General features: G+C 43.1%; 1 protein-coding gene across 1 annotated transcript; it reads left to right on the top strand.

The window, feature by feature from the left end:
• Positions 1 to 3,619: 3,619 nt before the first annotated feature.
• On the top strand, positions 3,620 to 85,364 carry cdk15 (cyclin-dependent kinase 15; the record flags this gene model as incomplete). Its single annotated transcript, XM_080720309.1, has 14 exons — positions 3,620 to 3,665; positions 17,305 to 17,336; positions 27,849 to 27,995; positions 30,687 to 30,781; positions 34,492 to 34,571; positions 35,241 to 35,335; positions 36,051 to 36,113; positions 39,076 to 39,199; positions 40,618 to 40,738; positions 44,106 to 44,199; positions 45,055 to 45,118; positions 68,609 to 68,657; positions 80,666 to 80,808; positions 85,252 to 85,364. 14 exons carry the CDS (start codon positions 3,620 to 3,622, stop codon positions 85,362 to 85,364), a joined length of 1,266 nt encoding a protein of 421 aa, XP_080576435.1.
• Positions 85,365 to 144,179: the final 58,815 nt, after the last annotated feature.

Raw genomic sequence — 144,179 nt, forward strand, 5'->3', positions numbered from 1 at the left:
CGTACTCATTATGCAGAATGTCCTGTTTCACAGGTTTTCCAATGAGTAAAATGTTGAAAAATAATTTGAAAATAGCAGATCTACAAGCTCACAATGCGTCGCAACGCAACGCATTGTGAGCTTGTAGATACCCTATTTTCAAATGGCAGGTTTGTACCTATATAATATATGTCCGAAATAAATGTATATAGGGTTGAAGTTATTTACAATTATAATCAAATCTACAAAGTAACTAGTAGAATGAGTCAGTCTTTTGAACGGCTCTTTGAAAGGAACGGATCCCAGAGATCCGGCTCACTTCAAAGAGCCATAAATCCCATCTCTACCAGGCTTTATTCTGCACAGAGTCCGTGGTTCTCAACCTGTGGGTCAGGACCGTGGTCAGGACCCCCATGGGGTCCCCACATTATTGTGGGGGGTCCCCAGATGATTAACTGTTAATTAATGTGCAGTATGTGCAACATTGTTTTCTCATTAAAGACTTTACCTCTAAAATCAAAATGACAAATTCAACTTTGGCCAAATAAAACAAAAATAAATTGTGACAGAAATTGTGAAAATAGAGGTGTTGTGAGCATGTAGATCTGCTATTTTCACAGTGAATATACAAAATGTAATGCCTTATGCCGCCCTCAACTTTACTTTTAGAGCTCGTCAGGGTCATGGTCAGGGTGGGGACCTAACTGGGGACCCCACCTAGAATGTGTACAGCAGTGGTTCAACCAAAAAAAAAAAATCATATTTAAAATATGATTACTTTTTAGGTTGAGAACATATGTCTTCCCTGAACAAGCGCGTGGCTGTGAAATGCACATTAGATCTATGCCGCCTAGTAAAACCTTTCATGGCAAAAGCGTACCCTATGCGTGGAACAACGGAACCCGAGAGGACTCAAAAAGGCGAAAGTCGAACGGTATCATCATGTCATCATGCAGCGTGCAGTTAATGTATTTGCATACCGGTATTTGCTTTGCATTCATTAAACGGGTCATAACATGCCCGCGAACAATTGTTGGACGAACACGGTCCATATGTTACAGCCTACAGGTGACAGACTGACTGTGATGTTTATACGTGACAAAACAACGATAAAGTACGGCGAAATATTGATATTATAATTATGTTACAGTGAGAGCGTCGAGCGATGTTAATTGGCGGCAAGGTGTGACGACGTAAACTGTTGATTAGTGCCTAGGTAAGCAATGTTTCTGACTTTGTTGTGGTTTTCTAGCCTACATTATTTACTTCCACGCCTATTATTTGAGTTTAGTCCATATGAATTTCATTTGTTAATTTGACAACCAAATTAACCAACAAAACGTATTCCATGTAAGGTGGAGGAAAGTCGAAGTCCAGTCTGTGGACGTTTTGTTAACCATGGAGCCACCTGCTGTTCAATACCATAATTGTGCTTGTACTGTGTTGTATCATTGAGTTATGAAAACACAAGATGTAGGGTAATGTAGGGTTTATAGTCGAAGCTAATTTGCGACCCCTGGTTAGGCGTTTCTACATACATATTGACTTGAAAAAAATCCAATTCAAACTAGAAGCAGTGCTCTTCCGAGCACAGGTCTCCACCAGGCTGTGCATCCTGGTGGTGCTACTGTATAATAGGCCAATGTAAAAAGGGTGGCATATGTTCTTCACCTTAGATCTTTCATGGCAATCGGACGCTGCATGCATGATTTGAAGCATTGTGTTCCAAAAATGTGTTTTGCTAAAGTCTACCTGCTGGTGGCGCTATAACAGGCCAATGTGAAAAAGGTAGCATTTGTTCCTTGACCTAGTGGGAATATGTGTGGCAAAGTTCACGGTAATCGCAAGCTGCGTTGATGATTTGAGGCATTTTGTTCAAAAACTGAGCAATCCTGCAAACTTTGGAAGCCAATATTAGCCAATCAGGATGGAATATGAAAGATCAGACGAATCGTACTTGATCACATGACTATAGAGATACTGTGTACCGATTTGCATGATTTTTGGATAAAATCTCAAGGAATAATAGGAAAAATTGTGTTTTACTTAAGTCGGCCTCCTGGTGGCGCTATAAAAGGCTGATGTGAAAAATGCAGGGAAAGGGTTTTTCCTTGGCCTCTAGGGAATGCGCTTACAAAGTTTGAAACTGATCGATGGAGTTATAGGTAAAACCTCAAATCGGCCTGTTATAGCGCCACCATGAGGCTGCTTTCAAAAATTTTAAGTGGCATTTCTTCTTCGACCTAGTGGGAACGTGTGTGCGCGATTTCATGATAATTGCACTTTGCGTTTGGGATTTGAGGCATTTTGTTCCAAACGGCTCAATCCTACAAACTTTGGAAGCCAATCTTAGCCAATCAGGATGGAATATGAAAAATCGGACAGATCCGTGTCGATCACATGACTGTCGAGATACTGCCTACCGATTTGTAGGATTTTTGGACAAAATCTGTAAGAGTAGTGCACAGAAATGTGTCTTGCGAACATCGGCCACTAGGTGGCGCTAGAAAAAGCCCATTTGAAAAATTTAGGGCAGAGGTTCTAGATTGGGATCCAGGGAATGTGTGTGCTCACTTTGGCAGCGACCGGGCCAACGGCGACTGAGATTAGCTGCACACAAACTGCGAGGACACACGGACGGACACACGGACGGACGGACACACGGACGGACGGACGCACGGACGGACGGACGGAGGGGAAAACATACTCTCCCTCAGCCTTCGGCTGGTGGAGACAATTAGCACATATATAGCAATAACATTCCCCCAAATTGTAATCATAAAAGCAGAAGGTTGGAACTTTTTTTCCTCTTCAAACAGTTTAATATTCATTTATGTATGTTTTTATTTATTTAAATGTGTTTAAACTGCATTTCTCTCTGGTAGGAGATGGAGTTGTCAGAATGCTGATGCCAGCTTCATCTCAGGATGCAGTGCGATTGGTTGCAAGGTAAACAAAACTTGTCTCACTAGTGCGCCCCAAGGAGCTACAAGCGCACGCGCACACACACACACACACACACACACACACACACACACTTTGTACACTGCAGAACTCTGGGGCGCTCCTACCTTTCAAAACATACCAGCACTCAGCCTCATGTCAGCTCATACTCTCCCTCTATTGGCCTGAGACTATTTTTCTGTCACCGTTGATTGGTCGAGTCACAGCGGGCAGAAGGGGAGGGAGGTTGGGTCGGGGGGAGGGTTACGGAGGTAAGGGAGGGTGAGAGTAATATCATCATGAGAGGAGAGAGAGAAAGAGAAACAGAGAGGGAGGGGGAAGAGAGAGAGAGAGAGAGAGAGGGAACTGAGCAACAGTGAGCCCAACAGAGCAGAAAAGAACAGCTTCGGGCAAAAGGACAAGAGGAGAAAGACATTGAGGGAGGAGAGACTCCAGTAAGCATCCCTCCTCGTGTGCCCTTCAGCTTGTTGATGATGAGACGGGAGGAGGAGGGAGGCGGAGGGGGAGGGAGAAACTAACTGGCGGGAGTGTTGCTGATGCTGATGCTGCTGCTGTGTTGTTCAACTGAGTCCCTTATTAAGACAACAAAAACCCAGCGTGGACCCTCTCTGCTCTCTGCGCACAGATAATAACAGCCACGGGACACAGGGAGTCGTTCGGGGGTTTCAGTCAAGACATGCAGAACCTGCGCCACGCAGCCACGGAGGCTTTCCACCGCCTGGGTAAGCAGCGCAGCGGCTCTCTAAACCCCCACAGGTGTTTTAAGGTTGTCCGGGCATAAGGTGACGCACACATGCACGCACACACGACAGGTGTATAGTTAATCGTACAGTGTGTGTATTTACTTGTAGTCAGCAGTAGTGGATGTAAAAGTATCAATACTGCAATGTAGAAATACTCTTTTACAAGTAAAAGTCCGGAATTCAAAATGTACTTGAGTAAAAGTATGAAAGTGTTGGCATCAAAATTTACTTAAAGTACCAAAAGTAAAAGTGTTTTTGAATGTTTGAAAATAGCAGATCTACAAGCTCACAGCGTGTCGCATTGCACCGCGTTGTGTGCTTGTAGATCGGCTATTTTCAAATAGCCAATAGGGCTAAAGCGGTTTATGTATGTTTTAATATTATACTTTATATCTGCAAAGTAACAAGCAACTAAAGTTTCAAAGAAATGTAGTGGACTAAAATACAACATTTGGATCTGAGATTTAGTGGAGTATAAGTAAAAGTATTGGAAATTGGACATACTCAAGTAAAGTACAAATACCTCAAAATTGTACTTAATCACAGTACTTAAGTAAATTTACTTAGTTACTTTACACCACTGGTAGTCAGCACTGGGGGGAGAAATGCACCGTAGTCACAACAACAGAAGTGCGGCTTGTGTCATAATTACTTTACTTGCCAAGTGGCTGCGCAGGAATTCAGCTTGGTGACAATGGTGCAGCGACGAGGTGGCTGAATAGGCACTGCTCACTTGCATGGAATGTTGTTTTGGGGGTTCTTCTGTCAGGGTGCATGACTGTATGCAATGCATGCATATTCTGCGGTGGGAAGCATTGTGTGAAGTGCACTTTAGTTTTAAAGTCATTTATTCTACAAAATACAGCAGCTGCACAAGAATTAGCCGGATGGTGCAGAGACACACCAACACTTTTAGTAGCATACTACACTGCAAAATCCTGAGTGTTAATGTAACTCTCAGCTCAGACTTACATTAGCACTCTAGATTTTGCCCTGCACTGTACTGTATATATGAGCAACATCCCAACTGTAACTGGATATCTCCCAAATGGAAGATTATGCAGTATATTATTTTATGCATATTTCACATTATAGAACGATTAGTCAAAATATAGTTTTTGTTTAATTAGAAGTTTGATGCTCAATAGCCTATATGTTGCAATTCAGAATATACAGCCAAATAGTGTTTCTGTAATTTGAGACGTACTTGTACACAATCACATGTATGATTATTTACAGAGTAGGTTTGAGTGTCACAGGACGGTGCAAAATACAAATAACAATTAAAGAAAGTGTCAGTTTCTACTGTATTATGCGGTTGTCAGAAGTTGTGGTGCTGCCGTTACAAGTGATGCCTGATTTTATATTTGGTTGCACATCTACAAGCTCACAGCAACAAGTCACATCGCAACGCGTTGTGAGCTTATTTTCGATGCGGGACACCCACACACAACAAAGTATAAATCAGGCCTGAGTTCACAGGATGTGCAGGGACAGACATCCCCTGCTAACACACAGAGCATGGAATAGACAGCGTTATCTGGAATTGCACCACAGTTCTAGTCAAACCCCACCCACGGAAGCTTTTATTGGCTGAACCGGAGCTAGGCAGCGCTCCTTTTGGACCGCGCGGAGGTGCCGGGTGGTCCGACCACCTAACCTTAACCATAACCCTAACCTCTGTAAAACTAAAGCTGGTGAATGCTAACCTGCTGACGCTGGTGAATGCTAAGCTGGTGAAATGCTAACCTGACGACGCTGGTGAATGCAAGCGGGTGAAATGCTAACCTGCCGACGTTGGTGGTGAGTAGCTAACCTGCCGACGCTAAGAAATGAAAATGAGCGTCTCCGCCTGGAAATGTGGTTACAATTCCAAATTGCGCGTCAGGCATACCATATGGCGCACTCCCTTACACACATTTAGAATCAGAAATCTTTATTGAATCTTGATTGACAAATAACTTGTATGAAAAATTTGTTTTGCTGTGGGTCAGTCAGTCGCTAGACTGCAAAATGTGTAGTGTACTGCCATTATACTGCTGTACGACACGACAAGTCAAGTCAAATGTATGTATATAGTTTATAATCATAGAGGTGTAGACTCAATTTGCTTAAAAAAAAACGGAATTGGCAAAGATCAACCAATCATATAGAGTAGGAGTAGTCTATCAAATGATTTATTACATACAAGATGAATGAAAACATCAGAATGAAATACAGTAAAGCAACGGTTCAATAAAAAAAGGAATAAAACACATACTTTAAACCTATGTAAAAGCTTTTGAAAATGCATGTTTTAGTTTTTAGTCTGATGTAATGTGCGTTGCTTACAAACACACATAAACACACTCACATAATAAAGTCAGAACTAGCGCTGTGAATGCAAATGGTCCACTGCATTAGACTGGGATTTTCATTTGGCATAGTTCAGTTCTTGCGTAACTTGCAGGTCCCCCGCCTGTCTTCTAAATCAGATCCCCTCTCCTTTTATCTTCTCTTCTTTTTATGCTCATATTCCCTGGTGTCAAAACAGTTGACTCCCTGTGCCCTGCCTTGCCTCTCATCTATCCTTTATTTTGTATTCTTACAGGATCTTTTCTCAGGATCAGAGTTTATACTACTATTATGCTTGCGTGTCACGCAAGCAAATTAATTAGATGGGACCTTACTTAGACAATGCAGGAAAGGGCAAATATACAGGTGTTTGCGTGCTACTCAAAAAATATAATTTGACATTACCGTACTTACATAATGGCACAATATACCGTTACTAGCGCAAGCGAATCGAACACAGAGGTCACACAATACAAATATATTTAGAGACAAAACATTGGCGCACCTGTTGGGCCAGGCAGATACTGTACATACAGTACACAGGTGCACACACACGCAACATTCTTACTCTGACACCCGCCTGCCCCTGTTATGCTAGCATGTGTAGGCAGGTGTGAAATTAATGCGTCTGAGGGATGAGAACTGCCTCACCCGCAGAAAATGCATGCAAAAGTAACCCGTGGCATGTTGTCGGCATGGCAACACTACTGGTAGCGAGAAGGAACGACAACACCTCATTAGGGGTGAGTTGTCGATAATATGTGAGTGCGTGTGTGTGTGTGTGTGTGCGTGTGCGCGCACACATGTACGGTACAGTATGTGTGCAGGGGGAGTGATGATGACACTCCCGAGGGACCGATTGCCACTCAGCATCCCACTTAATTGGCTCGATCGTGACACTTCAGTGCTGTTCTGCAGACGCTACTTGGTAGAGAGTGGGAGGTGCTGGAAGGAGTCTGTTTTGCTCTCTAAGCGGAGCATCCACCAGCTCTTGAAGAGTTCCATTACTAATAAAGGTGCATGGCTGGGGTGTTCTCCTAGATAACTGGTTATCACACACCTATTGATGTATGCACGTTTTGAGCGTGGTACGGTTTGGTTTGGCACGGTGGAGAACCAGTTCTGCATCAGCCTGGTCGGGTTGTAACCGTGCTGAATTGCACTGATCAGCCTGGAACTTGATACCAGGCTGAGATTATGGCTAATGGCTGTGATAGGTATATTTGTTCATACTTAATAATTGAGTAGCTCTTTATCGATACATATTGACTGTTTGACACTGACCTTTCACCTGGGGGTGTACGACGTGCTCTTCCCCCAGCTGACCAAAGTATGATGACTAACTGACCATCTGACACAAAGGCCTTGCTCTGTGGAGAAAGAACACACTGTCTCCCTGCCTTATCAACTGTGGCCCAAAACAACTAGGTTTTAGTCTAGCCAAGGACAGCAGACGCAGCATCTCTGTGGAAATATACCAGAACGTATCCCCACGTGTCTTTGAGGGACTTGGGAAACTCGTCATATTATCAGGAACCTATGAACTTGTCCAACGCCTAAAGGTGGTTGCACACTGCACTGCGTGTTTTCGTTGCGTTTTGGAAATCCGAAAGCCGTAGGCCAGGGAGAGAGAGAGAAAAGAGAGAGAGAGCAAGGGAGGGCGACAGCTGCGAAAATCGGGAAAAATCAACCCTGGTCCGAAAATAAATACGAAACGGTCAGCAGTGTGCAAACGTGATTGACATAACGTGAGGTTGATTCTTTTATTCACGCACTCCGAAATTCACTCCGATATTCGGCCCGAAAAACGCAGCAGTGTGCAAAGACCTTAACTGTCATATACTGTATTCTTTTATATACGAATGTCTGACCACCATGTTGTCAGAGAGAGCTCCACCATTGGACCTGTACATGTACTGCGGTACCTGTCTGACTCTCTCAATATAGCAATTTATGAATATTATAATTAATTCTTCTGGTATTATTTAAATTATTTATTAACAGGCTGATTATGAGATGAAGAACCGGGCTAGATGGGAGGGTTCAAATGAGTCTGTAAGGGTAATCACTGATTGGTGATAGTCTTTCCGTGGGATCACAGGAACTTTTCACACCTTTTCGTCTTCGCTGCTATTCTCATTTCTGTTTTCAAGTTATGGCAGAAATAATGCAGTGGTCAGTTGCGAGGACACGCTGGCGTTGATTGTCGTTTGGTCCAACCCGGCGTGAGCCATGTTGGCCCGTGTGCGACAGTCTACACAACAACAGAGGAACGCTACAATGTGGGAGTTCATTTTTTGTTGTAATTTTTATTCAGAGATCTTGAAAGATTGACAGACTCTTAAAAATCCTCTAGACTAAAACGGGACCGAGTTTGCTCTGTACTTTGACCACTTTTTCCATCTACACCACATTTCTTTGCCAAAACTTGCCTCCATCGTCACTCACTGTCTACAAAGTAATGCTCACTTGACCATGAAAGTAGCTTGCTCTACTTTCTCTCTCGCATGGAGATCTGTTTTCCTCTCTCCATCTCCCTCGTGTTAAAACAAAACGTGTGCGTGCGTGCGTGTGGCCGTACGGGTATGGAGCAGGGTGGTGCTCTAACACAGTATCTGTTCACCGTCAACTGGACAAGTAGAGGTTAAAATAGGATAACTATAAAATGTGCTTAGACCAGGGAAGGCATGACGGTAGGCAGGAGGGAGAAGTGAGCAGTGAGAGAGAGAGAGAGAGAGAGAGAGAGAGAGAGAGAGACAGAGAGAGAGAGAGTGATGGCCCCCATGGGGCACTGAGGGTCCCCCAGGGAGGAGGCAGGTTGTTGGGGGCGAGGCGGTTTGTTATCGTGGGCTGCAGTGACAGGCATAGGCTACAGCCACAGACTGACCACTGAATTATGCATCACTCAGTAGCTGCAGCCAGAACAACACAGCTAACTGAATCACACGTTCTTTTGACTCCAGGGGCTTTTATAAACACATTATTAATGCCATAATCTGGTGGGGAATTAGATTACCCCTAGACAGACACCCAGTCAAATGCTGACAAATTGTGGCCGTGGGCGATGATTTTGTCTCCTACTGTACCAGCCAGCATTCAGAGATGCTACATTATTTCGTTATAGAATTCTAAACCAAAAATTGCTTGGAAAGACTGGTATGTTTTTTCTGCCTCTGTGAATTGAATGAGATTTGGACCTGGATTGTTGCAACTCGAGCAAAGTCAGCAAACCCAACAAAGAGTGACCTCAGCCCACGCCCACCATTTACTTTAAACATATCCATCGTCTTTTACTGTCTTCTCCTAAGACATGGCCAAAGCCAGGCAATCTGTTTACTTTGGATAGTTCACTGTATTTTTGGAGCGGTGAAAGCGCTCCCAATAGACAGGTATGTCTGTGGGTGGGTGGGTGGCTGGCTATGTGGCTGGCTGGCTGGGTATGTCTGTAGCCTGGCAATACCTTGAGTGGCCACACACAACACACAAGTTAAAGGAGGGGCGCTGTTGTGCAGGCACACACACACACAGCTTCTATGGCACTATTGTGCAGACTAGACACACATACACACACGGTATAGCTGCTCAGATTCACCGCTCCACTTCGAACCGAGGTTTGATTTTCAATATCCGACACCTTGTTTTGTAACGCTGGCTGTTCCATCGGAGACATGTTCCAGTATGTCTCCGATGAGGGCAGTGTGTCTGCCTGGTATAGGAGTCAGCTCAAGGCAGAGCTAAAGATATTGTAGCATTATCCAGAGACCTTTTTACTACAACACTTGTGTCATGTACCCACAAGGACGAAAAATGTGCAATGAAATGGCCAATGAATAAAATGTTGGAACCTGGAAGAAAATATATTTTGAGTAGCAAAAATATATCCACCTGTTTCCGCGGGAGTTTACTGAAGATTATTTGGACCTGTTAGCACCACACTTCCGGTTTAACAGCAGACATACAAGCTCACGTCGCGTCGCAGATGCAGCCTGTTGTGAGCTTGTAAATCACACTCGGCTGCGGCGCCGGAAGCTCGGTACAGCGTCTGCGCAATGCACTATGGGGCGTTGGCAACTTGTGGATATATCCAAAATATTTTTGTCAGAAGACCCCCCTCCCCTCCTCACCAGCACGCATGCACGCATTTGAGATGTCTAGCTGAGGTTCCCATCTAGACCTGCTTACAACAAAATCTAAGTAGTAATACTGCAATGTCATACAGTTTATACTAGTGCTAGTTCATGTGATGTTTGTCTTGCATGTTTTCATTGTAAAATGTAAGGCAATTAGCGGATTCTTTTAACGATTTGTGCTTTGACTTTTTTCAACAGCAAGAATAGCTGATGTACAAGCTCATTGTGAGTTTGTATATCTAATATGTTCATATTCCTTTTTAAATTATTTTTGAAAATGTTCACCTATAATGACATGCCCAAAATAGGGACATCAGGTTGAAAGTACAGCTTACTCACAATAGATGTGGCAAATGCACATTCTCTCTAGCATGATCAGGGGCGTCACAAGAGTGGGACTGAGTTACTAGGGCCCAAGGTGGAGGGGCCTTAATTATTTTATACTTTAGCTATTGAAAAATAGCGGATATACAAGCTCACAGTGCGGCACAGAGTGCCACGCTGTTGATCTGCTATTTTTGAAAAGTTGGGAAAATGTGTGCAAATCTTTGAATATATGTATTTTTTAAGCGAACATTTGTAACTCAAATTTTGTTTCTGGGGGATCCCTGGAACTAAATATTTTGAGATGGTGGTCTGTGGCCAAATACATATCATTTTGGGGGTCCTCCACACATTTTTTTCTCAAAAAGAAAACCTTGGAAGGATTTGAAATGTGAAAAAGACTTTTCAGTTCCTACGCAGTTCCAAATCCATCATGTTCATTTTGCTCCAAAAGCATAGAAATGTAACCAAGTGGACCTGTGTTACCTTCGACTTGCAGTGATGTTGCTAGATTTTCAATATAATGGGTCACGGGACCCACAGGTGGTCATTCAAATAGGTCCCAGAAAAAAATTATGGGTCCCCAATAAAATGTTTTTGAGAGTTGTGAGCTTGTAGATCATCTATTTTCCAAAATTTGCCTCTTTCTTTTATTATTTTACAATTTGGCTAGTGTTTGTTTTTATAGTATAGTTTGATTACTTTTGATGCAGCAATGGTCTTTTTTTTCTTTTCTTTATTTATTAAAAAGGTTTTAAGTCTAGGGACCCCCCCAAAATCATTTGGGGACCTCTGGGGGGGTCTCGACCCACAGGTTGACTCACTTGACTGAAGTGGAAGGGAGAAGCGAATGTAGTTGTAGTAGATGAATGAAAGTGGAGCAGAGATATTTTAAAGTGTTTATTGCTCTGGTGTTTTCTTTTTACAAACTGGGATTCTCTTCGAATGCTTTATGCTTGTGTCGCGGCAACGTGAATGATCTGAAAACAACGTTGCGCGTCGGAGCGGCTCTTGGCTCGCTCCGATGCCGACTACAGTGTGCGGTTCGCGGCTAGCTTTTCTGCATGGCTCGCTGCAAAGAGAGGCGGCCACGGCACGTCGCGACAGACACTCTTTGGAGGGAGGATTAATCCTGCAAACGTATTCACATTTGCGCGAATGAAACCCACTGATTTATACCTAGTTGCAGCTGTGTGAGCATCGTGTCTTCATCTTAATGTGATCTTGTAGATTAGCTGTTTTCGACGGAGGCACAGAGCAGTGAGCACGTACGTCACGTGTTTGTGTGTGTGTGTGGGGGGACTGGGGAGGAGGGATGGACTGAGGGGAGAGAGACAGACGGAGCAGCACTCTTGTCCTGTTCAAGTTTCTAAAGACGGATAATCTCATTATGTTACTCAAAAACAAAATGTGTGCTTGCCCGGTCGGGCAACCTGGTAGCAACTTTCACCTGCCCAACCATTTTATTTACTTGCCCCGGGCAGTCGGGCAAGCGTTAGTGTCAACTCCTGTTAACGGTTCCATTTAACAATTCCTGGGGTTAACTCTCAGGTCTGGCCATGACCCGAGGGCAAGTAGAACATGACCTGTACTTGCCCGATGGGCAAGTGCCTAGACCTTAGTGTCAACCCCTGCACATGCATATCTCCTTGTATAGGCTCTTCTCTCTGTGACATGCTATGTTGATGTCTCTGCGTACTTTCTATGACGTTAGTCTTGTGTGACTGCAACTGTTGGTACTGCTTACATAGGGACAGTAGCGTTGGTACTGCATACAATGGGACAGTAGCATTGGTACTGCATACATAGAGAGTGTTGGTACTGCATACATAGGGACATACACACAAAGTCAAACGTAGGAGCGGACGAGTGGTTAGCGCCGCTCAAAAAAAGAAAAAAGAAAGTTTGTTATGTTGGATCAAGTTCCTACAGTTTCAAACCCTAGTTACAGTGCAATCAATGTAAAATGATATGGTTCAGTATGCAGGTGATATGCCTTATGGTCCCAGAATGGTAATTTAACAGATATAACCTGTGGTCCATTAACATTGACACTGGTACTGCTGCAACAGATATACCCTGTGGTGTCAGGATGAGAAATGGAGAATGTGAATTCATTAATTTGATCAAGTGTTATCATATATATCATGTTTAATTGCTCATGTAGAGAAAAGGCTTGAGAGAGCGGGGGAGAGGATCTGATTTAAGAGAGAGAGAGAGTGAATGTGTGTGTCTGCGTGCGTGCGTGCGTGAGTGCGTGCGTGTGTGCGTGCGTGTCCACAAGTATAGTAGAATATAGTAATACTGCTAGACGTTTTGTGGACAATTTTCTTTAGAGATACGTTTACATTATTAGAAAAAGATTCAGATTAGGGTTCAGATCTGGATTTGAAATTTAGAGCTTAGAATTTGCGTTAAACATGATTTTACATTTAGTCGTTTGCCAGTGCCATGCACTGAGAAATAGCTGATCTATAAGCTCACAACGTGTCACAGCGCAACACCTTGTGGACTTGTAGACCTGCAGTCATTTTGCCTTTAGCCTTAGGGTAAAAATGGCAAGAAATTCAATAGAAATCATAAAATGTTGATGTCCTCACAATACAATACAGTAATACGAACCTGTCTGCATTCGTGGTCATGCTTACATGCTCCTTCCCCCACCTGTCACATGGAGGTGGGTCCAGGATTAACAAGCGTGCCCTGACAGTTGCCTGCCAGGCTGTCTGCTCGCCGCTTCCCTGCAGTTAAAGCTCCTCTCGGTGAATACTGATGAGCGGCCTGACCGGCGCGCAGGCGGAGGAGAGACAGAGTGCAGCAAGGGTGAGGGAGACGGAGACGGAGGAGGTTAAGAAGAGAGAATGGAAGGACGAGAGACGGGAAGAGAGATATTATCGTTGTTGTCGGGCTACAGCGTCACACAAAACCATCAAAAGTAGCAGATCTTCAAGCTCCAAATGCCTCGCGGTGCGAGGTGTTGTGTGCTTGTAGATCTGCTGCTGTTTTCACTACTTTTGTGCAACAGCCTTGTCTGATGAAGCAGGGCTTTATTTTAGGGGGGGAAAAAAACATAAACATTTGAAACTTGAAGTTACAAGGTTTCTGCCCGACAGTGACGATATGAGGTTTTCCACCCAAACAGAGACGATAATAATGCATGAGGAACGAAGGGAGGAAGAAATACCGGTAGATAAATTATTGGGACAATCGAGTGGATGGATGGATGGATAGATAGATGGATGGAAGGATGGATGGATAGATAGATGGACTGACAGATGGGAGTGGGAGGTTGGGGGCTTGAGGAGGAGGAGGGGGGATTTTCATCACCCACCATCACCTGGCGCTCTGGGACTCCTGGGACACCTTCATACATGTCAGTGTTGGACACACCATACTTCCTCCCAAGTTCCCAAGACCAAAAAACTTACCTGGGGTGACAGAGCTTTTGCTTTTGCTGCCCCAACCCTCTGGAATGCACTCCCCAGTACCCTCAGACCACTTCAAAAAACCTTCACCGCCATCCAAACCTTCAAAATCGGGCCTCAAAACCCACCTCTTTCATATTGCTTTCCCCAGCTAACCTACCTTAATTGTTTTTAAATGGTTTTATTCCTTATAGACTTAGTGTTTTGTAATCTTCAATAAAGTTGTTTATTTTCTTATCCAAATATCACATAACATGCTGTAACAAAAAAGTAAAAACAATTATTGCAATGCATACACATTTGTACAAATCGCACATAAAAAACGTTTGGTTTTGGCTCGGTGTGCACTGTCCTAGTGGTCCAGGCGCATACCCCATGTAGGCTATAATGCTTGACAGCGTGTCGCGGGATTGAGTCCCGTTCCTGACAACCTTTGCTGAGTGTCGCTCCCCGTCTCTATCTCCTCATTTCCTGTTAGTCTTCTGTTCTATCGATAAAGGCATAAAAGCCCCAAAACAAATCCAAAAAAAAAACTATCTGCAAGCTCACAGTGCCTCGCAGTGCGAGGCGTTGTGAGCTTGTAGTTCAGTTAGTTTCACAACATTTATCTGTGGAACAGAGTCAAATAAAGCCTACAATTCCACGTGCTTGCGTCCCCAGTTCAAATATGATTATTTTGGGGCGGTCGTGGCCTGAAAGGTTTGGGAACCCTTGCCATACAGACACATTTGGTAAAAATGAAATAACATTTTATTCACGCACCAAAAAGTTTGCACTGCAGCTTTTAGGATATGCTGCGGCATCCGATGCTCCATGAGGACAACGGAGGACACAGTTAAATGGATTTAGAACAGCCTAAACATCTGTCACATTGATCCCCTACCAGAGGACGGAGTACTCTGTGTTTAGGCCATTATGCCTGACCAACGTTTCTCTCTCTCTCTCTTAACCCATTTAGAACGGGTACACATTATTGTGTATCATTATTTTATGCTTTAACTATTGAAAAATAGCAGATATACAAGCTCACAGCGTGGCACAGAGTGCCGCGCTGCGAGCTTGTAGATCTGCTGTTTTTGAAAAATCGCGAAAATTTGAATTTTGTCCCGATTCTATAAGTGTCTTTTGAATCCTTCTATGATTTTTTGAAAAACCTATGTTTCATCGTCAAAGAAAAGTTCCTTTTCACTCAACTGGAGCTCAGTTAGTGTGTTCTTGAGAGACTACTATGTCAGTGGTTCTCAAACCTTTTCATGTGAAGGCCCCCGAAACTGATATGTATTTGGCCACGGACCCCCATCTCAAAATATTTAGTTCCAGGGACCACCCAGGAGCAAAATTTGAGTTACAAACGTTCGCTTTGAAAATGCATATATTCAAAGATTAGAACTACAAGCTCGCAGCGCGGCACTCGGTGCCGCGGTGTGAGCTTGTAGATCTGCTATTTTTCAATTGCTAAAGCATTCAATAATTCTAGGCCTAAATGGGTTTTAAACACACACACACACACACACGCACACACACACACACACACACACACACACACACACACACACACACACACACACACGGACAGGGCTGCTCCACTTTTCCTGTCCCATCAGACTGCGTGTCCCGGCTGCCACAGAAGAGAGCGGATGAGACATTTTAACCTGATGTACTTTCTCGTTCTCCTTAGTCATGCGTTCCTCCGGACTGAACTTCAAAGACTTTGAAATAATCGGACGTTTGAATTCGTGTCACCCTCGGGCTCTACAAGCTTTTTATTTATTTATTATTCGTTCACTTGACACTTCATTCACCCCAAAACACATGTTGAATTGATGTACTTTTAAAACAGGGTTCCCACGGTCATGAAATTCCTGGAAATATTTTGAAATTAGAAGAATATTTTTCCAGTACTGGAAAAGTTTTGGAATTGATCAAGGGTCCTGGAAGGTCCTGGAAAAATAGCTATGCATTGTCTTTGCTTATTGATTTTGTTAATACCTTCTGAAATGACAAATTAAACATTGGCCAAATTGTCAAATATTAGAGGCAGAAAATTGTGAAAATAGCAGATCTACATGCTCACAACGCCTCGCAACGCGAGGCGTTGTGAGCATGTAGATCGGCTATTTTCACAATAGAAACGTGTTATACAAAATTCCTCAACTCTTAGTGCTCGTCAGGGTGGGGGGTCCCCAGTTAAAATATGATTATTTTGGGGCTCACAGCCTGAAAAGGTTGAGAACCCCTGGCAATACACTACCTGTCTTTGGGCATTGCGCATAGGAGTAAGCGACTTGTTATTGAGCTGAATTATTGTTATATAGTCCTGGAAATTGGGTTAAATATTCTGGAAAAGTTTTGGAAATTAATTGGTAAAAATGTGTGGGAACCCTGTTTTAAAGAAAGGCAAGGCATGTAGATCTGCTATCTTCTTCCTTTAACTCATTGAATGCCATTTCAAGATGGCCCCCAAGTACCAGACTGCCACTATCCTAGATTTCTAGTGCACGGATCAATTTTTAGTGCACGGATCGTGCACGCCCATGCACCATATAGGCATCATATGTGTAGTACTTTTTAACAGCTTTCAAACAAAAAAATCCGCTTGGAAATCCGTTCAGGCATTCATGAGATACAAGCCTTCAAAGTCAGACAAAACAAACACTGCCACCTTCCTAAATTTCGAGTGCACGGATCAATTTTAGTGCACGGATCGTGCACGCCCATGCCTAGATCATGCACCATATGTGTAGTACTTTTTAACAGCTTTCAAACAAAAAAATCCGCTTGGAAATCCGTTCAGGCATTCATGAGATACAAGCCTTCAAAGTCAGACAAAACAGCCATTTTTGACATTTTGAAAGATGTGTTTGTTATGGGGCTAAACATGCAATTTCGCAATTGCGATCATGACTAATACATTTGAGGCATTTTTAGAAAATTTTTTATAAAAAAAAATTTTGAAAAAAAAAAAAAAAAAATCTTTTTTTTTTTTTTTTTCAAAATGGCTTCCAACTCGGGAAACTCGGGCTGTGGCAGCCTGGGACTACTGTAATAACTCGTGAAACTCGTGCCTTGGCAGTCAATGAGTTAATATTTGACAATTAGGCCAATGTTTGACCAGAGGTACTAAAAAAGAAAAGAAAAAGATTGTCATTTAGAAATGTGCAGATACCATGTATACACTTATACTATAATGTTGGGGGCCCCCCAGGGGGTACCGACCCACAATTCTTTTTTTCTGAGCGCAGCATATGTTTTGATTTGTTTGTAATGTGAATTTGTGCGTGAATATACACTTGTTGTTGATGCATTTGCAAATAAGTATGCACTCAATACCTCATCTTTACACTACACAACTTTATTGATCCCTTAACCACTCTCATTTCTGTCACCTTCTTTGACCCCATGCAGGTCTGAAGCAAAGGCACCTGGGATATGAGGAGGTGAGGTCCCCCCCCCCCCCCCCACACACACACACACACACACACACTTCACTTTGAGTCATCCTCTCTCTCTCTTTCTCTTTCTCTCTCTTTCAGTTCAATTCAATGGGCTTTATTGGTAGGGATGCGGTATCGGTACTCGTGGTATCGGTACTCGACCCGATACAACCCTATTTTGCTGTACTCGTACTCGCCAGATACTTCTCACGGCAGCGCCCGATACTCTGCAGGGGCTTCACAAGGGGGAGAAAAGTGGGACTGAGTTACTAGGGCTCAAGGTGAAAGCCAGGGCCTTAATTATTTTATACTTTTGCTATTGAAAAATAGCAGATATGCAAGCTCACAGTGCCGCACTGCGAACGAGGCACCAGTGCTCCAACGATACAGCTGCGACCACTTAAAGGCATTAGCATCACGGCATGCCTTGTTGCGCTAAACTTACCTCTAAAGTTGAATCTCTTTCATATATCCTTCACCACCTCACGCAAATTGCAAAGTATAGGCTACTGTAGGTAAGTTAAACTTCCCACTAGAAAGCTGTATGTGTGTTTGTTTGTTTTGTTCCTCTCTGTCGCTCTTGTCTTGCAAGCTCGCTCTCTCGGTGAAGTGTGTGTCTGTCTGCAGGGACGTGCAGAGAAATTTTAGAGAGGCAGGGGCTGATATTTCTAGAAGGCCTTTTGGTGGACAATTCTCTTGAATGCAGCCTTCAGTTATGGTATGGAAAGGGCCCGGGGACATTTGCATTTTTTACCATAGTAAAAAAATGCATTCATGGACACTTTTTACAGACTGATCTGGCAGGGGCTCAAGCCCCATTTGATGTCAAACTGTCAATGTGTGTACGTGCCTGCCTGCCAGTGTAGCACAGCTGAAAAAAGACGAATAGAGATTCTGTGGGCTTCGCCACCTAGTGGCGGAAGAAATTACCTCTGGGAACTCAGATTGCTGTGGGCTAAATCAATGAATGCATTTCTGAGAATACCAGAAACAAATAATAATTTGACATTATGTTATAGTTGCGGATGAGGATGGATGCGGATATATAAATTGGATAATATATTTTTTTAGAGGAAAAAAAAAAAGCGTAATTTAAATACATTTTGTATTATTAATTGTACTCGTATCGGTACTCGGTATCGGCGAGTACTCAACATGAAGTACTTGTACTCGTACTCGGTCAGCAAAAAAGTGGTATCGGGACATCCCTATTTATTGGCATGCGATACATAATGTTTACATCACCTAAGCAGAAGTGTGTACAATACGATCAATTAATAAAATCAAAACAGTACAGGAGTAAAACAGTGGTATCGAGGTTACTCAATGCAGACAGTGCAGGGATATACACAACGGTTAGTAGTCTTTAAGGTGGTTGTGTTCCATTTCATATCCTTCTCCTATCACAGCAGCTCAAGAATCTTGCTGCTGTGTTTGCACATCGTTTTACTTCACCCAGCAGGTATGGGAGTTTTTCCATCATTAGTCATGTTTTCAAACTCTCCTTGGGTGGTTATGATCTGTGGGTAGTATGTGTCTCTGATGTCTAGGTACCGTGGACAGGCGGTTAGGAAGTGTGGCTCAGTTTCCACTTCATTTTGTGCGCAGTAGGTGCAAATTCTGTTTTCTCTAGGGAGCCAGGTATGCTTATGACGGCCTTTCTCGATCACAAGACTGTGCCCACTGAGTCAGGTATTCTGCCACGGTGTATTCTCTGTTTAGGGCCAAATAGCATTCTAGTCTCTCTCTCTGTCTCTGTCTCTGTCTCTCTCTCTCTCTCTGTCTCTCTCTCTGTGTCTCGCTCTTGCTCGCTGTCCTCTGTATCTTGCTGTGAGGCATTTGCCCCCTGGAGAGGAAAGAGATTTGCAGAGGATGTCAGCACTGTCCCCCGCTGAGAGAGAGACAGAAAGAGAGAGGGAGAGAGAATGATGTCAGAGTAGTGAAGTTGATTCTATCAGGGTCTGGTCATCGTGTTGTTTGTTACCTACTGGAGACGTAATAGACACCTAATGTACACACATGATGTGGACATGCACACACATCTTACGTATACTACTTCCTCTCTACATTGTATCTCGCTCTCTCACTCTGTCTCTCTTTCCCTCTCTCTCCCTCTCTCTCACACACACACACAGACACACACACACACACACACACACACACACACACACACACCTCTTTCGCACTAAAATTGTTATGTTCTTTTATTTCTTGCTTTCATTCACACACACACACACACGCCGATCTCCCACTGCTTTTCGCGTGCGCACAAACACGCGAGCACACAGCAGTATACTGTAGTTCTTAATACTGTATCTCCGGTAGGCCTTGTCACACAGTCTTAGAGCAGCACATCATTTCAGGGTCCATTAAACAGCCCTTTGGCAGAACCAAAATAGAAACCGGCTTCCCTCCCTTCCACTTTCTGCTGTCATCCCTGAAGGACGGCTGACCTGTCAGTAGTTACGTTGCACTGATGTAGACCTCTCAGTTGACTGTCAGCAGTTAAATAGAACTGATGGACATGGATCAGTCATTCAGTTTAGAGCACTGCAGAGTGGAGTGTGTGTGTGTGTGTGTGTGTGTGTGTGTGTGTGTGTGTGTGTGTGTGTGTGTGTGTGTGTGTGGTGTGTGTGTGTGTGTGTGTGTGTGTGTGTGTGTGTGTGTGTGTGTGTGTGTGTGTGTGTGTGTGTGTGTGTGTGTGTGACCCAGCTGATCCCCGTTGTCGCATTGTTAACGCATCAAAGAAGGCAATTATGTGTTTGCACTGTCAGGTTGACTTCTATTCTAAGATAGCATCAAAGCCAACATCATTAGCGTGATGTAGCTAGGCTAGGTTCTAAACAGTTGTTGCACAGAAATTAAGCACATTAACATGAAAGGTATTCTACTTTGCAATGTAGTTAGATGAAAGTTGTGAAATTGTGGTCACGTGTTGTGTCAAGTGTAGGGATGGGTCAATACGCGTTATTATTGTTTATCGCGATAAAAAGGGGGTTAGGGTTATAAGGTTAGGTATCGTCGGACTGATGGGACGTCGGAACAATGGGACGTCAGAACTACGCACCCAGTTAGCATGTCTTGTCTACTGTACGTATGGAAGCATATCTAGAAGTTTACAGCACATCACAGTGTGACGCGTTTTAAACTTGACGATTTTTGGTTAGTTTTGGTTATTTGCTATTTTAAGATGAAAGCATATTTGAAGTGGTCGAACTAGCAATACAACACATGTTCAACTTTCCCGAAAAACCCTAAAGGTCTTGGATATTTTCATAAATTCAAAGGTTAACTTTGACCCAGCTGGATGGCTGTTTGGCTATACCAACACATAATAATTCTACATATTGTGCTGATTGTTTATGAAACAACGTGCTAGTGCGTGACGGGCTCCTTTCACGCTGTTTCACAAATCGCATATTATGGAAAAAGGATCAGTCATGAGATTGTGTTTAACTCTCAGTTGACTGTAGTTACCTGTAGCACTACTGATGTACAAGTTACCTATTAGTTGACTGTTAGTAGTTAAATAGCACAGTCTGTAGTGTCACAGATAAGTTGAAAAGCAAGCAACTGCTGTCAGTGTCTGGCTGGCTGGCTAACTGATTGATTAGTAATCATTGCTCAGTTTTCAAAACATAACAGAAAGATTTCAGGCTCTGCAAATTGGGCCTTGAGTGTGTGGGTAGGTGCTGATGGATGTACAATGGGGCCCATGCCAGAATCCCGGAACAAGATGGATTATTTCTTCCTTTCAGTCTCGCTAGATGGGCTAGGCAATATGGGTAAAATCAATTATGACTATTTTTCCAGCTTGCAAATGTACTATTGATGCTTTTGTGTCACACTGTATGATCAAGTAGCATTAATTTACAAAAAAAAGCCCCATAAGCTAATACTATGCCAACAAAAATTACTATTTGCTGTAAAAAATAATGTGTCAGTATGTGCATATTACTACAGCACGTGTTATTGTGTGTGTGTGTGTGTGTGTGTGTGTGTGTGTGTGTGTGTGTGTGTGTGTGTGTGTGTGTGTGTGTGTGTGTGTGTGTGTGTGTGTGTGTGTGTGTGTGTGTGTGTGTGTGTGTGTGTGTGTGTGTGTGTGTGTGTGTGTGTGTGTGTGTGTGTGGGTGGGTGGGTGGGTGGGTGGGTGTAGCCTGGTGTTTATTGCATTTACACTGTGAATGTGAGGTCTCATTGTCTCTGTGCCATGTGTCAAAAGGAAATGTAATCTATTTTTGTTTTGTTTTTGTTGCCTGGATGCACGTAGCCCCCTCCCTGCCTCCCTCTTCCTTGTTTTATTGGGTTCCCTGCATGGTTCAGTGGATAGAGCAAGGCACTAAACACAGAAAGAGGTTAGCAGTTCCATTCCCAGTAGTGTTCATTTTGACAGCAACTTTCTAGTCATTCAGTCTTTTGAATAAAATGTAATTTAGTTTTCAAGTCATGTCTAGTTTTAATCGATTAAATGTCATACGATTTTAGTCGACTAAATCTACAATTGAGTGCAACCAAACATAAAATTACTTTTTAGTTTTGTCTAATTGTTGACTAAATTGTCAATATATTTAGTCTTAGTTTTAGTCATCATAGCTTAGTTTTTATTTAAAAAAGGCAGTCCGTACATGTTTCGTCATAGTTTCCGTCGACTAAATGAACACTGATTTCCAGTCTGTAGCATGATGTGTATGGCATGATCAAGTCCCTTTTCTCTCCTGAGTCAGGGGTGTGATTCCCACCATGCATACATACTGTAGACACCAAAAGGGGCTTGAGTCCCTGCCCTTTTATCTGTAAAAAGTGCCCTCTCCAGACCATGAATGCAGTTTTTACTAGGGATGGGTATTGTTCACCTTTGGTATCGATACGATACCTTTTTCGATACCTGGGAATCGATACGATACCCTTTTCGATACCATTTTTGATACTTTTTATATAAGTTTAACTTCAACACGGAAAGAGTGGTGACTTGCTGGCTGCTGCGGTAGAGCAGAGGTGATGATGATCACACAGTGTGGCAGAGCGGAGAGTATAGACGTTGGATCATCATCATAATAATAAACATTATAGGCTATTGTCGGCTATTTTCCACAGTAAAGAGTGTAGACAGAAGAGAGACCGCGAAACACCGAACGTAGTACTTGCGCACTCTGGTGGCACAAGTAAAAAAAGACAACAAGGTATCTACACTTTTATACATCCATCTAAACATCATGTACATGAGGTTTAGAAATAAGGTGCACACACGCACGCACGCACGCACACACACACACACACACACACACACACACACACACACACACACACACACACACACACACACACACTCCTCCCTTCTACCCAATTCAGAACAAGAGTGGCCATTGAAGGATGCTCATCAGCTGAAGAAAAGGAAAGGAGTGTGTGTGTGCTGTGTGTGTGTGTGTGTGTGTGTGTGTGTGTGTGTGTGTGTGTGTGTGTGTGTGTGTGTGTGTGTGTGTGTGTGTGTGTGTGTGTGTGTGTGTGTGTGTGTGTGTGTGTGTGTGTGTGTGTGTGTGTGTGTGCTGTGTTGGGGGGGCGTTGTCAAAGCACTCCTGTAATGGAGGGGGGAGAGAGAGTGATGCAGAGGCATTCAGAGACAAGGAGTCATGAGACCATGTTTGCGAAGCCTGACCCAAGTCATATGAGCGGCCTAGACGTCCCGACCGGCCTCATGAAACGAGGAAAATACACACCAGGGAGAGTAGCAAAGAAAGGGAAGGAGGGAGGGAGGGACGGACAGAGGGGTTGAAAGAAAAAGTAGGAAAAGAAGCGAATAAAGGAGAGTGGAGGATTACGGCTGGGAGAAAGATGTGTGACCTGGCATGGCGGCTGAGGGGTTTCGGGGCCCGCTGCGTCGGCTGCTTCTGCGGCGTCCGGCGTGGGGACGAGCCCGAGGAGGAGAAAAGGCCAGGGGAGCATGAAGAGGAGGTGGGGGAGGTGCAGGAGGAAGAGGAGGAGGTGGAGGAGGAAGTGCAGGAGGAACGGGAAGGGAAGGAGACGGAGTTGCAGAGGCGTGCGTCTCAAAAGAGCAGGAGTAGTGCCACTTCCTTACCGCCGACTGAGGTAGTGCACTCTGGTGTGTGTGTGTGTGTGTGTGTGTGTGTGTGTGTGTGTGTGTGTGTGTGTGGTGTGTGTGTGCGTGTGCGTGTGCGTGTGCGTGTGCGTGTGCGCGTGCGGCTTACAAATGGCCAGTCCCTCCAAAAGGAGGGCCAAGAGGTCAGCAAGGTACTGCTCACCATCAACTATTATATGAAGCCACTCAGTTTGGAGGAGATGTTGTTTCCTCTATTTGATTTATGTCCGCTGTGTCTGACATGTATGTCAGCTGTACTGTGTGTAACAATGTTCTGCCGTCAAGGCACTTTGTAACTGCCTGTATTCCTATTGTCTGACTGCACAGGTAGTGTTTGTCCTTTGGTCAAGGCATTCTTGTACTTCTGTATGTGGACATTTTGGAAGGGAAAGATGACACGTTTTTGCCCCCTCTAGTCTGTAAGCTACTTTAGGATCCATTTTATAATATTGTCGCTGTCAGGTGGAAACCTTGTATGTACAAAATTGCAAAGAAATGGAAAAAAAGAATCTGTGTTCCAATGTATTATTTAGTCACAAGCTCTTGTTAATAGATTTAATTGCTTAAAAAATTATAAAATCCGCAGACAAACATAACCCGTTTCAATTTCACATTCTAAATTCTTCAAATATACTGTAGCAAAAAATTGCTACAAAATCACACCGCGTTGTAACTAAGCTTGTAGACAGGCTATTTTGCCTACTTTTGCATGACAACAAGGTTTCTGCCCAACTGCAGAAATATTGAGTTATTCAACTTGTTTCCAAAAATACTCAAAAATAGCAAATGTACAAGCTCTCAGTGTGGCATGACGTGACACGCTGTGAGCTTGTATAATGTACGTATCTGCCAATGTATAAAATATGGACAAAGGGGTTATCCATATTGTATAACCTCTTTGAGAACCACTCATGTATATAAATAAATGTGTATATATAAACAAAACTATCATTTTGGATGTGCCGTTTTAGGAATGCACGCCCTGTGACAACATCACTTCCTGTGACATCACTGTGCTGCTGCAATCTTGATGTGTTGTGTTGCTGTTGTCAGCATTGTATGCATCTACACTGTGTAGACCAAAATGTTATTTTTAAGTAGCACGTTCAGCAAGCATGCAGCATGAAGGTCAGTGGCGTGCAATCCTGTGCATATATGCGCTATGATTCATGACGCGGCTGTGAAAAAAAATGTGATTACAGCAAGAACACATGGCAAATGAATCCTTTCTCTGTGGAACTTGTGTGACCCTAATGCATTTTGTTGAGCAGGCAGAAAGTAGAGCGAGGTTTAGTTACATGCATGTGCTTCACGCGGCTTCATAAAATCACCATGTCTGAAGGCCGTTTGTACGATGCAGATGAGAACCCATGGCATGGAATCATTGTGACTGTCAGCAAGCAGCACGTGTCATAGTTCAGTCGGTCACAATACATGGCAAAAATGGTACCTGTGTGAAGCGAGCGGTGCTCATTTCGCATGGTATCAAACATAACACACGTGCATATCTCCTGGTATGGGCCGCTCTGTCCGTGACTTCAGCTATGGTGATGTCGGTCTCCTGACGCATACATACCCGAAAAAAAAGGGGGAAAAAAGAAAAGAATCATAGCAGACGATCAGAGTCGGATATGTCATGTGTTTATCTTAGCCCAAAACGCTGCAGTGGACACACATTCTGCTCATGATTAAATGCATTATGTAGCGCAATAGTGTGGATATGTGTGGCTGGCTAACAGGGAGGGAAACATCAGAAAAGCACTGTTGATAGCATGGAAAATAGACGCTTTGCGGACATGTTTCACAGTTTTAGCGCTCCTTCAGCAGCCTTTCCTATAGATTTCTGTATTTTTGTGGCAAAAGTTCTGTCTTCTTTCACTTTCTCTCCACCGTTTGGTGCCCTGTGCTTCAGCGCGTAAAGCCTGTGCATTAATCTGGCCATGCTTTAGCATAATGTGAGTTTGTACGCCTTGGAGATCAGCTGTTTTCGACTGAGCTCACATAGCCACTGGCTGCACGTTCCTTCAGTGTGTGTGTGTGTGTGAAGGGAGGGAGGGAGCGAGAGAGAGAGATGGAACGCTATAGCCACATTCAAGTAGGCAGAGATCTCATTATTATGTTACTCAAAATGTGCACTTGCCCGGCCGGGCAACCCAGTAGCAAACTTCACCTGCCAGACCATTTTTTTACCTGCCCCGGGCAGTCGGGCAACCGTTAGTGTCAATCGCGAACTGTACCTCCTACCCCCTGGCTCACAGCTGCAGTGCGTTAGAAATTTACTTGTTTATATAATGGATGGAATAATAACAGATAGGAGGGTGAGAAAAGCACTTGTCCGGAATTCTCCTCTAACGCCACAGTTTTGAAAATTCCATCAGCTTCACCACCGTTGCGCGTGGCATTTACCTTGGAAGCGCTTTTAGGCTAGAGCCTTGCAGCTTTCAGCTGAGAAAAATCACACCCGTGTGAACTGAGCGGTGGTTCCCCCCCCCCCCCCCCCCCCCCCGTGTGTGTGTGTGTGTGGCCTGGCCTGAACAACAGCGCCCCTCCCTTAACATGTGTGGTCAGAAAAGGTACTACACCACAGGCTTGAGGCTACATACAGACCCACATACAAACCCACATACAAACAAACATACCTACACACACGGCCACGCTATGGAGACGGTGTGACCACCGCTCAAAAAAATCCCAGTGGACAGAAAATAAAATACATAAAAAGATGAAATAGGCAGTTCTGCCCAACAGCAATGTAATATCCTCCTCAGATAACGTCATTACGGCACTATGGCTGCGGCATGTTGAACTGTTGTGCTGGACTGGACACCCACGGCATGGAATTGAAATGAGGAAAGATTGTGTCACAATTCATACTGTATTGCAATCGAGTTTTCAATCATATTCATAATATTCTCTGTCATAGCCTATGCTATGCTCTGTAGAGAATGGCTTCAGAGGTCAATGGGGTCATTCACTTGAACTACATATAAATAATAATAATTTAAAAAATACATAATAATAATAATATATTAAACCATTAAGACCTGAGGCCTAAATCAGTAGTTCTCATACTTTCAAGATAATTCAAAAATGTTCAAAAATAGTAGGTGCTCGCAGCGCGGCACAAAGAGACGCGCGTTGAGCCTTTGGATGTGCATTTTTTGAATAGCCAATGCAAAAATCTGAAATAACACGGATGCTTTTCCGGTTTGGTCACGATCAACTTGGTTTATACAGCCATAAAAGAAAGACATTAGCAAATAAGAATGAAAAACAAGGTAAAGTTACATAAAAGTATTTCAACAACAGTACATTGCTCATTCATTGTAAACCGCTGTGGATGAGCGCAGAACCCTCGAAATGTCGAAAAGTGGAAGAAAAGTACATCACATTCACTGTATCCCAGCAGGACTACGATTTGCTGCGTTACCTTAAAAATCCACTTTATTTCCCATTAAAGTTGACAGAGAGTGAATGGATGGAAGGGCCACTGCGTGGGCAGGTGATGGATTGGGCACCCTTGGGCCCCACGGAGCTATACATCTCCTGGGTCCACAGTGTATCGCCTTGCACCGCCAGTGGCTAATGGAGAGATATATGTGTCTCTCATATGTCTGTCTGTCTGTCTTCATGTTTGTCTCTCTCTCTCTCTCTCTCTCTCTCTCACTCACTCACTCACTCACTCACTCACTCACTCACTCACTCACTCACTCACTCACTCACTCACTCACACACACACACACCTACACACATTTCCTTCTTGAGTGTCTGTAGCTCATTCATGAAGCAGGGTTAAAGTTTAGGGGTGGCCGTAGCTGAGTGGTTAGGGAGACCGCCTGGGGAGCCAGAGCTTCTGGTTGTCGCAGGTACAATTTCCTGGTCAGGCAGCTGTGTAGTCATTATATATATATTTTTTTGTAAATTTATGCCTTACTTGATCGTACTGCAGTCACACAGTAGCAGTATTTTGATACTAAAAGTATCCAAAGTTGCAGATGCGCAAGTTGAAACGCGGCGTGAAGCGACACGTTTTGAGCTTGTCGATCTGCTACTTTTGCTGTTTTTTTTTTATTTGAATCTTTAAAAGTAACCTTTTTAGACACGTGAGGTCAGACAGAGACAATATTGTCGTTGTCGGGCAGAAACCTTGTATCTCCAAGTTTCAAATGTGTATGTTTTTTTAGCCCTGCTTAATCATACAAGACTTTCGCACAAGAATAGTGAAAATAGCCGATCTGCAAGCACACCACTGATCTGCTATTTTCACTAGTTTAAAATGATGAATACAAAACGAACGGTTTTGGACATACAAGGTTTCCACCTGACGATATGTAACATATCATTGTCGCTGTCTCTCTCTCTCTCTCTCTCTCTCTCTCTCTCTCTCTCTCTCTCTCTCCCTCTTCTCCCTCTCTCCTCAGCTGAATGACCCATCAGACCCGTCCTTCTCCAAGGCCGAGCCCCACTGGTTTCACACCCTGCAGGTGCGCAGGCTGAGGGTGCAGAGGGGGCGGAGCAACAGCGACCCCCTGGGTGGGAAAGCCTTCGAGCCGACCGACTTTAAGTGGGTGAGTGACCGACGCACGGCTTGCTAATGCTAACCATGTGACTCCCCCATAGGAAATGTATTGAACTGTCTGTGTCCCTCTGCCTCCCCCCCGTCGATCCGACACTTTGGCGCACGCCCATGTGCGAGCGGCTCCTCACGTGACTATCACTAACAGAATCCATGTATTGGCCATCTGGCCAATACAGCCCATATCTGTGTGGCTGGTTCTACAGACAGGGATAATCCATGTATCGGCATGAAAGGGTATGATGTCAGATGTCATAGACGTCATATGACTTTACAGTAAAATAACGAATAACTGAGTACGCATGTTTGGGCTCTCACAGCATATCTCCATATACTGTACATGTAAATGGATCTCCATATATGGTTACCAGGGTTCATCATGGGACTTCATTCCCTTTTAGATATGGCTTTAATATTGATGACATCAGGGAACTATATATAAAAGGGATTCTGTAAGTGTGGTTCCCCTGAAATCACAGTGACATCAGAGCATGATGTCAGAGCGACAAACCCATAGAACCACAGTGTCAGGCGTGACAGAGATACATACATACATACATACATACATACATACATACATACATACGGACAAGCTGTGCCTGTGACCGTTTACATACTAATCTGCGACCTACTGTCGCAATAATGCACTTTCCATTCAGAGAATCTCATCGTGCTACTGTACATTGCAGAATAAAATCACACCCGTGTGAAGTGGAGCTGTGTGTGTGTGTGTGTGTGTGTGTGTGTGTGTGGATCATGTGTACCGATTTTTGTGACATTTGAAGAAAATATGTAGGAAAAGGAGCAAAAAGTGTGTTTTGGAGAAAATTCAAGATGGCGGAAAATCTATCATGGCGCAAATGGGCGTGGCCTATATGGGGAGATGCGTCATGACCCAAGGAATCCAGGGAAAAAATATTTTTAATTTTCCGACCTACGGTTCAAGAGTTACAGGCCAAAACGTAAAGTGGGGTGTTATGGCGCCACCATGCGGCCAAATGACACAATTATTTTTTATTTAATCCTTGAAATCATTATGAACCTCCTCTCCAAGTCTTGAAACTCTAGCCCCTATGGTTTGCGAGAGACAAATAATTGAATGTGAGTTTTTGCGATTCCCATTGTAAGTCAATGGGGAAAATTAATTCACTAATAAATTAATATCAATTAAACTATAGAACCTTTCTCTTAGAAAAGTAATAGCCCACGATTCCCGAGTAAGCCGGTCGATTTAACATATGGCGCGAGTGTGTGGTGGCAAAACTGTGGGACTAGTGGCGTGCCGAAGTTTAGGAAGTTCAGGCTACATACACACAGACAGACAGACACACACACACACACACACACAGACCCACACAGCCACGTATAGGGAGCCTGTGTTTCACACAGCTCCAAAAACATAATCAATAATCAACTAGATTAGAAGCATTGCTCTTCCGAGCACAGGTCTCCACCAGGCCAGGCGTCCTGGTGGTGCTACTGTATAATAGGCCAATGTAAAAAGGGTGGCATATGTTCTTCACCTATAGACCTTTCATGGCAATCGGACACTGCATGCATGATTTGAAGCATTGTGTTCCAAAAATGTGTATTGCCAAAGTCTACCTGCTGGTGGCGCTATAACAGGCCAATGTGAAAAGGATAGCAATTTTGTTCCTTGACATAGTGGGAATATGTGAGGCAAATTTCACGGTAATCGCAAGCTGCGTTGATGATTTGTGGCATTTTGTTCAAAAACTGAGCAATCCTGCAAACTTTGGAAGCTAATATTACCCAATCAGGATGGAATATGAAAGATCAGACGGATCAGACTTGATCACATGACTATAGAGATACTGTGTAGCGATTTGTGTTATTTTTGGAGAAAATCTGAAGGAGTAATATCCCAAAAATGTGTTTTACATAAGTCGGCCCAAAGGTGCCGCTATAAAAGGCTGATGTGAAAAATGCAGGGAAAGGGGTTTTCCTTGGCCTCTAGGGAGTGCACTTACAAAGTTTGAAACTGATAGGTGGAGTTATAGGTAAAACCACAAATCGGCCTGTTATAGCGCCACCATGAAGCTGATTTCAAAAATTTGAAGTGGCATTTCTTACTCAACCTAGTGGGAAGCGATTTCATGATAATTGCACTTTGCGTTTGGGATTTGAGGCATTTTGTTCAAAACGGCCCAATGCTGCAAACTTTGGAAGCCAATCTTAGCCAATCAGGATGGAATATGCAAAATCGGACAGATCTGTGTCGATCACATGACTGTCGAGATACTGCCTACCGATTTGTACGATTTTTGGACAAAATCTGTAAGAATAGTGCACAGAAATGTGTTTTGCGAACATCGGCCTCATGGTGGCGCTAGAACAGGCCCATTTGAAAAACGTGGGTCAGAGGTTCTGAATTGGCATCCAGGGAATGTGTGTGCTCACTTTGGCAGCGACCGGGCCAACGGCGACTGAGATTAGGTGGTAACAAACTGCGAGGACGCGCGGACGCACAGACACACGGACGGACGAAGGGGAAAACATACTAACATTAGCAGGGTTTAAAAGCTGAAGGCAGGTGTCCAGCAGGCGGCATACACTACAGTATGTTCCTACAGTCTTTAATTTATGTGCGTGTGTGTGTGCGTGTGCGTGTGTGTGCGCGTGTGTGTGTGTTTGTGTGTGTGTGTATTGTGTGCTGTGTCAGAACACAGGGCTACAGTTTGGAACAGCCAACTCCTATCTGAACCTGGAGAAACTGGGAGAGGGGGCGTACGCCACCGTCTATAAGGGAATCAGCAGGTCAGTACAACACACTAAAAACACACAATTACAGATTGTACTGTACAAGCTCGTAGCGTGGCACAAAATGACGTGGTGAGCTTGTAGATTTGCGTTTTTTTGAATAGCCAACATATACATGGATAAAGTCATGATTTTGATCCTACATCAACTAATTTAGCTGGGGACCCCATGGAACCCACGCAAGGACCCCTTGTGGTCCCCAGGCCCCCACTTTGAGAACCACTGGCTTAAACCCTGTGCACTTGATTGAGCGGAATCCCCCAGGGATCTATACTCGTCCACTCATTGTTTACTCAAATCTGTATGGCGAAAGTAGACGATCTAAAAGCTCACAATTTGTAGATTGTCTATTTTTGATACTTTTTGTACATTTGCTAACTTGTGAAATGAGACATTCTGCATAATGAGTATGTTACCAATACCAATACATTTTTACTTTTACTCTCAAGTACAGTATTTTCTGGACTATAAGGCGCACCTGACTATAAGGCGCACTGTCAATGAATGGTCTATTTTCAAACTGTTTTCATATATAAGGCGCACCTGACTATAAGGCGCACATAGACGCTACCGTTGCGTTATGCATCCAACAGATGGAGCTGTGCTAAAGGGAATGTCAATGTCAATGAATGATCCATATATAAGGCGCACTGGACTATAAGGCGCACTGTAGTTTTTTGAGAAAATTAAAGGCTTTTAAGTGCGCCTTATAGTCCGGAAAATACGGTACATATTGAATTTGTTACTATTGCAGAGTATTCCTACATTGCAGTATTGATACTTTAAAGGAGCTATAGTCAACTTTTTTTTGTAGGGTCGACACTTTGTTTACATCCTAGTCTAACATAGACAAGAATGTAAACAGTGTCAGCCTGACAATGGCCAATATGATTATTTTATCATTATTTTACGCTTTGTGTGGTCATTTTTTAAATAGAAACACATATATGAAGCTTATTTTTTCAGAAAATATTTTTGAAACATTATTTTTATTTTAGCATCCGTTTTTCAAAAAAAGGTTGACTATAGCTCCTTTAAATCTATTAGAGGCAGAAATTGTGAAAATAGCCGATATACATGCTCACGTTGCGAGGCGTTGTGAGCGTGTAGATCTGCTATTTTCATTATAGGACTGTGTTATACAAAATGTAACTCTTAGTGCTCACCCCAGTTAAAATATGATTATTTTAGGGGTCGTGGCCTGAAAAGGCTGATAACCTCTGACTTAGGTAAACATTATGAGTACTTTTTTCCACCACTGCATACACTGAGATGAGATGGAACCAATACAGGCCACAGGAGGCAGGCTTTCTAGTGGGGCTCCATCCTATGTAGACCAGCAGTCAGGGTACCGCATCGTGTATGGTTCGCCAGAGGCTGTGACGATTCCATACTGTGCAAGTGAAAGCAGATGTTGGGGGTTTGGCCGCGTCTGCCAAACGCCTGAGTCACCTGTCAGGTTTCATTTCCATCCAGTGGGTGAAAAAGGAATACCTTTCAGCTTCAGTCTGTCCACTTATGGCGAATGCAGCGTTTGCTGCCTAATAGTGTTGTTGTTGTGAGACCGTCCTGTAAGTGAACTTGAAGTGTGATGTCCATTCCCCTCCAGCAGCCAGTGTGTCCACCTCTCCTAATGTCCTAAGTTTGCCCAGGTTTCATTACATCTAGACTCATCCACCAAAATATCCATTTTGATATCATCTTTGTATCTCATCCACATTGTATCTCATGTCGCACAAAAGCATCTAAAGTAGCAGATCCACAAGCGACGCCTTTGGAGCTGTAGATCTGCTACTCTTGCTGTTTTTTAATTCAAATCCTGAAAAGTTATGTTTTTGGACATAATATGAGGTTTCCACCCGACGGAGATGATAAGCAAGACGTCGAGCCTCCTGTCTCTGATGCTCTCACATGTTCTGTTATTCTGACTGCATATATGCCAAGTAAAATGCATTCTCTCTGGAACTCTTTATTAGTCCGTTATATATAATAACAGGCTCAGATCTCATAAAACCGTATTCATTTTTATAAGGTCATCCCCACCGCTTAGAAAACAGAGCATGCCTAGAAGTTCTTTCTGGCGACCGCAAACACGCAATGATCCGCTTCCATATAAGGAAACGACACAAATCCCATAACAAGACCACCAATGGGCTCAGTGGAAACACCTCCTCGGAAATGGGTTTTAATTGGACCGGTGGCCTCTCTGAAGTTTGATTCGCCAGGAGTTTGTTGGGTTGTAAAGTGGTTCATGAGGTTGTTCTCTTTTTTTCCCTTTCCTTTTTCAATGCTGGAAGAGGAAGTTGGGTGGTGGTGCGGGGGATGCTGGAGAGATTTTTTTTTTTTGGTGGGATGTGTTTCGAGGCCAGCTCACGTACAGCCGCATTTGTACGTGTTACCCTATAGCAGGGGTTTTCAAAGTGGGTGACGGGGCACCCTGGGGTGCCGCGACGGCAGTCCAGGGATGCCGCGAGATAATTTGATTATATGGAATTTATTTGGACACTTGAAAAAATATTTAGTATAATTTTAAACTTGAAGTACAAAGTTATTTTCAGTCAGTTCTAACCAAAATGGCTATTATCTCAATGTTTTCCTCGCAACATAATCTCTAAGATATCGTCACTGTCAGGCAGAAACCTCGTATCTCCAAGTTTCAAATGTGTACGTCTTTTGCCCTGCTTCATCATACAAGACTGTCGCACAAAACTAGTGAAAACGCCTCGCGATGCGAGGCGTTGTGTGCTTGTAGATCTGCTGTTTTCACTAGTTTAGTACATTTTATAGATGATAAAAAAAAAACGGTTTTGGACATACAAGGTTTCCACCCGAGTCCGACAACGACGATATGCTACAAATATAAGGTGCTGGGAGTGAAATTATAATGTAGGGGTGTATATAAATATAAATTTATGTATATACATTTTTTTTAATATTTAGATTATCTAAAACTGTAATTGTATGCTATAGATGGGGGTCAAAGGAGACAGAGATAGATTGAGGTGAAGTCTTGCCCGAATATGGAGTCTACTTATGCAAGACTACTGAAGTTATAGATGACAGATGTCATAGATCAGAGGTCTTCAACAGGGGGTCTGGGACCCCTAGGGGGTCCTCAGAGTTACTACAGGGGGTCCTCCAAATCTTCCATTCCTTTTTATATTAAAAACTTGAACCCTAGAGTCGCAGTGCATACAGTATATGAAATAATAGTTAAAGTGGTTAAAATGATTGTGATCTTTTTGTTTGGCCATGTTCACAATATTTATATGTGGAACTGAGTCAAACTAAATGTAATGCCTAGAATTCCAAGTGTTTGTCAGGGTGTGGGTCCCCAGTTCATTATGATTACCTTGGGGGGTCGCGGCCTGAAACGTTTGGGTGCCCTAGGACCAGGGTTCATGCTTTTTACTCTGAACTAGAGCTGGAGCTATTAGGTAAATGTCTGAGCTGTTAAAAATGTCTGAATTGTAAATTGCCTACTCATGTCTGGCTTTCTGCTTATTGAGTTTTATGGTTGGTTCATTAGAACGACCCCTCAAAATCTCTGTTCTCTCTTTCTCTTTCTCTCTCTCTCACTCACACGCACATGTGCACGCGCACGCACACACGCACGCGCACACACACACACACACACACACACACACACACACACACACACACACACACACACACACACACACACACACACACACACACACACACAGGATAAATGGTCACCTGGTGGCTCTGAAAGTGATCCGCATGAAGACGGAGGAGGGAGTGCCCTTCACGGCTATCAGAGAAGGTGAGACGCACACACACACACACACACACACACACACACACACACACACACACACACACACACACACACACACACACACACACACACACTAGGGATGGGACTATATGAAAGTTGTGACCAAAGAAATCTGCGATCTACGATATTATCGCGATAATCAAAATATCCCGAACATTATCCTGCAGGTGGAACATTTGCCAAAGAATACACGTTGTGAGCTTGTAGATCAGCAATTTGTTGGCAAAGAGATTTTGGTAGAGAGCGAAAAAAAAGACTGCATCAAGAAAGTTATTTCCAGGTACGTTTTACCAATTATAGGGGGTTTAAAAGGTACCGGATATGCAGCTCGGCAAATAAAAGGTGAATTGATCCCAGTGCATGACGGAGGATGATTTCACGATGAATTTTAAACTCCACGATACGATTATTGTGAGTGTTGTTTTATCTCGTAAAACGATAATAGCGATTATCGTCCCATCCCTAACACATAGCACACACACAAACACACACACACGCACGCGCGCGCACACGCACATACACACACACAGATTAATGTGGAGAATCACTGGTGGTCGTGTGTGTGTGTGTGTGTGTGTGTGTGTGTGTGTGTGTGTGTGTGTGTGTGTGTGTGTGTGTGTGTGTGTGTGTGTGTGTGTGTGTGTGTGTGCACAGCCTCCCTGCTGAAGGGTTTGAAGCATGCCAACATCGTGCTGCTCCATGACATCATCCACACCAGGGAGTCGCTCACCTTTGTGTTTGAATATGTGGTGAGTATGTGAACATACTGTATCGTTGCTATCGCGCAGAAACCTCTTATCTCCATGTTCTAACTTTGATGTGTGTTTTCGTAACGTAACGGCCTATAAGCAGTGTCACACAATAGCCGCAAAAGTAGCAGATCTTGCCACGTTTTGAGCATGGGTTGCCAATTTCAGCCAATCAACCACTTTAATTATCATTTTATGCTTCTTTGGCTATTCAAAATAGCAGTTATACAACTCATATGGCATCACTTCATGCCTCGCTATGAGCTTGTAGATCTGCTATTCTTGAAAAATGTGTGCAAATCTTAGAATGTATATGTATATTCTTCTTTTAAGCGAACATTTTTTAACTCAAATCGTTGGTTCTGGTGATCCCTGGAACTAAATATTTTTTGATGGGGGTCCGCATATGTTTTTTTTTTTTTTTCATAAAACTGTTAGGATTTAGAAGACATTTTTAGAATCTGCCTCAGGCCTTAACAAGTAATGTCGCCATTTTGGCTCTAGAAGGCGCTGTGGTGGTGGTGGGAGGAGACCCCCTGATTGCACAAATGGTACTATTTAACGGCTCGTAAGTAAATGAATGACCCTGGCAGGCAGGGATAATAACGGGTCAACTCAAGGGGATGTCTAATTTTCTCCTCCTAAACGGGTGTATATAGCATGTTGTAAATGCCTCCCTCTCTCTCTCTCTCTCTCTCTCTCTCTTTGCCTGCAGCAAACAGACCTGGCTCAGTACATGATCCAACACCCAGGAGGCCTGCATTCATACAACGTCAGGGTACGTTTTACTCACTCCATACAAGACGGCTGTCTGTCTGCCTTCATGTCTCTCTTCATATCTGTCTGTCTCTGTTTCTCTCTATCAAAATGTATTAAAGCGGTGTTTCTCAAACTTTCAAATCTTTCAATTTTTGTCAAGTTTCTGACAGTGTACAAATGGAACCAAATGATTTGGTTCCATTTGTACACTGTTCCATGAACCCACAGAGTCCCAAAGGAACCCACAGAGTCCCTGGAATCCACTTTGAGAACCACTGTATTAAAGTACCAAAAGTAAAAGTACAAAATGTTGTGAGCTTGTAGATCGGCTATTTTCAAATAGCCAAGGTATAAAATAGGGCTAAAGTGGTTTATTTATGTTTTATAATGTTATAAATTATATCTGCAAAGTAACTAGTATCTAAAGTTTTCAAATAAATGTTGTGGAGTAAAAGTATTTGGATCCGAGATGTAGTGGAGTAGAAGTAAAAGTATTGGAAATTGGAAATACTCAAGTAAAGCACAACTGCCTCAAAAGTGTAATTAAGTACAGTACTTAAGTAAATGTACTTAGTCACTTTACACCACTGATTATCACTTTACAGTCGGATACACCCTTTGGACACAGCCCCTCTCTCTCTCTCTCTCTCTCTCTCTCTGTCTCTCTCTCTCTCTCTCTCTCTCTCTCTCTCTCTCTCTCTCTCTCTCTCTCTCTCTCTCTCTGTCTCTCTGTCTCTCTCTTTACCTTCTTGAGTGTCTGCAATCCGCATGTATCTCATTTATTTAGGGTTAAAGTTAAATAATAAAAATCATATAGAACAGTTGCTGTCAGGTAGAAAGCTCTTATCTCCATATTCTAACTTTTTGTGTTTTTTTAAATAAATTAACGCCCCTATTTGATCATACTACAAGTGTCACTATTTAAAAGAAATAGTAACAGTTTCCGACAGAAACAACACGTAAAAGAAAGAAATACATGGAGGTACTTCCTTGGCCCTACTGGCAGCGTGCACAAGAGGTTTGGTGCGGAACAGTCCAGCGATTTGGAAGATTAACCCCAGACAACAAGCAAACACACAGACAGACTGAGACAGACACACAAATAGACCCTCGTCTAGACCAGTGGTTCTCAACCTGTGGCCCCCAAATTATTTGGGGGGGGTCCCCAGGCCAGATGATTAACTTGAATGTTTTCTCACTCAACAGTAAACAAACCAACATACATTTTAAGTGTCTGCACATTTCTAACGTGACAAATTAATACCTCTAAAATGACCAAAAACCCCCCCCCCCCCATAATCTCGTTGAATCCATCCGAGTCCTAGTAGAGATTGGTCGCTGGTCCATTTCTCCCCCCCAAGTTGAAGTCATAGCTCGTTAGCTGGTTCTTTTTAAACGTGGGGTCCATTTTCCTGTGTATAGATATAAGTACGTCTGTACATATATATTTATATAAGTGTGTTTCGTATGCGAGCGTGTCTGTGTGTGTGTGTGTGTGTGTGTGTGTGTGTGTGTGTGTGTGTGTGTGTGTGTGTGTGTGTGTGTGTGTGTGTGTGTGTGTGTGTGTGTGTGTGTGTGTGTGTGTGTGTGTGTGTGTGTGTGTGTGCTTGGCCAATTTGTCTAATATTAGAGGCGATCTACATGCTCACAACGCCTCGCAACCCAAGGCGCTGAGAGCATGTAGATCTGCTATTTTTACAATAGAACCGCGTTATACAAAATGTAATTCCTCGACTCTTATTGCTCGTCAGGGTGGGAGGTCCCCAGTTAAAATAGGATTATTTTGTGGGTTGCAGCCTGAAAAGGTTGAGAACCACTGTTCTAGACGGCTCGGCCCCTACAGAGCCACGCTGTAAAAAACACATTTCAGACACTGCTCTGGGGCACTGTCATTTACATTATTTATAAATTGCTCTCACACAATTAACACAGTAGTTGCCTGGTATATAATTAGTTAATTCGGTAGCTTGTGCCGGGGTTTTTCCATTGTTTTTACCTGAGGCTCCATGAACGCAGCACTTGTCCCGGATTTAATCCGATTTCATTTGGATGGCCGGCGATTTGTCTTTTCTTTCACCCGCTAATTAAAAATTATAACCACAGCCATCCGTGCTTTTGTTATGGTCCGTAGAGGAGGACTAGTTTTAAACAAAGATCGCGATCTGGAGATAGATTCCGAGTTAAAGCCATTTTCCTGCAGATCATTCCATTGCTTCCAGCGGTGGATTACACTTCCTGATTCCGTATTCTCCCGATGGATTATGGGGTTTTGAGTTTTTGCTTCAGTGCCGGGTGCCACAGAGCGCACGCAGACATTTAACCACTTAAACCATAGACATAGAAAGGTAGACGCCTCCTTCGGCTCTGGGGCATATGCATCGGGGGACCAAGGGAATCCGTGTACATCGCTTCCACGTGCGTCACATACATACGGAAGTTGCTAGACCAATCAGAGGCAGGTGGGGGCGGGTCTTTACGTACGCAGCCCTGTAAAAACAGCTGAGCCGCGCAGCATCATGAAATGGATGGATTGATAAGTCTCGGAAAAGACACGCTGTGATTGGCCAATAGTCGCTTGACTGGCAGCAGTCCCTGCCGGACTACATTTTTTGCACGTCGCTCCAATGAACTGCAGAGACGAATGAGGCATCTAGCTTTTTATATCTGTGACTTAAACCCTTGATACTTAGTAAACTTGACCTTTCACTCTATACCTTATGCTCCCCCCCCCCCCCCCCCACACCAAACCTTTTTGCTACAAGCGAGTGAGCTCGTAGAGCTGCTATTTTCGGCAAATGTCCCCCTAAAAATAGTGATGCAAGGATTCAAGTGGTTAGTGTTGATGTGTTGAAGATGTTGAAGATCCCTGATATAGGGCATAATAATTATCACTATACATTCGGACACCCTTTGGACACAGCCTCTCTCCCTCTCTTCCTCCCTCTCCCTCTCCGTCTCTCTCTCCCTCTCTCTCTCTGCAGATCTTTATGTTCCAGCTGCTCAGAGGTCTCTCCTACATCCACAGCCACAGGATCCTCCACAGGGACCTCAAGCCCCAGAACCTTCTCATCAGCTACCTGGGAGAGCTCAAACTGGCCGACTTTGGTGAGGGCCAACATCCCTGTGACTCCCACGGCTTAGAGAGGATGTGCGCGTCACTGTGGTCGACTGAGGCCCATTCTAAAAACTTTTTCTAAAACCCGACCTGAAAGTTTCACTTTTACAAAAAAAGAAATATCGCTGTTGCTGGGTGTCCAAAACCGTTCGTTTTGTATTTATCATTTTAAAAGTGATTTAAAATAGTGAAAATAGCCGATCTGTGCGAGGCGTTGTGTGCTTGTAGATCTGCTATTTTCACTAGTTTTGTGTGACAGTCTTGCATGATGAAGCAGAGCTTTACTTTACACAAAAAAATAAAAAATCAACATGCAAATTTGAAACTTGGAGATACAAGGTTTCTGCCCGACAGTGACGATATGTTGCTATATACTGTACATAGCAACAAGAACCCCAAAAGGGGTTCCCCGTCCTGAAAGGTATAGTTACAAACAGGGGTTCCGGTTCTAAATCGGTTAAACCAGGGGTTCTCAAACCTTTTGATCTTATGACCCCATATTAGCGAACTTTTTTGGCGACCCCATCTACCCCTAACTGTCTGGTTGTCTGGTTGTGTGTCTGTGTGAGAATGATGTCCCCTCTGTTAAAGTTCGTTCGCGATCCGTAATTCAACTTTGCGAGCCGCGAGGGTACAGGTGGATGGAACCAAATGTCCATGTATTGGATGTACCTCGAGTAACAAAAACACCCACCACGGCTCTTTTAAGCTGCCTGCTCACATTGAACATAATTCCTCTGCAGTTGTGTTTCTGCTTCTCCTTCGGTGTTGGAGTCAGAGTGTGTTGTAGTCAAGTTGCCGTCCTCTTCATGTTGGTCGCTCTAACTCTACGGTTGATGGTGACGACCACATTTTTTTATTTTTTTACCGTTTCTTGATAAAAAAACATTTTTTGGTTGCCAATATGCGACCCCAACGGCACCTTCCCGCGACCCATAGTTTGAGAACCGCTGGGTTAAACAATACATTAAATGCAGGTCTGTAACATAACACAACTGATTAGTTTAGTCATTCCCTAGTCCCTGGTTCGATTCCCGTCTGGTCGGTTTGCCGCATCTCACACTCCTACTCTCTCCGTGTTTCCTGTCCCTCTCTCTCTCTCTCTCTCTCTCTCTCTCTCTCTCTCTCTCTCTCTGTCTCTCTCTCTCTCTCTCTCTCTCTCTCTCTCTCTCTCTCTCTCTACACTATCTGTCAAATAACGGCTCAGAAAAATGGCCAAAAAAATAACTTAAAAGAAAGAAGATTAGGCCTTTAGGTTCTACTGAAGAATAGGGATTTTGAAGATTAAGGCTAGGTTGGTGGTTAGGTTAGCGTTGGGCTGGGCTGGGCCGGGCCGGGCCAACAGTTAAAAAATAGCACTTTTTAATGCGTGCAATGCATGCACATTTTCCTGCGTGTTCCCACACAGGGCTGGCTCGCTCCAAGACCATCCCGTGCCAGACCTACTCGTCAGAGGTGGTGACCCTGTGGTACCGACCCCCCGACGTTCTGCTGGGCTCCACAGACTACTCTACAGCACTGGACATATGGTAATTTAAACAATACTGCTAATACACGGTGCCACCTCGTCCGGGAATGCATCTTTGTTAACCTTAGATTTTCACCACTTTAACCATTATTTTGTGCTTTAAAGGAGCTATAGTCAACTCTTTCATTGTAGGGCCAACACTTTGTTTACATCCTAGTCTATAGACTAGAATGTAAACAAAGTGTCGGTCTGACAATGGCCCAAATTATTATTTTATCATTATTTTACGCTTTTTGTGGTCATTTTTGATTAGAAACACATATATGAAGCTTATTTTTTTATAAAATATTTTCGAAACATTATTTTTATTTTAGCATCATTTTTTCAAGAAAAAGTTGACTATAGCTCCTTTAACTATAAAAAAAAAGATCTGCTATTTTTGAAAAATCATGAAAATGTGTGCAAATCTTTGAATATATCTTTTGTAACTCAAATATTTGCCTCGTCTGGGGGGTCGATGATACATAATATTTTGGGGTCGCCAAAAATGTTTGCTAATACGTGACATAAAAAAAAACATTGTGACATCAAAATGTTTGAGAACCCCTGCAGTACTGTATGTAGTTAGAGTTCCTGCTTCTGCCCTCTCTTAGTTAGACGCAATATTTTATGCTTTAACTATTGAAAAATAGCAGATATACAAGCTCACAGCGCGGCGCCGAGTGCCGCGCTGCGAGCTTGTAGATCTGCTATTTTAGAAAAATCGTGGAAATTAGAATTTTGACCCGATTCCATAAGTGTCTTTTGAATCCTTCTAAGATTTTTGGAAAAAAACCTAGCAATCTGGCCAGCCATCGTCAAAGAAAAGGTCCTTTTCACTTAACTGGAGCTCAGTTAGTCTGTTCTTGAGAGTCTACTATGTCAGTGGTTCTCAAACCTTTTCATGTGAAAGGACCCCCAAAATGATATTTATTTGGCCACGGACCCCCATTTCAAAATATCTAGTTCCAGGGACCACCCAGAAGCAAAATTTGAGTTACAAAAAGTTACAAAAGTTCACTTTGAAAATACACAATATTCAAAGATTCGCACACATTTTCACAACTTTTTCAAAAATAGCAGATCTACAAGCTGTGAGCTTGTATATCTGCTGTTTTTCCCTGGTTAAAGCATTCAATAATTCTAGGCCTGAATGGGTTAAGGAGTCCTTGGCCTGAAAAAACTTTGAGAACCCCTGCTATAGTGGAAAAATGTATCCCTTATGGATCACCTTTTTTCCCTCTCTTACAGTTAAATCACTACTCAGGATTTTGCAGTGTAGGCCTACATTCTTCATTTGGTCACCATGTGCATGCAGGCAATGCAGTGGGGGTATACCCTCTATACTGTACATCATAGCAACATAACAGGGAGATCGGACATGACTTTTAGGACAACTAAATAGCTTTTAATTCACTAAGTGTTTGTGTGTTTTTGCCAGCACACTGAGCGCAGTGTTGGCTGCAAGTGACGGCAGTTGCGTGTGGAGGGAAATTTAGCCTCCTGGCTTCTTTCTCCCGTATCGTCTCTCTGAGCCAGAGAAAGAAAAGAAAAAAGAAACTTGGAAGTTAAGTGCCTCAAGAGAAGGTTTTCTTTTTAAGTAATTTCACCCCAAATCTGCAGAGAGGTTCATTAATTGGAGGGGTAGAAAACATATTTGTGTCCTAATGATGTTTGGACGGGCTTTTCTCAGGTCTTTCCAGACAGCAGATAATATTAGAACCACATGTTGTCAAAGGGTTGTGATGTAGAACAGAGAAGATAATCAATAGATTTGTGTGTTTGAGAACGGCTGTGTTTACTATCCCTTAAAAGCAGTGGTTCTCAAACCTTTTCAGGCCGTGACCCCCCCAAATGTATCATATTTGAACTGGGGAATCCCCACCTTGACAAGCACTTGGAATTGTTGGAGTTCAGTTGAGGCATTACATTTAGTCAAAAGAACAACAAACTATATTATAAAAATGATCAAACATTGGTAAGAAAGAGGCAGAAATAATGAAAATAGCCGACCTGTTGTGAGCATGTAAATCAATCGGCTAAGTATGTTCACTATTTATCTGTGAAAACTAATCATACAAAATGTAATGCCGCAACTCCTACAATTCAAAGTGCTTGTCAGGGTGGGGGGTCCCCAGTTCAAATATGATCATGTCGGGGGGTCATGGCCTGAAAAGGTTGGAAACCACTACCTCAAAGAGCTTTTTTCAGGCTTGACCCGCTTACATTTTCAAAGGGAAAACAACCTGACAGAAGAATACACTGATGCTTGTAGAGATCTGTGACATTCAAAGGGCCTTCTTTTTTTGACAAAAGGAAACGGTACAGCGTTGTTGACGCAGATGCATAGCGAGTCCATGGAAACCGCCACAGAAGAGTCACGTTATGAATTATGTCTGTTCAACGGAAATATCAACGCACATTGAAATGATTACACGTCGGCTTTGCAATAGCGCATGGTGAGCGGGGTAACTTTAGCCCTAAAATGTCATCATGTATAGGGGCGGCAGTGGCTAAGGGGTAGAGTTGCCGTCTTAGAACACAGAGGGTTCCCAAAGGGTTCTCAGTTCAATCCCGGGCTCCCCCAGAGTTAGTATCAAAGAGTCCTGGAGCAAGACTGAACCCCTAGTTGCTCCCGGCGCATACAGTACATATATACAGTATATTGTTTTTTAATCCTAATTGTGAGCTTGATGAGAGTACTTTGTTTACCACTTAAACCCCTGCATCCGTATCTTCCGGGAAAACCTTCACAGAAGATGGCAGATCTAGAAGCCCACAACGCGTTGCGTTGATCGGCTTATTTCAGCGAAGATGTTGGAAATCAGAAAAACGCTACTAGTATAGAGCCCTGAGGGACTCCGGTCAACCACTTGTTGAAAGGAGTAGTTTCACCCAAAATATATGTATTATCTTATTTTCTATCAATTACACACCCCATGCAGTCTTGAGTTAATGAAGATTTTTTTTGTTTTTGTCGCATTCCTAAGCCAATCATTTGAGGACTGATCATGGACTCAAACCGTTTCCTCTTGAGTCTCCTATTGACCGATGAACCGCCCTCAAATTATTGGGTTAGGAATGAGACAAATAAATAAGAAAAAGAGTCCGCACACCAAATGTGCTGCTCCCAGTTTCAAGTTGAATGCCTCATCAGCATTTCTATGGTTTTACCACAGTAAAACTCGAAACTGGCATACTGTTTTTTTAGTCCAGCACCCAGCCTACATGGCCTTGTACAGTATGTGCATGCCCTTTCTGGCTGTTGTTCAGCCTCCATTTCCAAGGAATGAGACAAAAACAAAACAAATTGATAGAAAATAAGTCCTTTTTTGGTGGTGAACAACTCCTTTAGAGTTGTTAAGTTTCTTTTTTCCTCTTCTTCATAGGGGAGCTGGGTGTATTCTCATTGAGATGCTGCATGGTGCGCCGGCGTTCCCAGGTGTGGCTGACGTCTTTGAACAGCTCCAGAAGATCTGGGCAGTGAGTACAGTACAGGGCCGCTCAGTTACCATGATGATACAGCAGCATAATACACTTCATAGCCAGGGAAACACAGACCGGGAACGCATTATTACGCATTATTACTTTAACAACTATCTTATGCTTTAGCTATTAAAAAATAGCAGATCTACAAGCTCACAGCACGGCACCGAGGGCTGCACGTTATTTTCAGAGCGCAACACCCGAGTGCAACTGTAACGGAGGTGATCTGAACCTCCCCACCCGGCTTCGAACCCAGGTCTCCCACGTGAAAGTCCAATATCTTAACCATCACTCCAAAGGGATATCCCTATGGAACCAGGGCAGATACTAGACTTTTGAGGCTTCAGGCTGGGGCTGCGACTCTCTCCACTACACAACCAAACATAAAACGACTTGTCTTTAAGTTCTGCTGTATCTCTTCGCCACTAGTACCTCCTTGACATTTTGGTTTATATTTGTTGACATCACACAAAAGCAGATCCACAATCTAAGCAACACATTTTGAGCTTGTAGATCTGCTACTTAAGCTATTTTTTTATTGTTTTGGACATATAAGGTTTCCACCCGACAGCGACAAAAAAGTCACAGACAGAGATTATTTTAAATTTGAGGTTTATTTTAGTTTATTTTATCAATGACTAAAGCCTAATTTATGCTCCCTCCTCGCACAACAGAACCACGTTGTGAGCTTGTTGTGAGCTTGTAGGTCTGCTACTCTCCACACGACACGACAGCAACTATGAATCGTGCGTTGTTCTCTTGAATGAGGGATGTTTTTGCTTTTCTGGGGCACATGCTATCTTGTGGCATTTTTCATTACATGACGTCTGTTTGAATCTACTTCACCTGCAGGTTATTGGAGTTCCCACCGAGGAGAGTTGGCCGGGAGTGAGTGAACTACCCAACTACAAACCAGGTTTGTGTCTGCTTCAGCTTTCACTTACTGTACTTCAGTCAGCCGCAAGCACGTGCACACATAGACATCAAAGGGGGCTTGAGCCCCTGCCCTTTTATCTGTTGGTAAAAAGTGCCCTCTCCAGACCATGAATGCCTTTTTACTATGGTGAAAGAAATGCAAATGCCCCCTTCCCATGCCATACCTGAAGGCAGCATTCAAGAGAATTGCCTTGTCCAAACTCTCCTGAATTTGAATGCAGCATCTTATGTTGAAAGAATTGTCCTCTCTGTGTAGATATTCATGCCGTTAAGCCACATCTCCAGTATTCACTTGATTATGCTTAGTTCAGTGTGGTATCAAGCACCGGAAATAGCCGACCTCCAAGCTCGGAGGTCTGCTATTCACGATATTTTCACCAAAAGACCATTTTAGAAATGTCGATGTCCCTGCCTCTCTCCTGGTCAGCCAGTGTCAAATAGAAATGTTTATCTCTGTTTCTCATTTGGAGGACATTTTGTTCAGTTTTGTCCTTTTTAAAGGAGTATCTCACCCCCCCAAAACACGTATTTTCTATTAATTACGCACCTCATGAAACCTTGAATACATATATTTGAATTGAATGCATATATCGTCGTTGTCAGGTGGAAACTTTGTACAGTATGTCCAAAACCTTCCTTTTGATGTTATTATTTTAAAAACGATTTAAATTAGTGAAAATAGACGATCTACAAGCACACTGTTTCACTATTTTTGAATGATGAAGCAGGGCTTTAATTTACCAAAACACATACACATTTGAAACTTGGAGATACGAGGTGTCTGCCTGACAGTGACGATATGTATTATTTTTTGCCTCAGCCAATTAATTTGATGACCGGGTCATCAGTCATTAGGAGACTTAGTTTGAGACTCAGAGTCTGGAGACTCCCACATAATATGTACTTATATACCGCTGTCCTATGTAATGAAAGCGGTAGCGTCCTTCCACTTGCAAGATTCCATTCTGACCAACCTACACCCACATCAGCTGATTTAAATAACCGGTTCTTTCCTCCTCTCTGATTGAAGTCAGCTAGTGTATTTAGTGAGGCATGTGGGTCCTTCAGTGGATGTTGTTCAGTCCACATACATTGGCAGCAAACCTTAAAAAATGTACAAGGACGTCTCTGGAATTTTGCACTTAAATACTTGCATCCTTTTCTTTTTTTCTTTTTTCTTTTTTTTCTGGGGGGAACATTAAGCCAAAAATAGCAGATCGACAAATTTGGCAAAGATACAGTATTTTGGGGAAGCGGTCCAAATAGAGAGACAAATCAGGTCCAGTTTAAATTAGGATTTCTACACGGTTTAAGTGGTTAAATCTGCAGGCTATTATTATTTAATGTACTACTTAAAATGTAGCTTATGTGCAAGGATTATTTCAAGCCCAAATTATAACTAGACAAAAATTGGATTGCATTTTGAAAATAGTCGATCTACAGTCTCACAATACATCGTGATTTGACGCGTTGTGAGCTTGTAGATCAGCTATTGTCGAACATTTTTTGAGGACCGCAGGGTTTGTACCTATGGTTTGTACCTACCCAGGCAATATTCATGTGATCTACTTCTGTTCAGAAACTATGCACTAGAGGGCGCCATTGGCTAACAACCAGAAGGGTAAAGTGTGCTTTTGGGCGAGTCCTCTTCAGTCTTTGGTTAATATGAGTCAAACTCATTTCAAAAGCCAGTCTGTAACTGAAAGCCCCCCTCTCTCTGTGCACCAACACCGTGCCAGGACATTTGGTACCACTTTACTTAGAAGTGCACTGTGCACTTTATAAGCATTTACTATAAACTTCTTCTGGCATTACGTTCGGCAACATTAAAAAGTACACAAAGTTTAAAAAGCTTTTACGACGTGCGGCTGCGATACACAAAAGGTGTGTTATATTTGTCTTTCATTTAAAAAAATAAACATTATTTGTACTTGTTGTTTTCTTGTTCAGCGCGTCGTGTGCCGTGAGCAAACCCAGAGCGAGGCAAGATTCCTGGTCGGTTGCAAACAAACTTGGCCTGGAAAAGCGCTGATTCCACTGATGTGATGCTAACGGTTCTGCAGCAGTCGTAAAAAAATGTGTCTTTAATGTGGGTCATGCCTTTACACTGCCTTATGACCCGCGCGTCGACTGAAGTCTCACGAGGCGTTTTTCTTTTCTTTTTCTTTTTTACATCAAAGTGCCGACCCCGGTCAAACGGACGCTAGCGTTTTTCAGGCCATTTCTTGCTTTATTAGATATTACAGAGTGGAAGAACTGAAAAAGTGTGTCTCTGCGTGTGTGTGTGTGTGCGTGCGCGTGCGTGCGCGTGTGTGCATGCGTGTGTGTGGAGTGGACACGTAAATCGGAACATGAGCGAGTGTGACATCACCGGGACGACTGAACCGAACCCGCCCTGACCTGCCGAACCTGCGGGACAATCGGTTCCCTTTGTTTAAAAAACCCAACAACTTTAGCCCTCTTTTCCCTTTCATATCTCCCCTTCCCTCCCTCCCTCCCTCCCTCCCTCCTTATCTCCCTCCCTCCCTCCCTCCCCCCCCCTCTCTCTCTCTCTCTCTCTCTCTCTCTCTCTCTCTCTCTCTCTCTCTCTCTCTCTCTCTCTCTCTCTCCTTCTCCGTCTCTCTGTCCCATTGCGTAAAGATGAGCAGATAAGAATGGAATGTGCAGTCTTGAGTCTGGGCCAGCGGGTAATCCTATACACCTAGCGTTGCCTCAGACTCCCAGAGTCATTCTACATCACATGCTTCTTTCTTTTTTTTTGGGGGGGGGGGGGGACGGACATTGTGAGCTTGTAGATCGGCTATTTTGTGGAACTAAGTCAAACAAAATGTACTGCCTCAACTCCTACAATTCCAAGAGCTTCTCAGGGTGCGGGGCGGGTCCTATTACAAATATGATTATTTTGGGGGGGGGTCCCCCAGTCAAAATATTATTTTGGGGGTCACTGCCAGAAAATGTCTTCTACATACCATGGGGAGGAATGTCTTACTTTGGGGTCCCCCAGTTAAAATAGAGGGTATGCGCATGCATAAAATGAATGGAAAAATCGAGTGCTAAAGTTTAACGTTATTTAATGTCGTTTAATGCAATCAGAATTTGGATGGAATTTGGATGTATGGGCTGTCAAGGCCAGAAAGTACTTATTTGCCACTCAGTAGGCGTTCCTGCATAACTTCCGGGTTATACATTATACATACATTATACATTATTTGGGGGAGGGGGCTCTGCATGAAAAAGTTGAGAACCACTGTTTTACATAACATGGGGAGGAATGATCTTACTTTGGGGGTCCCCCAGTTAAAATACGATTATTTTTTGGGGACCCCCAGGCAGTGACCCCGCCTGAAAAGGTTGAAAACCGCTGTTCTACATAACATGGTGAGGAATATCTTACTTTGCATGAGAAGGTGGGGGAGGGAGGGAGGGCCGGCCGGCCGGGCGCTCTTCTACGGGAATTCATTAATGTGAACTAGTTCCCATGGGAGGTGTGTGTACCGTATGTGCGTACAGTAACTCTGTGCGGTCCGTGGCCCAGGACTCTCCCAGAAAACATGGTTTTCTGATGAATGTTTGCGAATGTGGCTCCGTTGGCCCGAGTTGTGACCGCCGCACCCGCTGACTGCCTTCACTAATATGTGTCTTTCATAAGAGCTCATGATAATGAGTTTTACATGGGGACTTGCAGTATTGCAGTATGTCTGGGACGTCCATTTTCTTTTTTTACTTGAGGCTTTTTTCTACTTCTTCTTCTTCTTCTTCTTCTTCTTCTTCTTTTCCACTTCACAAGGGTACAAGGGTATAACCCAGAGCCTTCCAGAACCCGGAACTCTCCAGAACCTGTGAAGTTCTGCGATGTTTCCATTATAACTATAACCAGTACAGGGAGGTACAAAAGTTATAAAACTAGCACTTTAAGTCCTGGAATTATTTTATACTTTAGTTATTGAAAAATAGCAGATGTACAAGCTCACTAGGTGCCGCGCTGCGAGCTTGTAGATCTGCTATTTTTGAAAAATCTTGAAAAAGTTTGCAAATCTTTGAATATATATATATATATATATATATATATATATTTTTTTTTTTTCAAAGCAAACTTCTGTCATTCAAATCTCTGCTTCTGGGGGTCCCTATTTTGAGTTGGGGGTCCTTGAAATGAAAAAGTTTGAGAACCACTAATTTAGACGACATTTATAGAAGACATTTATAGAATTCACCCTTTGTCAAGTCCCGCTCGTTGTCCAGCCCCTCTTCACACCCATTGGTTGCTGTGTCTTGGTGGGACACTCGGTGGGACAGTCCATCCGCGACCATTTTAATTCAGTTGTTTCGTATTGTTATTCTGTGTGTTCAATTCTAATGTCAAACTTCGTTTCAGTAAATGGAGCTGCTCAGTGGCAGTATAGTGACTAGCATGTTTTTAAATGTTTTTATTTCTCCAAAAACTATGTTTTAGCAAATTCAACATAGAAAAGGTGGAACCAGGGCGGGACAAGGCAGATAGAGCCTGCTGGTTGGTCAGTCAGGGACCAACCAGAAGGCTAACAAAGGGTGAATCGGGTCACACTATTCAGAGACTTTCAAAGACAAAGACACATTTTCACCATTTAGCAGATCTGCAAGCCCGCAGCGCACGCTGTAAGCGTGTATATCTGCCATTTTCTTTAATAGTTAAAGCGTGAAATAATGGTTAAAGTTATAATGCGTAATAATGTGCTCCCGGTCTTAATGGGTTGATGTTTTTGTTTCCATTATAACTTAACTAGGGAGGTTCAAGAGGTATACAACTAATATAGTAATAGTAATGGTCCATATTGTAACTGTAGTTCCCTTTTCCCTGAAGTGCTGTTTCCTGTTCTATTGAGTGCTACTGCTATTGACTCTGTTCCGAGTCAATAGCTTTGTTTGGCGGGCTCAGCGGTGCCATGGCATTGGTCCGAAGGTTCATTAGTCCGAAGGTTCATTAGTCCGAAGGTTCATTAGTCCGAATTTGTTAAGAATACTATGCCTAACCCTAACCTTAACCTCAGTAACCCTAACTAAATTCGGACTAATGAACCTTCAGACTTATGGGCAGTCCCCGGGCTTCAGCAGCAGATTTGAACCCGGGAACACATATCCTTGCTGGCGGGCAAAAACCTCTTATCTCTATCCACAACTTTCCAACATCCCATATTTCATTGTGCAGAAGTTGGACGGAGCTTCCGGCGCCGCAGCCGAGTGTGATCTACAAGCTCACAACGGTTGCATCTGCGACGCGACGTGAGCTTGTATGTCTGCTGTTAACCGGAAGTGTGGTGCAAAACATTCTCCAGTAAATTCCCGCGGAAAGAGGTGGATATTTAAACTTTTTGTGTTTCTACAAGTTCGAAACATGGTTGAGTGCTTTGAGCCTGTAGATCTGCTACTTTTGCTATTGTTGAATTTGAATCCTGAAAATTAACACTTGGGATGCCAAAAACGTCCAGGAACGTGATAAAGATTACCGCTTAGCGGTGCCATGGCCCTGTTATATCCGGGTTCTGTAAAATGGCATTTTCTCCCTTTGTTTACCCACCTCGCACTATAAATGACTCATTGATCACCGCGGTTGTATTTTTTCTTCTCCGTGTGAAAGACAAGATGTTGAGCGGCCGTGAACGGGCTGCCATTGAAAATCAGGTAAAAACTATAGGAAAGATATATGGCAGTTAATAATTTTTTTCATCTAAAATGTGCTATAGCAGTCCGCTAATATCAGGCAACATGGCAACATATGACATAAATTCATGAATGTGAAAATCAAGTGAAAATCACTAATTCCATTATCTCATCCACTGTTTCTATCTATCTCCTACTGGTTCTACCGAGTGAAGACCCACCCTAGCTACGGTTGTGGGCAATAGCAGTCATCTCCGCGTTTAATTTTCAGGATCTGAAGTTCAAAGTTGGCGGATTTCAATTCGCGGAAAAAAAGTGGCTTCAAAGCGGCCGCCTTGTCCATTCTTTTTACAGTCAATGGTTTCACAGCATGGCTCACTTAGTTCTTAGTACTCGAAAAAGAGCCATTAGAGAGAATGTAAAAATGGACCGTTCCATGCGTCCATCCATGTATACTCTCGGAGTTAAATGGACCCTAAATGGATTTTGCGTTGTAGACCCATTGTCTCCTGTGTGTGTGTGTGTGTGTGTGTGTGTGTGTGTGTGTGTGTGTGTGTGTGTGTGTGTGTGTGTGTGTGTGTGTGTGTGTGTGTGTGTGTGTGTGTGTGTGTTATGTATCTATGGTCCGGGCAGCTCCACAGAGTTCTGTTTGTGTGTGTAACTATGCACGCACAAGTGTGTTGTATTTCTATTATGTGTGTGTGCGTGCGTGCGTGCGTGCGTGCGTGCGTGTGTGCAGTGTGTCTCTGGTCAGAGCAGCTCTGTGGGGTTGTGGGAGAGGCCGATGATGAATTGATGGAAAAAGCAGAGCAGACGACCTCCAGACTGTGTGGTTTTACAACGACTATGTCTCCTCTGACTCATCTTAATGTTAGAGCTCTCTCTGTGTGTGTGTGTGTGTGTGTGTGTGTGTGTGTGTGTGTGTGTGTGTGTGTGTGTGTGTGTGTGTGTGTGTGTGTGTGTGTGTGTGTGTGTGTGTGTGTGTGTGTGTGTGTGTGTGTGTGCACTCGTGCGCGCTTGTATTACTATACTTGTGAGCGCCTCCTCTCCCCTCAAGTATAACAGAATTTGAGGAATAGACATTGTGTGAGGACCATTTTCCTGGTCACAAGAGACATGGTTGTTTTAATGGTGAAAAGGGAAAGGATTGATAGGATTAGGCATTCTAGAGCAGGGGTCTTCAACGTTTTCAGGCCAAGGACCCTTTATAGCTGAGAGAGAGATGAAGCAGGGACCCCCACAACCTTTTTAGAGATTCCATATAGTTTCATTGTTTGACAGCACAATCATATTATATATATGTTTAACCACTTAAACCGTCAATACATAATAAACTTGACCTTTCACTCTGTACTTAGTCTGCTCTTTTTCCCCTCTACACAAAGCTATTTGTGAAAAATAGCCGATCTACAAGCTCACAACGCCTCGCAGCGCGAGGCGTTGTGAGCTTGTAGATCAGCTATTTTTGGCTAAAGTTCTCTGAATATGGACACTATTGTGGTTAATATAAAAAAAGGAGGAAACAAAGTTTCTATCACACAAAGATCTGGAGGACCCCGTGTAGTAGCTCTGAGGACGCCCTAGTGGTCACGGACCCCCTGTTGAAGACCCATGTTCTATAGGTTAGGTTTAGGGGTTGGGGTTGGAGTTTTGCCTGATTTATACTTGGTTGTGCGCCACAAATGCCAGATGTACAGTACTGTACAAGTTCACAACGTGGCTATTTTCAGCTTCAGGGTTAAGGTAAAACATTGCTCAAGAAACAACCCCCAAAAAATGGCATTCATAAAACTGCCTTCCTAAAATAGCGATGTTCTCGCAAGTGTAGTAATACAAACGTGTCCGTGTGCAGGGACGTGCTGGCCATTGGGAAAAGCAGGAAAACTCCCGAACGGCCGGTTCATTCCCGGCCAGTCCAGGCCGGCCATTAGGAAAACAATAACATGTCGGCCTTCGTTCCATTTTGGGGGCTGGGCGGCCAACAAAGTAAATCGTCACTGTCGGGCAGAAAACCTCGTATCTCCAAGTTTCAAATTTGTAAATTTTTTCGCAAAGCAAAGCCCTGCTTCATCATACAAGGCTGTCGCACAAAAGTAGTGAAAACAGCCGATCTGGTGCGAGGCGTTGTGTGCTTGTAGATCGGCTGTTTTCACTAGTTTAAATCATTTTTAAAATGGTTTTAGACGTACAAGGTTTCCACCCGACAATGACGAAATATAACTCATGTAATTGGTCCACTGGCTTGTCACTTGTCATGATCTGAAATGGCAAATCTTTGAGTAGCAGCAGCGCTATAGAGAGAGATCTCTCTCTATAGTGCACAATGAGGGCCTCTACAACAATTTTTCCCAGGCTGAATCAGGGGCCCAGCACGTCCCTGTCCGTGTGCGTGTGCCACACGCAGGCGCACGTGCAGTGGTTGCGTGAGCGCGTGCCCGCCTGCCTACACTTGCACCTGAAGACGAGTTGCTCGCTCATCAATATGTAAGTTGCATCTGTTGTGCATATGACGACATGCACACGTGTGGCACAGACTCTCGCACTCCCTCACAGCTGGCAGGAAGTGCCCGTTTGTTGAGAGCACGCACGGCCGTCCATGTGGGCATGCCATGCACAGGGGCGTCACACCAAATTCTGGGCCCTGGGTACAAGGATTCACTGCGGGGCCCCTGTGCTTTAACTATTGGAAAAATAGCAGATATACAAGCTCACAGCGCGGCACCGAGTGCCGCGCTGCGAGCTTGTAGATCTGCTATTTTTTGAAAAATCATGGAAATCTTTGAATATTTCAAATCCTTCTGAGGTTTTTTTGAAAAACCTATGTTTCTATGTCAGTGGAGCTCAAACCTTTTCATGCGAAGGACCCCCAAAATGGTATGTATTTGGCCACGGAACCCCATCTCAAAATATTGAGTTCCAGGGACCCCCCAGGCCCAGAAGCAAAATTTGAGTTACAAATGTTCGCTTAAAAAATACATATATATTCAAAGATTTGCACACATTTTCACGACTTTTCAAACTCGGTGCCGCCCTGTGAGCTTGTATATCTGCTATTTTTCAATAGCTAAAGTCTAAAGTAATTAAGGCCCCTCCACCACCTTGGGCCCTAGTAACTCAGTCCCACTTTCCTACCCCTTGTGACGCCCCTGGCCATGCACGTACGAGAGTGCAAGTCGTCGCTGTCGGGCGGAATATCCTTGTGTGTCCAAAACCGTTACTTTTCAGGGAATGTAAAAAAGAAGAACCTCTGTTCCACTTCCAATGGATCGAGTGTAGCTATTACTCACGCAAGTTGTTAGGACTTTTCATTGGTTCAATATTTACGAAACCCACGGACACACTTAACCAGTTTCCTTTTCAAAAATTGCACATATTACAAGCTCACAATGTGTTGTCAAGCGATGGGTTGTGAGCTTTTAAATGTGTATTTTCTTTTTCTTTTTTTAATCAAGACATTGACATACCACAACACCATATCACAATTAAACAATTAAACACACACGCACGCACGCACGCACGCACGCACACACACACACACACACACACACACACACACACACACACACACACACACACACACACACACACACACACACTAAACAGACAAACCAGTAAGAACGCCTGGGTGACAGCAGACTGCTGGGCGAGCGCTGCCTTTGATTGTTGACATCAGGGATCTCCTTATATGGGCATAAAAGGGACAAGGACAGAATTAATATACAACATCATTGTGATGTCAGAACAGGTCAGCTATATCCCTCTGCTGAGCTGGGATGAGGTGTCATGCACTGTGACGCACGCACAGGATCTGCAGGTTTTTATTATAGTAAATGTGACCTACGGTCGCAATAAAGACACTTAACATTGCCCCTCCTTGCACCCACCCACCCAACCAACCAACCACCTACCTACCTATATCCACAAGTTTCCAACATCCCATCGTGCATTGCGCAGAAGTTGGACGGAGCTTCCGGTGCCGCAGCCACCGGAAGCTGTAGAGTGTGATCTACAAGTTCACAATGGTTGCATCTGCGACGCGGCGTGAGCTTGTATGTCTGCTGTTAACCGGAAGTGTGGTGCAAAAAATGATCCAGTAAATTCCCGCGGAAAGAGGTGGATACCTACCAACAGTACCTACCTGCCTACCTACAGTATCTACCTACCTACCTACCTACCTACAGTACCTACCTAACCCCTACATGCCCCACCCCATCATCTTAAGGCACATACACGTCCTAGCTTGGCTATATTTTCTACTTGTGCGTGTGACTGTGGTATGATGAAATACAGTAGGTCATTAATTCACAGCCTGACAGCAAAACAAGGATTGTTGTTTCATCAATGTGATGAGTGAACGTAGCAGGATAAAAACAACAACAACAACAACAAAGATCTAGCTGTTGATTAAAGTCCTGATGCCGATTCTACAAATGCCTTCTAAATCTATGTCTCAAACGTTTTCGTGCCAAGTACACTCAAATGCTATGTATTTGGCAGCGGACCCAGATCTGAAAATGTCTTGTGTCGGGCAGGGACGGATTAAGCCCTGCAAGGGCCCCTGACCGTACATTTTTTAGGGCCCCCCAACCTCCACCATAACCCCCCCTCCGTCCTGACGCACACTACCCAGCTCAGATTTTAAGCCATGATGATTATATGTGGGCCAAGAAAGCATCTGTAGACAACAGAGGAGGGGCCCACACATTTGATATTTTAATTAACGTATACATTTAATTGTAGTAAATTGTCATTTGCCCAGTTCCCCCAAGGGCCCCTGGCAACGGCCCCACCGGCCCAATGGTTAATACAGCCCTGGTGTCGGGGACCTCCAGAAGAGAAGATTAATAAAACTAAAAAACATATAAGAAAAATTATTCAACAAATATATATATATATATATATATATATATATATATTTAGAACCACTGTATTTTGTTAAGATTTTGGGGTTTTATGCCTTTATTGATAGGACAGAAGACTGACAGGAAATGGGGAGAGAGAGGGAGTAACATGCAGCAAAGGTCGCCGGGATCGGGATTCGAACTTGCGACACGCTGTCCGGTATCTGAGCCTACGTGGCCTACAGGCCCCAAGAACCATTGTTCTAAACCAATATGTTCAAAATCCTTTTTCTGAAAAATAACTTTTTATTTAGGCCTATATAGCTCAAATCTGCTCTCTTCCCTGTTTTAATGGGTTGATTTACTGACTGATAGCAACAAAGGATTTGTTGTTTCATCGTCGCAGGGATAGAAAAAATAACTTAAGATCTAGCTGTTGATTTAAGGTAGGGCAGAAGAGCTGAGTGAGTGATGGTTTTGGCTGACTGGCAACACAGCCTTCCTTACCGGGAAGGCGTGACACAGGTGATGTCACCCCAGTAAGTGTGAATGTTATGACCATGAAAGGACTTCCTGCTATAGAACAAGAGGCTTGTACAGTAAGTAGGTGATGATCTCATAGAGTTGAGGTTCACTCGACGTTCCAGAACGTTAATTGTCAGTCTAGGAATAACTTGTGAGGTTTCTACGTGATGTTCTACACCAGTTTTTCTCCAAATGTGGGTCGGGACCCCACAGGGGGATTTTTTTTTGGTGGGGATGTTCCCCAGAAGGACTTTTAAAGGACAACTTAGTTTCTTTACAACAAGGGTTCATATTTTAGATTGTAATTAGAGAAAAGAAGAAGTGAGTGTTAAAATGTTTTCATTTGCTTCGTTCTATTGTTTTATCGCGTTTACCGTGCTAAAATGTGGGGCAAGCGTACGCATGGGGGCATGCGTGCAAGTGGCTAAATATGTATTTTTACACACAATAAGCCAACAGTTTCTTTATTGCTATTTACAGTAACACTTCTAGCTCTCATAAGTCACATCCAACCATGAAAGGTTGCGTTGTATCTTGGGAATGGGCTTTTTCTGTGTAAAATTACATATTTAGGCATGCCCCCAACCACTGAAATAAGAATCTCTAAAACAATAGAAAGAAGTAAATGAAATCAATTTAACACTCATCTTTTATATTCTTTAATTACAATCTAAAATATGAACCCTTGTTGTAAAAAACTAAAGTTGTCCTTTAAGATGTTTTTAATACCTAAAAAAAAAGAATGGAAGAAAGAAAAGAAAAAAGACCATTACAGCATCTAAAGAAATCAACAAACTGTACTACCAGTAAGACTCCCTAATCAGGAGATAAGCACCCGCCAGGTCGCATACACAAACTTTAGAAGGCGATCATAGCCAATCAGGAGGGAATATGGGAAATGGGACAGATCCATGTTGATGACATGACTTTAGAGATACTGTGCTTTGCGTGATTTTAGGCCAAATATGTAGGAGCAGTGTCCCAAAATGTGTTTTGCAAAAGTCGGCCTGATGGTGGCGCTAGAAGAGGGCCATGTGAGAAATGAGGGGTGGAAGTTGTGAGTTGCCATCCAAGGAGTGTGTGTGCAAAGTTTGGCATGGATAGGGGCAACGGTGCCGTAGATAAGAGTAGGGCAAAAGTGTGACGTGACGGACAGACCGACGGACAGACAGACAGCCGGTGGAGCTTTTCATAGTAATCTACCGCCTCATTCCTCCGTAGACAGACAGTGATAACCATCGTTGTCACATTTCATCGTCTCGATCTCATGGTGCTCAGGCTGGAGATACCGTACAAGCAGCTGCGATGTGATGTGTGTCACGTCCCCTCGCCTTTTCTCTGTCTGTCCAGCCTCTGGGTTGACCGGTATGTGAGATGTCCCGTGAGTAGGGCTCATGATTAAAACAAATTTAGTTGCCGATTAAGTGTCGGTAGTGCGGTTGATTTCTTTGGCACTGAACATTGGAACAGATTAATACAATTATAATGTCTATTTTCCTTGTAGGCTTCGTAATAAAAAAAAATGCACAGGACAGATATGGAAAATAATTATACAACATGTACAAAGATATACAGTAACCGGCATATTTAATAATTTTATATTTTCTTTATATTTTTCTTTTTTTATCCCACGATTTTGTAACCCATTTTTCACCCAGTGCCAATTGCCTAAACTGTAATCCTGGGCGCTACACTCCCTCTGCCAACCTGGGGAGAGCCCCGAACTGAGCTCATGCTTCCTTCATTGCATGAGGAGTGAGCAGGCCACCTTTTATCACCTGACGGGGGAGTTTCCCCAGTAGGACGTATGTAGCACACGGAAGGAACATGTTATTCCAAACAGTTCCTTTCCCCTCCATCAGGCACCCCGGCTGACCAGGGGGAGGCAGTATAGAGACCAGGATTACTGCATGTTTTTGTGAGGGTATTCCTACCCTAGGGGACAACTCCACACAGAAAGGCTTAGGGTATGAGCACTGATGACGTGGAGGAGAGAACATGCTCCGAGCACCCACAGCGTCCCCCGGCGAGAATCTAACCCGGGACCTTCTAGCTGTGAGGCAACAGCGCTACCGACTGCGACGTATAATATGAATTATTCCTTCAGTTTATTCCTTCAGCTTATAGATCTGCTATTTTTGGAAAATGTATGAACATTTTTCAACATGGAAACGATGATGACGATTACATGCAAAATAATTGCGATTATCTCAGATAATTGCGATTAGGCGATCGATGATGTCATAATCGTCACAGCCCTATTGCACCGGTCACGAGGGATTATACAATTCATACATAGATAGTTGGACCATTATTGATCCTTTTAAAGGACCCATTATCAGTCATGACCCACATTAGAGATGGATTTACGACTCGCTTCATAATCGTAACGTCACGTCACACTGGAACAAGCTCTTGCTTTATTGAGCCAAGTGTTGCTTTGTACCAACAAGGAATTTGGACCCCGCGCTGCATGTCATTCGGGTTCAATTTTCACACACCCCGTAAAACGAGCGCTGAGGATTTCACCGTGCAGGAACGCATTTGAAAAAACAACGCTACTAAATCCAGACCCACCCTGAGCTGCTTCAACTCAGCCACTACTTCTTATGCAAGTTTTAATATAATCGATTAAAAGTTATAACAAATACTGTATATCATCACTGTCCGGCAGAAACCTTGTATCTCCAAGTTTCAAATGTGTACGTTTTTTGATCAAACAAGACAAAACTAGTGAAAACAGCCGTGCGAGGCGCTGTTGTGTGCTTGTAGATCGGCTATTTTCACTAGTTTAGATCATTTTTAAAAAGATAATTACAAAACGAACGGTTTTGGACATACAAGGTTTCCACCTGACAACGACGATATATATATAATTTCCACCTGACAACGACGATATATATATATATATAATTATAATCCAATTATATTTTCCTATGAGATTTAGTGGGGTAGAAGTAAAAGTATAAAAAAATGTGAATACTGAATAAAGTAAAAAATACCTCAAATACAGTACAGTACTTCAGTACATGTACTTAGTTACTTTACACCACTGGTGAGTTGGGAGGGTGACGTTCTTGCTGCTGACAGGCTCACCTCTCTCTCTCTCTCTCTCTCTCTCTCTCTCTCTCTCTCTCTCTCTCTCTCTCTCTCTCTCTCTCTCTCTCTCTCTCTCTCCTTCCCTCCCTATGCTGCTGCTTTCTCTCCCACCCTCTCTATACCTCTCTCTCCTCCCCGTCCCTCTCACTGAGCTTTCTCCCTCTCTCCCTCCCTCTATCACTCCTTCCCTCTATCCCTCCTTCCCTCTCTCCCATCTCTCGGCAGCTTCCAAAGCAACGCCTCAATAAGTGCTGAAAAAAGAGAGAGAGAGGGAGAGAGAACTCTCTGCCCAGACACGAATAAATAAACACAGGATCTTATAAATTGTGAATAAATGCACAGATTAGTGTGCGGCCGTCACAAAGTTCCCCCTGTCTGCAGCCGCCTCCGCAGTTGCTCCCCCCCCCCCCCCCCCTCCACCCCCCTCCCCGGTGCATTCTGGGTAGGGACGGGACGACATCAGACATCAAGAAGAAGGGAGGAGATGGAAGGGGGAGGCGGTGGAGGACAGTATAGGGCGGTGGTTCTCAAATTGGTATCGGGAACCAAATCTTTTGATCGATTGATTGAATACTTTATTAGTCGGAAATGTAAACGGCACGTGGTACAGTCTACAAGCTTGTAGATATGCTACTTTTGTTGTTTTTGTGTGACGCTATAATATGATCAAGTTGGGCGTTAAAGGTAGCGTAAGTGATTTAATTTAAGTTTGTTTCAGTTTTTAGGTGACATGCGGGGCATTCCTCCAATCATGATCAAGTGGGGGTGGGCCTTGGTGCGCATTAGGCCCCACTCAATCTATCCAAAACTGAAACTGCTTTTTTTGCACCCGGGGATGGGGTGCTTTTTCTCCTCTCAGGGTATAAGGCTGAAGTCCAAATATGGACCAAACACTGATAGTAACTACTATCAGAACATAGACCCATGTGTTATTATTTCAGTTAAATTAAATCACTTACCCTACCTTTAATTTACAAAAAACACTAAACGTTAGAATATCTAGAGGTTTCTGCCTGACAGCAATGATCATATATATGAACTAAAAGCAGACAAGCAGTGCTTTGCCGAGCACAGGTCTCCCCCAGGGAAGGAATGTTGGTTGTGGACGTTCAATGTTTGGTATTGAGTGATCATCTGGGCTGGCATCTGTGAGAATCCAGGAGATTATGGGGGGTAAATGTAGTGGAAATGTTTCACTGCAATTGGATGCTGCGTTCATGATTTGAGGCATTTTGTTCAAGACAGACCGTAAACGTAAGATGTCAGTTTTAGCCAACCACGATACAATATGACATATCTGACATATCCTTCTTGATCACATGACCAAAAAGATCACGTGTACAGATTTGTGTAATATTGAGACCAGTAAGACTCCCTAAATTGGGAGATAAGCGAGTGTCAGGTCGCATACACAAACTTTAGAAGGCAATGGTACCCAATCATGAGGGAATATGGGAAATGGGACAGATCCATGTTGATGACATGACTTTAGAGATACTGTGTACCGCTTAGCGCAATTTTAGGGCAAAATAGGAGAAGTGTCCAAAAATGTGTTTTGCAAGAATCGGCCTCATGGTGGCGCTAGAAGAGGGCCATGTGAGAAATGAGGGGTGGAGGTTGTGGTTTGGCAGCCAAGGAGTGTGTGTGTGTGCAAAGTTTGGCATGGATAGGGAACGGTGGCGAGTAGGGGAAAAGTGTGACGTGACTGACTGACAGACTGACAGCCAGTGGAGGTTTTGATAGTAACAATAAAATCTGAAGCACTAATGTGTTAAAAAAAAAATGTGTTTCACCAGGCATTTCTTCCTCAGCCCAGTGGGGATGTGCGTGCACACTTTCACCACAATCGGACACATTTTGTTCAAAACGGAGCACTCCAGCTAACTTTGGAAGCCTATCGTAACCAATCGAGATGAGATGAATAGAGATACTGTGTACTGATACCAAAAACACATACCAAAAATGTGTTTTCAGGCCCATGTGAAAAAATTGGGACAGAGCTTCTGCTCTGTCACCCAGGGAGTGTGCAGGCACAGTTTTGTGTTGCCATCGTCGCAACCGTGCCAGAGATTAGCTGTCCACAGACAGAAGGACAGACACGCATGCACACGGACGGACGACAGGGTGCAAAACATAGTCTCGGACATGGACATGGTAATGTTCGAGAAGCACTGGTATATAGGGGACGGAGAGCAAGAGGAGTAGGAGATGGGTGAGAGGAGGTGCTGCTGGCAGGAAGAAAGTCGTTTTTTTTCTGCATAAAATATGTTAAAGGTAAACAGAGCATAGAGGCTACAGGGATGACAGACGAGCGGGGAGAAGGTTCAGCCTGTGTGTGTGTGTGTGTGTGTGTGTGTGTGTGTGTGTGTGTGTGTGTGTGTGTGTGTGTGTGTGTGTGTGTGTGTGTGTGTGTGTGTGTGTGTGTGTGTGTGTGTGTGTGTGTGTGTGTGTGTGTGTGTGTATCTGAGACGTGTATACCTACAGTATCCACAATACAGTCAATGAAGACTGCAGAGGGCTACGTTCATATGCGTGCGTGCGTGTGTGTGTGTGTGTGTGTGCAGACATGTTCTCAGTGTGTGGTGTGGTTCCTGAACACCCATGTAGAGAGCATAACATGGAGCCAGCAGTAGGGCAGGAATCGCCAAGGGTTTTAAAAGTTTATTTCCCGGTGCCACGAGTGTGTCAAATTGTTGCTGTCGGGCAGAAACCTTGTATCTCCGTTGTATAACGAAGGAGACGGTTCTGGTCTCTGACTGGAGGCGAGGGTTCGGATCCCACTTCTGACACCACGTATAATGAAGGCGGCGGGACACCGCAGAGTAACGTAATAGCCCTGGTAGTGACCAAGGTAGGATGCCTAAATTAAGTCAGACTTCGGTGCTCAATGTCAACATACAGCCAATGCTTCCATGGGTACTGTAGTATATATACTCTGTGCACTACTGCTACAGTACATTCAAACCTTCTGTGTTTTTTTTTTTTCCATAAATGAATCACTTCTTCTTAGTACAAGAGTGTTATAGCCGATCCAAGCGTTAACAGCGTGCCTTATTGTGATGCATTGTTGCGAGCTTGTAGATCTGCTATTGTCACTATTGATGAAGTATTGGCAAGAGCTTGCGACTAATAAGTGCATACAAATGAAGTTGTTTTCCACTTCATGAAAAGTAACTGTTTTGGACATACAAGGTTTCCACCCGACAGCAACGATATCTGCGTTGGCACAGTGAGCTGTGTTTGTCTATTGTTGTTGCGTGCATAGAGTGCAGTTCATCATAATTTGGCCAACACAATATCACTGCCCAGCCCTGCTGCTTTCTGGTTCACCCCGCTGCACTAATACCAATATAAGTTTATTGGTGCAGTGGTGGTACAGCTGTAAACGTTATGGGTCCTTTTTTTTTTTACTCTCTGCGCTAAGCACTTTCAACCTGGCATCCCTTATATTGGCATATAAGTACGGCAAGGTGAGCTAAGGTACTTTATTTGTCCCCACGGGGCAATATTAGTTGTGCAGCATGCTCCACAGTAACGCAATAAAAACAGTAGCCACACAAAAACACAAGACAATTGAATTGCAACATAATAATAAAATAAAAATGAATAAAAGAAAAGATTCTAGGTAAAATCTCTCAAATTGTCAAAAATACCGTTCTACAGTACAAGCTCACCGCGTGTTGAAGTGAAACGCCTACCTGTATATCGGATATTTTCACAATTTGTCATATATGAAGAATATCTGGTTAATCACCATTTTGTCTTATCCTTTTAGCTTTTTTTTTTTTTTTTTTTAAGATTTGTTTTTGGGCTTTTTGCCTTTATTGGATAGGACAGTAGACTGACAGGAAATGGGGGAGAGACAGGGAGTGACACGCGGCAAAGGTCGCCCGGATCGGGAATCGAACCGGCGACGCCGACAGGCATTGTTGCCGAAATGGCAATGCCTATATGGTATGCGCCACTAGGCCACCAGGCGCCCCGTATCCTTTTAGCTTTAATTAGTCCCCCCAGGAATCCGCGGAGAAAAATGCTTTATTCCGCGGAGAACAATCCTGATTCTGCGGAATTCTGTGGTGAACAATTCTTGATTCCGCGGACATTAATAAACAACCTAAAATGACCAGTTATCAAGCTAAAAATGATATAGTTCTAATAATCAAGTAAAACCCTTCATGAAATAGCTACAATTAATTGTAATTAGTGGTTAGAATAATCAAATAATCATTTTTGAGAATAAAAATCTAATATTAAATCTATTATTTTTTTAATTGTTATTGTTTTTAATAATTACTTTCTGTTGCAAAGACTATATTGTCATGCAAATTAACCAATGCCCATAGTAACCACATTTTAGAGGATAGCCTACCTACTACCTAGTATGGGTGTAATATTTATTTATTCTCTTCTGTATTAGCATTGTTATTGCCAGGACCATTATAGAGGCAGAGAGGAACTATAGATCAGGACTGTCAGGAACGAATGTGGGACCGGACCAATACAGCGTCAGTGCAACTAGCAGGAGGAAGCTAAGCTATTCCCCAGGCTCTGTATGAAGTGGCCACTTGCCAGACCATGTACACATTGTTTTATAATAGTAGTAATGACTACTCCCGCCGCTCTGCTGCCACTCGCGACCGCTATTCCGCGGACGTCAGAAAAGTCCGCGAACGGCCGAGAAATCCGCGGGTGGTCGCGAATTCCGCGAAAAATTCTGCGATCGTGGAATCGCGGATTCCTGGGGGGACTATTTAATGTTATACTGCACCACAAGCTGTTTACATTTCTGACCAAATCAGGGGTGCCCGCTGGCCTACTGGTCCAGGCGCATACAACATAGGCATTGCCAATAGGCATTGATGCCTGACGACGTCGCCGGTTCGATTCCCGATCCGGACGACCTTTGCCGCATGTCAATTCCCATCTCTCCCCCTCATTTCCTTTCAGTCTACTGTCCTATCAAATAAAGGCATAAAAAAGTATTCAATCAATCAATGAAAACCACTTGAACTCCAGCTTAAAAAAAAGGCCGATCTACAAGCTCTCAACTAGATTTGGCTATTTTTGCAGAAGTTGGTAGAGATCCTAGAGGGGAAAAAGCGGTCCAAGTACAGTTGTTGTAACTCAGGTCTATTTCACTAAGAATAGTAGTGTTTAAATGGTTTTATCTGGTTGACACTCTGAATTCTAACTGTGCAGGTCCATGCAGTAACATGTACACAGCACAGTACTTGTGCAATGGAAGAAGAAAACGAGGGGGAAAAAAGTATCTCTCTCTCCCTTTTTTTGCTCCTGGGTGGCGCCCTCCCTCGCCTACCTGGTCGTACCCTCCAGATGTTGCCCGAGGGGCTGAATGGGCCGATAGAAAGGCCTGGACCGGGCTGCTCTCGGCTGGGTCGGGGCGGGTGGCCAGCGCACACACACACGCACACACACCGCACAGGGCAAACGTCAACGCTGGTGCTGCTACTGGAAAAACTGAGCCAAGCGTAATGGCAAGCGCGCACGGGAAGGTGTGTTTGAGTAGGTGTGTGTGTCTCCATCAGCATAGGTTGTAGTTTATGTTATGCAGGAAGGAGGTGTGTGTGTGTGTGTGTGTGTGTGTGTGTGTGTGTGTGTGTGTGTGTGTGTGTGTGTGTGTGTGTGTGTGTGTGTGTGTGTGTGTGTGTGTGTGTGTGTGTGTGTGTGTGTGTGTGTTTGTGCGTGTGTGCGAGTGTGTGTGTGTGTGTGTGTGTGTGTGTGTGTGTGTGTGTGTGCGTGTGCGTTTGAGTGTGTACGCGTGCGACTGCGTGCACATGTGTGCAGCCTCTGTGCTTACAGTAGGTTTTATGTGCATGATCAAATGTGTCTTGCACACTGTATATGCGATGGAGAAGTGTGTGTGTGTGTGTGTGTGTGTGTGTGTGTGTGTGTGTGTGTGTGTGTGTGTGTGTGTGCGTGTGTGTGTGTGTGTGTGTGTGTGTGTGTGTGTGTGTGTGTGTGTGTGTGTGAGAGAGAGAGAGAGATTTATTTGGTTTCGCCTTGACCAAAAGATTATCCGATAAACACTTTTAAAGCCACCAGTAAAAGCCCTTCATCCCATAAATCACACTAAAGCCTGATTTCCACCTTGTCGTACAACGGTGTATGGCGTGCCGAAAACCGCAGATCTACAAGCAAAAAAATTACGCTGCTCCGTGGTGCGACGTGAGCTTGCACTTTGCCCATTTTCTCTTACGAGTGTGCAGCTCGTAAGAGTTGAAAAGGTCCCCCCCCCCCCCCCAAGTTCACTTTAAAAACTATTTTCTTTATAGAACTCAAATTTCCCAAGTGTGCAGAAAAACGGCCCCAGGATCCAATCCCACCAGACAAATCTCCTGCTAGCTTTCCCTAATATCCATCTCTATAAAGACAGAAATAAAAAACCCACCAGAGAGCGAACAGCCCTTTTTTCTGTGCTGCCTTTTTAGGTGGAAATACCAAGTAATCGGCCCCACACACAGACACTCACTTCACCGATGAACCTTCCAATACCCCGGAGCAACTGGCCACGCCACCAGTAAAAGTCTCCCCTCCCATTAAAATCTTGACAAGTGAGTGTATCCTCAAAAAACCACAGAAACAGAGGTTGTGTGTTTTCCCCGTGCGTCGGCCTCATTACTCATAACTCATCAAAGCCTTCTTGCGCTTCTCTTTACCGTAAGAAAAAAAAAACCTTCCTCAAAGGTATTTGTCTTTTTACTGCCGCTTTGGTTTTAGCTGCATCATAATTTCAGCTAAGCTGTTTTGGCTTTCGTTCGGCTTTCGTTTTTTTTCTTTTTCGGGGTGGATAATGAGGCACTCGGTTCTCGGTCCCACAGCCATATCGACTCCATAGACCTCGGCTTCCCGGCTGCGTGGGAGAGAGGAGATGAGACAAAAGGATGAGTTACAGCCCTTCTCTTTGCGAAAGGGAATGAGACGAGGCACGTCCAGGGGCGTCACAAGGGGGGAGGGAAAGTGGGACTGAGTTACCAGGGCCCGAGGTGGAGGGGCCTTAATTATTTTATAGCTATTTAGCTATTGAAAAATAGCAGATCTACAAGCTCGCAGCACGGCACCGATTGCCGCGCTGAGAGCTTGTAGAGCTGCTATTTTTGAGCGGTGGTCACAACGCTCCTATACGTGGCCGTGTGTGTGGGTCTGTCTGTCTGTCTGTCTGTCTCCGTGTCCGTAGCCTGCAGTTACCTTTTCTGACCACACATGTTAAGGGAGGGGCGCTGTTGCACACACACACACACACACACACACACACACACACACACACACACACACACACACACACACCACCGCTCAGTTCACACGAGTGTGATTTTTTTAAAGTCGTGAGAATGTGTGCAAATCTTTGAATATATGTATTTTTTAAGCGAACATTTGTAACTCAAATTTTGCTTCTGGGGGGTACCTGGAACTAAATATTTTGAGATGGGGGTCCGACGGTCCGTGGCCAAATACATATATTTTGGGGCTCCTTCACATGAAAAAGTTTGAGCACCACTGACATAGAAACATAGTTTTCTCAATAAAACCTTAGAAGGATTTGAAATACTGAAAGACAAATTCTTCCCGATTTTTCAAAAATAGCAGATCTACAAGCTTGCACGTATCTGCTATTTCTAAATAGTTAAAGCACAAAATAATGCGTAGTAATGCGTTCCCAGTCTAAATGGGTTAAACCCCCTCCCCCTATGAAGAACATTCTTGGGGGGGCCCGCAGAAAATCCTTGTACCCAGGGCCCAGAATTTGGTGCGACACCCCTGGTTACAGCCCTTCTCTTTGCAAAAGGGAATCAGACGAGGCACGTCCTCTGCTGCTGCTGCCTCTCTGCTCTCTGAAATGTGGTCCAACGAGGAAATGGAGAGAGAGGAACTCTGGGGGGATTGTGTTTTTGCAGCTCCGCTCCCTAGAATCAGAAGTAGAATAAAAACCGCTCCGTTGGCCAAGACTCAAGAGTTTGGCAGATGCGTGGGAAGAGAGGGGGTTACGCAGGTGTGTGTGTGCGTGGCTACGTGCGCGCGTGCGTGTAAGAGAGAGTGAGTGAGGTCACAGGGAGATAGTGGTGGTGTTTGTTTGATGGTGTGTTTGATGAGGTGATTTGCTTGTCCACAACAAAAAAACTACATATCTAAATCAGAGTATTCCGGCAGCATTGCGTTCCAAACGTTTCCAAGTTCCACAGTCCACAAGCGGAATATTTCTAAAATCAAATGTTGGTAAAACAAAAGGTTGCACTAAAGGCGCCCTTGCATAAATCGCATTCTCCTTCATGCTTTCATGTGCTAACTTTCGTACCTATATCATTGTAAGTTCAAGTTTTCATCAGCGATGTTGCAGCTTTTTTGGGGGTTGAAGGGGAGTTTTCCAATGCTTTTCTCCCGTACATGTACACACACCTGACTAATTAATGTGCACGTCAGAATTTCTGTCTGAATTATTCATATCGTCGTTGTCGGGTGGAAACCTTGTATGTTTGTTTTTTATATCATTTAAAAAAATGAAATAAACTAGTGAAAACAGCCGATAGGCGTTGTGTGCTTGTAGATCTGCTGTTTTCACTACTTTTGTGCGACGGCCTTGTCTGATGAAGCAGGGCTTTACTTTGCGAAAAAAAACATACAAATTTGAAACTTGGAGATACGAGGTTTCTGCCCGACAGTGACGATTGTGCCGGTTATTCACGTCGCTGCTGGTGGGTAATGACCTCCGCGACTCCTAATAAAACAGCTGATGGCAGCACACGATTTAATATAAGTTATAAAAGTCTTTAAAGGGGCTGTGGGGAACTCACATTTCTGCTTTTTAAGACACGCTTTAGCCAACTGGATGTTCTGTTATTTAGCTATTATTTATATCGTCTCTGAAGAGTGGAAACCTCCTATGTCCAAAACTGTTATTCTTCAGGATTCAAATAAAAAAAACAGCAAATGTAGCATATCCGCGAGCTCGAACTGCGGCGAAGCGGCTTGTTTCGAGCCTGGGGATTGCTTCTGTTTCAAAACGCATCGCGTTTCGAGTTTGCAGATCTGCTACGGTAGTTTTGAATTGTGTTTGGGGCGTGAACTTACGAAAACACACAAACCGTTAGAACAATGGCGATAAGAGCTTTCAGCCCGACAGCAACGATATACAGTATGTGGTATTTTTCACCCCAATAAGTATTGTTCCAGACCAGAGGTTTTCAAATATAAAATGTTTTCCCCCAGACGTTGTGCTTTTGTAACCATGCAGTTGCATGTGTTCTTTCTCTCTCTCTCTCTCTCTCTCTCTCTCTCTCTCTCTCTCCCTCTCTCTCTCTCTCTCTCTCTCTCTCTCTCTCTCTCTCTCTTTCTCTCTTTATCTCTCTCTCTAGAATGGTTCCTTCCCTGTGAAGCGCAGCAGTTCAGAACCGTTTGGAAAAGGTGAGACCACATACATGACTCTTTCTTTTTTGCCCTTTTGCCCCCTTTTTCTCCCCAATTTAGTCGCTATGCCAATTCATTTCTTCTCGCACACATTTCTGCGCATCGCCTCTGCGCTGTTGCATCCTACTGACTCACCTACCATTGAGGAGCCCCCACCGGGAGGACGTAGAGCCTTCGTCCTACTCCTCCCGCCCAACCCTCCCTGCCGACAGGTGCCGCCCCCCAGCCCAGTACTTTTGTACTTTAACTCAAGGGTGCATTTTGAACACAGGATTTCTACTTGCAGTATTGATACTTTTACTTAAGTACCAGTAAGACGCCCTAAGGTCGAGCTGAAGCAACAGAGACTGTAGATATGGGCGACCCCCAGATATGGGCTTAATATTGATGGCATCAGGGATCTCCATAATATGAGCAAAAAAGTCTTATTCACTTTACAGTGAATAAATCCTCTATCTGCATTCAGGGAAGGACCTAGATCCAGAACCCCCCCAACTTCAACTATTTTATGAAAAACCTCAGCCTCCCATGTTGCATTGAAATTGCATTTCAATTAGTTTTCCCAAAAGCAAAGTGAAATTGGCTAATGTAGATATACGTCTTATGCACAGTGTTAATTTGACCCTGAGAGTGCAAAAATGTAACCAAATGGACCCATAAGGATCCATTTGACTCCATTATGTGCATGCTCATAATTTTTACTGTGCATTATATTGAGCGTATTACTTACGGCCTTTCAGAAAGTGGTTAATAACTGCTTATTTGCTCTCCAGTTTGTGTCCGGCATTTCTTTGGCATTCATCAACACACAGTCACACACACCCTCGCGCCGCCCCCCAATGGAAAGTGCCGATGTAAGACGTTTGGCCAGATACCTATATACACCTGGGCTAAGTCATATTTGCATGTGGTTTGTGAATATTTGAACGAGCCGAGCTGTGCTTGGCCCGCGCTGCCAGACACTTAAACAGCCTCCGAAGTGGAAAACATCAGCTGAGAGATAACATAAATCAACCCCGCCGCTGCTTTGGTATTAACAGGCTTCTGCGATGCATTCAGTGGTGGAAGAAATGCTCAATACTCATACAATTTCGGCATTTAGCAGACGCTTTTGACACTGTAGGATACAAGGTAACCAATGAACCTAGTCTCTGTCTAAATAACATTCTAAATTACTTTCTTAAAGGGGAAGACCACCCATTTTCAATATTGAACTATGTCATTAATATACCTTAGAGGAGTTGTGTGGAAATAAAACAAAGTTCCCCCTCTTCTGTGTTGCCTAGAACTGGAGGATTGATTTTGGGGTTTGTATTGTAAAGTACAATGTGATGACATCACACCATTGTACTTTACAATACAAACCCCAAAATCAATCCTCCAGTTTTAGGCAACACAGAAGGGGGGGAACTTTTTATTTATTTATTTCCACACAACTCCTTTAAGGTATATTAATGACATAGTTCAATATTGAAAATGGGTGGTTTTCCCCTTTAAAGGGTTAGTTACTATAACTTACTATAAAATAACTTTCTTTTCCTATTGATTACTCACCCCATGGAGACTGGAATTCATGGATATTGTTGTGTTTTTGTCACAATCCTAAGCCAATAGTTTGATGACCAGCAGTGGTTCCCTATGGAGACACAAAGAGCCTGATTTGTTCCCTATGGAGACACAGAGTCTCCTCAAATCATTGGCTTAGGAATGCGACCATAACAAAAAAAGATATCCATGAATTCAATGGGGTGAGTAATCGATAGAAAGTCATTTTGGGGGTGAACCATCCCATTAACATTTGTGGTCAAGAAACACAAACCTAGAAAACAAAACTTGAGAACGAGTGACTAAGATATGTCTGCGTCAACTTCAAAAATAACAAAAGTAGCAGATCTACATGCTCAAAACCACGCCGTGGTTCGAGGTTGCTGAACGATCAGTCACCGGCCGCTCAGTCACAAGTGTTAAGAGTGAAAAAAGAGCACACATCTGCAAGAAAGATTTCCAGGAATAATAATAAAAAAGTAAGGAATTTTATTTGATATCATTCATGTCCGTGTACCTTTGAAGTTACACAGCAGGTATCTTAGAGCACCAGGGATCATGAAACTTGGCCCGCGCTTAAACAACCACGTAAAACTACCAACTACAGAAAGGTAGAAGTCAACTCGGTTTTATTTGCAAAGCGCGTTAAACCACAGAGCAAATATACCGTTTTTAAACTTTATTTAACCAGGAAGTCGCAGTGAGATTAAAAAATCCTCTTTTACAAGTGAGACCATTTCTACAGAAGACAGCTATAGCCAAAACGGAAGGCAAAGCACAACACATAGCAAATAACAGAAGTACACAACTGGTATAGAAATTAAATCATAAAATACATAATAATGGCATTAAAGGAGCTATAGTCAACGTTTTCTTGAAAAACGGATGCTAAAATAAAAATAATGTTTCGAAAATATTTTATATAAAAATAAGCTTCATATATGTGTTTCTATTCAAAAATGACCACAAAAAGCGTAAAATAACGAGAAAATAATCATTTTGGCCATTGTCAGACCGACACTTTGTTTACATTCTAGTCTATAGACTAGGATGTAAACACAGTGTCGGCCCTACAATAGAAAAAGATGACTATAGCTCCTTTAATGCCTCGCTACGGTAATTTATAATTAAATTATTATTATTTATTTTTTGAATGCATAAAATGTTTGTTTTTTCTCTAATCTGTATGGTAAAGTATGTTAATACTAGTAAGACGCCTCAGGGCGACAAGCGCCATGTCTTGGCCGTCTGGCCAGTGATGTATATCGGACCAGTTCCCCATATATGGATATGAAGTCCTGTTAGATATGGGCTTAATATTGATGACATTAGCGATCACCATATATGGGCATGGAGTGGTTCCCATGACATATCAACATACAATCCCTTTTATGCCCATACATGGAGATCCCTGTCTGAACCAGCCACACCACTGTGATGTCACCTGTTTATGCCCATGTATGGAGATCCCTGCTCTGAGTATCTGACATCGCTGTGATGTCACCTGTGATGTCACAGTGATTTGTCAGGGGAACCACAGTGTCAGGCGTTATCCCTGCTCTGCGTATCTGACATCACTGTGATGTCACCTGTGATGTCACAGTGATGTGTCAGGGGAACCACAGTGTCAGGCGTTACACATATACATACGGAAAATACAAAACCTATACAATTAGGGTGGTTGTATTTTGTCTCCCTGCTCTTCTATTGAGACATTTACATTATGTCAATGGGCATGTCTCACCTAGACACAGGATCTGACTCGCAAGTAGACCTGATAGTCAAGATACAATTTATCCCCTGAGCAAGCAACTATTAGCTCAATGTTAAGAAGTTCAAATCCGGGGTAGAAGAGGAAAGTGACATAGTGCTGCATTACATAGAACAGGGTTAAAAAACAAGTAGGTCTTAGACAGCATATCATTTCTATTTTGAGATGAGGAGAGGTACTCATGTTTGAGGCATGTTTGGCAAAGATATTTGGTGTAGAGGGGAAAAGTGGTCCAAGTACAGACTACAGAGACAATGCATGCAGGACCATTTTTTGCCCGAGTCTAGACTAGACCATTGGGTTCCCAAAGGAGAAGAGGGTCCTTAGTACGTGCGTGCGGGCGTTCAGCCGGAGTCTCACTCCAGTGAAGAGAGGACATTACAGTAATCTGAACCACCAGAATGGTGCTTAGATAACTGTTAAATTATGTGGTCAAAGAGCATTCCACATAATAGGCTCTAATGCAGCCTGACAGTGTTGCGGGTTCGATTCCCAAGCCTGACGAGCTTTGCTTTGTGTACTAGAAATACTGAATATATATATATATATATATATATATATATATATATATATATATATATATATACTGTGTATATGAATCAATGGGGATACATTTATTGCTATCAAATTATTGTCTTCGAAATGCGACAAAAAATTGAACTCAAGTCTCCATGGCGAGAGTAATCAATAGAAAAAAAATATTGGGGGGTGAACTACTCCTTTAACGCTGTGCTGCGAAGTTGCACGAAAAAGCTTGAGAATAACTGATTCATAAGGAATTTAGTCGGATTTTCAGTAGTCTTAATGGGTTAAAGTACAGTATATTAGAGTAAATATAATTAGTTACTTTCCACCACTGGAGAAGAAGAGAGGTAGGTAGTCAGGAAGCGTCTGTACGCACAGAAGACTCTTTGTCTGACAAGCTGGGTGAACCCCCTCCTCTCTCTCTCTCTCTCTCTCTCTCTCTCTCTCTCTCTCTTAGCAACACACTGACATCTGACCTAACACTGCTCCAGTCTTGTAGCTGTATGCAGGGGCGTCACACCAAATTCTGGGCCCTGGGTACAAGGATTCACTGCGGGCCCCCCATGAATGTTAACTATTGAAAAAATAGCAGATCTACAAGCTCACAGCGCGGCACCGAGTGCCGCGCTGCGAGCTTTAGATCTGCTATTTTTGAAAAATCGTGAAAATGTGTGCCAAGAAACCTATGTTTCCATGTCAGTGATGCTCAAACTTTTTCATGTGAAGGACCCCCCCATCTCAAAATATTTAGTTCCAGGGACCCCCCAGAAGCAAAATTTGAGTTACAAATGTTCACTTAAAAAATACATATATTCAAAGATTTGCGCACATTTTCACGACTTTTCAAAAATAGCAGATCTACAAGCTCGCAGCGCGGCTGTGAGCTTGTATATCTGCTATTTTTCAATAGTTAAAGTTACTAGGGCCCCTCCACCTTGGGCCCTAGTAACTCAGTCCCACTTTCCTACCCCTTGTGACGCCCCTGGCTGTATGCACAGAGAGGGGGGGGGGCAGTGCAGTGGTGGACAAAGTACTTGCATGTTTATTTTGTTTTTGAGCGGTGCAATCGCTCCTAAGCTTGGCTGAGTGTGTAGGTTTCTATGTATGTTTCTATCTGTGTTTGCACGCATGAGTATACTGCAAATAGCTGCAATACCGCTGGGCGACCAAGTGGTGCTGTTGAGCACGAAAGAGAGAGAGAGAGAAAGAGGAGAGAGAGACAGAGGGACAGAGAGACAGAGAGAGAGAGAGACATTCCCACACTCACTGCGTTCATGATTTGAGGCATTTTGTTCAAAACGGACCAATCCCGCAAACTTTGGAAGTCAATGTTAGCCAATTAGGATAGAATATGAAATATCAGACAGATCCGTCTTGATCACATGACTAAAGAGATACTATGTACTGATTTGTGTGATTTTGTTCCAAAAATGAGTTTTGGACAAAATCTGTCTCAGCCAATCAGGATGGAATCTGAAAAATCTGAAAGACTATATAGATAGTGTATAAAAAAATTATTGTTTTGCAAACATCTGCCTCCTGGTGGCGCTATAACGGCAATAACAACAACGTGGAAAACGTGGGGGCAGAGCCTCCGGGGAGTGTGTGTGCAAAGTTTCACACTGATGATCAGTCCAACGGTGCTGGACATTAGCTGTTCACAGACACAGACAGACGGATGGACAGGTCAGTCCTACACGTTCAGTGTGGAGAGATGATGGGGCGTTTTGTGAGGGCTGCTTTGTGAGGTGGAAGTGTTTGCAGGTAGAGGGTGGAAAAATTGCTTGCTCGGGGTGGTGGACAATGTTCGGTCTCAGCTCTATATGTTGAGTGACGATTATGGCACTGCACAGTAGGGCATTCACCAAATATTCGAATATCAAAGTCACTATTCAACGTTGTTCACCGAAGTTGAATATTCGCTTATTTTTATTTTATTTTATTGTTTTCTCTTTAAAAAATGTATAGTTTATAAAACTTGGCTAGATAGGAAGTCATAAGAATGAGTTGTCAATGCCCATGGTGGATGCATTTGTTAATGCTCTATGCCAGGGGTTCTCAAACCTTTTTAGGCTGTGACCCCCAAAATAAACATATTTGAACTGGTGACCCCCACCCTGACAAGCACTTGGAATTGTAGGTATTACATTTAATGTGACTCGGTTCCACAGATAAATATTGTGAAAATAGCAGATCTACATGCTCACAACGCCTCGCGTTGCGAGGCGTTGTGAGCATGTAGATCGGCTATTTTCACAATGTTCGCCTCTTGCTCACTTAATATTTGACAGTTTGGCCAGTCCTGTCGAATATTCGACTATTCGAATACTTTGAGGTCGAATAATTCCAATACTAAAAATCACCATTCGTGAATGCCCTACTGCACAGTAAAATCCTCTGTGTGAAAATGGTAAAGGTAAAGGTACACAGACGATCTTACTGTGGGTCAAGCACCTTGTGTGACATTCTGCAAATGAACATGCACATAAACATCATCAATGAAGTTCATCATTTCTAGATGCGTCCGTTAGCTCAGTCTGGTAGAGCTCTTGTCCTTATGTCCCTATGTATGCAGTACGAACAGCTGCGGTCACACGAGACTAATGTCATAGAATGCGATTGTACTTTGTATCAATACCTTACCACAGTGTAGAAATGTTCTGTTACGAGTAAATGTTCAAGTATTCAAAATGTACTTGAGTGAAAAAGAGCAAAATATACCAAATGTACAGAAAGTAAATGTACTCATTATGCAGAAAGTTTTCAAATAGCTGATTCAAATAGACAGAATATATAAACAAGTGGTTCATTTACAGCTATGTTTCGAGATAATCAGAATCTACAAAGTAATTTTGAACTAAAATCGTAGTATAAATAATTGTAGTGGACTCAATGAAATGAGTACACAGGACCGCAATTTAAACAAGCCACAGTGCTTTCTTGGGTTTGAAGGTATAGTATCCAGTACAAGTACAAGTACATTGTACTCAATGTACAAGTAAATTGAGTACAAGTTCATTTAACATTGGACATCTCTGTAAAGTAATGTCTAACCCTAACCCAATACCAAATTGTACAGCATTCACTAACAAAGTAAAGCACTGTTTCATCATACAAGGCCATCGCACAAAAGTAGTGAAAACAGCTGATCTACAAGAACACAACGCCTCGCACCGCGAGGCGTTGTGTGCTTGTAGATCGGCTGTTTTCACTAGTTTAAATCATTTTAAAAATATTACTTTCCGCCACTGACAGATGGAACGGTCCATTTTCAGGCGTCTAGCCGACGTTCTTGTTCCAAAACTTTACAATAGCCAGGAGTTCTCCATCCAAGTGGTTTCTCATTGGGCTGTGTGACGCATCACCCTAGCTAAACGGCTAAATGGAAACGATTTCAATAAAGCTTTCCCGGTGAAAGGCCTGCTTTATGCCTCATCGTACGAGGGTGTCACGTGCCCCAAATAATAGTGGATCCATAAGCTTAAAACGCGCAGAGTCCGCGTTGCGTTGTGGGCTTGGAGATCGGCATTGTTGGTACGATGAGGTATACTGTACATCAGCAGGCTTAAGGCTTTCCAAAGTTCGTTTTTTTTCCTTCTTCTTTTCCCCCCTCTCTCGATTGGAAAAGCCTAACTTTTTTTTGTTTAGTCTTTTATGTGTTCTTTTGGAAACGTTTCAGACGTGTTGATTGAAATGCACTCGGCGGCGGTCGGACGGAGATCAAGCCGTAACGAGAGCGCCAGCGATCACTGCAGACGTTTTATTTCCTCTCGCCTTGGGTCTCTGTGGAAAAAAAAGCACAAAACGACGTAGTTTCAACTGGCACGTATACCTCGCCGATCGGACGTGTCCTCTGCCGGTGCCAAAAAAACGATGGCGGTTGCGCCAAAGAAACGCTGATCTGGGGACTGATCTGAGAGCGAGCGAGAGGGAGAATTCTTGTGGTCATCAAAGTCATTCCTAACATTTCTATACATGAGAGAGAGAGAGAGAGAGAGAGAGAGAGAGAGAGAGAGAGAGAGAGAGAAGACAGAAACAAGGGGAAGAGTGACAGCGAAGGGGGTAGTGATATTGGGCGGGCACGGGTGAGTTTGGGTCGAATCTTCAATGGAAGTCTATTCAAAGCCGATGAATGGGAGACCCAGCGCCCCACACCCCCCCAAAACCCCATCTCTCTCTCTCTCACTCTCTCTCCCTGTCTTTCGGTGTCTCTCAGTGGTGTAAAGTAACTAAGTACTTTACTGTACTTAAGTACTGTACTTACGTAGAGTTTTGAGGTACTTTTACTTTACTGAAGTATTTCCAATTATCAGTACTTTCACTTCTACTCCACTACATCTCGGATCCAAATATTGTACTTTTACTCCACTACATTTATTTGAAAACTTTAGTTACTAGTTACTTTGCAGATATAAATTATAATATTATAAAACATACACTAACGACTTTAGCCCTATTTTACACCTAGGCTATTTGAAAATAGCAGATCTACAAGCTCACAAACGTCGCTTTGTTAGCTTGTAGATCATGCTATTTTCAAACATTGTTGTGCTTTTACTTTTGGTACTTTAAGTACTTATTGATGCCAATGCTTTCATACTTTTACTCAAGTACATTTTGAATTCCGGGCTTTTACTTGTAAGGGTGCCCTCACACCAAAATACCTAGAGTGGAATCCGCCAATGCATTTCAATGAGAATGGAGCGTTTTTTGCAGAGATCCTCTACTGGCAAAAAAAAAACGCTCCATTCTCATTGAAATGCATTGTCGGAATCCACTCTATGTATTTTGGTGTGAGGGCACCCTAACAGAGTATTTCTATATTGAGGTATTGATACTTTTACTTAAGTAAAATAAGTGAGTATTTTTTCCACCACTGCTCTCTCTCTCTCTATGTCTCTCTGTCTGTCTCTCTCTCGCTCTCCCTCCTCTCTCTCTCTCTCTCTCTTTGCATCTTTTTTTTCTCCCCTTTTTCTTCTTTTTTTCTACTGCTGTCCGTAGATTTAATTAAACGGGCCCCCTGGTGAGACCAAAGGAGGCTCTCTTTCTCCAACTGCACGGACGGACAACTATGTAGAGAAAAACCCGTGTGCACCGTGCACGCACACGTGCACACACACACATGCACAGACACGTTTGTATTACTATACTTGTGAGGAGCCTCCGTTGGTTTCCATTGACTGACCTTGAACTCATGACCTCTGACCTCCCTAACACTCGCACAGTTAGGGCTGTCACAATCATGACATTTTACATGACGATTAATTGTCACTCAAATAATTGCGATTAACAATTTAATTGTGTTTTTGTCGTTGACAATTATATTTCTGTTAGGCTTGTAGGCTTTGAAGTTGCACACGTGCAGATATGAAACATAACCTAAATATACAAAGAAATGACTGACATATTTGACAACTTTATACTTACGATATACGATCTATAAGCTCACAATGCAGCAAAGGTATGGCTCCTCCATACCTCCAAAAGCTGATCAACCCCTACACCCCCACTCGTTCACTTAGATCAGCCAACACAGGGATGCTGACCGAACCCTCGCTAAAAACTCCAGGGCAAAAATCCACTCGTCCGAGACAGTTTGCCCTCTTGGCTCCCAAGTTGTGGAATAAACTCCCTGTCGCACTTAGAACAACGGACTCACTCGCTACCTTTCGCCATGGACTGAAGACTCACCTTTTCAGACTCCACCTAAACCCTTAGCACTACAGTAAAATCAATGACCATACATGAAGCTAGTTAACATTTGTTTGTTAGGTTTCTTTAGAACTTGATTATATTGTGTTTTTCTCTAGATAGATATCCATTTACATTGTTATATTGCTGTTAATGTACTGACCTATTATCTTGTTTATTATTGCGATGTTGTATCTGCTTATTGTAAGTCGCTTTGGATTAAAAGCGTCTGCTAAATGCCTAAACTGTAAACTGTAAACTGTAATGCGCTGCGATGCGTCACGTTGTGAGATTTCAGATATTTTTTTTAAATGTTTCTCTACCCTGAGACAACTAAAGAGTTATTTACGGACAACAATAACTAATACAAGATTGTCAAATGTAGGCATTTTGCGCAGAGAAGGAACAGGAAATAAATAACAGTATTTACCGGTAAGAGCAAAAGACAGGAGGCTGCAACTTTTTTCAACATGGAAACGATTATGACGATCATGACAAAATAATTGCGATTATGTCAAATAATTGCGAATAGGGGGACCTTCTGCATAATGAGTACTTTTGCTCTTGGTACTTTAAGTGTCTTTAATTTTTATGCCAATACTTCTGTACTTTTACTCAAGTAAATTTGGAATAGAGAACTTGTACTTGTAAGGGTGCCCTCACACCAAAACACCTATGAGAGTGGAATCCGCATTCTGCCAATGCATTTCAATGATAAGGGAGCGTTTTTTGCAGAAATCCTCTGCTGGCATGAAACCGCTTCACTCTCATTGAAATGCATTGGCGGAACACAGATTCCACTCTCATAGGTATTTTGGTGTGAGGGCACCCTAACAGACTATTTCTACAATAGGCTATTGATACTTTTACTTAATTAAAACATTCAAGTAATTCTTCCACCGCTGACTACACTTGATCCTCCTCCTCCTCTTCCTCTGGTCCTCTCAAGAATAGAATTATGAAAACACACACACGCACGCACGCACACACACACACACACACACACACACACACACACACACACACACACACACACACACACACACACACACGCGCCCACACACACGCACACACACACACACACACACACACACACACACACACACACACACACACACACACACACACACACACACACACACACACACACACACAGGCAGTTGGAATTACATGTAATTAAATAGTGAGCTGATAAAATTGGTCGTGGCAGAGGCAATATTGTTGTGGTGGAGCAAGGAGTATGCACCGACAGACAGACAGACAGGATAATGAGCGAACCACTGCTTTGGAAACATGTGGATTGATGTCTCGTTTTGAGTATTTTCATATGTCTGATCATAGACACCTGTGTGTGTGTGTGTGTGTGTGTGTGTGTGTGTGTGTGTGTGTGTGTGTGTGTGTGTGTGTGTGTGTGTGTGTGTGTGTGTGTGTGTGTGTGTGTGTGTGTGTGTGTGTGTGCTGTGCATTCATTATGTATTCATTTGTTGTGCCTTTGTGTGTCTGTGGTGTGTGTGCATTCTGTGCAAGTACTAAATATATATTTTGTGGTGACACGACTGTGTGCATGCGCCCGAGAGAGAGAGAATGAAGCTGTAGAAAACATCATGGACTGATCACAAATAATTATTCTCTCTCCTCTCCTCTCCTCCTCTCATCCAGTGTTAATTTCGTTGAATAGAACTATGGCGAAAGATGGTCGTCGACTGCCTTTTTTAAACAAAAAGGAAATAAAAACTAAGCTATAATGACTAAAACTAAGACATAAACTAAGACATAAAAACTAGACCGTTAGGGAGGGACTATTGGAGAAGAGATCCAGTAGAACCAAAACAAAGACTAAAAGTCATTTTATGTTCGCTTGCGCTCTGAAAAAAGCAGATCTATAACCTCTTGTAGAGCGAATATGTGAATAAAATATAAGCCTGTTTTTTTTTTCTTTCTTTTTTTAACTCATGTTTCTATCATCAGTGGATCTCAAACTTTTTCATGTCAAGAAGCCCCAAAATTACAGGTATTATTTGACCACGGACCCCCACCTCAAAATATGTTGTTCCAGGGGACCCTGGAAGAAGAGGAAGTCCGCACACTGTTCCAGAGCTCCAGCAACAATTTTATTCAAGGAATGATACAATGTTTCAACCCTTGCGGGTCTCGCGGGTCTTCATCAGGTATGACCCGCGAGGGTTGAAACATTGTATCATTCCTTGAATAAAAAATTGTGTCTGGAGCTCTGGAACAGTGTGCAGACTTCCTCTTCTTTCATATGGTGTGTATTTTTTATTCGGCACCTCTACATTTTTGGAGATGTGCGTGCTGAGTTCCAGGGGACCCTCCAGTAGCAAAGATTTGAGTAACAAAGGTTCGGAATATTTATTCAAAATAGCAGATCTACAAGCTCGCAGTGAGCTTGTATATCTGCTATTTTCTCAGTAGCTAAAGTCTACAATAATCCTCTCCTCTCTCCTGCCCGCAGGCTGTCCCAGCTACCCTACAAGACGGAGGACCTGGCCCAGCACATGCTGATGGCCATCCCCAAGGACCGCATCTCCGCCCTGGACTCCCTGAGCCACCCCTACTTCAGCACGCTGCCCCCGCCCATCACGCAGCTACGAGACAGTACGTACATCTTACACCAGTGGTCTCAACAGGGTCTCCGGGACCCCTAGGGGGTCCTCAGAGTTACTACAGGGGGCCCTCCAAATCTTTGTGTGATAGAAACTTTATTGAACGAGCGGTTAACCACTTGAGTGTCCATGTTCTGAGAACTTTAGCCAAAAACAGCAGGTCTACAAGCTCACAACGCCTCGCAGCGCGAAGAGATTCACCTTGTACTGTAGATCGGCTATTTTCGGCAAAGAGGTTTGGTATAGAGGGGTGAAAAGAGCAGTACAGAGTAAAAAAAATAAGTTTATTAGGTAATGACGGCTCATGTGGTTAAATATCTGAAAACACAAATTGACATGAATCCAAAATACACTGATGATTGTGCTGTCAAACGAAGAAACTATATGGAATCTATGAAAAGGTTGTTGGTTGGTCCCTGCTTCATCTCTCTCTCAACTAAGGGGTCCTTGGCCTGAAAACGTTGAAGACCCCTGTTTTACACGCTCACTTTATGTTCGCCGTGATCTCTCTCCTCTGTCTTACGGTGAGTGTGCGTGCACACCACGATCAGGGCAGACACAGACGCACGTCAATACACGCGCACACACACACACACACACACACACACACACACACACACACACACACACACACACACACACAGTTCGAGGATAGTAATGCACGCACAATCCGAATGAATCTCACCAGGCGCTGCTGGACAAAGAAAATATCAAGTTAAAAAAGAAGAAACATTTTCCGCATATCTTGAATTCTCCCACTGTGTTTTTATTCAACAAAGCAAACAACGTTCATGAACCTGATCAAGTGGAAACTGTTGGTTTGGTATTACCACTTGAACCCTTGCAGCATCCATATTCAGGAGGGGGCATTAGCCAAAAATAGCAGATCGCGACACGTCGTGAGCTCATGTGGATCGGCTATTTTGTTGCAGACATAAGAAATGGCAAATATAGACAGAGACAACTCGGATCCAATTCACTCCATTCTAGAGGGTTTAAGTGGTTTAACAAACACACAGACAGCAGTGCTAGAACTCACAATGGTGTGCGGATATTATTATCATTTTTTGTATCTTTCTACACTGACACCCACACATAACAGAAGGAAAACACGCCCCCACGCAGCGAGACATTCACATTGTTAGTGTCTTATGTCGACAGGTTTGGCTACAACAAGGTAACTGTGCAGCTTTGTGTGTGTGTGTGTGTGTGTGTGTGTGTGTGTGTGTGTGTGTGTGTGTGTGTGTGTGTGTGTGTGTGTGTGTGTGTGTGTGTGTGTGTGTGTGTGTGTGTGTGTGTGTGTGTGCGTGCGTGCGTGCGTGCGTGCGTGCGTGCGTGCGTTTGTCTTTGTCACCGTGTGCTCGGCGAGGGTCTGATTAAAGACACGGACCCCCCGCCGGGGCCGCACAGATGGGCTCTTTCAACATGTCCGCCGTATCCAGCAGCTCTGCTATGCCGCTCACTAAGAATAACACGCACACACGCACGCCCACACACACACACACACACACACACACACACACACACACACACACACACACACACACACACACACACACACACACACACGCACGCACACACGCACATACAAACGGTACGTTTAGTTTTGTTTTTGAAGGCCGTCTGCCTGTCTAGCTACACTGTAAAAAATCCATGGTGTTCGTTTAACGCGTTAGAACCGGGAAAGCATAGCTTTGTTATATTAGATTTTAGTGTTGGCTATTCAAAACTACAAGCTCACAGCTCACTGCAAGCATGTACGTCTGCTATTTTTGAGAATGTTTTGAACAATCTTGAATGTGTTTGAATTTTCCCCCAAAAAAATTTGAAGCATTTCTTAACACGAATCTTCTCTTCTGGGGAGGTCCCTGGGGGCATGTAAAGGTTTGAGAACCACTGATTTAGAACAGTGGTTCTCAACCTTTTCAGGCCTTGACCCCCAAAATAATCATATTTTTATTGGGGACCTCCCCCCCCCCCCCACGTAACAATTTCTGCTTCTAATATTTGACAATTTGGCCAATGTTTCATTTGTAATTTTATTTGTTTTAAAAAGTCATTAAATTGTCTCTTTAGAAATGTGCAGAGACCCTTCAAATATTGAAGGGTCACTTAAACTTTATGCTGGTTTGTTTACTGTTGAGTGAGAAAACAATGTTGCAACAATGTTGCCCTCCTGGCCCCCAAGCTGTGGAATAAACTTCCTGTCGCACTTAGAACAACGGACTCACTCGCTAGCTTCCGCCGTGGACTGAAGACTCACCTTTTCAGACTCCACCTTGACCCACTCAATGACCTGTATGGTCATTGAGTGGGTCAAGGTGGAGTCTGAAGCTAGTCAACATTTTTTTGTTTTTTCTTTTTCTCTTCACTGATTTTATTGTTTTAAATTGATATTCATATGCATTTGTTATATTGTTGTTGATGTTCTGACATGTTATCTTGTTAATATAGTAATGTAGTATCTGTTCATTGTAAGTCGCTTTGGATTAAAAGCGTCTGCTAAATGCCTAAACTGTAAACTGCACATTAAGGTAATCATCTGTCAGGTTAAACTCCGACAAATGGAACTATTTAGTTACATTTTGATGCACTGTCAGAGTCGAGTGAAGGCTGAGGATTTTACAGTGTTACCGCCACCTGTCTCCTCAAGGACGGACGGACGGACGGGCGGACGGACGGAGGAGCAAATAGAACCATGTTCTTTTTAAAGTGGAAGGAGAGAGAGAGAGAGAGAGAGAGAGAGAGAGGATCATCAGTATAGCGGCAGGAAGTCGACCGCAAGAAACCAAGACGAAAAGAACTGAACAGGGAGTGGATAAATTGGTTGAGAAAGAAAACTCTCCATTATTTTCCGTCTAGCTATTTTAAATGATGCTCCAGTCCCCTCCCCCCCCCTCGCTCCTTTGCTGGTGGAGAGTCTTTTAATGAGAGCAGCTATTAGTCATATCGACACACTCATAGCACTACCCACTGTGCTGAATCCTCCCCTGTTAACGTCTGCCAGTACTTTTTGCCACGTACTGTTACCTGTTTATCCACATGAACTCTAGCTTATCCCTTATTCTGGGCATGTAATGTCATAATAACAGGCAAACATTATGACATTACAACATCTACATGTACATCTACAAGCTCACAATGTTTTGCTCCTCATTGTGAGCTTACGCTGTATATCTGCTGTTTTGTGTAGAGGGGGAAAGAAAGTATACTAGGTCTGACTCCCATTTCACTGCTCTCGGTCAAAAATAGACTCTAAACGAGGAAATACTATACATTTATGCATGTTTGCACATGTGTGTAACATACATACAGTACGTACATACATACAAGTATTATGATCACAAATCGGTGTGCATATAGAAATTTGTAAAAGCCTACCTTCTCCTCTGGCCACCTGAAAGGTGAATTTTCAGGGCCGTTTTGAAGGAGGCCAGCGATTATCCATGTTTTAAGGGAAATAGTCAAGGAATTCCACACTTGAGTGGCTGTGTTTTAAAAGGAGAATGTTCCCATATTTGTACTATGTTTTTGTATTATCAAATCGTGGTGTGCGCTCCGCTCCCTCTTGTGTTGTAACTGTGGATGTCGCTAACTTGAGTCGATCAGTTAACCTTACAACGTTCATGTCTGTGTGAACAATCAACACTGCGACTTAGGGGTGGGCGATATGGTGATAATTATCGTTGAGACGATACAATGTCTCCAAGATATGCCTTTTCAGAGGTATCGTATATATCGTGATACAATTGAGGGAGCCTTGAACATTAATACAGAGATTCAGAATTCAATTTAAACCTGCATTTTGGTCTAAATCAGTAGTTCTCAAACTTTAAAAATGTCAAGGTCTCCACTTAACTCTGACAGTATACAAATGAAACCAAATGGACCCGTAAGGGTCCATTTGGTTTCATTTGTATACTGTCAGAGTTACATACTTGTAAAGTTCAATTTAGACCTCCCAAAAGGAACCCAGAGAGTCTAGTTTTTGTCAAGTAACTTGAAAAATATCTATAAAAAACAACTTGAAAAAAGAATTGTGATAAAACCGTGCATTGTGATACAGCTTGGGAAAATATCGTGATATTGTATTTTTGGAGCGGTGAAAGCGCTCCCAATGAACAGGTATGTCCGTGGGTATGTCTGTGGGTGGCTGGGTGGGTGGGTGGCTGGCTGGCCGTGTCCGTAGCCTGGCAATACCTTGAGTGGCCACACACAAAACACTAGTTAAAGGAGGGGCGCTGTTTTGTGCAGGCCAGGCACACTCACCACTCACTCACAGGCACACTCACCACTCACTCACTCACTCACATAGGGTACAGCTGCTCAAATTCACCGCTCCACTTCGAACCGAGGTTTGATTTTTTCCCATATCGCCCACCCCTACTGCGACTGATCTATTCTGACCAATGGCCTTTTTCGTCTGCCCCTACAGATGTGTCCGTCTTCAAGGTCCCAGGAGTGCGGCTGGAGACTGAGGTGAGGGACATATTCAGCCCCAGCCGGAGGGTGAAAGCTCCACTGACACCCCTGGCCAAGTGCTGGTGATGGGACTTTAACGCTCTGCCCAACAGGAAACAGACACTGAGCAAGGTTTTTGGTTGTGTGGTTGGATTAGATCTGGGTCCGTCGCTGAAGTTTTCTCCTGGCGGATTCTTCTCTGCACTTTTCTCCTTTTGTGTGTTGACGTTCAAACGGTTTCAGAAAAGAAGTGGACGATCGTGCTCCTCATTCCCGCGCATTAAAACACTAATGCCCCCCGATTATTTATTGCTATTTTGATCTTTTTGTTCTGGATTGGCAGTAGTGTGACCTGTGCGCGATTTTCCGTGGATGATCCGTGTTCTGTGAGCAGAAATGCTGTCAGCGAACACAGTTCAGATTTGTAATGATGTTTTTTTTTTTTTTGCTTCTGCTTTTCAAAACGGATCTCTGGAGTTTTTAACTGAAACCCTGAGAACCGATGCAGGAATCCCAGCGTAAGCGAGTAAGGAACAAAATTAAAGTTAAAACACTACATAAAAACACGCGTTCTTGTGAAGAGACAAGAGACCGTGTCCACACGTTCTTCCCGTTGTACATATTGTCATAATATCTTAGTTTCTATTAATGATCTCTCAGTGGCCGTTTAAGGAGGGTGTGTCAAATGTTTTTCTGAGGGGTGGGACAAGTCCTCCCGGGATGACTCCTTAGTCCTTATTAATGTCTAACCCAGTAGAAACTAGGGCATTCAAAGATGTTAGTCTTAAGACAGGTTTTCTACAAGTCCCTTTGCACGCCTGAATACAAGTCGACGGCGGTAGATCGGCGGAGACGAGACGCACAAAGCAAAATCCGGAGTGTCACATTAAACATCCGATTCCCACCGCAACATTCTAAATAGCAAGCAAGCGCCATTGTGTTGGGACTGTTTCAGTCCTCTCACCGCGCTGGAATAAACGACATGGCTAAATTGCATGTGAGTTTTATAGAAGTGTTATCATTCCCCGCGGACTCGAACAAGCATTTTTAACATCTGCTTACAGCAGCTGTGGGCGATAAAACGGACATACTTGTAGAACTTCTCAGCCGCCTTTCGAATCCTTCCAAAACCCCGTTCCTCTGCCATTTATCATCACCTCCTCCGCCCTTGTGCATTTTATACCTCTCGCTGTAATATACTGTACTATTCAACACATTTTATTTTGTTTGTATTCCACTGATGTTTTTCTTTTTTTTTCATCAATGCCACACAAGAGGTTCAACAAGTTGTGCTCGAACTCGGTGATTCCTGACTCACATTTTATTGCTCGCCTTTATCTGGCTCCACCTTTGTTATGAGCACGCAACATGTCATCGCTGTCGCGTGGAAAGCTCCCAAATTGTTACTTTTTAAGGATTCAAAAGAAGAAACAAATAGCAAAAGTAGCAGATCTACAAGTAGCATTTCTACAACATCGACGCTGTAGGATGATGCGAGGCGTTGTGTGCTTGTAGATCTGCTATTTTCACTAGTTTTGTGCGACAGTCTTGTACGATTAGCAAAAGAACATGTTAAATATGTTTGTTTGTTTGAAGCAGAAATCATCCAGCCCAGCTCAAACTCTATGACACATCTGTGTACCTGTCTGATTTACCTTGCGAGTGGATCTCAAATAGGACTTTACCGTTTCAGAAAGCACACAGATCTCTTCCTTGCAACAGACCGGCAATGACTGTTGTGTCTCGACATGTTAACACTCTGCGTTTTTTATGTACACTGGCAAACTTCATCCTTTGGAGAATCATCATCAGCTGAGTGCCCCAGTAGAGCTAATTATAAACATTCGCTGTGGAAAAAATATGGATTTTTCTTTTTCTTTTTTTTCTTCTCCTACCCCCGCGAGGTGGTACTTCAAAGGCCCCACTTATGAATGCACTTGACGGATACTCATGGTGAAACGTCAATGATTTTTTTGGACATTGAAAGACTCTTTGCAATACCTGACTGGAACCTAATTGTATGACTTCTCATCCCATGGTTGATCAAAGGATTATTATTTTTTTACCACTCTCACAGACTACACACCCACTGTATTTCACAGATTGAAATATGGGCTTTGTGTCATGGCGCATTCTTGAAATGAATTGTTCTATGGTGAGGAGCGAGGAGACTAGCAATTTTGTGAAAGAAGCGCACAATCTTGAAAAATTAAGGTACATTTGATTAAAGTTTCTCTTTATTATCATGAACGGAATTAGAAGAGAAAAAAATCTATTATAACAAATTAATTAAGTATATCAAACTTAAATCATATGAAAATTACATTTATCTTAAATTATACAATGAACGAGCAAAGAAGTAAAATACACATATACAGACCTTTTGTTGTTGAAGTATTCTGTCAAGTAAATTTACTAGTGAATTTACTTACATGTACTTACTTAATCTTCTTTGTACACCGGATTTAGCAGTGATGCAAATTTTCATCCGCAGTCCACACAAAAAGCATAGAACAGTGAACAATAAAATACATTACAAAACAACAGAGCGAACAGTAACTCTTCATTACAAATTAGAGCAGCTTGAGCAAGACACTGAACCCCCTGAATTGCTCCTGATGTGCAGGTTGGTGCCTTGCATGGTTTCCTCCACCATCGGTGTGTCAATGTGTGAATGTAATGCTCTTGGATAAAGGCATTATAAATGCACCATTTACCCTTTTATTTTATTTTTCAATTTCCACCATTTGTATTCACACTTAAATAATACGATGAATGGCAAAAACATTAAATATGACCACACAATCATAAATGCCACAGAGAACATGACCTCTCCTCTCTTTATCCAACAGCAGCTACAGTATACACAGTACAGTACCTCAGCATGCCTTGCATCATAATGTTTCCCTTCTCTACTGTGTGTGTGTGTGTGTGTGTGTGTGTGTGTGTGTGTGTGTGTGTGTGTGTGTGTGTGTGTGTGTGTGTGTGTGTGTGTGTGTGTGTGTGTGTGTGTGTGTGTACACATATATGAATGAGAGGAAAGAGGCCGCACACTCTTCAGCCACGATGCAAATAATTTATTTACCAACGTTTCGACTGTTACCAGTCTTCATCAGGGTTTAGGCACATATATGACTTAATAAATGTTGCAGTAACAATTGTGTTTGTCGGTTCAAATGCATTCTTTGTAACGATTAAAGATTAAATTATTGTCTTTACAATACTTGTAGGCTGCAAGTATATAGGAGACACAACAATTTTGTTCTGGTTCCCCACACATTTCTACAGCATATAATAAGTTACTATGAAAAGCTCCACTGTCTGTCCGTCCGTCTGTCTGTCCGTCACGTCACGTCACACTTTTGCGCCTACTCTTATCTCTGGCACCGTTGACAGACAGCCGGTGGAGGTTTTCATAGTAACTTGCGACCTAACGGTCGCAACTAATCTGACCTAATCTACTCGGTGCCACGCTATCTGCTATTTTTTAATAGTTAGTTAAAGCATAAAATAATGGTTGATGTGGTAAATTACACACGTTATCTTCTTATCTTCTTAGTACAGGTCACTTCTACCCTCTCATTGTACAGGATCCACAGGAACAGTGGCTCCGATGCTTATCTATCCATACATTCCAGGAATCTCTGGGTGTGTGTACTGAAAGTAAAAGTGTGTGTGTGTGTGTGTGTGTGTGTGTGTGTGTGTGTGTGTGTGTGTGTGCGTGTGCGTGTGCGTGTGCGTGTGCGTGCGTGTGCGTGTGGTGCGTTGTGAAAATTCACAGTATTAATTTAATTCTCAGTTTGTATAAATAGTTAATAAAATGTACAAATGGTAAAATAATAACTCAGAATTTAACTGGATATTTAGGGCTCTATTTTTGTCCATGCCTTACCCCTTATCCCTAAACGTCTTTGCCTTTGTTACCTAATTTGAAAAACACAAATACAAACACAAATACAATACTTCAAATAGCCATCTACATCGACAAGTTTTGAGCTTTTAGATCAGCTATTTGAAAAATGGTTTTAAAAATAGTAAAAAAAAAAAAGGGCATAGAAGTTTAGCGATAAGGGGTAAGGCATGGACGAAAATAGGGCCCTATTTAGTCTCTGTGATCAAGGAACGGAAGATTTCCGCTGTCGGACCGGCTTTAAAAAAGAAAAGTCTCAACCAATTACCTGGTAATGTATCATAGAATTTCGCGCCTGGCCCCCGGGCTGCTCCTTCCCCGGCTTCTCGTTCACTTTAAACGAAGCACTCAGCGTTGTTCTTGTTTGTTATGTGTAGACTCCGAGATTATAGCCCCGGCCGTCAGCCGTCTCTCTCTCCCCCAGGGGCGTCACAAGGGGGGCGGGAAGATGGGACTGAGTTACTTAGGCCCAAGGTGGAGGGGCCTTCATTATTTAGCTATTGAAAAATAGCAGAGTGCCGCACTGCGAGCTTGTAGATCTGCTATTTTTTAAAAGTCTTGAAATTGTGTGCAAATCTTTGAATATATGTATTTTTTAAGCAAAGATTTGTAACTCAAATTTTGATTCTGGGGGGTCCCTGGAACTAAATATGTTGAGATGGGGGTCCGTCACATGCAAATGGTTGAGCACCACTGTCATAGAAACATATAAAAAAAAAAAAAAAAACCTTTAGAAGACATTTATAGAATCGGGTCAAAATTATTCAAAGACTTGCACAAATTGTCACAATTTTCTTTTGTTAAAAAATAGCAAATCTACAAGCTCATGGCACGGCTGTGAGCTTGTATATCTGCTATTTTTCAATAGTTAAAGCAAAAAATAATGTGTAATAATGCGTTCCCAGTCTAAATGGGTTAAACCCCCTTCCCCCTATGAAGAACGTTCATGGGGGGCCTGCAGTGAATCCTTGTACCCAGGGCCCAGAATTTGGTGCGACACCCCTGCTCTCGGGAGTCGCTCTCCATTCCGACATGTCGCCACTCCGAAATTGACTTCTTATTGTCGGATTGGCGACACTCCCATAGGGGTTAAGTTTAGGGTTAGAGATAGGGTTAGTGTCGGAATGGAGACATGTCGGAAAGGAGACATGTCGGAGTGGCGGGGTGTAACCCCTGTCTCTCCCACCTTTTAAAGGTGGATATATATATACCGGTACATATACACACACGTTGTTTGCCGCCCCGGGCCAGAGATGGCTGTCATTCCTGTGGTCCTCTTGCGTCCTGCAGCCTCTCTCAACCCTTATCAGACTGACCCATCTCTTGTCTGTCTGCCAGGAGCCTCTTGAAGGCTCCACCACCGCCCCGGAGACTGCCTGTCAGCTGGGGCCTGTAGGCAGGGGTGTAAAGTAACGGTACATTTACTTAAGTGCCATACTGATTACTGAAGTACAGTTTTTAGGTACTTTTACTTTAACAGGAGTATTTCCAATTTTGCAATACTTTAACCTCTCCTCCACTACATCTCGGAGGCAAATGTTGTACTTTTATTCCACTACAATTATTTGAAACCTTGAGTTACTAGTTACTTTGCAGATAAAAAATACTATATTATAAAACATACATTAAGCAGCCCTATTTTATGCATAGGCTATTTGAAAATAGCCGATCTACAAGCTCACAACGCGTCGCAAAACATTTGAGTACTTTTTACTTTTGGTACCTAAGTAGGCTATATTTTGATGCCAACACTTGTATACTTTTACTCAAGTAACATTTTGAATTCCGGACTTGTAACAGAGTATTTCCACATTTCAGTATTGATACTTTTACTCGAGTAAAACATTTGAGAGCTTTTTCCTCCACTGGCTGTAGGCATGCAGGGCTGCATAACCACCACTCAAAAGGCCAAAGGGCTCACGCAGGCTTTGCGCCGAGGTTTTGTAATAGCATTGCAGAAAGGCTGCGCTCTCATTCTTTTGTGAGTGAGTGAGTGACCTTCATCGGCGAGATATTTTAGAAGCGGCGGTTCTCAGCATGTGTGTGTGTGTGTGGTCCGTCGACCCAAGAGTGGTCCATGTAGTCCCCAGCTAAATGCTTGATTATTCCACTTCATCATTATTACTTGTGCTTGTAAGTTCAGTTTCAGTTTATTCCAGTTTCAGTTTATTTTTTATTTATTGTGCAACATCACCCTCTGTGCACTTCACAACAAGACATACAGCAAAACAGCAGCAAAAAAACAACACAGTAAAATGTGCTAGCATGTATGGTCAAACAATTACCATGCGGCTGTGCACCGTTGAAAATGTACAGATCAGCAAAAAATAAAATAAGAGAAAAGAAAGAGAGAAAAAATAAATAATAAAATAAATAAAAAACAGTGTTTAAAACCACAGGGCAGGAAGAGGTGGTTATAACAATGAAATTAATAAAACTAGGGGTAAAACCGTAATGCAAGGAAAAAAAGATGAATTTTTTAGCCTAGATTTCCCAAGTAAATATAACTATGGAGAACATAGTTGTATTGACTATTTTGATCACAGTTTCACTATTTTCTCTATACCTATTGTAAAGGTGCAATTCTGGGTAATTGCAAGTGAGGTTGCACTGACACGAGCCCATCTGAAATTGCTTTGCATCAAAATTATTCAAATTCTTTCAGACACTTTCAAGATTCTTCACAAATAGCAGATGTACAAGCTCACAGCGCTGCACAACGTGACGCACTGTGAGCCTGTTTTTGTTGCTGCTTGGTCCAGTGGTTTGTGAGATTAGCTCCGGACCAGACAGACACACGCAGACACACAGACCCTCTTGTAGACAGCTAGCCTCTTTTCTTAGATTGGGGTCCAGTCAGAGATACAGAATCTTATCAAACGAGCCGATGGTATTTGGCCTAATGTATATCAAACTATTCAAACTAATGTTTTAAATACCAATTTGCTACTCTTGGTCTATCGATAAATGTGTGTAATCTCTAATATTATGTCCATGAATTTGCTAGAGAATCACAGCGTTTACTTATTCATAGCCATAATAATAGATTTTTGACACGTTTCACACAGATTTAATTTCTTTGCTAAATAGTAACTATATCGATTTTAAATCATTGAATTGAATCGTATTGTATCGCCATGAATGAACCGATATCGGCCATGTATCATATCGTCAACCATGTATCGTGATGCGTATCGTATTGCCATTAAAATGTATCGTTACACCCCTATTAGGAATACGTTTAAGGTTAGGCATAGTTTTGCTGAGGTTACACAAACAGGAATAAGGTTAGATTTTGGCCCTGGAAAAAGGATAGGTTTAGGCAGAGTTTCACTGAGGTTATGTTTAGGAACTCCTGGTGGCGACCGCTCTGGGGTTGACAGATTTGACCCCGGGTTGAGCGTGCCGTGTTTTGGGGGGCGTAGCATTCTCGTATTCCTTGCATAGCTTCTCTATCTTTGCGTGAGGATAGTTCTACTAGTCCAGAGTACTTTGAGGAGGGGAAGAATTCCATTCCCCCAAAGCTATATAGATCGTTAGAACTAGACCGCGTCTGCGAAACAGCTCTCTGTCAACCGAGCACTTAAGTTACCTGCAATCCTTTAATGAGCGTAATTTGTTTTAAATCGGACCCATCAATCACTTGCGATTAGTAGACTCTTCGGTTGCATAATCAGGTGCCGTTAGGATATCGTCGTTGTCGGGCGGAAACCTCGTATCTCCAGGTTTCAAATTTGTACGTTCTTTCGCAAAGTAAAGCCCTGCTTCATCATACAAGGCCGTCGCACAAAAGTAGTGAAAACAGCCGATCTACAAGCACACAACGCCTCGCACCGCGAGGCGTTGTGTGCTTGTAGATCGGCTGTTTTCACTTGTTTAAATCATTTTTAAAATGATAAATGCTAAACCAACGGTTTTAGACATACAAGGTTTTCAGCCGACAACGACGATATGTGATATATTTGCAGCAAGAGTGATGAAATTGACAGATATTATGCAGGAATCGTGGGATCGTGTGTGTGTGGCGTGCATGCATGCGTGTGCCCATAGCCATGGGTGTGAATACTTTGTGTGTGTGTGTGTGTGTGTGTGTGTGTGTGTGTGTGTGTGTGTGTGTGTGTGTGTGTGTGTGTGCACGTGCGCGCGCGCGCATGTGTGTGTGTTTTTAACTGTTCTGGAATGTGTATACGTGCATGGAAACGTCAGCGCCGCACGCGCGTGCGCACCCGTGTGAGCGTGAACGTGTGTCTGGGAGAGAGGGAGAGACAAAGAGGGCCTGTGAGAGAAACACTATATGAACCCGTCTTGCGCTGTGCGGTGCCAAGTTACATAAGTGCAAGAAGAACCCGTCCATGTCGTGGATGACTGGTCTATCACTGACGTCCTCCTCCAAAACCTACAATCACTTCATACGCCCAACACTATCAGACTAGCATGCCTGCCCACAGTTCACTGACAAACAGTGTAAGAAAATAACTATGTACCACGTCGTACCAGTGGCTGTACCAGCAGTGGTGGAAAAGTAAAAGACTCTACTACGATGTAGAAATACTCTTCAGGTCGCAGTTACTATCAAAACCTCCACCGGCCGTCAGTCAGTCAGTCAGTCAGTCAGTCAGTCTGTCTGTCACGTCGCACTTTTGCCCTACTCATATCTCCGGCACCGTTGCCCCGATCCATGCCAAACTTTGCACACACACTCCTTGGCTGCCAAACCACAACTTTTCTCACATGGCCCTCGTCTAGCTCCACCATCAGGCCAATTTTTGCAAAACACATTTTTGAACACTGCTCCTACAGATTTTGGCCTAAAATCACGCGAATTGGATGACGAATCACAACCTCCACCCCTGATTTCTCACATGACCCTCTTCTAGCCACCATCAGGCTGATTTTAGCAAAACACATTTTTGAAAACTGCTCCTACATATTTTGCCCTAAAATCACGCAAAGCGGTACACAGTATTTCTAAAGTCACGTCATCAACATGGATTTCCCATATTCCCTCCTGATTGACTACGATTGCCTTCTAAAGTTTGTGTATGTGACGTGACGGTCGCTTATCTCCCGATTAGGGAGTCTTACTGGTAAGTAAATGTCGGGAATTCAAAATTTACTTGAGCAGCGGTTCTACTCCAAGTCTCTCTTGGGTGATTGAACTTCTCACCCTATCTCTAAGGGAGATACAAGCCAACCTGTACTTAAGTACAGTACCTATAGTCTACTTTTTCTTGAAAAACGGATGCTAAAATAAAAATCTCTCGAAAATATTTTAGAAAAAAGATTAAGCTTCATATATGTGTTTCTATTCAAAAATGACCACAAAAAGCGTAAAATAATGACAAAATAATCATTTTGGCCATGTCAGACTGACTTTGTTTACATTTCTCTTTTATGGATTGATAAGGGATGTAAACAAAGTCGGCCCTACAATGGCCAAAATTATTATTTTATCATTATCTTACGCTTTTTGTGGTCATTTTTGAATAGAAACACATATATGAAGCTTATTTTTTTATAAAAAAAAATTGAAACATTATTTTTATTTTAGCATCCGTTTTTCAAGAAAAAGTTACTATAGCGCCTTTAAGTAAATGTACTTAGTTACTTTACACCACTGTGTACCAGTCCCGCCACGGTCAGTACGTACCACATGTTTTCCTATAGTTCAGAGGTTCTGCCAAGATTAAAATGCTGGTTTCTGCAAACCTTCTCTCCAGCGTAAACACCCCGGCAGAACCCAAAGGGAACTCATAAAGTACCGTCACCACTGGAGGTCTGGTATGGGAATAGCACTTCAGTACGACTAGACTCCGTACAGTGGAAACACTGATCTATCTGTGTCAAGAGTGCCTCCGCTGATCTGTTTTCCCACTTAATCACATGAACCCCATAATACTTCAGGTGACCACGGGGGTGCCCCCGGGGGTCTATTACTTGTCTCCTCCCTTATGCTGCTCCCCTCTCAACCGAAAATGGCTGATCTACAAGCTCACGGCGTGTCGTGTCACATAAGGCGTCGTGGGCTTGTAGATTGACTATTTTAGGCCATTAAAACCAGGAATGGATCTGTGTCATTTTAGATTTTTTGCGTTGGCTATTCAAAAACTCCAGATCTACAAGCTCACAGCACGTCACTTCACATTCAGCACTGCGAGCTTGTACATCTGCTATTTTTGAAAAATACAATTAAATTAAATAAATAAAGTGCGAGAGCTACTGATTTAGAGGGCATGTTGTAGAATCAACCTCAGGTCTTCTTTAATTGATTAACCCATTATTTTATACTTTAGCTATTTAGCTATTGAAAAATAGCAGATATACAAGCTCGTAGCACGGCACTCGGTGCCGCACTGCGAGCTTGTAGATTTGCTATTTTTGAAAAATCATGAAAATGTGTGCAAATCTTTCAATATTTTTATATTAAAATAAATTATATTTTTAACTCAAATATTTGCTTCCCGTGGGTCCCTGATACATACTATTTTGAGACGGGGTTTGGCGGCCAAATACCTATCATTCTAGGGGTCCTTCACATGAAAAGATTGTGAGAACCACTGATGTAGAAACACGCGTAACAATGCGGTCTTAATAGATTAATTATGACGTGCCCAGAATCACAGGGACACCAGGGGGCTCATGTGGTTAAGTAGTGAGCCATCATAGGACCCCCAGAGGGGACCCCCACCTCCCACCCCCGCCGCGGGTCCTCATTGTGAAAGAAAATGTTGTGTTCGCCTTCAAGCACGAGACAAGATTTCTTCTCATTTCACGCTGTGGTGCTGACCTGCAAGCACATGTCTGTCTGTCTCTCTCTCTCTCTCTCTCTCTCTCTCTCATCCTCCGTCATTATCCTCCCGTCTAAACACAACTGGAAATAACATACTTGATAAAGTCTTTAAATTTTTCACTCTCTACCAAATCTCTTTGCCAAAAAGTAACCCCATCTACAAGCTAGATCTATTTTTTTTGGCAAATGTTCCGCCCCAGGATAATGGATGTTGGGGATATTTAGATTATGGCCATAATATCGTAAATCGCAATTTCAATAATCGTAACATAAAATTTTCCTGGGAAGAGTTGCTGAGCACAAACAGCCCGCAGTCAATCACACACACAACACACACTCACTCAGGGGTGTCGCACCAAATTCTGGGCCCTGCGTACAAGGATTCACTGCAGGCCATGTTCTTCTTCTTCGGTAGTGTATCATCGTCCTTGATGATTGGTTGGTTGGCGACATTTTATTTCACAAGATTTCTTGTTACTCAGGGGAGGCCATGAGGTAAGGGAAGGGGGTTTAACCCATTTAGACTGGAAACGCATGATTACACATTATTTTGTGCTTTAACTATTGAAAAATAGCAGATACACAAGCCCGCAGCGTGGCACTCGAAGCTTTGTACAATCTTTGTACACTCTCCGAGTTACATACCCATAAGACTAGAGTCCATTTGGTTCCTGACTATCATTTAGCTGGGGACCCCTGTAACTCCCTCAAGGACCCCTGGGGGTACCCAGACCCCCAGACTTTGAGAACCACTGCCTTAAAGGTCTGTAACTCTGAGAGTGTACAAATGGAACCAAAGGGACCCTTGCCTCTTGGTTCCATTCATACACTAAAATTCATGAGGGTCCTTCAAATGAAAGACGTTTGAGAACCACCGGTTTAGACCAGTGGTTCTCAACCTTTTCAGGCTGCGACCCCCAAAATAATCATATTTTAACTGGGGACCGTCCCCCACCCTGACGAGCACTAAGAGTTGAGGCATTACATTTTGCATAATTCTGTTCTTTTGTGAAAATAGCAGATCTACATGTAGATCTGCTATTTTCACAATTTCTGCCTCTTTTTGACAAATGTTTCATTTGTCATTTTAGAGGTATTAAAAAGTCCTTAAATTGTCATTTTAGAAATGTGCAGAGATACCCTCTTTAAACTTAAACGTTATGTTGTTTGGTTGGTTTACTGTTGAGTGAGAAAACAATGTTGCACATTAAGTTAATCATCTGGGGACCCCCCCCCCAAAATAATTTGGGGACCCCCCTGGGGGTCCCGACCCACAGGTTGAGAACCACTGGTTTAGACCAACGGTAATGTGCCGTGATGATGGCCATATTGCGCAAGACACAAAAAGAAGCCATCCGCACAAACAACAAGACATGACGACTGGAGTTGTTTACGGGAGTGGGAGAGCATCCTTTGTCATCCTCTGTAGACACATCGATATGGCATTTCACTTTCTCCACCCCGCAGCACCAAATGACACGCTTGTTCTTAAAATGTGTTTGTGTCATATTTAAAGACAGCGAGGTCTTTCATAACCACTGTCATCTGTGGCTCATTGCTGTGACATCATATAACAGATGTGGGGCAGGGGTGTCGCACCGAATTCTGGGCCCCGGGTACAAGGATTCACTTCACTTATTTTGTGCTTTAACTATTTAACTATAGCAGGTATACAAGCTTGTAGATCTGCTATTTTTGAAAAACCTATGTTTCTATGTCACTGGTGCTCAAACGTTTTCACGTGAAGGACCCCCAAAATGATATGTATTTGGCCACGGACCCCCATCTCAAAATATTTCGTTCCAGGGACCCCCCAGAAGCAAAATTTGAGTTACAAATGTTCGCTTAAAAAATACATATATTCAAAGATTTGCACACATTATCATGACTTTTCAAAAATAGCAGATCTACAAGCTTGCAGCGTGGCACTCGGTGTCACGCTGTGAGCTTGTATATCTGCTATTTTTCTATAGCTAAAGTATAAAAGAATTAAGGCCCCTCCACCTTGAGCCCTGGTAACTCAGTCCCACTCCCCCCACTTGTGACGCCCCTGGATGTGGGGCCCGATTTGTAGTTCGTCGCATGGCGTGTCGCGCGCGGAACAGCAAACCTACAAGCTCACAACGCGTTTGTATCCACAACGCGTCGCGGGCTTGTAGGTCAGCTAAAACAATAGGCGTTAATACAACCCGCGGTTTTGGTCACATCACCCACCTAGCCAGGACAATTATTGATGCCAAATAATAGGAGGGCCAGACTGTGCTGGTTTCCAGGCACTAGGGGGCGCTAAAAGCTCTGCATGCTGTGTCACTTTTCAAAGGAAGCTGCTCACCAGTGGTTTTCTGTGCTGACAGATTTATTGGGGTGTTCACACCACTGTTCTGTCACGCGCACACACGTGCACGCGCACACACACACAAACACACACACACACACACACACACTCACAAAATGTCTCTCTCCCACACTAATTCTCACATATATCATCTCTGGTGCGCACATATATCAGTCTCAGTCTCTCTCTCAGTCTCTGCTCTCTCTTTCTCACTCTCTCCGTCTTCCCTCGCTGACAGACCGCCATGCACTTTCTCACACAGCCGTCTCTCTCTCTCTCTCTCTCTCTCCCTCTCTCTCTCTCTCACTCTCTCTCTCCCTCTCTCTCTCTCTCTCTCTCCCTCTCTCTCTCTTGCCCTCTCTCTCTCTCTCTCTCTCCTCTCTCTCTCTCTCTCTCTCCTTCTCTTCCTCGCTCTCTCCCCCTCACTCTGTATAACTCACCCTCATTTTCTCTCACTCTGTCATCTTACAATAACACGCACGCACGCGCGCACACACACGCACGCACGCACACACACACACACACACACACACACACACACACACACACACACACACACACACACACACACACACACACACACACACACACACACACACATACATTTTCTGTCATTGCAATCCACATCTCGGAAACATTTCGTTGATGCCCACATTCTCTCTCTCACTGTACTCTCCCCCAGTAACACACACACACACACACACACACACACACACACACACACACACACACACACACACACACACACACACACACACACACAAATTCACATGCAAACAAAAGCACACACATACATTCTATCTCGCTGAGACACACACACACACACACACACACACACACACACACACACACACACACACACACACACACACACACACACACACACACACACACACACACAGCTGCTTACACTTGGAGATGAGGCAACAAGGAGGACATGTGTTTATTTGGCCAGAAATAACTTCCCAAATGTGAAGTGTCATCGTGCCAATTCCCTCCTAGGTGTCAAGAGCAGTGGTTGTGGTGGGGGGAGGAGGTGTGAGGGGGGGGGGGGGGGGGGACGGACATGGGGGACACGGTCTCAAACCGCCCCTGACACTTGGCTTGTTTGGGGCCAAGCAATCTTTCTCCCGATTAGGAACGTTTTAACCACTTTAACCATTATTTTGTACATTTGTAACTCAAATATTTACTTCTGGGGGGGTCCCTGGAACAACATGAGGTGGCGGTCCTTGGCCAAATACATGTAATTTTGGGGGTCCATGACTTGAAAAAGTTCGAGAAGCACTGATTTAGAAGACGGATTTAGAAGACACTTATAGAATCGGGTAATATGTTATAAAAGTGTTCAAATTCACCTTATAAAGAGAATGTAAATAAAAAAGAAACTGTATTCCAAGCCCAAATACATCAGCATAATAGCTATGTTATAAGAGTGTACAGGTTCACTCATCAATTTGGAATTTACGGTAGTCTGGGTGACTTAAGTCACTTTTGATTGTTATGTTCCACTTTCTCTTTGGCAATGTAAACGTATGTTTTCTCATGGCAATAAAGCTCCATTGAATTGATCTGACTGGCCATCACACATAGCAACATGACAATGTGGAACAATAGGGCTACATTCAGCTGCAATAACTTTTTTTAAATACGTTGTTGAGACCCCTCAGGTGGAAAAAGTACTAAAATGTCTTACTTAAGTAAAAGTATCAATACTGCGTTATAGAAATACTCTGTTACAAGTCAATGTCCGGAACTCAAAATGTACTTAAGTAAAAGTATGAACGTTTTGGCATCCAAATGTACTTAAAGGTTTAAAATAGGGCTAAAGTGGTTAATGTATGATTTATAATATTATAATTCATATCTGTAACTAGTAACTAAAGTTTCCAAATAAATGAAGTGGAGTAAAAGTACAATATTTGAATCCGAAATGTAGTGGAAGTAGAAGTAAAAGTATTGGAAATTGGAAATACTCAAGTAAAGTACAAACACCTCAAAATTGTTCTTACTGTAAGTACAGTACTTAAGTAAGTTTACTTGGTTACTTGACACCACTGGATTTTGAGAGGGGGGAAAGAACGACCTCAGTCAACTAATTAACAGCTTACTAAGTATAGAGGGTTTAAGTGGATAATGCAGAGTGGGCAGGGAGTGTATCCCCAGCTGATGGCCTGTCGATAGGAATCCACTTGACAGAGTTGTGACAGAATTTCCAAATGCCCCCCTCCCCTAGGGCCGACACGAACGTTTGACATGACATTTACATATATTAATTGATTTAATTGTGTTTTTGTAGTTAACAATTGCATTTCTGTTTGGCTTGTAGGCTTTGAACTTCAAAGCACATGGCAGATATGACACATACAGTAAATATACAAAGAAATGACTGACATTGACAACTTTATACTTAAAAAAGAACACAGTGATAGTGTCAAATCACAACGCGTTGTGAACTTGTAGATCTGCTATTTCCACTATTTTTGAACATGTGTGAAATATGTGAATTCTTTTCAACATTATGATGATTATGACAAAATAATTGCGATTATGTCAAATAACTGCGATTAGATGATTATGTAATAATTGTGACAGGCCTAACCCCCCCCCCCCCCCCCCCCCACCTTCCCTCTTTTTACCTGCTTCCCAATGCAATTCCGTTCAAATTCAACTCTATCTCTCTCTCTCTCTCTGCCATGCTTGCGTGCGTGCGTGTCCGACTGTGTGTGCGTGCGTGAATGTAATGCACATTGTAAAGCGCATTGGATAAAGGCGCAATGTAAATGCACCATTTACACAAGTCCTATAGTTATCAACCTTTGTTTTTGAATTCCAGTAGATTGTTTCCGATCGCCCCGTTTGTCTAAACTGTCGCTCTCAAACATCTGCTGGAAGCCCTTATATGCCAGCCACGCCATGTATTTATGATGGCAATAAAAGTCCTAGCATGCAGCAGTCACAGCAGTAGCGGCGCGTTCTGATTTACTGCCGCTTGCAGCGCCGCACGTTCGCAGGCCTCTTGGCGGTCGTCAGCTGCTTCCTACAAGCTACGGAAAAGAAAGGAAAAACCTCTCATCTGTCTCACACCTTCATCCTTGTTTGTACAGGTTGGTTATCACCATGGTGGGGGATTGTTACTTACTGTAAAGGTCTTTGCACACTGCTGCGTTTTTCGGCCGAATATCGGGGTGAATTTTGGAGCGCGTAAATACAAAAATCAACCTTACTTTATGTCAATCATGTTTGCACACTGCCGCCCGTTTCGTATTTATTTTCGGACCAGGGTTGATTTTTTCTGATTTTCGCAAGTGTCGCCACTGGTTCCTTTTCTCTCTCTCTCTCTCTCTCTCTCTCTCTCTCTCTCTCTCTCTCTCTCTCTCTCTCTCTCTCTCTATCTCCTCTCTCTCTCCTTGACCTGAAAAATGCTTTGGAGGATTTCGGATTTCCAAAACGCAACGAGAAAACGAAAATTTGAAGGTCTCCCCTTAACTTTTACACTAACGGGTCCATTTGGTTCCATTTGTACACTGTCAGTTACAGACTTGTAAAGGTCAATTTAGACCCCCATAAAGGAACGTAGAAATTCCCTGAAATCCACTTTGAGAACCACTGACTTACGTACATGTAAGTAAAAGTAGCATTACCACAATGTAGAAATAGCAGATCTACATGCTCACACCGCCTCGCATTGCAAGGCGTTGTGAGCATGTACATCGGCTATTTTCACAATTTCTGTCTCTAATATATGACAATTTGGCCAATGTTTAATTTGTCATTTTAGAGGTATTACAAAGTCCTTAGATTGTCACTTTAGAAATGTGCAGATACCCTCTATACCAGGGGTGGCCAAAAGGTAGATCGTGATCTACCAGTAGATCACAAAGGCTGTGCAGGTAGACCATATGCCCCTAATATAAAGGGAAATAATTATAAACAAAATTCACAAAATCCCTCGTTTTGGCATCTATCATCTATGCGTTTGTATCATTTCCATTTCCCATTTCAAGTGAGTTTGTATCACTTCCATTTTCCATGTCAGGTGCGTTTGTCTTATATTTAACGCCAGTGCCGGTACTATTCCAAAGCCCCCCCAAGTAATTTTTTTTGGGGTGGGTAGATCATGTTGAGCTGGTCATTTTAAAAGTAGCTCTCCAGTCAAAGAAGTGTGGGCACCCCTGCTCTATACACTTACACTTTATGTTGGTTTGTTTACTGTTGAGTGAGAAAACAAGGTTGCACATTAAATTAATCATCTGGGGACCCCCCAAAATAATTTGGCGACCCCCCCCTGGGGGTCCCGACCCACAGGTTGAGAACCACTGTTTAACACAAACCCCCCCAACCAACCAACAGCCACCTTCCATCCTCCAGGCTAACACCCACAGAGTTTACGTTAAGGGGGAGTCGCGACCGCTAACTGCGCCTGAAGGCCAACCCATACCTTATGGGTGTCGTTCTCTCTCTCTCCCACACACACATGCTGTCTCACACACACGGCACACTTGGCACACACACACACACACACACACACACACACACACACACACACACACACACACACAGGGACGTGCTGGCCATTGGGAAAAGCGGGACAACTCCCGAACGGCCGGTTCATTCCCTGCCGGTCCAGGCCGGCCATTAGGAAAAAAAATAAAATAAAATGTTGGCCTTCGTTCCATTTTGCGGCCAACAAAGTAGCACAAAAGTAGTGAAAACAGACGATCTACAAGCACACAACGCCTCGCGGTGCGAGGCGTTGTGTGCTTGTAAATCGGCTGTTTTCACTAGTTTAAATCATTTCTAAAATGATAAATACAAAACAAACAGTTTTGGACATACAAGGTTTCCACCCGACAACGACGAATGTAATTGGCCCACTGGCTTGTCACTTTGTCACAAATCTTTGAGTAGCAGCAGCGCTATAGAGAGAGATCTCTCTCTATAGCGCGCAATGAGGGCCTCTCCAACTCTTTTTCCCGGGCTGAATCAGGGGCCCAGCACGTCCCTGCACACACACACACACACACACACACACACACACACACACACACACACACACACACACACACATCTCTCCGCTCCCTTTTCCTCCTCTGACACCTCAGCATTTGGTCCACTTGTCTCGCAGGAGACAGGGGTGTCAAAACATAACATTAGAGAAGACAAGTTGACGATGATTTCGGTCTGTGACATCGCAGACAGGATTTCCTCCTGGATTCGTTCCGCGGCTTGCCCTCCAGCTCACCCCGTCAAGCTGGCCCTCTCCGAACGCCCTCGTCTTCCCACGTGTTACCACGCGATAACATTGTCAGCGATAATTTAACCCTGGGAGTAAATATTTTACCCAAACGGACCCTTAGGTGTGTCTCTGCTTCTATAGTTTTGACCCTACATTGGCCCTCCGTTTATATATCGTCACTGTCGGGCAGAAACCTTGTATCTCCAAGTTTCAAATTTGTATGTTTTTCCGCAAAGTAAAGCCCTGCTTCATCATACAAGGCAGTCGCACAAAAGGAGTGAAAACAACAGATCTACAAGCACACGTAGATCGGCTGTTTTCACTAGGTTAAATAATTTTTTTAAATGATAAATACAAAACGAACGGTTTTGGAGATACAAGGTTTCCACCCGACAGCGACGATATGTTATGACAAGTGGGCCCTTATCTGTAAAAGGGTAGTCTCTCGATTACAGACTTCTACATTGCTGCAAGTGAAAAGAGCGACCGAACTTTTCCATGACGATGGCTAGCCATATTGGTTAAAGAGAGACACTTTAATCAACTTGCACACTCTCAGAGTCAAACTAACGCCTGGGGATCTTGCCGTGTGCTCGGCGCGCAAACCCAGCATAAGGGCACGCTCGGTCGCACGTACGCGTCGGAAGCGTCAGCGCGCCGTTTCACTTCCCACTTTACGGGAGAGAAAAGAGGGCGGAGCGTCTGGTTGGCGGGGAGTTGACGTGTCGCGTTCAACGCGTCTGAAGTGTAGGAGCTCAACGTTGGCGAACGTTGACCCGGGGGACGTCAGTCAACCAATAGGAAAGAAGCGCCGTGGTTGACCCTCACTTGGCAGGCGGATCACTTAATAGTTTTCTTTCAGAGAGACAAACAGTCCAACGTAAGACAAACAAACTACACACAAGAAAAACAACGCTGCTCACATTCTGCGACGTAACACGGGAAACTGACATGTTTGAAGCCTGTTGCCATGTGATGGCTAGCTATAGATGTGTGATCGAACGGCAGGCAATGAGTTAATAAAGCAGTGATAGAAACATAGTCTTTTTCAAAATCTCAACCTTTTTATCTTTTTATGCCAACCACCTCAGAAGTACCAAGTACCAAGTACCACCATAATAACTGATGTTAAAATACAGGTTCATAGTCATTAGTCGGGGACCCACATGGCCAAAAGCTCAAAGAAAAGAGGGGTACCTGTGATTTTCTGCCGTACTTTTTATTTCTGTTTTATCTATTAGTTTGGTCATTAAGGTCCACAGAATGAGAGGCCTGCTCTGCCGGAAAGTTCACGAAAAAAAGTTAGAGGCATTTTTGTGTAATAAAGCCTTCATTTTTTGACCCTGTGATATGAACTAGGTTTCCTTTCTTAAAGTGCTCATTAAGTTGTGTAGAATGTCAATAAATCATTCCCAGATACACAGAACACGTGTGAACAACACCAAGTCAAGAAATAAACTCCCAAAGCCTTTCCAAATGATTTATAGCCATTTTATGTACAAAAATGTACCCATTTCTTGCATTTTTCCCAATAATTTTATCTTTACTTCAATTGTAATCAACTTTGCCATGGCTTATGACATCAGGCAATGTTTCATCCTTTTCAGCAATCTTTATAGTTATTCCACACAAAATATTATTAAAATCAAGCCTAAATTAAAGGAACTGTGGTGATTTTATTACCCTTATGCTCCAAATTTCTGGCAGAAAAAAACCTGTACCCCCTCAAAAAACAAAACAAACATGTAACACAACAAATTCAAGTATTGTTTTATCATAAACAGCTGTTATCTTATACAGTATATGAATTGATAAAACAGGGAATTAAACATTTAGCTGAATAAAATCAAGATTATGATATCTAATATTACGAAAATGAAAATAACTAACGATTAACTCATTCACTGTCACTGTCCTCAAGTATGAGTTCAACTTGTGAACATTTGTTGGGGTCCCCAGTGCAGAGACATGCAATTACACACTTGACATCGGCTCTTGCACATGAGCATCCTCTGGTACACTTGCTCTTCTTGCAGTGGCAGTATTTGGTGCGTTTATATTCTGCAGGTTTGGCATCCTTCAGCATCATGGTTGCCACTAGCTTACCACTGACAAGCTCTCTCCCAAAGTTGGTTGCAACAGGGTAAGTTGGCTGAGACGTGTGTGCTCGTTTACATACAGCCAACTGATGCAGGGCTCTGTAAAGGTGTAATTGGAAGGCATCTTCAGTAGGTGGAAGACAACGTATGTCTCCTTTGATGTTGCCAAAAAGATGAGCTCGCAGTGCATCCAGATTACCACTGAAATCACTCCTATCATACAGTGAAACCATGTATCGTCTAGCCGCCGTCACAACATCTTCTGTAACTTCCAGACTTTCCCCAGAGTCTCCATATCGGCACAGAGGCAGAAGGACTTTTGGGTGCTCAACAGCAGTTTTGTAGGCACGCCTTTTTCCTCTTCTGTAAAGATAGCTCACTGTGTCACATCCAGTCAGTATGTAGCTGCTGAGGAGTATGCATGAAAGATCTAAAGCTTCAACATCATACTTCACTGCCAGGGCATCCACAATTGCATGAGCAGGTAGGTAAGTGTCCATCTTCTTTAGCCATAACTCATGTAGGCCATCCATGTGTGTGATGTAGTATATGCACATCATGATCACATCTGTGTCAGTAGCCACAACTACAGCCCGTTTGTGGTGCAGATGTTGTACTGCGAGCACTGCGAGCTCATCTTTTTGGCAACATCAAAGGAGACATACGTTGTCTTCCACCTACTGAAGATGCCTTCCAATTACACCTTTACAGAGCCCTGCATCAGTTGGCTGTATGTAAACGAGCACACACATCTCAGCCAATTTACCCTGTTGCAACCAACTTTGGGAGAGAGCTTGTCAGTGGTAAGCTAGTGGCAACCATGATGCTGAAGGATGCCAAACCTGCAGAATATAAACGCACCAAATACTGCCACTGCAAGAAGGGCAAGTGTACCAGAGGATGCTCATGTGCAAGAGCCGGGGCCAAGTGTGTAATTGCATGTCTCTGCACTGGGGTCCCCAACAAATGTTCACGAGTTGAACTCATACTTGAGGACAGTGACAGTGAATGAGTTAATCGTTAGTTATTTTCATTTTCGTGATATTAGATATCATAATCTTGATTTTATTCAGCTAAATGTTTAATTTCCTGTTTTATCAATTCATATACTGTATAAGATAACAGCTGTTTGTGATAAAACAATACTTGGATTTGTTGTGTTACATGTTTGTTTTGTTTTTTGAGGGGGTACAGGTCTTTTTCTGCCAGAAATCTGGAGCATAAGGGTAATAAAATCACCACAGTTCCTTTAATTTAGGCTTGATTTTAATAATATTTTGTGTGGAATAACTATAAAGATTGCTGAAAAGGATGAAACATTGCCTGATGTCATAAGCCATGGCAAAGTTGATTACAATTGAAGTAAAGATAAAGTTATTGGGAAAAATGCAAGAAACGGGTACATTTTTGTACATAAAATGGCTATAAATCATTTGGAAAGGCTTTGGGAGATTATTTCTTGACTTGATGTTGTTCACACATGTGTTCTGTGTATCTGGGAATGATTTATTGACATTCTATACAACTTAATGAGCACTTTAAGAAAGGAAACCTAGTTCATATCACAGGGTCAAAAAATGAAGGCTTTATTACACGAAAATGCCTCTAACTTTTTTTCGCGAACTTTCCGGCAGAGCAGGCCTCTCATTCTGTGGACCTTAATGACCAAACTAATAGATAAAACAGAAATAAAAAGTACGGCAGAACATCACAGGTCCTCTCCAATTTTGGAGACTGGGTCCCAGACTACATAGACCTACCCCACCCTATTCAGCTATGCACAGTTAACACAGGAGGCCAATTTATTCCTTGAATTCATGGAGATTTGTGAAATTTCCTGTGCAAACTGATGATATTTCTAATGTGATTATCCGTTCTCACATCCTCTATTAACAGCTAGTTGCGCCCCCATGCTCATTTCAGCACAGCTGGAGACCCTAAATGTTTAACTCCACTCATGTTTTCTTTTCTTATGTTTGGGAAACTCCTCTGAGTACCACCAGAGGGGTGCCCATGTACCACCAGTGGTACACGTACCACAGTTTGAGAACCACTGTACTAAAGTATGTACTTTAGTACTTTAGTATGACTAAACTAGACTAAAATGAAAACATTTCAGATGACTAAAATATGACTGAATTCAATTCAAATTATTCAAAAGACGACCGAAACTAAATCCAAAATGTGCTGTCAAAACCAAACACTGGCGCCGTCATTATGGTCTGCCCGCGGGTGGTCAGAGGCGTCCGTCAGCAGTCAGCTGGTGACGGTTGAGAGAGAGAGAGGGGCCCGTATGCCGTCCGCTGTGGGTCAAGGAGGAGAACCGCGGGGTCTGTCAAAGACGTCAGTCCCACGCAGCGTACGGGCATGACCCTCCGCGGCAGGAGAGGAGGACCCCCCCGACCAGGGGTGTCACACCACATTCTGGGCCCTGGGTACAAGGATTCACTGCGTTATTTTGTGCTTTAACTATTGAAAAATAGCAGATCTACAAGCTCACAGCGTGACACCGAGTGCCGCGCTGTGAGCTCGTAGATCTGCATTTTTTGAAAAATCTTGGAAAATCCTTGAAGGTTTTTTGGAAAAACCTATGTTTCTATGTCAGTGGTGCTCAAACATTTTCATGTGAAGGACCCCCAAAATGATATGTATTTGGCCACGGACCCCCATCTCAAAATATTTAGTTCCAGGGACCCTCCCAGAAGCAAAATATGAGTTACAAATGTTCTCTTAAAAAATACATATATTCAAAGATTTGCACACATTTTCACGACTTTTCAAAAATAGCAGATCTACAAGCTCGCAGCCGCGCTGTGAGCTTGTATATCTGCTATTTTTCAATAGCTATAAAATAAGTTTAAAAGTATAAAATAATTAAGGGCCCTCCACCTTGGGCCCTAGTAACTCAGTCCCACTCCCCCCCTCCCCCCCTTGTGACGCCCCTGCCCCCGACCCACCACTGCCGCTATAACAGCTAACCCCCCCCTCTCCGCCTCCGTGTTGACCTCTCTAGCTCTGGTGACACAAGCCTCACAACAAGCCATGTTTGCTTGGCTCTGAATGGGACACTGGGTCCCAAACTCTGGGTCAGGAGTCAGGACCCATGTGTGGGTTCGTTGACACATTTTTATGGGGCCCTTAATTGTTGTTATTTAAAAAAAAGATTATTAGATGAAAAAAGTAATTTCATGGATAAATAAAAGAAAGTTCGAAGAAATTCCATGAATTAGGAAACAAATGTTTAAGAAGTAGTGAAAATAGCCGATCTACAAGCTCATAACGCGGCGCGAAGCAAAATAGAATATATCGTCGTTGTCGGGTGAAAACCTTGTACGTCCAAAACCGTTGGTTTTGCACTTATCATTTTAAAAATGATTTAAACAAGTGAAAACAGCCGATCTACAAGCACACAACGCCTCGCACCGCGAGGCGTTGTGTGCTTGTAGATCTGCTGTTTTCACTACTTTTGTGCGACGGCCTTGTATGATGAAGCAGGGCTTTACTTTCCGAAAGAACGTACACATTTGAAACTTGGAGATACGAGGTTTCCACCCGACAACAACGATATGATGACACATTTGAAAACAGTGGCACACTCATCCACTCTTTACTAAAAAAACTTGTTTTTTTTTTCAAGTTGGAAGTGTCCACTTTGTGCAGTAAAGTATTAACACTAAACAGTATAATAATGGAACCAAAAGGTCCACACTGTTTTGTTTTTTTACCGTGTCTAGGCATTGCTGTATACTATAGAATATAGCCTGCAGAAATGTTTCAGTACAAGGAAAAGAATGCAGACTGTATAAACAATAGAAGGTGAGAAGGCTATGAGGTTGAGGTGGGGTTGAGGTTGATGAATGGTGAAAGATAATTTTATATAATAGTGTGTGTGTGTGTGTGTGTGTGTGTGTGTGTGTGTGCGTGTTGGTGTGTGTGTGCGTGAGTGTGTGCGTACTGTATGCGTGTTTGTCCACCCGCGCATTTAGTTTTTTCTTTCGGCTTGAGACGAGTGATGCTGAAGTACATCTACTTAAGTACTGTACTTTTTCTTTTCTTTTTAACTTTCCACTACATCTCAGAGGCAAATATTGTATTACTTTTTACTCCACTGCAATTATATGAAAACGAGTTGATAGATTTTGATTATTATTACAAAACACACCAACCACTTCAGCCGTATACATATATTTCGGCCATTTGAATATAGCAGATCTACAAGCTCGCAATGCATCGCTATACAACACATTGTGAGCTTATAGATCGGCTATTTTCAAAAGATTCTCTTAATACATTTTGAAGTTGAAAAGTGAGACATTTACTTTAGATTTTGGCACTATAAGTATGTTTTGATGCCGATACTTTAATACTTTTACTCAAGTATAGGGTGACCAGACGTCCCGTTTTACCCGGGACAGTCCCGTTTTCAAGCTGCGTGTCCCGGTGTCCCGACAAATATCTCTAAAACACTAATATATCCCGGTTTTCAACATTCACTGCAAAATTGTCCCGGTTTTCGGCAGAATTAAAATAATAGTAGCTGTTTTCAGTGGTTGCATAGACATTTATCATGTTCTTTTCATGAAAACATGCTCACCTAAACAATCAGAAAAAAGGAACAAATTCATTGCGTGTCTGAATTCAACGCTGAGGCTGTTTGTCAATCACTCACTGCCTGTTTGCAACCCTGCGGTGTGTGTGTGCACGTCCATGAACGTTAGAGAATGGGCACACGCGTGCGCGGTAACGTGCGCATTGCTTTTAGGGTCCCAGGTTAGGCAACAGTGTTTTGCGTCCCGGTTTGAGTGGCTGAAAATATGGTCACCCTACTCAAGTCGGCTAAATCTTGAATATGGGACTTCTACTTTTAACATTGCAGTATTGCTACTTTACTCAATTAAAAAAAAGAGACTACTTTTACACCCCTGTTTGTACTTTTACTTTTGGTACTTGAAGTAAATTCTGATGCCAACACTTTCATACTTTTACATTTTGAATTCCGGACTTTTACTTGTAACAGAGTATTTCTATATTGCAGTATAGATACTATTACTTAAGTAATAATAATGTGAGTAGTACTTTTCCACCTCTGAGGGCAGAACAGGCTGACATGTAAATGATGGGACATTGGGACCTATATCTGCATTCCATACTATGGGAGGCCTCGAATAGATAAGAATCCCCATGCTTCAAACGCCTGAAAAACCTCCACTCCACCCAAAAGAAATCCCACCACTTTCTCTTGTCTTGTCTGTTCCCCGAGGTCCATTCCCTCATCCTCTCGCCAGTGTTGCCATGTCTGCTTATTATAAGTGATTTTGGGCTCGTTTTTCTGTAAAAGTTGCTTGTAAATGTATAGTATATAGGTCAATTTTCATAGACCTGGTTGCTTGCTTCTCCCACAAAATCCGGCAACATTGATTCTCACTCAACAAGCCCTTATAAAAATGCGTCCTTGGCTAGCCACACACGGTCCTGTTCCAGTGCGTTCACACTTATTTACGACTGCTTATGACAGGATTCCAACAGGATATACAGATTAATTAGACAGATTAAAACAATGAGTAAGTGCGTCGTAAATTTGAGTAATTCTACTGCCAGAATTTGTTCGCGTGCGTGCGTGTGTGCGTGCGGTGTGTGTGCGATTCATCTCTTGTCCTCAGGGATACACGTTATTGAAAACTATCAAGTTCTTGTATCCCTCTCTTGTCTTGAGAGGGAGAACGATAACTCATTTATAACCCGCAGTATGGCGGTGTACCTCATCAATAAAAGGAGCTAGCTTGTATCTGTTCTATTTGGAGAGCGACGCCCTCATACAAATATCAATGGGATTGGTGTTTAAGATAGTCAAAAAGGGACCTCAACTAATAACCCTCATACCTGTCGAACCACTTCTCCAAAGTGAGAGACACCCACAGCACTAGACTAGACCAATGGTTATCAACCTGTGGGTCGGGACCCCCAGGTGGGGGTCCCCAAATTAATGTGCAACATTGTTTTCAACATGGAGTAGAAGTAAAAGTACTGAAAAGTGGAAATACTCCAGTAAAGTAAAAATACCTCAAAATTGTACTTAAGGTACAGTACTTGAGTACTTGTACTTAGTTACTTTACACCACTGCCTGTAAAATCTGCTACATTTCAAAAATAAATATCGTACTTTTGACTGCAATACATTACCAGGGAGGGGAAAAGTGCAGTGTGACTGTGCCCTAGAGGCCTATTTCAAATAATAGTGAAAACAGATTTACAAGCTCAAAACAGATTTTTATTGTTATTTAAACAAGAATTGACACACAGTCAATATAAAATCTGTGGATTGGTGTGTTGACGTTAGTGTAAAAAAAGTTTGAAAAAAAATTTTTTTTGAAAAAAAAAAAAAAGTTTGAAAAAAAAAATTTAGAAAAAAAAAAGTTTAGGTCCAAAAATGTGTTAAAAAATCGACCTGATGGTGGCGCTATATGGGACAGATCCATGTCGATGAGATAAGTGTAGACATACTGTGTAGCGATTTGTGTGATTTTAGGGCAAAAACTGTAGGAGCAGTATTCAAAAATGTGTTTTAAAAAATTTGGCGGGGGTCCCTGGAGCTGCGGGGGTCCCTGGAAGGGTGGAGGTTGTGGATTGGCAGACAAGGATTGTGTGTGGAAAATTTCACATGGATAGGGGCAAAAAAGTGTGATGTGACATGACAGACAGACTGACGGACAGACAGGCGGTGGAGGTTTTCATAGTAACTGCGACCTGACGGTCGCAATTATAATCATTAGTATTGTTTATTTTAATTATTATTATTAAGGAACTCTAGAAATCTCAGTTGGAACTGTTACCCCAGTGACCCGATGCTGGATAAGCGGTTGAAGATGGATGGATGGATGGATGGATTATTTTAGAGTAAGCTACTTTATTTACCATTATTGTGTACTCCGCCACATGGGGAGCAATCTTCAATTCAATCTTCAATTCAAAGAAGCTTTATTGGCATGAGAACACAAACGTTTACACAGTGGTGGAAAAAGTACCTACATTTTTATAATTAAGTAAAAGTATCAATTCTGCAATGTAGAATCACTCTGTTACAAGTAAAAGTCCAGAATTAAAAATGTACTTGAGTAAAAGTACAAAAGTATTGGTATCCAAATGTACTTAAAGTACCAAAAGTAAAAGTACAAAATGTTTGAAAATAGCAGATCTACAAGCTCACAACGCGTCGCACCGCAATGCGTTGTGAGCTTGTAGATCGGCTATTTTCAAAAAGCCTTGGTATAACATAGGGCTAAAGTGGTTTATATATGTTTTAAACTTTAGTTAAAGTTAGATAAAGTACTATGTTCTATCCGTCTGTCTTTCTTTTCAAATCTTTTTTATTATTAAGGTACAATGTCACAATGAGGCAGGTACACACATAGTGATGGCACCCCAAATCACATTCCAATCACAATAATCATTGGTACAAAATAACACAAGATCTGAGGCGATCACGGTACGTACACATTCAGTTGTAAGGAAGAGAAACCCTGCCCTTAAGAGATAATAAAAGAAAACATTTTTTCCCTCCATATACCCAATTTAGTGTCAAGCCAATTCCCCCATCCCCATACTCTACGTTAAGACCTATCCCTGCTAATCCCCACAGTAGTCATTGGGAGGGTAAAGACAACAACGGGTCTCCTCCGATACCCGATCCGTCATGCCACCATCTTCTTTTCACCTGACATTAAGGAGCTTCACCAGGGGGGCGTAATGCATGTGGAGGTACACGCTATCCTCCCCGGTTCCACCCCTCTCTGAACAGGCGCCCTGACCACTGTGGGAACCGTTAATGCAGAGACAAAATCTGTTTCTCCTCCCCAATCGACTTCCCTCCCACGAACACAGCCAATTGTGCTCGTTGGAGCGCCCGGCCAAGCCGAATGCACCATGAAGGTAGTGCTCCATGGTGGTGGACAGGAAGTTTAACCTGCCCACCCAGACGCCCCAATACTGGACTGCCACCGGGTCCCAAAAGGCAGCCCCCAGACATCAGAAATTTAAAAAAACAAAACAAAAACATAATAGGTTATATAATCCCAGAGGGAAGGTGCTATGTGGCGACATATTTATCTAAAAGGTAAAAAAAGAAGAAAAAAAACTAATGTCCATGAGTCAGTTGTAAAATAAAGTAAGGCCTGCCAGTCGAGAGAGGCTGCTGTTACAACCAAAAAAGAAAAAGTAACAAAAATAGTAGTGATACCACCTCCCAGCCGGCAGAGGCAGCGTAGAACCATTAATTGTCGAGCGCATAGGTCGAGCGTGGTTCAGAGTTCACAGTTTGGTCCATCCTGTCAGAGGCACACAATGGCGGCCACCGACCAAAAACAAACAACCAACTCAGGCTATCAGCATATTAGAGCCACATCGTAAGAAGATGAAGTATAAAAACAACGAAAACATGTCGAGAAGTCTCGACTACAATCATGTCATCATAAAGTGCAAAGCATTCGATCGCTCTCTAAACCGCCGTAACGTAATCGTCATGTACGGAGAGAAAGAAACAGCGCATATTAGCATACCACAGGCGCAATAGAATTCGCCGTAAACAAAATACCCAATTGAGTAAACAAGTGGTTCGCATTAACCGTTGGAACGGACATGTCTACATACGCCGTTTGATCATATAATATCAGTCAAAAAAGGGTTGCGTATTTTCGTCAGAAAAGGAAATAGGAAAATTAAAGAAAGAAAAAAACCCTGTTAGCATGTTAGCCAACCCCACACACTATCGACCATTCCCGTCTGTCTTTCAATGTTATATGAGATACTTAAAGTGTGGTTCCTGTGGAAATAAGCCTCGGCTTTCTAGGATCTCTAGTTGACCTTGTACCAGTGATTTGTACTGTCATGAAACTGTACTTTTTTCTATTGCAAACTTCTAATAAATTCTTCAATCAATCAATCAGTTATTGCTTTGTAGATTAGCATTATTGGGCTAAATGTAAAGACGCTACGCTGCTCCAACCGTGAATTCAACACAATCTGCTGTTGAGCAGTTTAACCAATTTGCTACGTATGTCTACACAAACGGTCAGATTACAAAGATAAATTGCTTAGTGAAGGCTCACGGTCACGGATGTCACCATAGGGTACGCTCCAGCAGAATGTCCCGTAATGATCGTATTATTTAAAGAGGAGCATTTTAATCCGATCGGTCGTCGTTTCCTTAAAAAGGTATTAATGTATCTAAGTGCAGTACACCTCGCAACCGATGGGGTCGCATGGCTGAAAAACAACAGAAAATGACGTCTGATCGGATTAAAATGCTGTTTATTAAACAATACGAAAGATACAGGTAATTCTGCTTGAGCGTACCATACTGTGACATCTGTGAGACTTCAGTAAGCACTTTATCTTTGAAATATGAACGTTTTTGTAGACGTACGTAGCAAATAGGTTTAACTGCTCAACACGAGGTTGAAGTGAATTTATTACACACCGTGACTCGTGCGTTAGCCTGCAGCTAGCGCTAGCTAGCGTTAGCCTGCAGCTAGCGCTAGCTAACGTTAGCGTTAGCCGTTAGCCACACATCCAGAATAGTCTAAGTCAATTTTCCAACGGCGAGTGAACGATTGCATTCCGAGTTGGGTCGCCGTTTTATTCCATGAGTAATTGTGTATAACATGCCTGCGTTAGCCTGCAGCTAGCGCTAGCTAGCGTTAGCCTGCAGCTAGCGCTAGCTAACGTTAGCGTTAGCCGTTAGCCACACATCCAGAATAGTCTAATATATGTCAATTTTCCAACGGCGAGTGAACGATTGCATTCCGTGTCCTTCATGGATTTTTTTCCCCCTGGCTGTCAATGTTTTTATTGTTCAAAAAGAAAACGTTCTGAACGTTAAAACTAGATAGTTTTACGATCATAACAATGTGACAAACGGAACGGATCCTTTTTTTCCAAACTCGAGAAGAAGAACAGCGCAAGGCCGCTCCCAGAGCCCTAGAATGGAGAGTTGCGTGTCCGCGGTGACACCACTCTCTGATTATACTGCTCTGGCCGCTCCCAATCATGAAACTAGCTTGGTTACCATGTGACATGCGACAGCCAATCGGCAAATAGGTCGCCTAGGTCGCCTGAATGTCTCAGGACAATCGCACGTCTTTAATGTAATCTGTTCCACAGATTTAAAAACATTGAGCGGTGCCTCAGCACTCCAATGCTCGACTGTGTGTAAATGTCTGTATGCAGTGTGTATAGGTATGTCTGTATGCAGTGTGTATAGGTATGTCTGTATGCAGTGTGTATAGGTATGTCTGTATGCCGTATGCAACAGCTGCAATACCGCCAGTTGACCAAGTGGCGCTGTTGAACAACATCCTTCACATTAATGGACAACATAAGAATTCATATAGCTTAAAAAGCATGTAGCCTACTTTTGAATATATTTGATTTACTTTAGGTGTTTTTAAAGCATGCACTCCAATACATTAACTCAAGATGGCCTTCAAATGTGACTGAGCAACTTGGAGTTATTGTAATATTTGACCAGGAGTATCCATACTTTGAATACTGGGCTTGATTAGGCCTACTTTGTCCACCACTGCCACCCAACCCCCAACCAACCCCCAAAGCTCTCCATTCACATCTCCACATCTAGCTCAGTGTTGCCATGTCTGCTTATTTTAAGGGACATTGGGCCAATCTTTCTATAAAGTCACTTGTAAATATTAGTAGTTGCGGGCTTTGGGGCTTGTTTTCTAGTGTAGTGTAGTTTCTTGTTTCCTAAAAAACAGTGGTTCTCAAACATTTTCATTTCAAGGCCTCAGAAACTAATATGTATTTGTTCGCAGCCCCCACCCCACCCCCCCAAACATTGTTAAAATGTTTTTTTTGTTGTTGTTGTTTTTTTCAAAATCTTTCACTTTTGTTTCCCAAGATAAAAAAGCAGACCTACAAAGCATGCAACAAGTTGTGAGCTATTTTCAAATAAAGTGATCATATGTAATCTAGTTGCTTCTTTTAGGGCTTGTTTTCGTAGACCTGGGTTGCGTGTTTCTCTCGCAAGATCTGGCAACACGGCTCCATTCTTTCCAGGCAGATCACAGGCACACTGCACGGCCAAAGAAAATAGTGGAGCCCAGTCCAACTTTATTTGTCTAGAGAGCACAAGTCATACACAAGTTAAAAAACGCAACGTGAGGGATCAGTACATGGCAACAAAATAATTACCAAGTACATGCAAACAGCGTTGATTTCAATGACCACAGATGAAAGAATAATAGGTTACATGGCAATTAAAAACAATATTAGTTCATCTGGAAGTTGTTGATCTGAAATCTTTCAGAATGAATGGGGAGGGAGGCAGGTTTTGGAAACGTTTCGAACGCAAATAAACTCGTGTTAACTATCTTCGTCGTGGCTTATCATCAGTCGTTGAACCCAAGTCTAGCCTCGAGCCAGTCGCTGGTTTCCAAATTAAACAAATTTTGCGAAAAAGAAGCGGAGATGCGGGCATTTTTTATTTTTTTATTTTTGGCAGAGAGAAGAAGAGAGAACCAGGCCCAGGGGTCGTGGGGGGGGGGGGGGGGGGGGGGTAGACAACGGAAACCCTTTCTGGAATTCCGAAAGGCATAAAAGAGTCTAAGCACATCTACAGAGAGAGAGAGAGAGAGAGAGAGAGAGAGAGAGAGAGAGAGAGAGAGAGAGAGAGAGCAAAGAGAGCAAAGAGAGCGCTGGAGATGAAAAATAGAGAGTGAAAAAGACGACAGCGATGGGTTAAATGGGGGGGCTGCTGAAAGTTGTTCCCACAGATTAAACATTTCCTCGCAGGTTTCAAGAAGTCCTTCGCTGTTTTCACAGCTGCAGCCTCCAGCCTTCTTTCTTCTTTTTTTTTTACCGGTGTTCGTTCCATTTGCGATGAACCGTCAGACTTTGGGCCAGCAGCATCAATTAAAGCGGGGCCCTTAATTAACGTGATTATGATCTCTGTAGTCCTCTGACCTGGCTGCATATATGGTGCCCTGCTCCGTTGTATTTGACACATTTAAAATGACAATAGGTGTAACTGAGCCATTGTCTGTCTGTGATTTAAAATAGTGAAAATAGCTGATCTGCAAGCACACAACATTGTGTGCTTGTAGGTCTTCTATTTTTACTATACTTTTGTGCCACACTTTTGTATGGTGAAGCAGGGCTTTTGTTACGAAAAAAGCATACAAATTTGAAACTTGGAGATACGAGGTTTCTTTCTTACAGTGACAAAATGCCTTCTGGATCCGTAGTTCTCACGCTTTCAAGATTTTCCAAAAGATGAGCAAAAATAGCACAACGTCACTGTCTGGCCAAAACCTCTTAACTCAATTTTTGAGTTTTTTTTATTTTTTGGCATAAATCAGGGCTATTGAACACCCTTTACAACTGAGTGTTGGTTAAAATAATATTGAACCAATGGAAAGTAGTAAAAAGTGCTTGGGACAAAACCTCCTAACTCCACACTTTCTGCCAAACCAGCTAACTCCACCCGATCGGCCCTCTCTTTTTTTCATAAAACCTCCTAACTCCACTTCCCGAAAATAGACATTTTGGAGTTAGGACTAGGTTTCGGCCCGACAGCAGAGACAAGCACAAGTACAAGCCCTTAATTAATGGGATTATGATCTCTATAGTCCTCTCTGACCTGGCTGCGATGGTGCCCTGCCCCGTTGCATTTGACACGGACCCTTTAAAATGACAGTAGGTGTAAATGAGCCATTGTCTCCAGTCTGGGCACCTCCAGCCCAATTGGAACCCCATCATGGGCACATAATGTGCTAGGAAGCCCTGTTTTTGTAATGCACACCTGCGTTGACTCCAAGGCACAGCCAGGTTTATTTGCATGACCGTGGGGTTCCTTTTGGCATGGAGATGCCTCCTAGGTGATACAGGCTTAATTTAATTGGCAAGGGGGAGCCCGCCATTGTTTTTGATCTCCCCCCACTCAAACACACACACACACACACACACACACACACACACACACACACACACACACACACACACACACACACACACACACACACACACACATACAGGGTGTGTGTGTGTGTGTGTTGGGGGGGAGGATGAAAGCAGAGCTCGGCCTTGCTTCACACAAACAACAATGTGCCGTCAAAATGTCGACAGTTTCCATGGAGGTTGGGTTTTTGTGTTTGTGTGTTTGGGTTTTATCTCCAAAAGTCTTCATGATGCAGTGTTTTTTTGGGGGAGAGGCTAGTAACCAGAGAAGAGACGTGATTGTTGGTTCTTGTCCTCTTTCTCTGAATATGATCTGTTCTTTGTTGGACTTTTACTGCCTCTGTTACTCTCGCTCTCTCTGCCCCCCCCCTCCCCTTTCTCTGTCCATACAGAATACTCTCTCTGCTTCCTCTCTGCACCTCTGCCTGCCTTCTAAAAAACTACAGCTTCTTAACGATTACTTGATTGATTGATTGTTTGATTGATTAGTTATTTGATTGAGTGAATAATCAAAGTGCATTTTTTGACAATTAAAACAAGCTCCTGAATAGATTAGTCTCAATAACCACTTAAACCCTAATTTTATAGTTTGTGGTACAACGGTGTCCCGCAGACATACTGAAAATAGACGATCTATAAGCAACGTGCAGTGAGACATGTGGTCATTGAGTATCGGTATTTTGATTATCCCTGCAAGCCAAATGATGTCATGATGACGTTATGATAACGTCCTCCGGTGACTCCGGTGATCTTGACGTCATTACCAGGACGTCATATGGACCTTTTTGTTTGATTATTGTATTTTTGATACAGGATTATTGTTATTGTTTGTAATGTTAGTTGAAATATGAGCATGTAAGGTTATATTCTGGGACGTATCTGACTAGATATGTATCTGGCCTCGATTGGACCATCTCTGATTAATCCAGGACGTCCGTTTTTGTGGACAGGATTTATGTTGGTTGAAATCAGGTGATATTCTAGGCCAGATCGAATAGTCATGGTTTGACTTGATCTGGCCCCAATCGAGACGTCACTGATTGCCTATGCCTTGACAATTTGACCAATGTTTAATTTGTCATTTTAGAACTATTAAATATAGTCTATATAGTCTGGCTACGCCAGGCTAGGCAGCAGCACCCCTACCTAAAACTGTTGACTCTGTCGCATGGTGTCACACACACACACACACACACACACACACACACACACACACACACACACACACACACACACACACACACACACACACACACACACACACAACAGATGGGGACTTGAAGAAGAACAGGGGCGGAGCAGTCACTCGGTGGTGGTATGCTGTCGATGGTGAGAGAGAAATAGAGAGCGAGGGGGGGGTCTCTCCTCACTAAAGGAATCCCCCCTGTTCGCCCCCCTCCCCCTCCCTCCCTCCCTCTCACCCACACCCCTCTCTCTCCCAGTCAGTGCCTCGCCTCTCCTCTCCAGTTGCCCCCCGCCCCACCTCCTCCCTGTTCCATTAGCATACACCCCCTCCCCCGGCCGTGCCACCCCCTCGGGGTGGAGGAGTGAAACCATAGCCCGGGGGTCTCGTCGTCCTGAAGGGCCTGCCAAACCCCCCTAGCTTCTCCCCCTCCTCCTTCCTCGAGCCCACCTCGTCCGCCCCCCCCACCCCACCCACACCCCCAGTCCCCCACAGACACCAACAACCTTTATCCCATGTCAGAAGCCATGAAGAAGGGAGACAGACAAAGAGAGGGAGGGGAGATGGTTGACGTGACAGCCCCTCCACCCACCCACCCCTGCACGCACGTACGCACGCACGCACACACATGACAGTCTTGTTTCGTTTACGAAAAAAAAACATACAAATGTGAAACTTGGAGATGACGAAATACCTTCTCAATCTGTAGTTCTCTCGCTTTCAAGATTTTCCAAAAATATTATCAAAAATAGTTTTATTGGCACGAGAAAGCATACCGTACATTTACATTGCCAAAGCAAGTGTCAAATAAAAACAATCAAAAACAGAAAAAAACTGTATGTAAATCCCTAAAGGGAATACAAGAAATGTGTAAATAAACTATCTGACTTTGCAACTTGGAAAATCTAACTTACAAAACACATACGCAAGCACGCGCACACTGATCTAGATGCACATGCGAATGGGATTTGGCAAAAACAATCAACAAAATCCTTGGTTGGTATTAATTAAACTTTGAGTTAAATTAACGAAGGAGTTTTACTACAAGAACGTGTGCACACACACACACACACACACACACACACACACACACACACACACACACACACACACACACACACACAAATCTAGGCACACACACACGTGCCCACGTACAAATGGGATCGTAGGTACAACGAGAGACAGGCAAACACAATTAACAAGATCCTTGGTTGGTATTCATTTAACTAAATGAATACCAAGGAGTTTTACTACGCGGGTACGTGCGCACTGACGCTCTCACACACACACACACACACACACACACACACACACACACACACACACACACACACACACACACACACACACACACACACACACGAGCACAGAGAGAGACAAACATTGTGGCAACAGATGTCAGTGTCGGGCCCAGCCATCTGAGCGAAGGGCCAGCTTCAGATAAACAACAGCACAGAGAGAAGATAAACAGTGTTGTGATGCTGGGAGTTCACAGAGAGACTGTGTCCTCACACACACACAGACCACACAGATCAACAAGACCACAGGCCTCCTCCTCCTCCTACAATGGGACGTGTGATGATCTCTGATCTTTACAGCCGTGGTTCTCAACCTGTGGGTCGGGACCCCCAGGGGGGTCCTCCCCAGCTTATTTTGGAGGGTCCCCAGATGATTAGCTTATAATGTGAAACAATGTTTTCTCACTCAACAGTAAACAAACCAACATAAAGTGTGTGGATGGTATCTGCACATTTCTAAAGGGACAATTTAAGGACTTTTTAATACATCTAAAATGACAAATTAAAGATTGGAACATTTTTCAAATATTAGAGGCAAGAATTGTGAAAATAGCCGATCTACATGCTCACAATGCATCGCAACGCGAGTGTTGTGAGCATGCTATTTTCTCAATAGAACAGTATACAAAATGTAATGCCTCAACTCTTAGTGCTCGCCAGGGTGGAAGGGGTCCCCTGTTAAAATATGATTATTTTGGGGGTCGCGGCCAGAAAAGGTTGAGGACCACTGCTTTACAGCACTGTGAGCGCTGTAAGAACTCTCTGCGGAAAACCGTGTTAAGGTGTCTCCAGTCCACACCAAACAGCCAACAAGAAACTCTTTGCAACTCCTGGCAGACTGGCAGTCGGTGGCATTTAGTGGCACAAACTCATTTTGACAGCACATTTCTTTATTTAGTTTTTAGTTCATCGTCTTTTGAATGAAATCTCATATTTTAGTCACCTGAAATGTTTTAGTTTTAGTGATTGATTGATTGCAGGGGTCGACATTAGCATTAGCCCGCTTTCCCGGATGTACTTTTTAGAGTGACAGGGCCACCAGAACTCACCAGGGCCAGTGAATTTAATGCCTTGAAAATAAAACAAGTAATAACGTTTATATCTAATTTCACATGTATTCCCTGGCCTGTGGTAGGCTACTGTTTTGTAATAATTTCGGTGAAATCGTCTCGTAATGACCGCTAAAATATAGCTTTGCGTGATCCCGATCAAAGACGGAGCAAGTTGCCTCCTGCGTGCTTGCGCACAGGAGCTGCAGTCACAGTTCCTTGCTCCACTAGAGATGGGATTTATGGCTCTTTGAAGTGAGCCGGATCTCTAAGATCCGTTCGTTTCAAAGAGCCGTTCATTTACAAAAGGAACGGCTCCCTATACTGCGAACCGGATCCCATCGTTCATTTCAAAGAGCCGTTCAAAAAACTAGATTTGTTCGCTAACGCCCCATCTCTACGCTCCACGCATTCACATCCATGCGTTCGGCAGAGCAGCCAGCCTGCTTTTATCTCCGTTGATGATGCTAACAGCTAAACAGCGTTAGCTTCTAGAGATTCATTGTTGACAACGGAGCGCTGTTGCCCTGGCCTGCTGTTCAGTATGTCCACTGCGGGTCAGAATCAGAAAGTACAATAGACAAGTTATGCTCTTGAAGTTGGGGAAAGGTCCAAAAGAAGATGCTGTCCCCTGTCGCTGTGTGTCTACTGAACGAGAGAGAGGGGCGGTGTGTGCGTGTGTGCGTGTGTGTGTGTGTGTGTGTGTGCGTGCGTGCGCGTGCGTGGAACGCATTCGGCAAATTAGTTTCTTTTAACTGTTGTAAATATTTAGAATCAACGTGTACTGTAGCCTATCCAACGTGTAGCCTATTGAGAATAAGTATATCAAATGAGAAGATGATAATGGAGTGTCTCAGTGTCAGAGATGGATGGATGAGGGACAGACAGCTAGCATGTAACACAACAGTGGGCACTAAGGAAGAGTGGGCACTTTGATGTCAAATTTGGCAATTATTGTTCTACATGTTAAAAAGTCAAATATTTAGAAAATGGCCTTAAGTAATGTAACACATAGGCATACATGATTAGAACATGATTGAATATTCCACTATTAAGGTCTAATATTTCTATAATTGCTGTCCTATCTTCTGTATAACTGACTAGCTGGAGCAGTAATGTATACACAGTTTATACATATGATGCAACTATGCCAGCATAAAACCTTATTGACTAAATCGATGGTTTATTTTGTCGACGAAAGAATATTTGCCGGGCCTTGGTGGCGTTGTGATGGCAGATTTTTTTAGGGCCCAAGGTGGAGGGGCCATTATTGCGACCGTAGGTCGCATTTACTACCAAAACCTCCACAGGCTGTCCGTGGGTCAGTCAGTGAGTCAGTCACACTTTTTCCCTGCTCATATCTCCGCAACCGTTGACCCGATCCATGCCAGATTTTGCACACACACTCCTTGACTGCCAAACTACAACCTCCAAGGACCCCCGGAGCCCCAGGGACCCCCAGGTCCCTGGGGGACCCCCAGATGTAAAAAATGACCAAATGTGGTCACACGTCACACGTCACACTTTTTCCCTGCTCATATCTCCGCAACCGTTGACCCGATCCATGCCAGATTTTGCACACACACTCCTTGCCTGCCAAACTACAACCTCCAAGGACCCCCGGAGTCCCAGGGACCCCCAGGTCCCTGGGGGACCCCCAGATGTAAAAAATGACCAAATGTGCAAAAATGACCAAATGACCACCCCAACGTAGGGTTGTTCGATTAATCGATTTTTAATCGTAACCCGTTTTTTTTCCTTTGGACGATTTAAAAAAATGGAAATCGTAAAATCGATTTTCACTTTAATTAGGGAAATTCTTACTCATTGGAGCCTTGCACGCGCAAAAAGTACACAGCCCCGTCCTCCTAAAGCAGGACGACAAGGTCCGACACCAAATTAATACTACTTTCTATCTGATGTGTAATTTCTTTGATGCGCGTTTAGCGCACGTCAGACTGAGCAGAGTTCACCACCGCACTGCGCTCACTCGCGATGGTTCAAGCAGCAAACAGAACAAAACGCTGCTGAGCTGGTAAACTTACTTACTTGTTGTAGTTTGAAAGAAGCTTATTAATTCTGTGTTACCCACCTACTGACTGTAGTCTACTCCTACTGTCCCTGTCACTGTGTTAATTTTGCGTCGGGAAGCGAAGCGCTTCGCCTCCGTTTACAATCAGTCAACATCTCCGTGCATGAGTGGTGCAGGGCAGGGGCGTAGCCAGGAATTACATTTTGGTAGGCGAAATGCCTACCAAAATGCCTCACCAGCCTCCAAGAGCTGGCTTGTTTTGGCTGTTTTGTCACTCACTATTGATAATGAAACACTAAGGACGCTAAGTTGTATGTGATTGTTGCACAACTAAAGTTATTATTATTAATACCCTTATTGTTTTATTGCATTTTGCTATTTGGCTATATAAAAAAAATCAAAAAATGAAACAATAATGAAAAAAAAAATCATTTCCTTGCATTTTTTAAATGAAAACAAAATAGTTGAAACAATGTATTATTCTTTTAACAAAAAATCGAAATCGAAATCGAAAATCTGGATTTCAGAGAAAATAATCGAGATTTTATTTTTTGGCCATATCGAACAACCCTACCCCAACGGGGCTGCTCATGGGGAATTCCCGGGGACCACCGACTCCTGGTGCTCCAGAACGGATGCAAAAGTGGTGGCGCCCCCAGTGGAGGACCCCCTGCCACTGCAGCGCACATAAAATGCCGTAACTCGGGCTAGGAGCGTCCGGGAGAGCCGGGGCCGGTACCTATTCGTCCGCCAAGGCAACGCGGAGACCCCACCCCTCATTTCTCACATGGCCCTATTCTAGCGCCACCTTCAGGCCGATTTTTACAACACATTTTTGGACACTGCTCCTACAGTTTTTGCCCGAAAATCACAAATATCACTACACAGCATGTCTACACTCATGTCATCAACATGGATCAGGAAGATTTTGGAAAAACAAATTTTTGCCCTATTTGTGGAGATAAGCCACCTACGGTCGCTTATCTCCCGATTAGGGAGTCTTACTGGTTTTATACTTTAGCCATTGAAAAATAGCACATATACAAGCTCACAGCGCGGCACCGAGTGCCGTGCTGCAAGCTTGTAGATCTGCTATTTTTTTTAAATGTTGTGAAAATGTGGGCAAATATTTGAATATGTATTTTTTAAGCGCACATTTGTAATTCAAATTTTGCTTGTGTCCCTGGAACTAAATATTTTGAGATGGGAGTCTGTGGCCAAATACATATAATTTTGGGGGTCCTTCACATGAAAAAGTTTGAGCACCACGGACATAGAAACGTAGTTTTTTCAAAACCCCTTAGAAGGATTTGAAATATTCAAAGACTTGCACTCGGTGCCGCGCTGTGAGCTTGTATATCTGCTATTGTTCAATAGCTAAAGTACCCAGGGCCCAGAATTTGGTGCGACATCCCTGGTTTGGGAGCACAGCCCACAGCTTGGGAATCGCTGTGCTAGAGACCTTTAATTCTGCCTGTGTGGGCAGATGCTGCCAATTGCTTTTCGAGGACTTCTGCAATATAACACTGTAGGCCTGACAACTTTCAATTGTGTTGAAATACACTATTGAAATATTGACTGTACAAGAACTGTTTCATCCTCTTCTGACAACTCTGTCTGTCTTTGATCACCGCCCTGAATCTATGTGGAAAATTCTCAAGTGATTTCAGTGCTATAAGTTTCTTTTTGTTTTTTCCTTGATGGCCTCATCAAAGGAGAGTTTGCATCAGGTGTTGTAAACATGTATTACGAGACATCAGGCCTAGTCGTACATTGTCACTTCTACAATGCATTCATTCATTCATTCCAGTGGTGGAAAGTAACTAAGTAGCGCTTAAGTATTGTACTTAAGCATACAATTTTTGGGTGTTTAATTTACTTTACTGGAGTATTTACAATATTCAATTCTTCTACTCCACTACATCTCAGAGGAAAATATAATACTTTTTTATTTGAAAATGTATTTTGAGTATTTTCTCAAAACGCATTAACCACTCCATCCCTATATACTGTACTTTTGCTATTTGAAAATTGCAGATCTACAAAGCGCACAACACGTTGCAACGCCACTCGTTGTGAGCTTGTAGATCAGCTATTAAAAAAAAGAAACACTTGTAAAATGGGACATACTCATTCTCTATAATAATTAGTATTTTCTTTTCTTTACTTATATATATATCTTTTTTTGAAGCCAATACTTTTGTACCTTTACTCAAGTACATTTAGAAAATGTAAGTACTTCTTCCACCTCTCATCCATTCCCTCATAAACTCGGTCATTCATTCGCAGTCTGAGTCAAGTTAAGAGACTTTGAATGACAGTCATGGGTCGTGGACTTTGGAAGCTACAGCAGACGTTTGTCTGGGACTTGATTTAAAACTCACATTTTGCAACATTTAACTGAGGACACGAGCCACTTTGTTCTGGCAGGCTGTCCACATGGTCAGAAAGAACAGTGACAGCCAGGCCCATTACTGCTTTTTGGTCCCATTGCAGCAACTGCCAACAGTGTTCCCGTCCAAGTCTCTTTGAAACACAAGCTTAATATTCTACAAATGGAAAATATGGGATAGGAACAGTGTTTAATGCCCTGTTGTTCATATCAACTAACTGTCCTGAATACCATGGTTTTAACAAACGGGTTTGACACAAACCCGTTTGTTAAAACCATGGTATTTAGGACAGTTAGGTATTCAGGACAGTTGTCGTTGTTCCTAATCTTTTTAGCCATTCTTTTTATTCTTTGAAGAACATTTTCATTAGTGAAAATAGCCGCACTACAAGCTCACAAAGATGTAGATCGCATGTTTTAAAATGTTTTTCAAAGCATGAAGAAATGTCTAAGACGATTAGGAGTAAGGCATGGATATCTGGGCACCTCGATGTAAAATTGCCTGTTTTGTGCAAAACTAAAAAATGAAATATTTGAAAAATAAAAGTATACATGTTGTGAACATTTTCCATTTGTAGAATACTACAAAATAAGTACAAAAGTGTGTCACAAGGACAATCTGATCTTTTTTTTATGGCCAGAGGTGGTTCTGTAGTCTGCATCATGACATCTTGAGGCCTGGTTATACTTGCCGCTTCCGCAAAGCTCATGAGAGTCTGTGGATTCGCAGACGCGTAGGTCGTTCTGTTTATACTACGATCTGCAGGCGCAAACGCAGACGATCTACAGACTACAGACACGCACGCCATCCACACATGAGTCTCGCGCATGACTATACTTCCACCTCACACACACACACACACACACACACACACACACACACACTTTCATCTCTTCCGACAACAACCGGCGATTTTATTTCCTAGAATTTAAGCACATTGGGTCGTCTTTATAGGCTTTTACCGCTAACGAGTTACAAAGATGTGGTTTGTGACTGATCTCCTCACACTTACTCTCATCACACAGACACCATGTTTTAGCACTTAGCACACCTATACTGGCTGAACCTTTCAACAGAACAGAACATGAGATACTGTAGATGTTATCAGTTATTTCATAAATGTTGAAACTGGGACATTTTTGGCCCTGGGTACTTTAACTATTGAAAAATAGCAGATATACAAGCTCACAGCGCGGCACCGAGTGCCGCGCTGCAGATCTGCTATTTTTTTTTAAATCGTGAAAACGTTTGCGTTTTTCAAAAATATTTCAAATCCTTCTAAGGTTTTTTTTAAAAACTATGTCAGTGGTGCTCAAACTTCTTCATGTGAAGGACCCCCAAAATGATATGTATTTGGCCACGGACCCCCATGTCAAAATATTTAGTCCCAAATTCGAGTTACAAATGTTCGCCTAAAAATACATATATTGAAAGATTTGCACACATTTTCAAGACATTTAAAAAAAAATAGCAGATCCACAAGCTCGCAGTGCAGCACTTGGTGCCGCGCTGTGAGCTTGTATATCTGCTATTTTTCAATAGCTAAAGTATAAAATAATTCCAGGCCCCTCCACCTTGGGCCCTGGTAACTCAGTCCCACGGTACGGTGTCTCTTTCCCCGCAGTCGCAAACAGTTAACGTGCCGCAGCGCCACCGGAGCAGAACAGAACACGATATTGACGAGGAGGACCCCGTGGCTATTTTAGAGGCATAAAACCCTATACCTGTCGCAGGTGGGTGGCCATCTATCCCAGGTGTGGGAAACGGGATGCAGGCTCCCCTCCAGGCATGTCACATACAGTACAGTATGCATACACCGTGTATACAGTTATACACTGCTGGCTGTGTGTCATTTAACCTGGTGTCATTTACCTGGCACAGTAAAAAAAAAGAGAAGAAAATCCTCCTCCGCATTGGGTTCACCTATTAAGACCTGAAGAATACCCAAAAATGTCTTCTAAATCCTAATGGTTTTCTGAAAAAAAAAAAAAGAAAAAACGTTTGTTTCTCTATTTGTGGTGCTTGAAGTTTTTAATGTCAAGGACCCCTAGAATTATATGTATTTGACCACAGACCTCCATCTAAAAATATTTTGTCCGCCCCCCCGTTGCTGTCCGGCACTTTAAAAGAATATATATTTTTTAATAGCAGATAGCTCTATCTTTTTTAATGGTTAAAGTGGTTACGTGCATGACACAGATGCGTTCCTGTCCTTAATGGGTTTTGAGTGTATGAAAAATGAATCCAAACATGGGTCGTCACGTTTTACGACTTCATCTATACGATTTCACGGTGCGTTTGTACGCTCTTAAAGGGATAGTTCACCCCTCAAAATGATGTTCTTTCCCTACCAATTACTTGCACCATGGAGAATTCATGGACATTCTTTTTAGTTTTTGTCGCATTCCTAAGCCAATAATTTGAGGAGACTCTTTGTGTCTCAGTAGGGAACAAAGCAGGCTTTTTATGTCTGCATAGGGCAGTGTTTCTCAACCTCTTTTTCTGCCAGGGCACACTTTTCATAGGCTATTTTCAAAATGTTTCCTTCTTTCTTATATTATTTTACAATTTGGCCAATGTTTTACCAGTTTTTATATCGTTTTTTTGATTACTTTTGATGCAGTAATGGTCTATTTTTTTCTTTCTTGAGGTATTAAAAAGGTTTTAAAAGTCCTTAAATTGTGACTTCACCGTCAAACTTCAAAGTGCACACCACCAAAGCAGCTCAAAGGGCACGCACAGGTCCGCTGCACAGTGGTTGAGAAACACTGGCATAGGGAACCACTGCTGGTCATCAAATTATAGGAATGCGACAAAAGGGGTGTCTCCACATGGGGTGATGAGTAATCGATAGAAGATTTAATTTTTTGGGGGTGAATCCCCCTAAGCCAGTGGTTCTCAAAACAACGTTTATTTCAAACGCGGGTCCATTTGGTTCCATTTGTACCCTCTCAGAGTTACAGACCTGTAAAGAGTTTCAATTGAACCCTGAGGGTCCCTTGCTTGGACCTTACTTTTTGGGGAATTAACCAACTGCCTGTAAGTCATAAACACTAAGCGTTTTACTGGGCACGAAACGTGGCCATACCAGTAAAGCTAGACTCGACCTGGCTGGGACGTCACCAAATGCCAGCGGGGGTTAAGAAGGGGGTTTGATTACCCTCCTGGGGGGGAGGGGGGTTCCCCTGGGGTTAAAAATGTATTCAGTCGAGGTATACCGCGTTGAGGTGCTTCTTTGGGTGCAGCCGTCCACAAAGTGGTATTGGTTGAACGTGTGACACACACACACACACACACACACACACGTGTGGGATGTAAAAACATGTGATGGGATGGGAAAAAGTGTGTGTGTGTGTGTGTGTGTGTGTGTGTGTGTGTGTGTGTGTGTGTGTGTGTGTGTGTGTGTGTGTGTGTGTGTGTGTGTGTGTATGTGTGTGTGTGCTTGTGTGCGTGCTTGTGTGCGTGCGTGTGCGTGCGTACGTGCGAGGACTGCCCATAAGTCCTACATCTCATTAGTCCTAATTTGTTAGCGTTAGGTTTTAGGGTTAGGTTTAGGCATAGTTTTACTGAGGTTAGGTTTAGGGGTTAGGTTTAGGCATAGTTTTACTGAGGTTAGGGCTAGGTTTAGGTTTAGGCATAGTATCGTCACCAGCTTAACATTCACCAGATTGTGACAAATGGGACAAAAGAAAATTCCAGTGTACAGGGACAATGAAATGTCAGACCAATGCCATGGCACCGTGCGTGCGTGCGTGCGTGCGTGTGTGGGTGTGGGTGTGGGTGTGTGCGCGTGCGTGCGCGTGCGCGCGTGTGTGTGTAAATAACTCCATGTTTATCCCCCTGTCTTGTAACTGACCCACACAGTCTGACTGATAACGTCAAGGTATTTATGACCCCATAAGACAATGAAACCCACTTCCAGTTCTCTCTCACTCTCTCTGTCTCTCTCTCTCTCCCTCCCCCCTTGCCATTTGCTCTTTCGTGTCTCTCTCTCTTTGAAATTAGCAGATCTACAAGCTTACAATGCGTCGCTTCGCATTGTAGTTTGGCTATTTTCAAATGGACGAAATGTATATAGGGCTCACTTGGTTAATGTATGTTTTGTAATAAGGATAAAAATGTGCAGAGTAACTAGTAACGAAAGCTGTCAAATATGTAGTGGAGTAAAAAGTACAATATTTGGATCTGGGATGTAGTGGAGTAGAAGTAAAGGTATTGGAAATTGGAAATACTCCAGTAAAGTTACCTCAAAATGAGTTACTTCAAAATTAGTAGTACAATGGAGTAATGTAGATGTTGTATTTGTACTGTGTTTGAATCTTGAAAAGTAATAGTAGTAATAGTTAGACATGATATGAGGTATTTCCACCGGTCACGCGACAGAGGCGATGCAAACTCCCTGAGATTTGAACCTGTAGTCTGTAATCCACACACACCACTTAATCTGACTATTCACACACGCCACTGTGCACAACAAGAACTCTTCTTTGGGACTTCAAATGTCAATAATTGACATGCATATCATCCTTGCCGGGTGGAAACCTTGTATGTCCAAAACTGTTTGTTTAGTATTTATCATTTTTAAAATGATTTAAACTAGTGAAAACAGCCGATCTACAAGCACACAACGCCTTGCGCCACGAGGCGTTGTGTGCTTGTAGATCAGCTGTTTTCACTACTTTTGTGCGATGGCCATATGATGAAGCAGTGCTTTACTTTGCGAAAAAATCAACACATTTGAAACTTGGATTTACAAGGTTTCTTCTCGACAGACGATATGAACATTTTATGCCAAGTTCAAATTCCAGTGTACAGTACAAGTGTGTAGATCGCATTTTTACGAGTGCTCTCGAATTTTGCAACATAATCTACCTCCATATAGATGTCCTTTTCCATTCTTTACATAACTCTTGTAGGACTGAGGATAAAGAGGAGCTAATAGGATGCAGCCCACTAGCCAACCCCAGGGGGGATGTGGGGGAGAGAATTGAGACAACACTGGGAAGGGACTTTTGACTTCTGTGAACCATCAGAAACAGGAGACTCTGAGCTTTCTAACCCCCCCTCCCCTCGCAACAGTGTTATTGTTTTGTTTTGTTGCTCCGAATATGCCCGCGGATCGGCTCACGTTCCATATCGAATGTCCATGTCATGTTTTTTTTTTTTTACTTTGAGAAAGAAAAGAAAACATGGCCTCAGATTGTACCACATTGTAATGCTGATATCCAGTGTACATAGCTCTTAAGGCGTCTGACAGTGTTGTTGGTGTTGTTGAACACACCGCCTCTTCAGCTTCATCTCTTCCCAGGTATGGATGGAAGTGGGGTCTTTTAGGGCAGGGGTCTGTTGATTTAGCTTTTCTATTAATGTGGTGGACCAACGTGCATGGTTAAAGGTGATACACTGTGAAATTTCACTTTTCCTATTTTAAAACCTTTTTTTGGGGTCCCACTAGCACCTCCTATCCTCACAAAGTCCCATTTCAGACCGATGTGTCTTTCTCTGGTTTTGAGAAGGCAAAGGTTAAAAGTATCCCACGGGTTCTCAAAACAGGCTGTTCAGATTTGCTGCCGATTGTGACGTCATCTGCCGATTGTGACGTCATCACAAAAAAAATATATATATATATATTCTTTTTTTTTCAAAAAAACATTTTTTTTCAAAAAAATGTTTTTTCAAAAGGATTTTTTTTTTGGGGGGGGGGGGGGGTGGCGCAGTTCAGGCAGGGACATAAACAGGGACATAAACAATATGACATAAATACTTTTTAAATGCATGGTGTATCACCTTTAATGTAGAGAAACAAAACACGACACAAGTGCATATCTCCTTGTATAGGGCGTTCTGTCCGTGACAGCTGTGGTGAGGTCAGTCTCTGCTACTACAACTTTCGTGTATCATCGTCCTTGATGATTGGTTCACAAGATTTCTTGTTACTTAGGGGAGGTCATGAGGTGGTTGTCGTCTTCTCCCCCTTAATGACGTCGGCCTAGGCAGGGTTTGAACCACTCAACCTTCCGCATGAACCACTGCGCCAACGTCAAGCCCCTACAAACGGCTTTGGACATACAAGGTTTCCACCCGACAACAGCGATATGGGCCCGGTTGGCTCGGCGTCGAGAATCAGTGGAAGAGGGGAATTGAACGACGGTCGAAACGGGGCTAGAAACCTTTCCCAAACATAGAGACAAACAGAATATGTCATACATATGTCACAGAACTACATGATCTCCACAGGCGGCCCAATTTATTAGACTTATTTTTGTACCAAAAAAGAAAAAGGAGAGATGGACGGACAGTGCTGACCGCACCCTGGTCTCTGCTCCTACATCAAGCAGCCTTGTCTTCTCCCTCTGGCCGTGACCCGGTGATGAACCGGCCCCTCTCTCCATCCCCCAGGCGCGTGTTGCCAAAACACAGCAGCTCAGAAGAAGAAGAAGAAGAAGAGAAGGAGGAGGAGGAGAAGAAGGGGGGCAGGTGGGGTGGTGTGCTGCGATTGGCCCGCTCGGGAGCTGACTAAATAATAAGACTCATGAGAAGACGGGGTCACAACACTGGCCAGTGGCCATGTCGAGGGAAGGAACGGTGGTGGAAAAAGTACTCACATTTCTTACTTGAGTAAAAGTATCAATACTGCAGTGTAGAAATACTCACAAGTAGAAGTCCGGAATTCAAAATGCACTTGCGTAAAAGTACGAAAGTGTTGGCATTCAAAAATATACTTTACCAAAGTACCAAAAGTAAAAGTAGATCTACAAGCTCACAACGCGTTCTGAGCTTGTCGGCTATTTTCAAACAGCCTAGGTATAAAATAGGGCTAAAGTGGTTCACGTATGTTTTATAATATTATAATTTATATCTGCAAAGTATACTAGTAACTAGTTTTCAAATAATTACAGTGGAGTAAAAGTACAATATTTGCCTGAGATGTAGTGCAGTGCAAGTAAAAGTACAGAAATTTGGAAATACTCAAGTAAAGTACAGATACCTCAAAATTGTACTTTACTTAAGTAAATGTACTTAGTTATTTTACACCACTGGACGGAGAGAGAGAGTTTGAGAGAGCAAAGGAAGGGGAGAGAGGAGGGAGGAAGAGACAGGGTTGTAAGAAGACAGAGAGAGAAGGATAGAGGGGGGGCGGAGGACCGGTTTCCTTCCTTGCGGGGGAAGTCTTGCATTGGACGGTGCAGCGTCCAAGATCATGGCGCTCTCCACGGTCAGGTCTGATACTTAGACGTTTATGTGCCGGTGTCTTGTACCGTAAATAGCCGATCTCCAAACGCTGTGAGCTTGCGGATTGGCTATTTTTTCCTATGCGCAACCAAACGTAAATCAAATGTCAAATCCTCTGTGTTAATTGAACTCCAAGAGGGTTCATTATAAGCCCAGTTGGACCATCTCTATGCGCACGCACGCACGTGTGTGTGTGTGTGTGTGTGTGTGTGTGTGCGCGTGCGGGCGTTTACGACGAGCTTCTTAAGTTTTGCCCCCGCCTCGGCCCGGCTGTGGCATGCTGGGTAATCTGCTGGAAGCCTCCGTGCCTGGCCTGGTGTCATGGCCAGTCCAATACCCCGACACAAAGGCCCCAGACCGCTTCAGCCCGCACCGCCCCAGCACCAAGTTAATGGTGTGAGTGTAAATCCCATTACAGCACAGGGCAAAAACAGGGGGGGGCCTCTTGGCCAGACATGCTGGCTGGCTATACACCAAAAAAAGAAAGAAAAAAAAAAGGTTCTCCATGGAGCTGAAAATGGTTGTATAACTAACTGGTTGTAGAGGTGGGACGTTCGTGAACGAATCGAGTCTTTTGAACGGCTCTTTGAAATGAACGATGGGATCCGGTTTGCAGTAGGGAGCCATTCCTTTCTAATGAACAGTGTGGGAAAAGTAAAAAATGTTTTTACTTAAAAATATCAATACTGCAATCAATGTGGAAATAATCTGCCACAAGCAGGAGTTTGGAATGTTAATGTACTTTAGTAAAAGTAAAAAAAGTATTGTTATCAAAATGTTCTTAAAGTACAAATAGTAGAAAGTACTCATTATCCTGTTTCACAGGTTTTCCAATGATTAAAATGTAGAAAGATTATTTGAAAATAGCAGATCTACAAACATGTTGATCGTCTATTTTCAAATGGCAGGTATGTACCTATATACGAAATAAATGTATATAGGGTTGAAGTTATTTGTAATTATAATCAAAATCTACAGAGCAACTAGTAACGAGAATGAGCCAGTCTTTTGAACGGCTCTTTGAAAGGAACCGATTCCAGAGATCCAGCTCACTTCAAACAGCCATAAATCCCATCTCTATTAGTGGTTGTATCAAATATGGCCCTGAAAACTTTAGACTTTTATTTGTCTGTCTACCTTTTTAGCTTCTACTTTCTGAAGTTACAGTAGTTTTACTAACTAACCTCTTGGGGAGGTTATTGCACAAGAAACTGGCTATTTGACTCCTCTTCGGGCCACCTGTAGCCTCTCTAGTGAAGCTATACGAAAGACTTGACAGGATGAAAGAGAACATGCCTTGCGGTCAGCAGCTGTACACATTATTATTATTAGACTGGTGGGCTGCTCAGGAACGACGCGCGTCGAGAATGCGTGCCCCGCCCCGCCCCCCGCCCCCCCCCCCCCCCCCCCCCCCCGCGTTATGCAACACCAGTCGGTCGGATCGGGCGGTTCCAGACAACAACCGGGTCTCAATATACGTATGCCTATAAATGGGCATATGGGTCAGATCGGCGTACCCGACGACGCGGTGATGCATCTTCGGCGATGCACGCGGCAAGTTTGGAATATCTGTTTATTTCGGTAGCGTCTGTGAGACAGAGATGTAGGTAGGAACGGTGGACAGAGAGCATGACACACAGCAACCAGCCGGGAGTCAACCCGGGGAAGCGCTGAAGAAGGCATTTTGCGCCCATGTGGTATGTGCCCCTATAACCATCCGGCTATCAGGTCACCCCTCCCCTGTACACATTCTTAAAGGTCACATTCTTCAGCAACGTTTACTCCTCTATAAGTGACCCTCAGTCAGCTGGGGAGTGGGGAGTCGAGTGCCTTGCTTTTGGACACAACGACGGGAGTCGTGGATTTGGGCCCGCATTCTTCTCATGGTGGTGGGGGGAGGGAGGGCCCCCGGGGGGGAGGGGTTTGAACAGGCGACCACCACAAGCCCACAGGCTTCGCTAATCCTTTGGGGGCCACAACCTTCCCTTTCCGTCAACATATCCTCGTCGTGCCAGTAAACTCCCGAACCGACACTAAATAAAGCAGAACGCAGACAATGGACTGTTGGGGGGAGGGCGGTGTATTTCCAGCACTGTGTGTCCATCTTGCGGGTTCCAGCTGTACACTCCCGTTGTTAGATACCGGTTATAAGGTCTAACGGGTTCCTAGCGATCACTCAATTAGCCGGGGAGCCCCTGGAACTTATAGATCTTCTTAGAGAAGATGTCAAGAAGGTTTTCGCATTTCCGTCCAAGATAGGGACGCCAGGTTGAAAAGGGGCGAACAAGTGCTTTTAAGTAGGTAGGTAGGTAGGTAGGTACAGGTAGGTAGGTAGGTAGGTAGGTACAGGTAGGTAGGTAGGTAGGTAGGTAGGTAGGTAGGTAGGTAGGTAGGTAGGTAGGTTGGTAGGTACAGTATGTAGGTAAAAGTACTGTTGTGTACAGCTAAAAACAGGGCAAAAAAACTGAGGTAAAAACCAAATAAAGTGTCCAAACAGTCAGTACTTCATGAAGTGTCTCACCGTTTATAGAGCTGTATGCGCGTGATATCATCATCATACCCGGAAGTTATGCGGGAACGCCTACTAAGTGGCAAAAAAACTACTTTCTTGCCTTGACAGCCCATACATCCAAACAGAAAAGTCCTTACTGATTGTATTAAACAACGTTAAAACGACATTTAAACTCACTTTGCCACTCACTTTGCCACTCGATTTGCCATTCAGTTTATGTTTATGTGCATACCCTCTATAGCTCCATAGCTTTATACTGTATAGAGCGCTATACAAGTACACAAGATGCTAACCGCTCTCCGCAAACCGACGTTGTTAGCCGACTAGATAGATAGATAGATACCTTTATTATGCCCCCCCCCCCCCCCCCCCCCCCCAGTGAACAGGGGCAGTTTAAAGTGGCGTTGTGGCTCGTATCTCGTGTGCCTGTTTTTTCGCAGCTCGGGGAATACAGTAGTGTGCTTGTTAGCCGGCCGCTTGCTCCACCATGTTTGGTGATTTACAGCTTTGTTTGGCTTCCCTGACCCCAACACAGTCACCACGGGACCCATCCCTGCTGCTCGCGCTCCTCAAGTCAACTTGTTGGCTTAATGGCAGCGGTGGTTTAAAGTAACTAAGTACATTTACTTAAGTAATTTACTTAAGTACAAATTTGAGGTATTTGTACTTTGCTTGAGTATTCCCATTTTCCAATACTTAATAACTTCTACTCCAATACATCATCTTGGATCCAGATATTGTAATTGTACTTTTACTCCACTACATTTATTTGAAAAATGTATTTACTAGTTGCTTTGCAGATGTCTGAGTGAGTGTCTGTCTGTCTGTCTGAAACAGCGTTTCTCCTCAGTGGCTGGAGCAATTGATCTGAAATCGCATCACCATTAGCATATGAACACACCTAACATAACTGTGAAGCCCGTTTGTCACTTTCACAAATCATATACTGTATATTAACATTTTTATGGTGTATCTACTATCTATTCTGCATCTAGCATGAGGCACATCTATTCTGCATCTAGCATGAGTTAGCCATTAAACGAAACGGGTATTTCTTACATTGATGCTCCTACATATTATCATGCAAGCACCAGTTAAAGTTACTTTCCATCCCTCATATACTGTATGCACAGTGCACATACCATAACCCACACACTGCACATCATTTTGGAGCTCATATCTTTGAACGGGTAAGGGCTAGTAAATTATAATATTATAAAACATACATAAACCACTTTAGCCCTATTTTATACCTTGGCTATTTCAAAATAGCCGATCTACAAGCTCACAAGCTTGTAGATCTGCTATTTTCAAAAAAAAAAAAAAAACGTTTTCCACCACTGAATGGCAGTCACACACACACACACACACACACACACACACACACACACACACACACACACACACACACACACACACACACACACACACACACCTGAGGTCTTTTCTGTTTTTACTATGTTTGGACTACCCCCGGATTCCCAGTGGCAACATGGAGTTCCTGTGGAGGGGGGTCAACGAGAGGTCTCTGCTGAGCGCGCGTGTGTGTGTGTGTGTGTGTGTGTGTGTGTGTGTGTGTGTGTGTGTGTGTGTGTGTGTGTGTGTGTGTGTGTGTGTGTGTGTGTGACTGTTAGGGCTGTCACAATTATTACATAATCGTCTAATCGTGATTATTTGACATTATCGCAATTATTTTGTCATGAATGTTGAACAAATTCCGAAATAGTGGAAATAGCAGATCTACAAGCTCACAACGCGTCGCATCGCGACGCGTTGTGAGCTTGTAGATCGGCTATTTCCACTATCAAAGTTATTTTTTAAGTTGTAAGTTGTCAAATATGTCAGTAATTTCTTTGTAGATTTAGGTTATGTGTCATATCTACCATGTACAACTTCAAAGCCTAAAAGCCAAACAGAAATGTAATTATCAACGACAAAAACACAATTAAATCGTTAATCGCCAATTATTTGAGTGACAATTAATCGTCATGTAAAATGTCATATCGTGACAGCCCTAGTGACTGTGTGCTGTTCTGTCTGCATCCATGTCTTTCTTATCTGTGCATGCCTTTAAAAATACAGACACATTCAAAGATTTGTAAACATTTTCAAGATTTTTCCAAAATGCCGGATCTACAAGCAAGAAGTGACAGTTTTTATATCTTCTATTTGAACATAGATTTTGTTTCCTTCTGAAAAGTGATCGTGATGCTTGTTTCGTGTACGTTTGTGAGTACAGCGTGCGTGCATGTGTTTAGCTCCGCGCGTGTAACCTACAGAACTAGAGCACGTGTCTTGTGTGGGCGTATGTCATGTGTTTGTGTCATGTTTGGGATGTGCTTTAGCTGTGATGGACCGAGCTCTAGGATGCTTGTTATGTTTACAGACTCACCTACCAAGGGGGTGTGACCTCCCCCCCCCCCTCCCCCCCCCTCCCCATCTGCTCACACACAACTAATATACCGTTGTTGTCGGGCAGAAACCTTAGTTTCCATATTCCAACTTGAGCTTGTAGATCTGCTACTTTTGAGGTTTCCGCGAGACAGAGACCCGCCTATCTCTCTCTCTCTCTCTCTCTCTCTCTCTCTCTCTCTCTCTCTCTCTCTCTCTCTCTCTCTCTCTCTCTCTCTCTCTCTCTTTCATATTCTCGCATTGCATTCTTCATCAGCAGTGAGTGTGTAGTTTGCTCTCTCTAAGGGCCAAACCGCACCAAGGCAAGTTTTGGTCAGTAATACAGCCAATGGGATTTGACAAAATACACTTTGAATTCCTCATCCTGTTTTTTTTTTTTTTTTTGTTAATCACAGTGCTTGTTAAACATGTTTTGGTCTTATTGACAACACATTTTGAAGTGTGATACCTTTTGCATGTATACCACAGGTAAAACTTTCAACAACAGACATTAACAGACACATAAAAAAGATAAGATTTGCTGTAACTGTTACAGGCAGTTGTACCGTAGAGCACGACTTATATCTATCTTCCAATTATTGTTTATTAATAAAAATATTAATGAATCATACATCTTTATTTTCTTTCAACCCTCCCTTAAAGATCTTACCAATACATTGTTTTGGTCATTTTTAAATCTAGCCTTTTCCATGTAAAAATGTGATTGAGGCAGATGAGCTTGTTGAAATTACATCAACATTTCTTGAGTTCTACAATGACAATGGTATTTTTTATAAACTGGACTAATTCTCAGAGTAGTTCTTGAATTTGGTATGGTTTTAAGGCGTAATTTTGGAATTGTGAAATCACGTTGAGGCAATCAAGAACCCAGAGAAAGAGCAGTGGACGTTCTCTGCAGCAAAGACGCCATTGGCCTCATCGTCGGGTATCTGAATGTAGACCTTGTCTTCGGCGTTCAGCAGGAGCACGGCGCTGCCTGACATCTGGTCCAGGAAGCCCTTGTTGTACTCGTCATAGGTGAACATCATGGGCTGACCGTTCTTGTAGAGGGCCACCAGAGCATGAGCGCCATTGACGTGCATGTGGTAGGCGAAGTAGTATAGACCAGGGATCTTGCATGTGAAGAAGCCGGTTTCTTTGTTATAGTGCTGCTCACCGTTGTACAGAACCTGGTCGAACTTAATAGGGGTTCCGGATTCGGGGTAAGGCGTGGCCAGCACGGCGCTGAAGGCAGAAATGGGGGCCTTTGTCATCTCATGGGTCACCATGTTAGCTGGGGAAGTGACAAAAATAAAAAATAAAAGTTACATACTGTAGCATAATGCAGGTAACAACTATACACTTAATTATAATAACGGTGTCAGGGTCAGTAGACTATACTGTATGTCTGTGTCATCAGGGTCAAATATTGTGTTCTTCTCTCTATTTGACTCCTCAGATGGCTTTTTAGTGCCTGACTAACATCATGGTTGGTATTCTGCTCCATACGACCACAACCTGATTTGAAACCCAGAGGACACTGCTCCCTGTGATTACAGGGAGAGGTTGTGGGTACATATATTTCTTTTTTCTTCCCAGGGTAGTCTTGATAAGACCAGTGGTCTGAGGGGATGTTTCCCACTAAGACCCACTCTGCCTCGTGGGGAAACTCAGTAACTCAGCAACTCTGACTGCAGAAGTTTGACATTTCTCTATTATATCCTTGTTTTGAGTGGCCTTGCGTACTATTGTAATATTTTGAAATATGGAAAAATCTACTTTTTAACAAAAAAAGGTCTGGAATAATTCACTGAATGTGCAATGTATCTAGAATATATGAAAGTTTCAAGAAATATAACGTTTCCAGAATATTTACTTTCACACAATATTCATTTTTTTTAGATGGATCTGGGAAGGCTGATTATGGATCCCACTGGGAAAGATGGATGGAAACGGCATAGAGCGCTCGTTTTCAGTTATTGTCCACGACATTGCAAGCGGCGGGAGGCCAGCGGACCTTGGTCCTGCTCTTCGCGAGTTACGAAGCCGTGGTGAATGCAATCGTTATATTTAAGCGCACGATAAACGCAATGATAATTGGGTTTTGGTGCACCTCGCGCGGTCCAAGTGACTACAACGGAGCGCTCCCTACGTCCGGTTCAGCCAATCACAAGCTTCAAAAATGAGTCCGGGGCGTGGTTATCCATCTTTCCCAGTGGGATCCATAATCACGCATCTGGGAACGTACCCACACAGGTCCTACTGATGGAGTTGTACTGGTAGCCTGCCGGGCAGTCACAGTGGTACGAGCCCTGCTCGTTGTGACACAGCTGGACGTTGCCACAGCCATGCAGGCCGAGCTGACACTCGTCCACGTCTGCAAGCCATGCACACACGCACGCACGCACGCACGCACACATGCACGCACATACACACACACACACACACACACACACACACACACACACACACACACACACACACACACACACACACACACACACGCACACACATCAATGTGTGAATCAATGGGGGTACATTTACTATAATAAATGTTTTGTCTTAGGAATGCGACAAAAAACAAAAAATATAATTGAACTCAAGTCTCCATGGCATGAGTAATCAATAGGGAAAAAAATCATTTTGGGGTTGAACTACTCCTTTAAGACCAGGAATTAAGCGTCTGTGAGTGTTATTTTAGATTTTAGCTATTTCCAATCACTTTAACCACTTTAACCATTATTTTATTAGTTAGCTATAAGCCAACATTTGTATTAAATCTTTGCTTCTGGGGGTTGAGGAAGATATGCTATTATGGTATTTTGATTATATGTGACCTTATTTAAAGTACATTATGTTGTCCATCTTATGATATTCATCTCTGTGCCTTATGCTACATTATGACATTGGATAGCTTGTAAGAGTCTAAATGTCTCCACCAGGCCTGATAGCTCTATTGTTTTGGTAAAGCCTACCGGTATCTCGTTATGGTTCAGCTCGTCCTTGTCGTGAAAATATGTGACCCGATCTATAAATATCTTCTAAATCCTTCTTCTAAATCAGTGGTTCTCGAACTTCTTTATGTCAAAGGACCCCCAAAATGACATGTATTTGGCCGCCGGCCCCCAATCTCAAAATGTGTTGTTCCAGGGACCCCCAGAAAGAAATATGTGTGAGTTACAAATAATGTTCTCTGGTGTGATGAGGAACGTACCCACACACATCGTCAAGATGTTGTACTGGTAGCCCGCCGGGCAGTCACAGCGGTACGAGCCGTGCAGGTTGTGACACACCTGGCCGTCGCCACAGCGATGGCCGCGCTGACACTCGTCCACGTCTGCAAGCCATGCACACACGCACGCACGCACGCACGCACGCACGCACGCACGCACGCACGCACGCACACACACACACACACACACGTGGAGTGGAGACATTTAGACTCTTACAAGCTATCAAATGTCATAATGTATCATAAGGCACAGAGATGAAGATCAATATGAACAACATGGTGTACTGTAAATAAGGTCACATATAATCAATCATAATACCCCCAATCTCAAAATATGTTGTTCCAGCAGGGACCCCCAGAAAGAAATATGTGTGAGTTACAAGTGTTCTCTGGTGTGATGAGGAACGTACCCACACACGTCCTCCCGACGGAGTCGTAGCCCGTCGGGCAGTCACAGCGGTACGAGCCGAGCAGGTTGACACACTGCTGGCCGTCGCCACAGGGATGCGGGTTGCCCTGACACTCGTCCACGTCTGCAAGGGCACACACACCACAGCACACCACAGCACAGCACAGATTAAGTAGGAATAATGAGTTGGAAAGACAATCGTCTACAATCGATCTCCATCAGTTTTTTTCTATCAGTGCATTTATCATCAATTCAGAGAGCAGTCATGTTCTACTATGGTAAGGATAAACATGAAACATTACTATTTTGACGATTATTGGTCATTTTGGTTTTCTACACAGTGACTGGATAGTCTAGATCACTGGTTCTCAACCTGTGGGTCGGGACCCCCAGGGGGGTCCCCAAATTATTTTGGGGGGTCCCCAGATGTTTAGCTAAATGTTAACATTGTTTTCTCACTCAACAGTAAACAGACCAACATACAGTATATGTGTATACAGGGTATCTGCACATTTCTAAAGTAACAATTTATTTACTTTAAAGACCTTTTTAGTACCTTTGGTCAAATTGTCAAATATTCGAAGCAGAAATTGTGAAAATATAGCCGATCTACATGCTCAGATTGCTCACAACACCTCGCGTTGTGAGGCGTTGTGAGCTTGTAGTTTGGCTATTTTCACAATGGAATAGATCGAGTCCAACTAAATGTAATGCCAAATCCTACAATTCCAAGTGCTTGTGCATGGTGGGGGGGTCCCCAGTTAAAATATGATTATTTTGGGGGTCGCAGCCTGAAAAGGTTGAGAACCACTGGTCTAGATTGGTGATTTTCTTTTCCATTTCTTAGTTTTTGACAAGGGTTCCAGGTTCGCAGAGAGGTTAAGAGCTCACCAATGCATCTGGATGCATCGGGACTGGTGTGGTAGCCGCGGCTGCACATAATCTGTTTGTTCAGCAACAGGGTCTTCTCAACTCTCAGGCTTTTTGTTTTTGTAAACATCTAACATCTCAGCCAATTTTAGCCAATCAGGAGAGAGTACCCAATCATCAGCTGAAATGTTATAGTGTTCCAGTTCCAATGTGTCTGCTCAGTTCTTTGTGTCATCATCACTTCCAATCTCCAGTTACTGAACAAACACTCTATATAGCAATGATTACTATCAGAATATAAAGCTATTCAACACTGTTACTGAACAAACACTCTATATGGCAATGATTACTATCAGAATATAAAGCTATCCAACATGTATTTTGGTCCATTAAAGGAGCTATAGTCAACTTTTTCATTGTAGGGCCGACACTTTGTTTACATCCTAGTCTATAGACTAGAATGTAAACAAAGTGTCGGTCTGACAATGGCCAACATGATTATTTTATCATTATTTTACGCTTTTTGTGGTCATTTTTGAATAGAAACACATATATGAAGCTTATTTTTTTATAAAATATTTTCGAAACATTATTTTTATTTTAGCATTCGTTTTTCAAGAAAAAGTTGACTATAGCTCCGTTAAGACTGGGAAAGCCTCTGTGTTATTTTAGATTTGAGCTGTTTCCAATCAATTTAACCACTTTAACCATCATTTTATTAGTTGGCTGTATAGCAGAACCAGGCTCATAGCTTGTAGATCTGCTATTTCTTTTAAATCAAGGAAATGTGTGGAAATCTTTGTATTTATGTATTTATGTATGTATGTATGTATGTATGTATGTATGTATGTACTTACCTACGTACGTACGTACGTACGTACGTATGTATGTATGTATGTACCGGTATATATGTATCGTCACTGTCGGGCAGAAACCTCGTATCTCCAAGTTTCGAAAGTGT

The sequence above is a fragment of the Nannobrachium achirus genome, assembly GCF_963921795.1.
Source record: "Nannobrachium achirus genome assembly, chromosome: 24".
Lineage (NCBI taxonomy): Eukaryota > Metazoa > Chordata > Actinopteri > Myctophiformes > Myctophidae > Nannobrachium > Nannobrachium achirus.